The sequence below is a fragment of the Typopeltis vanoorti genome, chromosome 18, assembly GCF_054136105.1.
Source record: "Typopeltis vanoorti isolate ZY-2024b chromosome 18, IOZ_Tvanoo_1.0, whole genome shotgun sequence".
NCBI lineage: Eukaryota > Metazoa > Arthropoda > Arachnida > Uropygi > Thelyphonidae > Typopeltis > Typopeltis vanoorti.
Window position 1 is genome coordinate 59,534,028 of NC_143566.1, and position 144,179 is coordinate 59,678,206.

General features: G+C 37.2%; 1 protein-coding gene and 1 long non-coding RNA gene across 4 annotated transcripts in view; both read left to right on the forward strand.

Moving 5' to 3' along the window:
* Positions 1-17,945: 17,945 nt before the first annotated feature.
* On the forward strand, positions 17,946-110,962 carry LOC150096705 (serine/threonine-protein kinase NIM1-like). 3 transcript variants are annotated; one of them, XM_090408451.1, is made up of 5 exons: positions 17,946-18,079; positions 68,708-68,834; positions 73,391-73,737; positions 89,619-89,887; positions 109,928-110,962. In XM_090408451.1, exons 3-5 carry the CDS (start codon positions 73,407-73,409, stop codon positions 110,693-110,695), a joined length of 1,368 nt encoding a protein of 455 aa, XP_090264577.1. In that variant the 5' UTR covers positions 17,946-18,079; positions 68,708-68,834; positions 73,391-73,406; the 3' UTR covers positions 110,696-110,962. The 3 variants fall into 3 exon arrangements, with proteins under 3 accessions (XP_090264577.1, XP_090264578.1, XP_090264579.1); XM_090408452.1 differs by having other exon boundaries at positions 17,946-18,073; XM_090408453.1 differs by lacking the exon at positions 17,946-18,079 and adding an exon at positions 30,876-30,961.
* A 30,659-nt stretch (positions 110,963-141,621) lies between these two features.
* LOC150096706 (uncharacterized) overlaps positions 141,622-144,179 on the forward strand; it is a 10,247-nt gene continuing 7,689 nt past the window's right edge. Inside the window, exon 1 of the long non-coding RNA XR_016549844.1 lies at positions 141,622-141,679. This is a non-coding gene — a long non-coding RNA (uncharacterized LOC150096706). The remainder of the gene's footprint in view (positions 141,680-144,179) is intronic.

Here is a 144,179-nt window from a genome sequence, read left to right on the forward strand (position 1 = left end):
CTAGTGACTATAAAAGGCAGCTTAGTAGATCTTGTGCAAGAACTCTTTAAGAAACAGAACGAACAAATAACAAAAAAATCTAGCGAATATGAAGATTTGGTAAAACATAATAATTTAGCAGTTATAGAAGTGTCAAACGGTAAAAGACATTAAAATGAGCATTAACGCACTAAAAGACAGGCAACACAATTTGATGAAAGAGACATCCGAACTCCGTCAAGAACTTCATTCTCTAAAACTACAATACGAACGTTTAAATCAGCAACAACATAAAAAAGATCTTGTCATAAACGGTCTTCCTGAAATTGCACCTACAGAAAACCTCAGAGACGTGGTTTTAAAATTAGGCCATGTAATTGATATCCCCCTACAGCTTAACGACATTCAGACCGTAAATCGGATTCCTAGGAAGAGCAAAAACCAAGGCTTCCCACGACCTGCACCAGTCATAATTCGTCTTAAGAGCAAGTCCACAAGAGACAATCTCATAAAAGCCAGCAGACAGAAAAAACCAGTTGCCAAGGACGTGAACGCACAGCAAGACAATACACCAATCTTCCTATCCGAATATTTAACACCATTCAACCAGAATCTGTTGTACCAAACAAGAAAAGCAAAAATGGAAAAAAATTACCAATTTCTGTGGACCAGAGATGCCAAGATATTCATAAGGAAGTCACAAACTTCAAAGCCGATACAAATTAAAAGCACAGAAGACATAGAAAGGCTGCCACTGTGAAGAAAAAAAGCCTCTTAAATAGTTCAAAAAGAAGCCCACAATAAAAAAAGAACGTGAACCATCAAGACAGATTCAATAACAGGATATATCGGCAATTTCACTTTGATCCGACCTTTCAGATCATTCATTTGACCTCCCAAAGATCTGCCTACTTCCAACACAGCAACCAAATCAATAACAAATATATGTATATATAACCAGTATCACCCTCAGATAAGCTAATTACAAAGCTTCGAGGGTGCAGTTGAGTTACATCTCAGTAATAGTATTTATCTAACATTATTCACTTAACATTCTGTAATGAATTCTAGTAGTAAACAGAAAATGTGATAGTAATACTTCAGTTATATATTTAAGTTTAAAATTATATATTTAATTTACAATTTAAATTTAAAAAAATTCTTATTATGTAAACTGCAACATAAGTAATATTGTTTAACTTGTGAGTCATTAATAATAAACACGATTACTATGATTATTATTAATGGTAATAATACACACTTTTTACTCTTGTGTCAATGAAAAATTCTGCAAATGATAATGATATTAAGAGTAATTATAATTCTTACCGAACCATTTTGCAAGAAAAAGATGCATTGTTGCCTAAATATTAGTATATTCATGTAATTATTTGAGAGATAATAAACTATAAAAAAAAATTTTTTTTTAAATTATTATTATTATTATTATTACAAAAACCTTCCATGGAGTCAAAGACTCATCGTAAGAGGTTCACTGTTATACACACAATTTATCGTACCGTGCCTTAAATATGTTCATTGTCTCTGCGCTCACCACACTCTCAGGCAATGCATTCCAATCACTCACCACTCTCCATGCAAAAAACCTGCTCCTCACACTATCCTTATACAGCTTCCAGGGATGACCTCTAGTTCTCTTCCTATCTTCACACATTCTGTTCAAAAAGCTCCACAACATTTATCTGGTAATAACCTCATAACAGCTTATATGTCTCGATCATATCCCCCGTTCTCCTTCTATCCACCAATTTCTGCAAATTGCATCTTATCAATCGTCTTCATACTCAACATTCCAGAGACCCAGAAACCACCTTAGTTAATCGTCTCTGCCATTTATAAATATAATCGTCTCTGCACTTTTCCAATACATCTTCATCTTTTTGAAACCAATTGAGCAAATCTGTACAAGTCAATGTCCTCCGCATCATTCCCATAATCCGCTGTGTTGTCTTCACAATTTTAGTAACATGTCCCCGAAATTTTAGCTTGTTGTCTGCAATCACTTCCAGATCTCTCATCTCCTCTACCCAAGATATTTCCACCGATTGTGTACTCTACATCCCATCTTCTCTTCTCAAATTTCAAAACCTTACACTTTACAACATTGAATTGACATCCCCACTTATTTATCCATTCGCCCAGTAGCTCTCCCCAACTTTGCATCATCTGCAAACAACTGCATGTCACCATTCTGACCTCTCCAAATATCATTTACATACAAATTAAACAGCAATGGACCTAAAACAGACCCTTGAGGCACACCTCTAGTAACTTTCCTCTTCTGGGATATCGCTCCTCCATAGACAACTCGTTGATACCTATCAGACAGCCCATCTCCAATCCAGCGAACTAATCTGCTGTTCAGCCACATCCGTTTCAATTTAATTATCAGCTTGTCATGTGACAATTTATCCAGTGCCTTTGCAAAATCTAAATATGCCACTGTATATGCAACACCCTCATCCAACGCATTTGTCACTTTATTATAAAAAAGTAAGCAGATTGCTAAAGCACAATCTTCCTTTAGTAAATCCACGCTGGCCGCCAAAGAGTATTTTTCTGTTGTCAAGCCAATTCTGAATTTTAGTCCTAACTAACTTCTCTAAGACCTTAGCCACAACTCCAGACACGCAGACTGGTCTATAATTCAAAGCCCTACCCTTATCACCTCCCTTATGAATTGGAACAATTTTACCCTCTTTCCACTCCTTTGGAACTTGACCTAGTGAGAGACTCATGTTGAAAAATATGCAAAAGCTGTTGTTAGCTCTCTGGAACATTCCCTCAAAACGCGTGATGAAATAGCATCAAGTCCCACAGCCATATTTACATCAAGTCTATTCAATTCCTCATATACCTCCTGTTCACTTACTAAGAGTTCCTCATCCTCCTCCTCCTTTCCCACTGCTTTCAAGTTCTGCATGATGTCACATTCATAAGAATGAAGTACCTTTATAAATTGCTCATTAAATATATCAACTATATCCTTCGCAGCGGTTATCATTTCTCTGTTTTCTCTGTTTTCGTTAATCAGTCCCATCTTACCATAATCATTCTCTCTTCTGCTGACCACATATCAAAAAAATTCCTTAGGATTTTTTTTTTTGCCGCACTAGTTAACTGCTACTCATACTGCACTTTTGCTACCATTATCAAGCGAGTCACCTTTCTCGGATGCCCTTTGTACTTCTCATGCAACTGGTTGTTATAATTACTCATCTGGTGCTTCTTCCATAATGCCTTCTTCCAGATTGCGTACCTTATCTCTTGATTCATCTATTTCTATTTTCACACCTGCTCTATATACCCTCTTAACCTTTGGAACACATTTGATATCGCCTCCACTAAATAATTCTTGAGTAAGGCCCAAGCAGCATTGATATCCTTTCCATCCACTTCCTCTTTCCAATTAATTATCGCAAGTTGTTTCCTAAGCTTTTCATAATTACCAGCCTTATAATTCCACACATATCCCTTTCAAAAAGACTTCCTCGAATGACTGGTTACCCTGCAAGTGATCACCTCATGGTCAATCTCACCAATTGGTGGAAGATTTGGCACCCCATTTATAATTGCATCATCTGATAAGGTGATCAGATCAATACTCTCGATCCTCGTGTACCATCCATTACTTCCTGCCTAGGGTTACTGTCTTTCAAAAATTCCAGAAATTCGCTTTCTTTGGCCCCAGATGCAGTTTCTTGATTCCAGTCTATCTTACCATAATTGAAATGATCCATAATGATCAGTCGTTTCTTGCTAGCCAACCTTAGATGGGCACAACTCATCTGCTACCATTAACAGTATTCCTCCACCGTTTCTTCTCTCTGTCTTTATATATATATATATCGAAACCAAACACTTTTTAAGTTGTATTTTTCCCCTTGAAGCTACGTGTACTTTGATACTTTGATATCAATATTTAAAGGACTGTGATTTTTGACCTTTTTCGTTTAATCGTAAAATATTTCATGAATCATAACAGAAAGATAAGCACACTAAAAGTACTCAAGTAGCAACACTAACTATGTGTTTTTTTTTTTTTTTTTTAAAGTTACAAAATAGCATGTTTTCATATATGAGGGTGTGCTGAAAAGTTGTGGTAATCACCACGAAGGAATTGAGGTGGTTCACATGTCTTCTTGTATATCCTAAAAGAAAATGAACAAATTATTACAATTTGATGAAACATGGGGGTTAAAGGGTTTTAAGATGTGTTCTTTCATGTGGTTATATCAGTTGCATTTTTGTTCTAGGTGTTTATCAGAACTTTTCACCCTCCCCTCATAGTCTTTCCCTTTAACAAAGCATTATAGGTTAAACTTTATTTTTTCAGAATTTAGCAGTTAGAAATCCAGGATTCGTAGTAATACGTATTTAAAGAATTACACTATTAAACTAATATTTTCGAGTAGAATTTTGATCTTTTACCTTGAAATATGTCTGTTTGTGTAGTGTTTCACATATTGTGTAGATGCAGTTTAAGAAGTATTTTCAGACTGTTGGAGGAGAAAATTCATTTTCAAAACACCTTCTTTTTTCTATCTGTCCATGGTGATTTGAAGATATGAGATTCTTATTCTTAGCTGACTGTTCTCTAAAACTGTTTTGTATGATGAAAAATTCAAGTTGCTGGGAGGGAGGGAAATGCCAAAAAAAAAAAAAAAAAATCCTCCACATGCGATTCGATAACTCGCCTTCGGCTTTTATAAACGGTCCTTAGGTTTTCTAGACGAAATTTCAAATCAGATTTTTTTCAACCGAGACAAATGTGGCATGTCTTCGCAGTTGCGTAACTTGGTAGGTACCCCAAAATCAAGAATAGTAGAATTTCTGTTAATTTTAAAATAAAAAGAGCCGTTCCAAATTTTATTCCAGCCATTGGTTTATCTAAATGATGGTTTCTTGCCCTACTTTTGTCTACTAAAGTTTGCGACAGATATCAGATTGGTCGCTAAATCCCGGACTGTCCAACATCCGTGTCTTGTAACTGTGACATCCTTCCTAATTTACGCTCACGCGTGCACCCACACTTTACCGAGCAGGCGTTCGAAACCATACGACGGAAAAGGGTGGCATAGTGTCGTATGTCTGTATATTGTGTGTGTGTGTGTGTGTGTATGTGTTCAACCGGCGCTGGTTTGCTATTTTGAGGGACGAAAATCTGCTCATATGGAGGCAGCGGTTTTTCGTCCCACGAAAGAAAAAAAAAAAAATAGATTTCTCCAAAGAATCCTCTAAAAGCACCAGATTATCCCATTCCACGTTAATATTCCTGGTTCTCTTCCCCCCCCCCCCCTAGTAAATTCCTAAAACTCGTCCTCACCTCGCTGAACTAGATCCATATTAAATCAAAGGAGAATCGGCTTAGTGCTATCAGTGCAAATAACATCTCTGAATTGAGTTTTACTTTTGAGATCGTCTGATATTGGTGTGTGTGTGTGTGTGTGTGTGTGTGTGCGCGTGCGTGTGTGACTTTTCCATTGAGATAACGACTCGTTTTTCAGGTCGCGCACAGAGGTACACAAATAGACAAGAGTTTCGTGCACACTTGAGATTCTGCAGAATACTTAATACTTTATGCCATCTATAAAATCGGAATAAATCAAAATATGCTCTTCTTCTGTACAATATATTCTCTTAGCTGGATAACTATACCAGTGCTATCCTTCACCATTTATTGAGACACTAATGTGAACCAAACTTAGGCCGCCACTACCTCGACAACTGTAAATTCCATGATATCACAATACTCTCAGTAAATATTGTAATTATAACCCTCCGATATATTTATATACACGAGATGTATTTAATAAAGATGGAAAATTGGACATGCGATGCAGATTTTTCGTCTCGTTATCTCACATGATCTGGTAAGGAATGCACGGTAAAAAAATGGATCATTATCATGATATGTTCTCAAATTTTTTAGGCAATCCATAAACCTCGCTCTAGAGACCAAACATGGAATGGTTTAAGCCACTTCACACCTTTAATAATCGGGAAGTCCAATACAGGATGAAATTCATCTCCCACCGACCATGGCAAACATCCACGCCAATGATGTTCGAATCTGCCTGTTTGTTAAAGGGCGAGTACAAATAACTTGATTATGTATTACGAATATATCATAATCTGATATAAAAAATGTTGACCTTCTGACTCTTCTTTGACACATTCGTCCTCTCACAAAGCATAATAACGAAACTTAACGTGTAGTGTTATTTTATTAATCAAAGAAAAGAATCAGTACTAGTTAAAAAAAAAAAAAGTAACACTCATCTTGCTAATGATTGAGCATACTTGCTTGTAAATTGTATGATATTTAACTAATATCTATATGTTAAAATGATTATGTACCAGCGATAAATTTATAGAAGAAATATAATTATTATTTTATCGTTATAAAATGCAAACCGCACTATTAGTATTTGGGGAAGTTTTTGCCTCTTCGATACACCTAATAAGTGAAACTGGAGTACTCAGTTTCAGCAAACTAATCAGCTATGACGAGAATTGTAATTTAGGCAAGTATGGCCAATAAAACAGACTTGATTTGAGGCAGCTCGAGCTAATATTCGACTCCTAGGACAAGTTCATCTTTAGTGTGTGTGTGTGTGTGTGTGTGTGTGTGTGTGTGTGTGTGTGTGTGTGTGCGTGTGTGTGTGTGTGTGTGTGTGTGTACGGGAAAGAACAGCTTATAGTTGAAAATCGATATGTAAAAGTATATTAATCTTAAAAAAATAACTTATCAAAACCAAAAAAAAAATACATAAAGTTAAATTTTGTGCCACTTACGATTTAAAATTTATACGAAATTGTTACAATATTTCATCTAATTTGATTTCGAAGACGGATGCGATGCAATGTTTCCATGACAACAATAGGTTTTGCTTACTTAGTCCAAAACGAAATAAATGAGCTCTTTATAGTTCAGTCATTCTTGCCACTGCTTTTAAACGTTCTACTTTGTAGTTTGACTTAAGGCACCACTAATCTTCCGCATTCGAAATACGGAGTGCGACATGGGTAGCGTTGAAGCTCTCTACGGCCGTAAAGAATTAGTTAAATAATAAAAGGAAAAAGCTGTGGGAGTGTAGTACGAAAATATTGACACTACCATGATGTCATGTAGTATATGACACCGCCAAGGAGTCATCGTTAGAGGGCACTTCACTCCACACAACCTACCGTTTACGGTACTTAATACTTCAGATACACACAACACTATCATCCATCATCTACTTACAACGCGATTCAGTGCCTATTAATATTATTTTTTTCGGTAATTTTGTGAATTGCGTGTGTTCTCTGACCGATTGCTTGTATGCGGGATAGAGAACCCGAGTTTCCAGGAGAAAAAAAACAAAAAAAAAAACACTTCATCTTCAGTTGAAAGAGACCATATAAAGATTCATCTAGCCAAAACGAGAATCGAATGGGTGTCTTTTTCCGATCAGTGTCTCGTTGTTCGTTCAATTATGCTACTGAGACGCTTATTCGATAAGCATAAAATGCAAATGTGTTAATAATGTCGGGGAAAAAAAAAACATTCATTGATATCATACTGAAATGAAAGTACCAGGAATCAACAACCGCATGTGCTTTCCACAGTGGACGATACACCACCCTCACCGACCGTGACTTTAGGTTGCTACGAAGGGTAATTAAATAAAAACCGCCATTCTTCGTCCGACACGTTGGCTGCGGAGTTCCGGGCCTCGACAGAAACCCGATTCTAGCCGAAAGCATTCAAAACCGAGGCTCACAACATGGGTTTCCATGGTAGTACCGCAATATGCAAATCCCCACATTACCCGAACCAACATTAGTCATCCGCCACACTCACACCAGATGAACTGGTGTGAGTGTGGCGGATGACCAATGAACGTCTCTTACCAGAGTGCGTAACCCCCCCCCCCCATCTATGAAATTCGGAGGAGGCAGCGTGATGGTATGGTCCTGCATTTCCTGTTTTGGTCTCGGACCTTTGTTTTATGATGCCATGAACATTGAACTCCGAAAGGTATCTGAACATTCTGGACAGTGCAATGCTTCCTACTTTGTGTCGATTCTACGGAACTGACTACTGTCTCTGTCTCTTTCAACAAGACAATGCATAAGGCGCCTACTGTAACTGCGCGGTTTGTGGACATGAACGTCACCGCACTTGACTGGCCTTCACAGAGCCTTGATCGCAGTCCTATTGAACACGTGGGATGAACTGCAGTGCCAGATGAGCGTCCACGATTTAACATGCCTACAGGAAATCCAAAATTCGCATTGATCTCTATCTTACTCTTGTGGAAAGCATGTGCCCGGTAGGATTGCTGCGGTCATCGTAGCAAATGGAGATTTTACATCTTATTAAGATGGGCGCTTTGGGTGTTCCTTCCTCACTATAGCGTCTGTTGCCTTATTTCGAAGCAGTGTGTGTGTGTGTGTGTGTGTGTGTGTGTGTGTGTAAACACTCATGTTCATGGGAATCGCATCACCTTCTGTAACCATTTATTTATTTATTTTTGATAATCAAATTTGACTGCCTATTTGAATAATAATAACAGGGATAATAACACAATAATTAAGTATATTACGCACAACACAGGTAATATAATACAACTTTTATGGCTATTTGGATCAGGTCAAGAAACTCCAGCAGTTTATAAATTAATTTTAATTTTATTCAAATATTTATAAAACAAGAGGAATTAAAATAAAAATGAAAAGACGATATTTTTTTTAGCTTCACAAACTTGTTAAGAGTTATCGACCCTGAGATACGGTGATTAATACCCTTGGAGGGTAATGGATGGCAATGCTGTAGCCAATGAAGTTCTAACTGAGGCTAGGCTATTGCTGTTACCCTCCTGCCATGATCAGAGCTTTAATAGCTCAATAACACCTTATCCCTACACCGTCCTCTACAGATAACGGGGAAGATGAAAAGCATTCTTGCTTCACCCCTTTAAGCCAGTCCTTATAAGGATAAGGATATTTGTGCTTTCATCTTTAAGTGGAATCACGCTGTTTCCAACAGATCAAGTGGCACAGCAACACCGACTGCTGTGCGCAGATTTTAAAATAAGATCGAAGATAAGAACCTCTGGAAGCCATGGGATGAAGACAATTAAGTGGTTTCGCTTAAAAGAAGAGAGTGTGAGGAATCGTTTTAGGGAGAGGGTGTTAGAGAGGATTTCGGATGGACTGGAAAGTGTACAAGATTGGTGGAAACATAATTCAAAAGTAATCCTGAGCTGTGCAATCGAGGTGCTTGGTGAGAAATATTAGAGAGCAGCAGGAGGGTTGGTGGTAGAATAATAATGTACAAGTGGCAGTGACAGCTAAGAGGAAGGCAAAGAAGAAGTGGGATGAGTCAAGAGTGGAAGAGGATAGAGAGATGTAGAGAAAGAGAAAGCAAGAAGCCAAGAGAGTTTGGCACAGGCGAAGGCCATGGCATATCAAGATCAGTATGATCAATTAGAAACAAAGGAAGGATAGAGAAAAATTTACCAACTAGCGAAATGTAGAAATAAAGCAGCAAAGGACATCTTACATGTGAGGCAGATCAAAGACGCTGAAGGAAGAGTATTATGGAGGGATGTGGACATAAGAAACAGATGGAGAATATACTTTGAGGGACTTTTGAATGAGGAAAATGCAAGGACTCACAGAGAAGATGGGCAGCCTTCTGAGGGGATGGTGCAGAACATCAGTAGAGTGGAAGTGATGGAAGCCATGAAGAGGATGGGGAATGGAAAATCGGTGGCCCCCGAGAGGATTCCAGTGGAGGCATGGAAGTCACTGGGGGGGGGGGGAAATTGACTTGCTGTGGAACCTGTTCATGAAAGTTTGCCAACAGGAAAATGTACCCGAGGAATGGAGGGAGAGTACTCTTGTCCCCATCTACAAGGGTAAAGGGGATGCACAAGACATTAAAAATTACAGAGGAATAAAGTTGATGTTCCACACAATGAAAATCCTAGAGAGGGTTCTTGATGGAAGACTGAGGAAAGAGTTGGAGATTGCAAAGGAGCAATTTGGCTTCATGCCTGGTCGATCGACAACGGATACTAGTGGGTTACGGCAGATGATGGAAAAGTTTCGAGAGAAGCAACGGAAACTACATCTGGTATTTATTGATCTGGGGAAAGCGTATGATAGAGTGCCAAGGCAAGAAGTCTGGAGGTGTCTGAGGGAGAAGAAGGTTCCGGAGAAATATGTCAGGTTGGTGCGGGAGATGTACAGGAATGTGAAGACACGTGTTCGGACCTGTCTGGGACAGACAGAAAGTTTTTAAGTAACAGTTAGCTTGCATCAAGAGTCAGCATTAAGTCCGTTTCTGTTTAACATTGTGATGGAGGTGGTGACGGAGGAGGTGAGAGAAGATGCGCCTTGGACTATGTTGTATACAGATGACATCGTGCTGTGTGCAGAATCAAGAGAAGAAGTGGCAGCTAAAGTGGAAAGTTGGAGGAAAGTATACTGGAAGAGAGACATGAGACAGAGCAGAAGTAAGACAGAGTATATGTGTTGCAAAGTGGATGGCAGCCAGAAGACAGATCTGGAGCTGGAAGGAAATGTCATCAAGAAGGTGAGGGACTTTAGATACTTAGGTTCAACAGTGGAAGAAGATGGAGGAGCTGAGAAGGAAGTGGGATGCAGGATACAAGCGGGTTGGAGGAACTGGAGGGAGATGGCTGGAGTGTTATGCGATAAGAGGGTGCCAATCAATCTGAAAGGCAAAATCTATAGGACAGTAGTGAGGCCAGCTATGACGTATGCTATAGAAACTGTGGCCCTGAGGAAAAATAACATCAACAGGATGGAAGTAGCAGAGATGAGAATGCTTAGGTGGATGTGCGGTGTGACCAGAAAGGATCATTTGAGAAATGACTATGTGAGGGGAACAGTGAAAGTTACGAACTTAGGAGCGAATATACAGGAGGCAAGGTTGAGATGGTTTGGTCATGTGATGCGGAGGGAGGACGAATATGTGGGAAGAAGGGTCATGTAGATGGATGTGCAAGGAAGGAAGAAGCGTGGGCGGCCAAAGAAGAGATGGAGGGAGCTGGTAGAAGAGGTCTTGAGGATGAAGAACTTGGATGTGGTGACAGCCCAAGACAGGAGGATGTGGAGGAGACTCATCATCAACAGTGACCCCACTTAAGTGGGAGAAGCTGCAGAAGAAGATGTTCAAGTATAACTATGGAGTTTTTATTTGTCATCTTTGACCAACACATTTTTGTGATTTAACATTTTTACTATAAAATAAAATTGACATCTTTGTGAGAACATATATAGCAAAACTGATGTTTAAAATTCACGTTTTAATAAAATTTCACATCTTTCTTTGTGGTAATTATTGTTATTATTATTAATCGCTTAAGAGTCAAAGCTAGATAACTGGGAGCAGATCCCCCCCTCTCACACACATAGCTTTTTAAAGAATATAGACACGACCCGGACTTCCGACCTAATGTCCACTCTTTATCTTCTTGTGGTGCAAGCCGTTAGTGGGTGTGTACCTGGACACTGAACTAACGAGGATAGGCTGGCATTTGCAATTTAGAAGAGTAAACTGTATTCTTATTGGCTTAAATCAAAACAACATGATGGTGTAACATGATGTAAATATAATTATTATTATTATTATCAGCTTTTCACCAGGAGAACTAGGCCCATCGCAGGTGACAATCATTATGTCGGTTTTATGGTTGTGAGGGGGACACCTTTTTTTCTAGGAAATCAAAATCATCGAAACATTACATTCATTGCATTATATATTCCTTATAAGGACTGAATGCTTTTCATCTTCCCCGTTATCCTACACTGTCTGTAGAGGACAGTGTAGGGATAAGGTGTTATTGAGCTATTAAATTAAAGCTCTGATCATTGCAAGAGGGTAACAGCAATAGCCGAGCCTCAGTTAGAACTTCATTGGCTACAGCATTGCGATTCATTACCCTCCAAAGGTATTTTGGATTGAATGAATCTATCACCGCATCTCACGGTGGATTGATTTCCCATCCGTCCAACCTACATTCATTGCATTTCTTTATAAGGACTGGCTTAAAGGGGCGAAGCAAGAATGCTTTTCATCTTCCCCGTTATTCTACACTATCTGTAGAGGACAGTGTAGGATAAGGTGTTATGAGCTATTATTAAAGCTCTGATCATGGCAGGAAGGTAACAGCAATAGCCGAGCCTCAGTTAGTACTTCATTGGCTACAGCATTACCATCCATTACCCTCCAAGGGTATGGTGTTAAAAAACTTCAATGATCATTCATTGCATTATAAGGACTGGCTTAAAGGGGCGAAGCAAGAATGCTTTTCATTTTCCCCGTTATTCTACACTATCTGTAGAGGACAGTGTAGGGATAAGGTGTTATGAGCTATTATTAAAGCTCTGATCATGGCAGGAAGGTAACAGCAATAGCCGAGCCTCAGTTAGTACTTCATTGGCTACAGCATTACCATCCATTACCCTCCAAGGGTATGGTGTTAAAAAACTTCAATGATCATTCATTGCATTATAAGGACTGGCTTAAAGGGGCGAAGCAAGAATGCTTTTCATTTTCCCCGTTATTCTACACTATCTGTAGAGGACAGTGTAGGGATAAGGTGTTATGAGCTATTATTAAAGCTCTGATCATGGCAGGAAGGTAACAGCAATAGCCGAGCCTCAGTTAGTACTTCATTGGCTACAGCATTACCATCCATTACCCTCCAAGGGTATGGTGTTAAAAAACTTCAATGATCATTCATTGCATTATAAGGACTGGCTTAAAGGGGCGAAGCAAGAATGCTTTTCATCTTCCCCGTTATCTGTAGAGGAGAGTGTAGGGATAAGGTGTTATTGCGCAATTAAAGCTCTGATCATGGCAGGAGGGTAACAGCAATAGCCGAGCCTCAGTTAGAACTTCATTGGCTACAGCATTGCCATCCATTACCCTCCAAGGGTATTGGATTGAATGAATCAATCACCGCATCTCACGGTAACTAGTAACTAGTAACATTACTGGCTTAACGGGTGAAGCAAAAGCTTTTCATATTCCCGGCTATCTTAACAGAGACTGTGAGTAGAAAGAGTTTATGAGCTATATTGCTCGCCCTGATTGGGCTAGGAGATTAATCCTCAGTGAGGGGGTTTAGGATGGCTTTAGGTCTTTTGTGCTTAGAATAGTCCGTTGCATCATAGTCAGCGGCCAGTTGGATCAGTCTGTTAAAATGCACAGTTGCCTTTGAAAAGAATTTGGTTGCTATAGTCCGCATGAAGGTGTAAATATAGGGGACCTCCGTGTCGCGGTGCAGTTGGACAGTTCGGATGAACCATGGAGCGCCCAGGATCATTCTAAGACACTTGTTCTGAATGCGTTGTAATTTAACGATATTTGAGTTTGAAGTATGGCGCCAGGCCGGTGAGGCATAAGTGAGTATTGGACGAACCATCTGTATATGAGAAGTTTGATTCTGGTGCTCAGTTTGCTGTTTCTGTTTATTAGCGGATAGAGCTGGGCTATGGTTTTGGATGTGTTTGCACAGAGAGTCTTGATATGGGAGTTGAAAGTCAGTTTACTGTCCATTACTACACCAAGGTACTTGATCTCTGTTTTCCACTGAACTTTTGTGTTAAAGTGGAGAATATCTTCTTTGGGAAGCACTGATCTTCTAGAGAATAAGACGGCTACGCTCTTCTGAGGATTCACCTGAAGACGCCATTTGGCAAAATATTGCTCTATTTGCAGTAGGTTTTCTTGCAGTTTCTTGATGGCTAAGTGAGGCTTTAATGATCTGGCCAATATCGCTGTGTCATCAGCGTAAAGAGCTTTAATTGAAGATAATGGGTTGTGTGGTATATCATGCAGGTATAAGGAGAATAGGATTGGTGATAGTAAGGACCCTTGTGGAACTCCAGCCAAGGTGTGTTTCTGTGAGGATACTACTCCACTTAGTCTCACTTGCATGCGCCTATCGCAGAGGTACGTCTTGATGAGTTGAATGATTCCGATTGGGATACCGGATGATATAAGCTTGTATAGTAAACCATAATGCCAAACCTTGTCAAATGCACTGGCTAAGTCTAGGAAAACAGCCCCAGTGCATTGGCGCCAGTTAAAACCTGTGATGATATGTTCCACCAATCTGTGTATTTGTTGTGTGGTACTATGCAACTGTCTGAAACCAAACTGCTCCTCAGGCAGGATGTTTAACCGGAGTACAGAATCTTGAAGCCTAGTAAGAATTACCTTCTCAGCTATTTTTCCGAGATTAGAGATATGAGACTGATTGGTCTGTAATTCTGTGGCAGAGTGGGATCCCTTCCAGGTTTATGAATTGGAACAATGTACGCCAATTTCCAGTAGGAAGGGAAATACTTGTAGTGAAGTATGGAGTTGATTATGTTTGCCAAATGAACAATAGCTTTGCGAGGTAGAAGTTTTATAACTTTGTTGGAGAAGCCGTCGGGTCCAGGAGCCTTTTTATTTTTGAATTTCTGAATAATAGCATATATTTCAGCAGGTGAGGTGGGTGTGATTTGAGTAGAATGTGTGGGAGCAGACTTGAGTGAATATCTGACATTACGGTGTATCTTGTAGATATGACTAATGTCAAGGTGACCGTATGCGGGTTTGCATTGATTTTCAAGGTGATTCGCTATTGCCTCAGCTTTATCAGCATCGGTGTGGATGAGACCTGAATCTGTTTGCAGAGGGGGAAGAGGTTTATTTTTGTTCTTGATCTTTCGGATAAGATTCCATACAGAGTGGCTGTCAGTGGAGATGGAGGTCAGTTTTTCTTCCCAGAGTTGAGTTCTATGAGCTGCGAGTGCATCTCTCACTGCAGAATTTAACCTATTTAAGATTCGTTTATCTTGTGGCGCCCTAGTGTTATGGTATCTTTTTCTAGCCTTATTTTTTTCCCTAATAAGATTCATAGTATCTTCAGGCAGGTGGTTGGACTTGTGGGTGGTTGCAGGGGTAGTAACTGCTGTACCGGCTGCTGTAATCTGTTCTGTTAGATTTTTGACAGCTATGTCAATTTCCTCTTTTGATTTAATGATGGGAACAGGTCCAATATATTTCGGGAGCATCTTGGAGAGCCTTTCCCAAGGAATAAATGAGTGAGGGGTGGGGATAATTTTTCAAGATTTCCTAATTTTAACCGTATTGGATTATGATCTGATGATAAATCATTGATTGTTATTAAATTGTATTGGAGTCTGATGTGCTGCAGTATGGCTATGTCCAATACATCGGCCCTACCATAGGTGTTGTGATGGGTGGGATCAGCAGGGCGCATCTCCTTATAGTCCTTATAAGGACTGGCTTAAAGGGGCGAAGCAAGAATGCTTTTCATATTCCCCGTTATCTGTAGAGGACAGTGTAGGGATAAGGTGTTATTGAGCTATTAAAGCTCTGATCATGGCAGGAGGGTAGCAGCAATAGCCGAGCCTCAGTCAGGACTTCATTGGCTACAGCATTGCCAACCATTGCCCTCCAAGGGTATTGGATTGAATGAATCAATCACCGCATCTCACGGTCGATTGATTCCACCCCTATCCAATCCAGGGCGCATCTCACGGTCGCAAAGACACAGATATATCAAGAAATTGTTAAAAATGAATTGGTGCATTAATATTCTTAACTTTCAATTTAGAAAAACAGCAAAATTTTAAATTACTTTTTATTATTAAAATTTATAATAAAGAAATAAAAGCAATTTTAAAGAAATCTAATAATTATTTTAAAAGAAATTAATTAATATAATAATAAATTTCAGTTTACAGAAAAGAACGATTGAACGATTCTCACAAGGGAAGACAAGTATTTGTAAGGCATGAAGGTCATCGTCACACAAATAATCACGAAAATCGTTTAAAGAACCGGAGATTTTCTACTTGGACAAGTCGCGGTCATTAATGGAGCACTTCTAACAGTATATTTTCCACAATTGTGAATTCATGACCTCAAAATGCAACCTGCTTTTGTACTGAGGGTCTTGTCGGATGTCATGCGTGCTACAATAGTGCAAGGAAGAATTCAAAGTAACAGAGAGTGGTAATTGGAATATGATTCATTGTATCACGTTCGAGTGGGTAACAACAATGAAACCGAACGAAGGTTGTACACCATTCAATGCGAAATTTAAATATAAGATCCGTAATTGAAGGTGTCCTTCGGACCAGCTAACATTCAATAGGCAAATTATGCTGTTGACAGCGAGTAAATTGATAGTATTGATAGTAACTTAAGTCACTGCTTAGTAGCTGATGTTATTCTCATTTAGGAACACGCCAAAGAAAGGGGTGGAAAAAACTATAAGCCAATGGATATATGACTACTATGTGCACTGTATTCTGGTTGACTATGTCAAAACTTCTTATATTATTTTTTTTTTTATTTTAATAAAATATTTTGAAACAATATTAAATATATAATTTTCTTTCTTATTCTATATAAATTTCTTAATTTAAATTCGGATAATTTAATTTAATATTATTTTACCTTTTTTTTTATACAATATTTCTAAAATCAATTATGGGCGCCATCTTACGTCAGGTATGTTAATACATCACTTGGAACAAAAAATTGGAACAAATCATGTGTCGGAATTTTGCATTAGTAAACATAGTAACTATGTAAGGTCGACATGCATAAATTCCATGCATGCATAAATTTTGCATGATTTCTCAGTTAGTTAAAATTTGATTTAAATATTTAATTTTCTAACAATACTGAACATATCGCATACAATTTGCAATGTCAAATATTAACTACGGTAAAATGTTCATCGAAATATATAGTACCTTCAAATTCTTAGTGTTGTAGGTGGCGCAACTCAGTCATAAGTATTGAACCAGAAAATTAAATTTAACTATTTAAGTTTCTGATAACACTGTTAAGTGATGCATATGAATTTGTTATGTGAAATATTAATAACTGTCTTAAAAAATGTTCCCAGAAATATATATTACATTTCAAATTCTTAGTACTGTAGATGGCGCATTTGCATTTTACACTTGAACGATACTGGACGTATTGAATGATAAATAAAATTATTCAATAAATAAATGTATTATTGAACTAAAAACGTCTAAAGATTTATTCCATTTCGGATCTTTTTTTTTCTTTTTGTATTTACAATAATACAATAATATATATTGAAATACAAAATATATAAGCATATAAATAGTTTTTTTTTAATAAAAAATCGGGATTGCGAATGTAATGTCTAGCGCCAGTGTTTTAATCGCTAGCTAAGTTGCAAGAACGATTGTATTCTCCAGGTGAAAACAATTGCCCTGTAACTTTTTCTTAAATGAAATTACTATTGAGAATTTATTTTGGTGTACTATTGGATATCATTCTTCTGTAATATTTAAGAGAGTACAATCATTTAAAATTGGTAGAATGGGAATTTAACGGCCTAGTTTTCATTATTTCTTTTCCTTTGTTGCACCTGTTCCGTCGAACTTTGCTTTGACGAGTAAATAAGAACAAAATTCCTGGAAAACTTTCACCGTATCATTTTACTTCACATTAGCTTCTGCACGCCTCATACATCATTCAAAAGCGGAGGTAGTCCAAAAAGCTATTTAATCGATTTCCATTATAAGTATTGTATTCTGAAATGAGCGCCACCTGTAAAGATCTATGTGATGTATATGAAATTCATAATTATTTAAAAGCGTTCCATAGTGAATAATGATGAATATTGATATAAAATCCTTATTGCATTTTTCTCACACCTCAATGCTTCACTCGCGAGCCCGCCCCCACACGCGTTCTTGCTTTCCAGTCTACATCAGCTGTTGGTAACGTTTCCTTAAGAATAGTTGTGATTGTGGTCGAGAGTATACAAGTAGCGGGAGGCGTGGATAATAGACGATAAACGCAACAGGCTGACGGAGCCTACCTTTTGAAGTGTGTACATTCTGCGGAGGAAAAGCAGCATTTCAGCGCAAAGTATCCCAACGATTCGTTCGCTATGAGACGACAATAACATCGACCCACTTCTCACATTCTATCCGAACAGAGGTGTAGAACACATCGATGCTGGAAAAATGACAGGTAAAGGTAGGTGCTTTTGGATCGTTTTTTTACAATAAAAAGGAAAGAATTGAAGGAGATATCTGATTCTGCATATGTGTAAATAATTTACGCTTGTATCACAGTACGAGGTCTCTTTATTGATACTGATTCAAGGATGGCAGATGGTCTATACTAAAGCATAAAGCTCGTAGGCCATAAATAGCGTACATATTGTACCTCAGCCATGGAATATTCAATAGACATTTTCTCGGTATAGAAAACGTAATATGGCTGAAGCTAATCAGTCCAACGTACTACATATATTTATGTACTATCATAATTATAGCATTTAATTGTTTCCAAAAAGTCTTTCAATATTATGGTATCCCAGAATAAAATGTTGAAATTTCTGACAGCCTATTAATACTCGGGAAACGAAGTAATGTATATCAAGGGGTTAAGGTTGAAGACAGCCTTCATTATCCATTCTTGTTCGTGCATCCGGGTCATAATTCGGGAACAGTTGGTCTGAAATATAAATAAATAAATATTTAAAAACAGAATTATCAAAGGAAAAAAATAGTGCAGTTTTAATAATAGAGATAGAATGAGATAATAATGATAATAAAATTTTAATAATAGAGATAGAATGAGAGAGAGAGAGAGAGAGAGAAATCGTTAACTTATTTTTAAATATCCCTTACACACAAAAGATTCCATAGTACAACAGTAATGGTATGAATTAATCAAAGGTTAGATATAGGGAAAAAATGACGTATTTACATATCCACTTATTAAGTTCGCAGCTTTATTCAAATAACTATCATAGTACTACTTAGTAAATTCGCAACAGCTCTGCTTCTTAAAATGGTAATTATCATCAGATATTATGAGGTGAGTTAGCCAATCTCATACTGCATAAGCAAGGTTTTTTCCCCTCCCGGAAAGTCGGATTTTTCATCCTTCATACAAGCAAATCGGCCGGAGAACACACGTAGTTTAGAGACAAATACTATTAGTGGGCGCCGGTGTAGAATTTAGGTGGTAATGGCGTTGCTATAATAATCACAATAGTAATCATAAAATTTTTGCAAATTAAATAACTTGCCATTAATAGATTTAAATCAGTCGACGTTATCTTTCTTTTTTTTCTGCCTGTGATAATAATGACTTCAGAAGTGAAATATAATCAATAATTTGTGATCATTTTGCAATAATAATAGGGGGGGGGGAAATGGTACAACTAAGAGTAATTTCGTTATTGTTCTAGTATTACTGAAATCTGAAATATCACTATATAAAAATTATCAAAATGTATTCATAGAATATATATATATATATATATATATATATATATTATGGAAATTCATAGAATATTATTTTATTTATCTTTATGTCTAAAAATATAAAGGAATATCCAGTTATCTTCTAATACACCATATTTATAATTATATAATTTTTGCCTTAAATTCTTGGAAGTCATAATTGACTATTATGTTATCGAAATTGAATTGCTTGATGTATGGAATTCGTCATGATGCTCTATACGGTGGGAAGTCCTAATCTATTATCATGTAAAATTAAATAAAATTAAATTATAATATAATATAATATAAAGTATGGTGTTTTAAATGGTCGGGGTTCATAACAATTTATTATATGAAATAATATTGTGTAAAATTAAGAATCGTTTGTGATGTAACATGAAATGGTTTTTATAATTTATAATATCATTCAGGCAGGTTCGGCACCGTGTTATTAAACCAATATACAGCAATTCGTTGTGATGTGATTTGTCTATAAATTGCGTGTTCTCTGGTTTACTTGTCTGTTTTAAAAGATGTAAAATCCCGAGTTTCCGGGAGGAATATAATATAATGATGTAAATACTCGCAGTTATTAATTACAAAATCAGCGTTTTTGTAATTCTGGATTTCATTTCAAAAATTTGAAGTTTAAAACATAAAGCTTTTAGAAAAATATAACAGAAAGTTATTCTAAATATTGTCAATGATCGTTATCTCATAATTAATTCAATTATGAGATTGTTATCTCGTAATTGAAAATCAACATAAGATGTGTATTTTGAATTGATGTAAGGCTCTTTGCGATCAACTTGGCCTTGACAATATTATAACGAGGCCAAGTTCATAATGCACGTTTTCGCTCTATATACAACACGGAAAGGTCAAACACTTAACTAGAATATTACTTAACTGGCTTGTTATAACATTCTTATCAGATGTAAGCCATTGTTGAATTTTGAATAGTATTAATTGTGTTTTTTTTTATGTAATGCTCAAAAAAAAAAAAAAAAAGAGTCAACTTAACTACAGACTACTGTTCATTTATCTCAGTAGCCGTTGGACTCATACAAATTATTCTTTCAAAATGAGAATAAACTATTATTTTTTTATTTTATGTTATTTTTTTATTTAATTATAATTTCGTAATGTTTTATCTATTCCTTTATTATCCTTGGTCTAGATCTGCGTTCAAATAATCCATTCTTATTTCTCTTCATGTGTGTGTGTGTGTTTCCTTATACAGTATCGTTACCATAGAAACAGCAATGGTGTAAGAATGCTGCAATTTTCTGCCTTGTCATCTGCTAGATTTAACACGACTTGGTATTCGTTCGCATCAAAATATAAATTATAAAATAATTTGTATTTCGGATACAGCCCTTCTATCTGACAGCTCTGACAAAATAAATACCAGAAGGCACATACTTAAAAGGTTGGTGAGCTCATCCTCGTGATGAGGAAATACAATCTTAGTTTGTACACCATTGAAACGACCAAATCAAACGTTTACTTGAACTATATAATGTTTAATTATGTGTTCTCTGAACCTAATGATATTTGGAAATTCTCCAAGATTTACATGCAGTAATAAACTCTAAGAATAAGTGTTTGAGTGTAAATTTTTCAAGACCCCCAAACTATACTTTAAACACAGGGCATTGCCAGGGGCAATTTAAGAAGGCGAGATAATTATGTTGCTCTTCCACGTATATCTAATAACGTAAAATTAAACTAAAAGTCATGCACCACTGGTTGGCGTAGCTCAGCTGTTTCGGTTCACAATGGTTGGATATGATGTGTTACTTCCCAAAATTTGTGCAAATCTTTTGAAATTATTTGTTAGGAGCATAGTTTTTTGCACTAGTTACAATTAAAAATAAGTTTAAAATATCCGACACAGGCCAAATGATTTTGATAGTTTCGACTCAGATCTGTTCATATAAGCATACTATGCCATTACTGTTTAAATTTACATTGAGACGGTCAACAGCTCCACCTATCGACTAGTTTTAATTATTTTGTAGGTTAATTTTTCATATGTATCCAATACTTTAATCTTATAATAATCTTTTGACATATTTAACACACATTTTATTAATATATAAATAGCAGTGTATAATAATACCATTTGATATAATAAAAATTTGGAATTAAAACTATATACTTAAAGTGCAATCAACTCAAATAATAATAAAAAAAAACGTAATTTAATAATTTTTTCCCCGGTGTTTGACTCCATTTAATGAGGAGATGCCTCATCATAGTACGTAAAGTGCTTTATGCTTCACCTGCTTCATGCTTGTATAGTGAAGGAAAAGTTCTTGGTGATAATTTTAATTTTGAATGTTTGCATTTTTTTTGTCAAAACCTTCCATGGACATGGATGAATTCAGATGTAAGATTTAAAAACAATGACAACATCTTAACTAAAAAATATAAACAGAACATATATGCGACGTTGAGCATACGATGATAAAGATGATTATAATTATAGTAAATAATTAAAATTAGAATTTCAACTTGTTTAAAATCTTTCAGATGAATGAATGAATCAGAAAACTTGGCTCTTCAGAAACATGATGGGATAATAATAATGAATATTACATAAAATGTCAGATGTATTTTACATAAATCTATACAACGCAGATAAGTATCGAGGAAATAGACAGCCAGAAAATATGAAAAATGGAAAAGGAGGCCGAACCATCGAACACAAGATGATACAATCTCTTATGGAAACAACAGACGATATCGGAAGATGAATGACGGAGAGTGTTACCAGATAAATGAAGTGCAGTTCCACAGACAGCAAATATTTAAATTTGAATATTGATTTTATATTATGAGACAAGATATAGAATTGCACTGGGATAAGAATGAACTGCATAATAGTTCATTCTTCTCCAGTAAATGGCATCAAAATATACCAAAAAAAAAAAAAAAGATTCGAGAGTTGGTTAATACTTTAAATTTGTTTTAACTACTTGTAGATAACCTCAAGCCATAATAAAGGTTTATTTTTATGTATCAATCCCATACAAGAAGACTTGCAAAACGTGTAGTGCCTTGTGTAGCCGAGAAGTAAGAAGGTCGAAGTGTTTGTAGAAACCTTCGTCCAAAGAACGAGATGGAATGGGGAGAAACAAAAAGTTCAGGCAGTAGGTTTGAAGCAGGACAATGAACGAATGTTGAGCAACAGTTGCTTATTTCTTTACAATCTTAAGGGAAAATAGAGGAATCAGCGGAACACCCATTGCAAATATCGATAGAAAGAATCATATAATAGAAAGAGAACGTCTATGAGAAAGTGAATGGAGTTAACCTGTATGTGTGCGTGCGTGCATGTTGTTTGTTAACCATTTTTTCGTCTTCTGGACAGCATCAGGCAGTTTTAGGGCGATTTGTGATGCACCATTTCAATTGTACGAACAGCATTTTAAAGTAGTTCAGTTTGGGATTTGTACAGTGTTAGAAGTATCAGATAACAAGATGTTGATTGACTATCACTTTCTCATTTTTATTTTTAATTTTTCTCTTTTGGATTTTGTATAATCCAAAATCCTAATCCTAACTGGTATTTATATCAAGTTGTGCTGTATTATGGGCTAAAATCTCAAATCAGAAATAAAGATACGTGCTTATGTCAGAAATCGACTAGCTTTGGAAATGCACAGGAAAGTTCAATGGCTGGAATCGAACCTATAATTCTTTTGTTTTGCATGGCGTCATAGAAGTTACCACTAGGTGACGCAGGTACCAATAAAAATTAAATAAATATGAAGCATATTTTTGGAACAATCTTAATGATAGGTCACTGTTTTAGATTCTTTATATGAATCTCTCCCCCCCCCCCTCCCGAAAGGCTGTAAACTTAGTACTTAATATTATGAATGGACAAAGGATTAGATCACATGTCTTGAAACTTTTTTTTTTAATTCGACACCCGTTTTCATGAGATAAAATTATTAGAACGCGTTAGTGCTGGTTAGTTCGATTTTTTACTTTAACGCCTGTTATATTTAATATTACATAATTAAATGTTTATAGTTTACAAACCTTACATCTGCAAATAAAAATAAGAAACTCAAGAAAGGTTTATAATAATTTCAGCAGTCCTATAATAAATATTTTTTATATACTTTTATCAATGTTTGCTGCAATTCTCAGAATCTTATTTCGCAACAATCCACAGTTTAAGAACCACTGGGCTAAATAATCTAAAAAAAATTAAGAAATAATTTAGCGTTCTTTCATTTGCATTAATTCCCTTTTATAGTTTTAAGAGTTAAAGAATATACTCATTAGGTTTTAGTTTATCTCAAAAAAATCTGATTTCTCGCGAGCTTATCAATTTAATTTCTTGCTAAACTTCACGCCCACTATTAGGGTTGTAATAAATACAAAAACTCACATTAGAAATATTCATTAAAAATAAATAAATAAATAACTATACTGCTGCTTCAGTGACTCAAAAGGAAATAACAGGTGTTATATCTTCAGAACTTTAGATTTCTGTAGGCAGGTTTCAAAGTGAGTGCTATTGAAAACTGCAGGGGAGTGCCCTAGAAGGCCGACGCACATGCGATTGTAAGATTGTTTCTCCTGTACAGCAGGCAACCCAGCTGGAAAAACATGTAATTAGCAGACATAATACCCTGGCATCATAGCCTTGGTTTCTTCGGCTGTAATTCCCAACAAACCTTCTGAGGTGCGACCAGTTTTGAAAGAATTTTTTTTTAAATTTAATTTAATGTGTTTTTATTCCAAAATGGCATTCCATAGAATGCTATAGTAAATTACCTGAAGCTATTTTTTTTTTTTTTAGGATTTTTGGACACCTCCCGTATCATTCAATTTGTCATAAAGTGCTTTACATAATACAATGGATTCCTGACCTACATTCGCAAAATAAACCCACGTGTCCATAAAGCGTTTCATTTATGAAACAACCTCTGAATAGATTATACTTTTCTCGTGCATAGTGCATTTGATGTAATATACTATGCAGTACACCAAATTTAAATGTAATGCATAGTCCATTACATTTGAACATGTAATGAAACTGTTTGAACAATGGTCGCAACTCCTATATAGGAGGAGTTGCGACCAGCCTTGTCGAAAAGAAGCTTACAGGTTTATAACTTACGTATCTTTAGGTATGCTATATTGCGAGTTAATTTATTTATGTGTGGTCATTATAGTTTGTAATAACTATAATAATTATAATTCGCTTTTATGCTCGCCGCATTGCTAATTCACAACCAGATATTTATTTCCATTCCCTGGGAAGAATCTGCGTTTTCTGGGAGGAGACTGACTAACTCACCTTCAATTGAAACGTCCTTATAAAGATGCCTTCAATTGAAACGTCCTTATAAAGATGCCTCGCATTCTAGTCCGGATTTGAACCCAAATGCTTCGAAAACCGAAGGACAAATCATGCGGTCTTCTCGAAACTACACAGCGGGGCCGTTGCCTAAAAACAACCAGCTGCTTCTACAAGTTTTTGCTAAAAACAACAAAGTTGTTCACCAACATCCTCCGGATCAGGGTTCCTGAGTCTCTCCTTCCTAAGCCTAGCCGACATTGTTTGCAGCAGTGGTAGAATGAGTGGATTCGCTAAATAACAATCTATTATTAAGTTTACATTTTTTTTTTTAGTTATTCCAGTATTTTCGGGTAGTATATGTTATACTAATACCTTAATGTGTCATAATGTTTAACAAGAGCTCGTCTCTGAAAAAAATTCCCCATTTCTGTGTAATATTGTCGAAGACGATATATGAGCTAGCGAGTTCGGAACATGATGGATAACTTCAGGTGAATAGACATCTTGTTTGAATAGGAGACACGAGTGGTTATAACTTTTATACAACAAAAAACTGATTTAGCTCTTTTGTTAGATAAGATCAGTATTGGATTAAAATATGAAGTCATCCATTTTTAAATCGATTTACACGCACAAATATTCAGACACTTGCTACTTCCGCTCTCCCCCCCCCGGCTTTCTGAGAAATTGATTTTTTACTACAGTTTGTTTTTCTTTGGAAAAATTGTTCATTGAGATAGTCGACTTCGATTGCGTGTGACAGAATAAGGAAAAATAAGTTGTATTGAACTGTTTGGAAGTCATTTTGGTTCTTTCTGTAATCTTCCCTGAAATACGAATAATGTTAACATTCGTCATCTTGAACCTTTGAACATTCTTTTCATTTAGTATATTTAATACAGGAATATACCGCTACTTACGAAGTTGTATGTATCAGAGGGATCGTCTTTTTTTCATTCTACAGCATTCCACTTTCCTTTTATCTCCTTCGTTCTACGTAATAAAATAATTCCGTTTATGAAATATAAAAATGCATTCGATGCTACTTGGATACAGTAATCCGACCATGTCTCCGCTGTTGTGCGAAAAATATCAATAAATAATGTTCTTTTCTTTTATTTACTTCTTTGCTGTCGGTAATTTGCTATTTGCAAAGAAATTAATTCATTCCATTGTTTGTGCTGTCGGATGATAGGGTGCGCCAGTATCAACGTTTAAAATGTTTATTCACTGAGGATTTGAAAATTAAAAGATGTCACGTAATAATAATAATAATAGTAATATATAACTGCATAAAATACTATTTTGTTTTCTATTTATATGGTTATAAGTGAAAACATTCTTTTCAAGTAGTAATTATATCTTAATAATTTAAGAAATAAAAAAGAAAGTAAATTAAAAAAATAATGATATACACCAATATAATTTTCATATGTGTTTTATCTAAAAATTGTTGGCTGTTTAATTGGTCAATTTTGGGAGAAAAAAAAAAGATGCTCGCGTGTTAGATTCATGTATTATTGATGGTGAATTGCGAATCTGATTGATAATGTTTTTAGCGATTTAGATTTATGCTTTAGTGACGAGTATTATATTATGTTCACATGTGTTGATCAAGCATTTTGATCACGAAAAGTTTTTGTAAGTTGCAGGTGAGTAAATACTTTAATTTCCAAATCTTTAATTCCATCGGAAACCATCTTCTAAGCCTAATCACAGGGCATACTAAATTATATACCGTATTGCTGGTAGACACCTGACTGTGTCTACGGAATTTGCTAGTGGATCCAATCCACAGGATTACTGTAATTTGCTCGAACGCTTCATTATCATGGCAAACCCTCTAAACGAGACCATTTTAGAGGAGGTTTATAATGAATTCCTCAGATTGGGAAAACTGTTGAGTGATGGCTGGCCGGGAAGAGTTAAGCTTTTTGACTCATTCCCACCCTCTGCAGTCACAGAAGATAACTCGGACGATACAAGTGAGGAGCTCATTACTCAGTTGCAGTCTCCCCCAGACTTTGAAGACGTACGTGTGCGCAAGAAGCGCAAAACCGCTGACACAGAACCTCCCATAGATTCTGGTATGGATGAGGATACTCCCAGTTCCAATCCCTCGACCGCCACGAAAGAGAGGGTTCCACCGATAGTCCTCCGGGAAAAGAAAAGATGGACACACTTAAGGTCCACCATGATAAACTCACAGTATCTCTCGGCCAAGAACACGGATGATGGTATAAAAATTCAGCCGGCTGCTGTGACAGACTACAGGAAACCAACCAGTGTTAGACTCTAGCAATATTCAATACCACACCTATTCTCTTGGTTCGGAGAAAAATCTGAAGGTGGTACTGCGGGGTGTCACGGAGGATATAACTACAGATGAAATTGAGGCGGATCTCCACCACCAGGACCTGCCACCTGTTAAGATCAGCAGAATGACTACAGCGGACAGAACCCCTATGCCTCTGGTCTTAGTTGAAATCCACAAAGCCTATAAGAATATTTATGATTTAACATCAGTCTATGGACTCCTGATCACCCCAGAGCCACTCCGTAAAAGGGCATCTACTGGTCAATGCTATAGATGCCAAAAATTTGGCCATGCTCAAAGGCTCTGCAAGGCAGAGTACAAATGCCTGAAATGTGCTAAGAACCACCCCAAGAACACCTACACAAAGCCAAAAACTATCTCAGCTAAATGTGCCAACTGTGGTGGCCCTCATCCAGCGAAGTACAAGGGATGTACTCAGCATCCAAAGAATAGACGGATGGAGGAGACAGCTAAACCGCCCTCTTCCTCTTGTAAAAGAACACCTGAGTCCCGCTCCACAGCCTGAGACTCGGCAGCAACAGTCGGTGACCTTCAAAGACAGTGGAAGCATAAAGGCAAACGAGAATTTATGCTGATGTGGCCCACACAAACAAACCAACATCATGACAAAATCAGCCAACAGCACCTACTAATCTGACAGCAGTTATTACGTCCTCTCTAGCTAACATACTACAAGATTTCAGCCAGTCTAACCTTTCAGCAACCTCCACTAAAAGATTCCTACGGGAAACACAGGCCATCCTCACAGCAATCATAAATGAATAAAAACAAACTCATTCCAGCCTCTCTTCAGATCATTGCATGGAATGCAAACGGCTTAAGGAACAAAATTCTAAAGCTACAAGATTTCACCTACAGATACCAACCAGATATTATACTAATCAGTGAAACTCATCTTAGACCCTCAGACAGCCCCAAAATACGGGGTTATCTCATGTACAGAAATGACAGATCCAACTACAGCGGCGGTGGCACTGCCATCTTCATTAAACATTATATTAAGCACCATTCTGTGAACAATCCACCAACCACTAACCTTGAAATTACAGGCGAGGAAGTTGGATCTGTCATTTCTGTACACTATTTAATAATAATACAATTATGTATTTAATAAAAATACAACTATGCTGTTGTGGCTGGACCTACCGAACCAACTCATATCAGTACGTTTGGCACTGCTGACATCCTGGATATAGCTATCTTGCATGACATTAAATTTCAGTACAGCCTTAAATCACTAAACGAGCTGTCATAGGATCACAACCCAATTGTACTACAACTGGGAGAACAAGAATACCTGTCTCCTCCCTCTCACTCATGCATATCGTGGAACAGATTGTCTAAAGCACTTAGGGATCAAATTGGACCTGTCCCTCACATATGCACAGAAGAAGAAGATGTGGAATCTGCAGTGATAAGCCTCACCCAACATATTAAGTCCGCTATAATGGTTGCCACCTTCTACAAGTCTGTCCCCAAGCCTGGTCGTTTGCCCGAGGATATTATGGACCTGATCAGAGAGAAGAACAGAGATAGGAAGAGATTTCGTAACACTCGTGCTTCTCAGGAAAAACAGTTCTTAATAGATTGAACGAGGCAGTGAGTCATAGAAATGAAGTTTGGGATGAAAAGTTAGCCTCTATCTCACCTATTGATCACTCTATCTGGGGATTACTGAGAAACATCAGAAATAAAAACAGATCCCTCTCCCCATAATCTCTAACCAGTGCCTAGTTCACACAGATGCAAACAAGGCAGAAGCCATAGTAAAGAATCTAGAGGATCAGTGCAAACCTTCATATGACAACTTAGATTTCAATCACTTATATAAAATCCACAGACAGGTCAGACATGTATTGTATTAAAACTCCCAGAAACCAGTGCTAACCATATTGCACCCACATCACCTGTTGAAATATATGATATTATTAAAAAACTAAAGAACAATAAAGCTCCTGGACCAGACGGTATCTCAAATAGGGTGATAAAACTACTGCCCCGTAAAGCTGTAGGGCACTTGACTATAATCATTAATGCCATCTTAAGGTTTCACTATTTTCTTTCCATCTGGAAACAGGTTGATGTAATCCCAATTCATAAACCAGGTAAGGACCCGCACCTCTCCCACAATTATCGTTTAATCGGTCTCATCTCCAATCTGGGTAAGGTTGTGGAGAAGGTCATCCTCTCTCGACTTCAAGCCTCTGTAAGACACATCATTCCTAAAGAGCAGTTCGGCTTTCGGCAGCACCATAGTACTACCTTACAAATATATAGAATTGTGGAATATATCACCACCAGCTTTAACTGGCACCAGTGCACAGGAGCTGTTTTTCTAGACCTATCCAAAGCATTTGAGAAAATATGGCATTTCGGACTGCTACACAAACTTATCTCAGCCGGTATTTCACTAAAAATAGTTCATCTAATCCGATCATATCTTCAGAATAGATCAATACAAGTTAACATCGATGGTTCTACCTCATCCCAGCGCCATATCTTGGCTGGAGTGCCGCAGGGATCCCTACTGGCTCTATTGTTGTTTTCTATATACAGGTCGGACATCCAGCACAATCCGATGTCTTCCATCGTGGCCCTGTATGCGGATGATTCAGCAATACTAACCAGATCTCTCCGACCACATTTCATTACCAGAAAGCTTCAAGAAAACATTCTAAAGCTGGAGGGTTGGTTCTCTAAGTGGAGATTGGAAGTCAACCCCCCAGAAAAGCTCAGCCGTTCTTTTCTCAAAAAGGCCAATGTCTCCTGCAGGAGATGTGTTACTATTCAATACTAAAATTCCCTGGCAGACAGAAACAAATTACCTGGGTGTAATTCTCGACAAAAAAGCTATCTTTCACCCAACACATCAAGTCTACGTGCGCAAAGGCATCTAAAGCCATAGCTCAGATCTATCCGCTAATTAATAGAAATAGCAAGCTCAGTAACAGAATCAAATTGCAGTTATACCAGATGACGATTCGTCCTATAATCACCTATGCCTCTCCGGCCTGAAGCCACACCTCTAATACTAACATTATCAAAATACAGCGAGTGTAGAACAAGTGCTTGAGGATGATTCTGAACGCCCCGTGGTATGTTAGAAACAATCAACTTCATAGGGATACAAATATTCCTTATATTTTCTCTTTTCTACAATCCTTAGCATCCAAGTTTTTTCTGAAGACGTCCACACACCCCAACGATTTGGTTCAGCAAGCTGCAGCATACGAGGCAACGGACATATTCAAATATAGAATACCAAAAGCTATATTAGCTTCCTTTAGCGGTGCATAATCTCCATGCCCATTCAGGGCGAGCAAACTGCACATAAATTTTACCCTCACTGTAACCACAACAGATAGCGGGGAATATGAAAAGCATCTGACTTCACCCGTAAAGACATAAATGTCAATTTTCAATTGCTAGCCTGTATGTGTAGGAGCTTCTAATTAATGGGAATGTTAATTAAATAGCGAAAATAGTTATTTTAACCTGTTTTTACACGTAACTTTAATCATCAGTCTGTACGAAATCAAAATGCATATCGTAATAAGTCATTTATGTTATTCCTTATCTCGATAGGGGAAGGGAACTTGCCAGCAATTGGAAACGCTTCTTAATCAAATAATCAATATCTTCACCTACTACGTCTTTTCTCCAACTGTCATATTCTCTCGGGGTTTCTTGCTATCTAGCGGTTGAGCTGATTCGTGCTGTATCGTTATACGAGCACCTGCACTTAAATTAGCCAACCGAAGGCACTTTTGTGTGTTGGTTTGTTTGTCATCATTAATTTTCCCTTCTTTGCTTCTGTATTCATTTAGTGGCTTGGAATTTACGTTCTTGGTTGTGTATAAACTAGAAAGATTCTTCAACGTTGTCAATTGACAATCGAAACATGAAATCGGTGATATTGATAACTAACAGTCGATCTTTATTTCTTGTCTAAGGTAAGTTAGCCAATTTCTTATCTCTTCGAATATTAAAAATCCAATTTTAACCGAATTACTTCTTACTTGCTATCCGCTTCATATTTATGGCATAATTAAACGTTTTATGGTTAATAAATTTATTTTAAATTGACAACAGTGAAGCAAGGTTAGAGAGAAAAATGCTACAGGGATAAATCGTGGGTTTCTTATCAAAAACCGAACAAATAAAACGCTTATCTCATTTTCTTACCTATGTAAGTGGTACATCCGTTGCTGATAGTTAAATAAATAAGAGGTAGGATAATTTTAAATGCACTCCTTGTGAGAGGGTCTTAAAAATGTAAAAACTACCCTCTTGAGAGGGTAAGAGGGTAGTTTTGTTAAACATTTCAATTAATTGTAATTTAATATTTTTTATTTATTTATTTGGTCCATCTTCTCTATCTTTTACATGAAATAATAATAATAGGAAAGACTCGTACAATATAGACACCGGGACAGTTTCTAAATATGGTCTCCATATAATTGTTGTTTACATATTTTCGAGTATTCTACTTCCAAGAAAAATTTTGGATGACTCGTTCAGTGCGTTGTTCTGGGTTTGTTAATGATGAAATTCAATTAAATATTTTTGTTTCTATAATCTATATTTCATGTTAAGAATATTTTTGCAACTTTAATATTTAATTAAACTTTTTATTAAATATTTTAAAGTTTAAGATTCAAACTTTTAAAATTGTAATTTACAATTTTAAAAGTAATTGCTAGCCTGTATGTGGAGGAGCTTCTACACATACAGGCTAGCAATTTTTTCTTAAACCATACAGTATATATTATGATATGAATTATGTACTGGAGTACTTGTGATACAATGCGTTGTCAAAACAGTATGAATGGTGGTCTACTATCTCTGCACTACCAGAATTCCTTTTTTTATTTTATTTATTTATTTATATTTATATATGTATATATTCTTCGTTTGTGAAGCCTCCTTTGCTCAGTCGATATACACGAAGCCCTTTGGTCGGAAAGACCTGGGTCCGATTCACCGTCAGTGACGTGAGGAAAACCTTTATCTATTTCGACTAAAGCTGGGGTATCCGGTCTCATACGGAGGTAGGTTTTTTTCTCCACGCGGAAACTCGGGTTTTTGATTGGCCGACTTATTCCGCGAGATTTTCGGTTTCAAATCGTAAGAGTCCACTAGGTGTAATACGTAAAAGGAAGAAGAAGATTCTTCGTTTGTGAAACAGATAAGAACGATTTGTGTCAGATGAAAGAGACTGTTAACATGTCAAGAGTTGTATTATTGGACTCAAAATGGAAAAAAAAATCCACGAAAATGAAAAAAACAGAGAGAAGTTGGTGATCTTTACTATAACGAAGGCACGATGCTAATGATATGGATCCATTTCCTTGCACAACCGTGTTTAGTATGCGTTGTCGTTTTTGGAGGCAGTTTTTTATATTATAATGAAGGAACCGCCAGGGAGCCAGGATTTATCGAGGAAAGGCCACTGAAGGTCATAAAATGAGCTTAAGGATCTTTCTCAGCCATAGCCAAGTTAGCTAGTCTCAGGCGTGAACAACAGGGTTTGTTCTGCCAATTTATCTGGGGGTTCTCAGCAGGCAAACCGAGCCCGTGAACACACAAGGTACAGTCATAGGATATCAATGGGAAGCCATCTTGCTCATAGTCATTTCCCTAGATGGTGGTGTATATATAGCTGCCCCTAAACAGCCGAAAGGCTATAACCACAACAGCTACTGGTGGAAGGGATTATTCAGTCCTTCACACTTGCCATGAGCTATGTTTTTTCTATCTTATATTCGCTCTTCTTTCCATTTCTCAAACTTTAAAGACCACACTCCTTCAGTCTCTCTTGATATGCAGAGTTCGATGCTAAACGTTATTTTGATTAGGCAGTGCTGGATCTTTTTTGATTGCTTCCTTATTTCGGTGGAAAGATGACCATATCTGGACTACAGAAGTAGTCCAGATATGGTTATATCAAGGTTTTCTAAACTGGGAATATACCGTCCTTATTCCTACAATTAATGTGCTTTTTAACATTGCAGCTATCAATCTTACTTCTTAACTACTTTAGCAATGTGGCCTCTAAACTTTGACTCACTATCTATCATCCCCAGGTCTCTTGGCTTCATCAACTACTTGCTTCAAATTCCTTATTCTAATACTCGGTCTGCAGTGTATTCAGTCCAAAACGCATCCGGTACCTTGCACTTGGCAGCATTAAACACGCATCCATTAACATCTTTCCATAGAATCAGTCTGTTGAAGTTAAAGTCTGTTGGGATTCTCTATCAGATATACGTGGGCTGTTCAATAAGTAATAAGACAATTTTACTGTGGCGAAACCACTCATCACAATATTAATTTCTGTAGAATAAAGAAATATTGCTGCCTGTATTAACAAAAGAGGTTGATAAATAAATGGCGTATACGGGCTGATGTGCCAGAGTGTCACGTGACTAAACGCAAGCTTGTTTTGGAGCTCCTACGCATCGCGACCAGTCGTGGAAATGGAAGCGTCCTTGGAACAGCGTTATCCGATTAAATTTTGTGTGCGTTTGCAAAAATCGGCATCGGACACTTTTAACATGATACGCGAAGCTTTCCACGATGAAGCAATATCGAGGGCAAGTGTTTTTCGCTGGCATAAAACTTTTAAGGAAGGAAAGCAAAATGTGGAAGATCTTGAACGTGAGGGAACACCTTCAACGTCCATCACAGAGACAATGATCAACACAGCAGCGATTATCATCAATGTTTAAGAAGTGGACGCAACGTTGGGACAAATGCATCGCGTGTCATGGTAGTTGCTTCGAAAAAGACTATGTAAATTATGACAATTAAAGGTAATCTGTTTTCTGTATAAATATAGTCTTATTACTTATTGAATAGCCTACGTATTTAGTTAAATATTCATCACCAGACCGCATCATATGTCATTAATATACAAGTTAAACAGCAGTGGTCCAAGCACAAAACCCTGTAGCACGTACCTTACTAGTTACCCTTGTTCTCTTAAATTCAGCTCCCCATACATCATTCTTTGATAAGCCTGTCAGATAGCCACTTTCCAATCCATTGTGAAAAGTCTATTTTGCGTATCCATCTCTTTGTATAATAACCTGGGATTCTATCAAATACCTTGGCAAAACCCAAAAGTATTATGATATATCTGTTTCCAATATCCTGCTCTGTCGTGGATCTCTTATCAAACGCGTGTATATTGGTAAAGCAAAACATAAACTTTAAATAAGCGACGCTGTCCTTTTATAAAAGATCAACGTGTTCTCTACTCACCTCTGGATGCGATTTCACACCTGCCTCTCCAATAGCCTAATAACTATTCCAAAGATACAGACTAGTTTATAACTGGTTGTATCATTTCTAGTTCCACCATTGCATGATGAAATTATCTTTTACTGTTTTCACTCATTACGAATAGTGTTCACGTTGAGACTCAAGTTAAGCAACCTTTAACAGGGTGAAGATATTTCATCGACACCCACTGCTGTGTTGGCAATCGTTTTAATACTTCTACCTCTATCTTTTCATCTAGATCCCTCAGCTAGCACAAACCTTCCTGAAGGGAACTATTGAATTAGCGTAATTAGTGTATTACATAATGAATTATTATTTAATAATTCAACTCAGTTCAGTAATTTAAGATGCATTCGATATTTTGCTACTATCTCTATTAAGGACTTCCTTTCGTGGTCTGATTTCAGTTTCACCTTCCTCACTATGATTGTCACTAACATGTTCATTATACTGCTAAAATGCTTATCATATTTCTTATGATACACGCTTTATAATATTTGATTTTTATATAGCCCGGCCTGGCTGGCCGAGTGGCTAGTGTGTCCGCTCTCGAGTCAAGAGGCTGCGGGTTCGAATCCCGTCGTGGGCATTGATGTTTGTGATTGTCTGTGGAAATACTGGTGGTGGCGGTCGGCGGTAGATGGCGTTGGTGTAGTTGCGGTCAAGTGGTGGAAGCAGAGTTGTAGATTAGATTAGTCGATTAAATGCTGTGATTAATTGACTCATAGACATCGTATAATTAAAAAAAATCTTATTATATATATAATAAGATTTATTATTATATAAAACCTTATATATGGGAATGATCTAGTTTAGTTTCTGTACATCCCATCCACCATAACTAAAAGAATATTTGACAAAACATCAACTGATTCCGTTTATATTTTTTTGTTTCGCTTATTCTGATTATGATTGCGTCTTTCTATCGACCAAATATGCAAGCGCTTACATAAACACAAACTCATGCCATGCAGGGACTTGTCGCTCCTTTCACCACCACTAGACAACGTGTAAGCAGATCGTTGAACAATACACCCGAACTAGCCACGTACATCTCCCTAGCGAGAAATGAAATTATCCCAGGGGACAGCAAGGTTGCTGTGTACAGTCGCGCATGTGCGTGTGCCTTGAAATAGGTGCAAGACACGCACAAGTATAAAGAACCGCTAGAAACCAAAGTGGCTGCTGCTCTGTTTACATAACAGTTGAAAAGTAGGTTTCTACAGAGATTCATAATATTTTGAATCCGTATACTGGTACTATGGACGTTATGGTCTTCAGGTTTTCGGAGTTAGCATAAAGGGTAGAAAAAGGATTGAATTTTAAATTAGTACAAACACAAGTATATCATAACGTGATTAAAACTAAAAATGTCATACCATACAACGACATAAACAAGGCTGCCGCCTTGAAACGCAATTTCATCTGAAATTTCATTTTAAAATTTAAATTTCTATGAAACTAAAATTAATAAATAAACGCAATAATTATTAAGAAATATTATTTTTCGTAGCCAATACAAAATAAGTAAAACAATTATTTAATAGATACACCTTTTCTGGTAAAAGATATATGTAGAGTAAATGATTGTTGAATTGAATTTGCTAATAGCTAGAAGCCAAAAGTCCTTTTAGGATTTCCAGGGTAACAATTAGCAAAATTAGCAATGCTGAACCGAGGAAGTAAACTGAGGTTCGGCTGTTGCTGTTATCCTGGGTGTGAGTTTTTGAGTTCGCTCCCTTAGGGTTTTTGCCTTAAGGGAGCACCTTGAGTCGCCGGGGAAGGTGTTCTCCGGCAGGGCCCGCTGAGGGGTTCTTGTCGGTGAATTATTTTCCTCGGAATTTGAGCGGTTCTGCTCAGGAGTCGGGGAGCCCATCGGGGTGCTAGGATGGGGCGGCCGACACTGAGTGGAACCAACGCTGAGCGGTTCTGCTTAAACGGGGAGCCCGTCGGGGTGCTTGGACGGGGCGGCCGTCAATGAGTGGAACCAACGCTGAGACATGGACGGTCTTTCGCCCACTATGGAGTGGCCTAGAGATCGTCCGATTTTTTGAGATTTTACCCTTTACTTACTAATCAGGGTAACAATTAGCAATGCTGAACCGAGGAAGTAAACTGAGATTCGGCGGTTGCTGCTATCCTGGGTGTGAGTTTTTGAGTTCGCTCCCTTAGGGTTTTTGCCTTAAGGGAGCACCTTGAGTCTCCGGGGAAGGTGTTCTCCGGCAGGGCCCGCTGAGGGGTTCTTGTCGGTGAATTATTTTCCTCGGAATTTGAGCGGTTCTGCTCAGGAGTCGGGGAGCCCGTTGGGGTGCTTGAACGGGGCGGCCGACACTGAGTGGAACCAACGCTGAGCGGTTCTGCTTAAACGGGGAGCCCGTCGGGATGCTAGGACGGGGCGGCCGTCAATGAGTGGAACCAACGCTGAGACCTGGACGGTCTTTCGCCCACTATGGAGTGGCCTAGAGATCGTCCGATTTTTTGAGATTTTACCCTTTACTTACTAATCAGGGTAACAAATAGCAATGCTGAACCGAGGAAGTAAACTGAGGTTCGGCTGTTGTTGTTATCCTGGGTGTGAGTTTTTGAGTTCGCTGCCTTAGGGTTTTTGCCTTAAGGGAGCACATTGAGTCTCCGGGCAAGGTGTTCTCCGGCACGGCCCGCTGAGGGGTTCTTGCCGTAAACTGAGGTTCGGCTGTTGTTGTTATCCTGGGTGTGAGTTTTTGAGTTCGCTGCCTTAGGGTTTTTGCCTTAAGGGAGCACATTGAGTCTCCGAGGAAGGTGTTCTCCGGCACGGCCCGCTGAGGGGTTCTTGCCGGTGAATTATTTTCCTCGGAATTTGAGCGGTTCTGCTCAGTGGTCGGGGAGCCCGTCACTGAGTGGAACCAACGCTGACATATGTACGGTCTTTCGCCCACTATGGAGTGGCCTAGAGATCGTCCGATTTTTTGAGATTTTACCCTTAACTTACTAATCAGGGTAACAAATGGCAATACTGTAGCCAATGAAGTTTTAACTGAGGCTGGGCTATTGCCGTTACCCAGCCATGACTAGAGCTTTTTAGCCCAATAACACTCCATCCACACAGATTTACTTCATTCAGATGACGGGATAAAGAGTCAAGGACTCAGTCCATCGCCCAGTTCTTTTAAGAATTGCTAATAGCCAGCGTGACGACCGAGATAGACTACCGTGAGATGAGGTGATTAATACCCTTGGAGGGTAATGAATAGAATGCTGTAGCCAATGAAGTTCTAACCGAGGCTCGGCTATTGCTGTTACCCTCCTGCCATGATCAGAGCTTTAATAGCACCTTATCTTTACACTGTCCTCTACAGATAACGGGGAAGATGAAAAGCATTCTTGCTTCGACCCTTTAAACCAGTCCTTATATAAGGACTGCTAATAGCCAATGAAGGCATGTAGGAAGAACGATCGACCGTGAGATGCGGTGATTATTACCCTTGGAGGGTAATGGATGGCAATGCTGTAGCCAATGAAGTTCTGAGGCTCGGCTATTGCTGTTACCCTCCTGCCATGATCAGAGCTTTAATAGCTCAATAACACCTTATCCCTACACTGTCCTCTACAGATAACGGGGAAGATGAAAAGTATTCTTGCTTCGACCCTTTAAACCAGCCAATAATAGCATGGGAAATGAAGGTAGAGTTCTTTTTAGGGCTTCCAAGGTAACGAATGGCAATGCTGTAGCCAATGACGTTTTTACTAAGGCTCGGCTATTGCCGTTACCCAGCCATGATTAGAGCTTTTAGCTCAATAACACCACATTCACACCGATTTTCTTCATTCAGATGACGGGATAAAGAGTCAAGGACTCAGTCCATCTCCCAGTTCTTTTAAGAACTTAATAATAGCATGGTGAGTGGAATATGTTTACACCCCTCTTTCAATTTCCTCGTTAACAATAGCATGGTGAATGAAATATGTTAATTAGTATGATTTGGATTTATGTGTTTTTTACAGGGCACACCATATCCTCTTTATATTCTCCCTCTAACAATTTCCTCGTTAATTAGTACGATTTGGATTTATGTGTTTTGTACAGGGTACCATATCTTCTTTATATTCCTTTTTACCATGCATACCTCGTAAGTGGTCCAAGCAAGCGATTCGCCCAATGCATTCGAATCGCATATTTTGGCCTTTAAGCTTCGATGAGAATTTCCACGAACCCGAGTATCATCCAAATTTGTCTACACTCATAAACCTTTCTGTCAACACTTTTTTTTTGTTTCCTCAAGGCAACTATATATTAATATGCTGTTACACGTTGCACGTGGCTGATAAGTGAACGTCACTGTTGCTATGGCAACTTCAAAACTCCCTTGACTTGTTTCGACAGTGTGTAAAAGTTCTCTGCTTTAGCTTTTATGTTCGGTGTTCGATACAGCAAAGGTGACAGCTTTGGCAAGCGTTTTTTTCTACAGGAGTGTAAACAGCAATTAACTGTATGAAGCCTTGTCGGTTGAAAGGTGTTTTCATATCGCACAATGAACAGAGAAAAAACGAAGATAAAAGCACTTGGAGGCCTTCGATATTTCTTTTTAAAATATACTATAGTGTACTCGAATATTACTAGATGAATCCGCACAATTCCTTCTCAGAATACATTGCGTTTCATTTCCATTTCTGAAATTAAACCTTATAAGAATATATTTCCATCATGCTATTTTAGATTCATTTTTCTTTTCACTATTTTCATGGAAAAGTAAATCACAGTACGTAGTAAATTATTTAAAAAAAAAAAAAAAAAAAAAAAAAAACGTAAAGATATGTCTCAAGTAAAATACATTTTCAATTTTTTTTGGGGGGAGCAGGACTTTAATCGGTGCTTCCCCTCCCAGAAATAAAGAAAAGGATTATATACCATGCATTATATACAATAAATAATAATGCAATTATAATACCAACCTGAACATTATCATCTTTCTTACCGCCAATCAAAGATACATCATCACCTCTATTCTCGCCTGGTGTTTATCAAATACCCTGTTCTTGTCATCTTTGCTATTTTGGACAGATTGCCCATTCTGCTGCTAGGTGAATCCAAGAACATCAAGATTATATAAGATTTTTAGAATATGAAGGTTCAGGCCTTGTTTCTTATGCCATCGACACTAGACACACACTTCAATGGAAACCATACTAAGATGCTACAGTACAGTAGGTTCAATTTTGGTCGTCTATTTTTCGAATCGTTTGAAATCCTCTGCCACTGCCCCAACCTTAATCGAACAGACTGTATACCTATCTTTAAGTTTTGGGAAGTGATTGCTGTTAATTGTTTATAATTTTAATTAATTATACATCTATACCCACGTCTCCGAACACTAACAGTGTTTACTCCCACTGGACATCCGCGATCGAGACACGTGATATTATACGCATGTTGTATGGCTCGTTCTTGTATTCAGAATTTAAATGTTGTTTCCAGTTCTTATGTTTTCTTCCTTGAATGAAGCTCAGAACACATTATTATTAATTCATTATTCCATATTTGTTCCATTAATACTTTACTACAGAACTCTGCCAGATAATCAGCCGCCATCCTCCCTCTTAATTTCAACTATTCTTCCTGAATTCTGTATTTAACAGGAATCCCCTGCTTCATCGTTTTATATTTAATTTTTCTATTAAAAGATCAGGCTTGGCTTATCCTTTCTCCCATTGTTTTGTATGCTAGGAATATGCAAAACACACTCTTTCCCTGTTTTTATTAGTTGAAGGTGCTTTCAAAGCAGCATTTTCCTTCTTGTAATAACAACAAAATATAGCTTCTCTTAACATAAATATATTAAGTGTGTAATCTTCCTACCTTTTGCAAACCCGACTTACCCCATTTTCTATGCCAAGATTAGGAGAAATTTAAATGGATCCGATAGATTATTCAAGTGCATTTTAAATATCCTTCTGCGACTGTTTCTCAGTAAAAATGGCACGCTTGACAAACATGTGTATATGTCTGTGCGTGTGCTTCCAATTATTTTCCAAACCGAAACACACCAAATGGAAAATTAAAAGCCGTTGAGTGATACACGTTATGGGGGATGTTCCTTGACTGTATCGATCCACAGCTGAGCGCAGACGTCATGAGTCTTACGTACTCATAGTTTGGAAGACAAGAAGAGCGCTTTCAAGTGTCTCATTAAATTAGTTGAGTGTTTGATTTGCTTTTTTTTTTTATTTTGAGGGGGGGGGATGCCGAGGGCAGTGTTTTGGTGCTCTTGTTTCCCAATAAGAGTTTCTAAATACGGCATACGACCGTGAAGAGTGTGCACGTTTCTGTCTTAGATTTGAAACACTTTCACCCTTCGTTTAAGCTAGTATGAAGAAGAGCAATAGTTTGTAAAAGCCGATCTTTGTTTTTCCAAGCTAAAGTGAATGTTTTTTTTTTTTGAACTATTTGCTATCGAACATTTTTAGCTATCCTGGAACTCATTATGACTAAATGATCATAATAATAAGTTTAGGTACTGGTATATAACAGAAAAGATTAACCGAAATGCAACTGTCCTCTTATGCTTTTATATGTTCAATATACTTAAATTTCCAAGGAAACAGTCGAATTTTCTCTCACTCCAAATACAGCATGTTGACAAAAGTATTTGGACGTCTTACATGCCATGTAAATTTCGGATACCACGTGCAAATGTTTACGGAGTGTCTGCGTAAGTCTGGTCATGAAAGGTGGGACGTGCTGCAGGTTTTGCACTGTACTTGATGTCAAGATGCCATGTTCAGCTGAACTGACAGACTTCCAACGTGAGATGGTAGCTGGGCGTCACATGAGTGGTCGTCTTTCTGTCTGTGACATTGTTACCCGTCTCAGTATACCGACATCCATCCCAGATGGAAAGTTGATGGTGCCACCACAGCAGGAAAACATCCTGGGAGGCCACCGACACTCATTGACCTAGATCGATGAGCTCCGTCTTGGAATGTTCGAGCATTCGACACGTCATCAGCGGAGGACCTCGCAGTCAACCAGGAAAATGCTGCAGGGACATCTGTCACCATTAGAACTGTCCAAAGAGAACTGCATGCCTTAGGTTACCACGGCAGAGCTGGCGCGAACAAGCCACCTCCCCCCCTTAAACGCCAAAAGACGTTTGGATTGGTGTCTTTCACCAGTTCTTCGATCGTAGATGATTGGAAAAGGGTTCTGTGGAGCGACGAATCACGTTTCCAAATATTTCTCTGATAGTAATATTTGGATTTGGAATTATCCAGGGAACGGTTCCAGAAGGATTACATCATTCCAACTATCAAGTTTGGCGGAGGATCGGTAATGGTATAGAAGGGTTTCAGTTAGATAAGGCTTGGTCCATTTGTGGACACAAGACCATGACATTTGATAGTTACCTGGACATCCTGGACAACTTCATGCTTCCGACGCTGTGGAAGTACTTTCGTGATGAAACATACAGTGACCCTTGTATGTTTCATTACGACAGTGTTCCGTGCGTTTCCGAGACTGATTTCCTCAAAACAACGTTGAAGGACTGGCTGGCTCAGAGTCCAGATCTCAATCCTATCGAATATCTTTGGCACGAATCAGAACGCCGAATTCTATCTAGATCACAGCGGTTGTCATCAGCGACGGATCAGAAATTGGTTGAAAGAATGCCCCGAAGGGGTGTCGTTATTCATTCAGGCCTAAGGTAGTCCCAATTGGTACTAAAAATTTAATTAAAACGCATTTTGTTTTGACCGCAAGTATGTGTCAAAATAATTTTGTCAACATAGTATAGATTTAATGATATGAGCTCCTTGTTTTCTTGTTATCAACTCGCCCTGTGATAAATAATCGTCCTGTAGAATGAATTGAGATTCTCTTGTTGAAATACATATATAAACACGATTAACTCCTACGTATCTTGAGTATACGCTTTTGAAGTGTAAAACTAGACTAGTTCCTTCATTTTTGTTTCTATGATAAACTGTCATTGGCTCTTAGATATATCCTATATAATCGTTTATTTATCAGTTTTGAAATATCTGTAAAGCTCGGGTTTATATGTACAGATACAATCCTCAATCCTGCACAGATCGGGTTTCTTAAAATGAAATTCATTCAAAGGAGAGCTTTGCAGAATCCGATTTCTTATACCAGTAATGCAAGAAATAAAAGTTATGTTATCAGAAAGATCCCAAATCAGTTTTAGTTCCATAAAATGCGGAAGGAAAAAACAAACAAACTAAGAGTAAAAAGGTTGAAAACTAGATAATAATAATAAACCTAATTTCTCTTAAAATAAAAAGAGGATTTTTATTCTCGGAAACTTGGGTTTTCCCATTCGAAACAAACAGATCAGATGGAAAAACGTACAAATTGTCTCACAAAACTACATTTAACGGAGAGATTGTGTGGAGTGGCCTTCCTGATGAATTCAGTGGATTTCATAGAACTGTCGTGTGTTTTCTCGTTAAACATGTGCCCATACAAAACACTGATTTCTATAGATTTTGTAACCCATTGTGGAGGTGGGGAAGTATAAAAGAATGACATAGGAAATACCATGGAAAGAATGGTATTTCCTTAAACTTCAGAAAAATTCTTAAAAACAAGATGACATAACATTGCAACTATTGTAGATTCTGTGTAAATAACAAAAAATATGCCTGTTGCTTTTGATTATCTCAAAACATTCGGACATAGTTGTAATGCCTACTAAAAGACTTAATTTTCCTTCTTCTGTATATTACAAAATATAGCATTAATTATGAAGGAGAAATACGTTGGGTTGATTTGGCCTCAGTAATATAAAACTGAAATCCGACTAGTTTGGCCACAGATTCTTGTGGCTTCTTCTTGATTATGAGAGCTTGGTTTCTGACGAAACCAAGCTCTCATAATCAAGTTGCACAACAGATCCCTGCTTGAGTCAGGTCGTAGCCGCCGATTGCCATCCACTCCGTGTAGAACCTAAAACACACATCATTCACCGTTCCACCCCCTCGCAATTCAAGATCGAGTAGAAGTCAATATCCTCACTCCCACATTTCCTCTACTGGTTGTTTCCATCTCTATGTATATGACTGGTGTGGTATTAACAAAAGAAGATCGCACGATTCAAAGGCAAAGGCAAGCCGACGATTGTTGAGTTAAAATGCTGATTCTCTTCAACCGAATTCCAAAATATCTGAAACTGCTATAACAACATCATTATCTATTTCAAAGTTTTAAACTTTTTTTCGTGTGCGAGGTATATGCGAAAATTTTTAATTTCTTTTTCATAAAGTAAAATCAGGGGTGCGAGATATACCCGAGGGCGAGTTATATTCGAGTAAATACGGTAAGTTGAAACAAAACCACCTGGAGCTGTCACAAGTTAGCTATTGTTCAGTAATGTGTGTGTGTGTGTACAGATAGTTGGCTGAAAAGTTAGTCTAACATGCAGAAAGATCTAATGAAGGATTTTCAAATATTACACAGGATCAATACTTGATTCCTATTGAAATGTGCGTGCCTTGTGAATAAATGACCATGTAGGTTATTTTATGTTACTAGCAGTGAAGTTGCCCTCTCTCTCTCTCTCTCTCTCTGTATGTGTGTGTGAATAATGAAAAGCTAGGCCCGAGTTGTTGTCCTCTATTGTTATTGACGTCTCCAATATATTCTTTCTATTTAATTTCCAAAACTTCTAGATGTTATAGTTCATGCTAGCCTTTTTTATTCGGCGTAACCCAGAAGCATCTGTGGCGAGAGTAGTCGGCTTTCATTTTTATATTGTTACGGCCTAATTTCCCTTAATTGATTTTTATTGGTCGAATGTCTACATAATCATCATTTCTTTAGTTATTCGCATATTCTACTGCAAACATGCAAAATAAAAGAATATATCATACAATCTTTCGTATGATATATTCGTAGTCGTATGTGTGTGTTCAAAGCTCCTGATAAGATAAGTGTTATTTTAAGTTATCGTTGATAAAATTACTTGAATATTACGTAGTTTTGTTTGCCTTGCGTATCTTAGTGCGTCTGTTTGTGTGTTTTTGGTGTTTCATTTTATAATTTGATAAAATACGTTAGAAGTAAGTATGGCTCCGTACGAAGGAAAATGGCGGCCAGTAATGATGGTTCGCCATCTTTATTCAAGAACGGTAATATAAAGGAGATGATTCAGTGTACTATCTTCGAGATGTACACTTTGCAGAGTGCGGTCGCAGTGTGGTTAGATGATAATAAAGGAGTGAATGTGTGTAGAAAATGTAGGGAGATTGAGGAATTAAAGTGTATTTCGTGAGTGTGATATTTTTGTCAGACTTCAGAATGAAGAAAATAGTGATATGACAAGAAATGACGAGGTTGTACCAAAGAACTGTGAGTGTGTGAATGATAGTATTAATTCAGAGCATATGAATGGTTTTACAGAGAATAAAACAAGATGAGATAAATGCAATGAGTGAGATCGCGTTGTTGAGTGGTGCGATACAAAGGGCAAAACAGCAGCTAGAGCGTATGAGCAAAGGTCGACTGAATGAACCAGCCAATAATAAAAAGTATGATAGGAAAAATAAGCGTATGAGTGTGAACATGAACAAAATGAAGGATAGAGTGCTGTATGGAGACTCGTTAGTACGAGGTGTGTTAGTAGAGGATTTGACAAAATCGTACCAACCTGGTGCGACCATAAAGGATGTAACTGAGTCTATTAGAGAGCAAAAGGAAAGGGTGAAAGAAATTATTGTTGTGGCAGGTACGAATGATTTGAAAGGAGATAAAATGGAAATGATAGAGGACCTGAATGAATTGTTTGAGGTAGCAAAAGAAAAGAGTGAGAGAGTTAGAATGATTAGTCTTTTGCCACGGTATGACAGTGAAATGTTTAAAAGGAGGGCCATAATTGCAAATGACTTTATGTGTGGGTTATGTATGACGAGTGGTGTGGCATTTGTGGATGTGTGGAGTGAGTTCGATGGGCGAAAGGATCTATATAAGATGGATGGTTTGCATTTGAATGGTTACGGTGTAAGGAGACTTGAAAAAGTGTTGCTGAATGTAATGGAAGTGCAAAATCAGGGAAACTAGATTTATTAAAGGGGGGGGGGGGAGTAGATATACAGTCCTTAGAGAGGCAGTTGAATGTATGAATGATTATAATATGCCCGAGCGAATAAGGACAACAAATCAGAATGGGATAGTTAATATAAGGCATCAAGGTAGGGTTGGGGCTAATGGGGGGTCTTAAATTCATGTACACTAATGCTAGGGGTATTAGGAACAAGAAGGAAGAGTTTTTGGCCATGGTTGGCACTTCCAGACTACAGGTTATTGGTATTAGTGAATCATGGCTGACTGTAGATGATATATTTTCAGGAGTGACAGGGAGAATAAAAATGGGGGGAGGAGTATTGTTGATGATAGCTGATGAGCTACAGCCAAGGAGAATAGAAGTTGAATTGCAGGAGAGAGAAAAGGGCACATTTGATGCCATTTGGTGTGAGATTGTGGCTAGCAGAACAAAATATACAATTGGGTGCTGATATAGACCAGTTGATGGAAAATATGGTGGTGAGTATGCACAAGCAAATAGAAGAAATGAGTGGAAGGAGGGTATTTATTATGGGAGATTTCAACTATGGTCGCATTGATTGGAGTGAGGAGAGAACACACGGGAGGAAGGAATTGGATTTTATGCGGTTATTAAGGGATAACTATCTGCGACAGCATGTAATGGAAAATACTAGGGGTCAGAGAGTGCTTGATCTAGTAATTACATCTGAGAATTTGGCTGTAACAAATATGACCATATTGCCACCAATTGGTGAGAGTGATCATAGGGTCTTGACTTGGGAGGTGGCTAAAGGTGTGGAATTTACAATTAAGACAGGGTACATGTGGAATTATCGGGCTGGAAAGTATGATAAGCTTAGGAGTTTGATTGGTTCGGTGCCATGGCATGTACAACTGCAAGGACTAGAAGTTGATAGTGCATGGGATGCAGTTAAGAAGTGTTTGCATGAAGCAATGGCTGACTGTATACCTAGATTCCGAATAATAAATCAAGTAGGGGTTAAATGGATGAATAACACTATTAAACTTGAGCTGCAAAAAAAGAAACAACTATGGAGGGAATTTAAGGAGAAAGGTGAACCGGCAGGACATGAAAGGTATAAAGCGCAGGCCAGAGGGGTAATGAGTGTGGTAAGAAAAGCAAAAAAGGATTACGAAAGAACATTGGCCATGCAGGCTAAAGAGAATCCTAAACAGTTCTTCGATATGTTGCAAGTAAAAGGAAAAATGTATATGGCAGAATGATTTTAAAGAATGCCGATGGTAGGGAGGTAACTGAATCCGTTGATATAGTTGAGTTACTGAGTGAGCACTGTGCAAGAATATATCATCCAGGTGGTGACATTGCAGAAACGAATGAACCAGTAGATTATATGGGAATTGTGGTGAATGAAATGGAGGTGAGTAGTCTATTGCATAACCTCAATGTCAATACATCTGTGGGATTGGATGGTATACCAGCTCGTGTAGTACGAGAAGCGGCTAAAGAATTGTCAGTACCCTTGACCATTTTGTTTAATTTGAGTCTCGGGTCTGGGTTAGTCCCGAGGGGGTGGAAAGAGGAGAAAATAGTTCCACTGCATAAAGGTGGTTCCAAGACTACTGTTGTAAATTACCGACCGATTAGCATATCAGGAATCATTGTCAAGGTCTTAGAGAATTTAGTCAAGGAAAGAATACAGGATTGGATAGATGAAAAGGGTAGATCATGCCTCAGTAACTTGCTCACGTTTTATAACACAGTGACGGCTGAACTGGATAAGGGTAATGGGTTTACAGTGATTCTACTGGACCTTGCGAAGGCTTTTGACAGGATACCACACGGAACCCTAATCAGTAAACTGGAGCAGATGGGGATGGATATAGGGTTGGTGAGATGGATAGGAGGGTGGTTGATGGAGAGATACCAGAGAGTGGGTTATTCAGGAGTGGAGTCTAAAAGACAGCTTGTGACTAGTGGTGTGCCGCAGGGCTCTGTTCTTGGACCACTGCTTTTCAATTTGTTCATCAATGATATAGGTAAGGATCTGAGAGAAAGTGTTCACTTGTTTGCTGACGATGCAAAGTTGGGTAAAGAAATTGTGAGTGCATGGGATGTCAAAATTTTACAGGATGATTTGGATAGTTTGGAGGACTGGGTTAGGAAAAATGGATGTCAGTTTAATGTGGCAAAGTGCAAAGTGTATGCACTTTGTGGTGAAAAGAATAGCAGCAGTATATCACATTGGTGGAACCGTTCTCCAGGAGATTGATGAGGTCAGGGATTTGGGAGTGTTGGTGGATAGCGAATTGAAGTTTAGGGTGCACATTGCAAAAGTGGCTAAATCAGTTTATCAAATCACTTGGCTTCTGAAAAATACTTTAACATGCAGAGACAAACAAGTTGTTGTTCCTCTGTATCGAGCCTTGATAAGACCCCATCTGGACTACTGTGCCCAGTTATCGGCACCAGGGTTTCTTCGTGGTGGGGAGGAAGTGGAGAGGATCCAGAGGCGAGTGACCAAGATGATAGCAGGTCTGTGGAATGAACCTTATGAGAATAGGATGAAGATTTGTGGGTTACAGAAATTGGTCGATAGGCGGAAGAGGGGGTGATATGATTGAGACATTCAAATTACTGAAGGGATTCTATATGATTAATTCAGAAGATATTTTTGAAAATAGGACTGGTGGTGGGAGGACTAGGGGCCATGCATGGAAGCTGGGCAAGAATGTGGTTGACAAGGCTGTTAGAGCTAGGTTTTTTACTTGGAGAGTGGTGAATGAGTGGAATAAGCTGCCAGAGTCTGTTGTGGGTGCTACGACCGTTAATGAGTTCACGGTAAGGTATGATAGATACTGTGTGAATGTCGAATAGTTGTTCTTGACATGATGTTAGGGCCTCCCTCGATGAGTCTGTCGACTCCTTGGAGTTGCCCGGAATAATAATAATAATAATAATAATCTACTAAATAAATTTTCCTTTTTTATATAGATTTATGCTAACAAAATGGCACGAACTTTCAAACCTCGATTAGCTTGAAACTAGGACTATTCGAAATGAAAATTTGATTATTTAAAATGTCTATCATTATAAATAGAATAAGAAACATTTTTTTTTTTTTTACAAAAATAATCACAAAGAAACATGGACTAGTTAAATAGTAGCTGTCGGCCGGAAAGTCACATGATCGATTGCTGAATGTAGCACGTGAAGCCGCTTAAAATAAAATAACGCGCGATTTAGCAGTAGTAATTTAAAAAAAAAAAGAAAAGAAAAAAAAGTAGTGATTAAAAATGGCGTTTATAAACTAACCCCGCTTAACTAATAATCAAGAATATGCTTGTACCGCATTGATTTGGTCCTAAACAAGTGGTACAAAGATACGTTTCTTTCTGGAATAAAGTATAACATTGTACAGTTCAACTGAAATCATTTTTTTTTACTATTAACATTACTGTCAGGATGGGTGAAGCACTAATGCTTTTCATATTCCCCTTTATCTGTAATGAGAGTTGTTTGGGAATGGGAGATTTGTGAGCAATTAAGCTCGCCCTCTGGGGGAAGTTGTGTTAGCCATGATCAGTTGAGAGAAGAATAGCCTTCGGTCTTTTGTGTTTGTAGTAATCAGTCTCATTGTAATTGACAGCTTGTAAGATTAGCGAGTTTGAATGTGAACTTGACTTCACGAAGAATTTTTCTGCAAGATTACGAAGAAAGGAGAAAATGTATGGAATGCCAGTTTCTCGGTGAATCTGTGAATTTCTGATGAACCACGGCGTATCCAGAATCATCCTTCTCTGCAATTTCGAAATGTTTGATCTTGAAGTGTGACTCCATGCTGGTGAGGCGTAGGTAATGACTGGACGTATTACCATCCGGTAAAGAAGCAATTTATTATGTAGGTTCAGTTTGCTCTTGCGGTTGATCAATGGGTAGAGCTGTGCTATTACTTTGGAAGATTTGGAGCCAATGAGATTGATGTGCTTGTTAAAAAGGAGTTTCTTATCCATTAATACCCCAAGATATTTGGTCTCTGATTGCCATGGGATCTTATGACCAGAGCGCAGGATGTCTTCTTTAATGCAGACCTTTCTTCTTGAAAACAACATGGCTGAGCTTTTGAGGGGTTCACTTGAATCCTCCAGTTGGTGAACCAGTTTGCTAGTTCATTGATACTTCCTTGGAGTCTAGTGATTGCTAGGTGAGGGCTGAGCGATCTAGCTAGAACAGCGGTGTCGTCGGCATAAAGGGCCGTAGTAGTTGTTCTTGAATTGAGAGGAATATCTGCCATGTAAGTTGTGAAAAGTATTGGGGCCAGAAGTGAACCCTGAGGTACTCCCGCGAGAATTTTGCGCCTTGATGACACACTTCCGTTGAGTTTTACTTGCATGTATCTTTCATTAATATATGAATATATGAGTTTCACTAGTTTAATTGGGATATTGTTTTCAATTAGTTTGAAGATAAGGCGTTGATGCGAGACCTTATCAAAGGCCTTGGCAACATACAAAAACACAGCAGCAGTGTGAGGTGCCAGTTAAAACCATGAGTGATATGTTCTGTTACTCGGTGAATTTGTTGCACCGTGTTGTGAGCTTTGCGAAACCCAAATTGCTCATCTAGGATTATTTCCTGTTTGTCCATTGTAGTCTTGATAGGATGACCTTTTCTATTACTTTGCCAAGACAGGAAAGAAGACTGATGGGCCTGTAGTTTTGGGGAAGTTGTGGGTTATTACCAGGCTTTTTCAGAGGTATAATTTCCACGATTTTCCAATCTGTGGGAAAGTACTGGAATCTTAAAATGGAATTGGTAATATTAACTAGATGAATTATGGCTTTCCGTGGGAGTAGCTTTATTATTCTATTGGTAATGCCGTCAGGGACGGGGGCCTTTTTATTCTTCAGATGGGAAATAATATTTATTATTTCTGTTGGAGATGTGGGGGGTGATGGTTTCTGAATCATCCTTAGGCTGTCTTAGTGCATTTCTAACTTTACGATGAACTTTGTAAATAAGAGTGATATTTAAGTTTATGCAAGATGGGCTGCATTGATTTTCCAGATTGTCAATTAGGGCTTCTACTTTTTCTTCATCTGAGTGTGCAATTCCAAGATTGGTCTTCAAAGGAGGAAGGGGTTGTCTTTTGGTGAAGAGATTTTACAAACTTTCACATGGAGTTATCTTCTGGGTTGATTTCCCTGATTTTGGATTCCCATTTGGAATTCCTGTGCATCTGGAGGGCTTCTTGAACCTGTCTGTTCAGGTTGTTTTGTCCTGCGGAGCTCTGGTGTTATGATATCGCTTTCTGGCTTTATTTTGGGCCCTAATCAGGTCCATTATCTCTTCTGGGATCCAGTTGAGAAGACAGTGGTTTGAGTGACTGATGCTATTGCTGTGTTGATTTGCCTAGTTAAATTGCTTACAGCTTGGTCTATTTCTTCTTTTTTACGAATGACAGGGGGTGGACCGATGTGGACTGGGAGAACCTTAGAGAGCTTGTCCCATGGTAAGAAAGAATGAAGGGGAGAGAGCTGATCTTAAAGTCCTAAACTGAGCAGGCTGGGTCAAACGAAATTATCAACTTTAGAGTAATATTTAAATAAATCATATAAGGAAAAAAAGGTGTAAAGGATAAATTTATATTAACATTTTGTTATTAAAATAAAATTTTTAATTATTTTTATTTATCTGACTGTAAATTAATATTGCAAAAATAATACATAAAAATCGCCAAGTTTTTAAATAACAAATAATTATTTTCTTACTCAGTTCGCAGTCTTAACGCTAAATAACATATATATATATATATATATATATATATAATTTCAAATCTGCTTTTGCTTTTAGATTATTTTCTTTAGATTTGTAAATTTGATGAAACATACTTTTTGAATGGTAGAGTTAAACGAAGGAAATATATTTAGAATACTGGCTTTTTCAATCGAAGATTAGTTTAGCCGGTCTCATACGGAATTGACAGGGTTTCGTGTCGGAAACTCTGATTTTTCATCTAGCTAACCAGTCACATATAAACCCACAAATTATAGACATAATATAATTGCCTCGTGGCTTTTGCTTCGGCCGTAACCCAAATAACAACTCCTTTGCAGCGCCGTAGGAACTCTACGGCACTGGGGCTGTTGTCAAGGGCGACAGTGATAGGATATTTTACCAGTCATGGAAATTGTCACATTAAAAATGGCGCGTAGCTACGAATTTGCCAAGGACGCCAGAGACCTTGCTTATTCTTCGCGATCATATTCATCTGTCGTTAAAAATATCATTATAAGGCAATCATGAAGTTAGAAGTAATAGTCGCGTTGTCTATAGATGGAGGATTAGGCAGCGGAGACAATGAGATGTGTGGAGTGATGTGCCCTCCCTCGATGTATCCATGGACTCCTTGGAAGTATCACGCAATAATAATAATAATAATAATCTTTCAAAATAGTCTTCTCATAAATTGGGAACCTTGATTTAGAGGACTAAACTAATTTATTGACGTGTTACACTTGAAGATGAACGCTACCACCTAAAGACATGTTAAAGAGATGTTAAAACAGCATTCGAACCCACACTCTTTAACTTGACCACAGTAACTTTACACTGAAACAGAGAGGGCACTTAAAACTTGAAAAATTGCTAGGAAAGTTGTTTCAAGAACTCAAATAAATCTCTTTCAAAGAGATCCGATCAGTGGGACAAGTGATATGGGTTTAAATACTAACAGGTGAAATCCTGTACCGAAAATATGCTTGCTGTAACGAGGATTTGTATATAAGAATGGGGGAAAATAAAATAATAAAAATAAGCTTGTGTTGCGATGAATTTCAAGGTAATTTCCTCTAACGTATCTATCACACCATTCATCATATAAAGATGAAGATACAGTGAAGAGTTCATTTTCAATCCTTAAGAGAATGAGATTTTATTTGCAAATATTTTTTAATGTTTTTACTTTTCTCCACTATCATTTTTTATATTTTTTTCATTCAAACATGGGTTCTTTTTCAGGGTGGATGGATTTAGCCTTCGGAGGGTGATACAATAAAATTTATTTCTGAATATTTTAAATATCGGTTATGAAATAATTAGAAGAAAAAATACACATCAGGATATAGTGGATAACTGCAATAAATCTCTCTTTTACAACAAAGGATCGTTATGTGAATAACTATTGGAACACTTGCTCATAAATGGCATTGATTTATTAATAGACTCTGCAGCCTACCGTGTGTAAGAACGATTTAAAAAAAAAAATTAAACGTACTGTATAGAATTCAGTATAAATTTAAGCTGAAAGCTTGAAAGAATTTTTCAAGTAAATAATAATCCACAAAAACCGAGTTTATGAATCATTTACTGTGTTATTTAAATAAAAAATTAACAATAATAATAATAAAAATAAAATTTTTATTTAAATACATCTTGTGTTTCGAACGACTATTGTTCAAAACGTCTTGAATTTTTTAATGTATTTTTTTAAATATTCGTTTGATTTTACACAGCGGTATTATTATTGAAAATCCGTGATATAAATCAGTTAAACGCTGATATATTGGTACGTTGTTTTGTTCATATCTTTCATACGCCAGTTTCTCATTGTGATTTTAACAATACAGCGTTCTCTCAAACTTCATATGATAGTTATTAGAGCATGTCAATTACCTCGAGGCGTTCGCTAGCATGACAATCTAATGCATGACGTGAGTAGCCTAAGACGGTTCTTGCTTTCCCCAGGAGCATATTGACAAATTAATCTGTCTGACACAGACAAGTTGATATATTTCGCACGGCCTATTTAGCAGACAAGCCATACTGTGGAAACGATAATTATCCAAACACCTAGGGAACACTTCCCGGCACTCTACCATTGAAAATTATGTTTTGTGTAGGTTAATCCTTCTGTTAAATTTTCTGTCCATCTCACAGCAGTTGGTTTCCAAGGTTACATATGATGGGAATGAACTATTTTCCGTAATACATCAAATAATGTTATAAAAGAATCCTCTAGATTATTTGTGGTGTCCAAGGCTTCTGATGAATCATAATTAAAATAAAAAAACTTTATTGTAAATAGTAAGATTTTTTCATATAAAATTAAACATAAATAAGAATTTTATAGGATAATTCTCTAACTTCTCTATTTTTCTTAAAAAAACTAAAGAAAAGCTTGAAATGTTGTGCAGAGGCTGTTTTTTCACAAAAACTGTTCACTCTAAATTTGAATATTGAAATGAGAAAATTGCATAAAAGTAAATTTTAAATAATTTGGCTACAAATTAATTTTTATAAAATTATATAAAATTAAATTATATATAAATTTAGAAAATATAAATTTATGAAATCTTAAAAGATATTTTAATTTAAAAAAAAACTAGAAATTAAATTCAATAACCTATTTATACACCTGCTAAGTGAATTGAATAAGTTCATTACATATTTATATTTATAAATCTGTTTAACAAGTTTAAAGTCTTTTAAACATGTACACAAAGACGTTCAGAAGAGAAAATGTATATTTATATATTTATATTTATTTAACAAGTTGAAAATCTTTTAAATAAACATGTGTATAAAAACTTTCGGAAAATAAACATATATGTATACAAAGACTTTCAGAAAATATATAATATAATAATGCCTAATCCAATTTTGTAATAGAATAAAATCATAAGATTTTATTAAAACATTTTATGATTTAATTCCATATGATTTTATACAACTAATAAGAAGCTAAGATTGTTTAAAATTTACTTAAACAGCATATTTACAAGGATATTTTTTTAAATTCATTTATAGAATTTGTGCATATTTCCGAGTGAAGCAATGCCCTATTGGTACGTGTCACGTTATATAACCTATAAGATATATCGCACAAACGAGGCCTCTTTACAGAAAAGCTGCCTGACCTATTTTCTTAGCTATAACAGTTACAAACTTTACTTCAGGGGCTCCAGTTATCGATTGTACTAAATTCAGAATAGAGGGCACCGCCCATAATTTTGGCAGTCTCTTGATACATTATAAATGCTATTTTCTCTTGGTTGCCAGTGGCTGTTGTACCATAACACCGTAATTAAAAATGTATACGATGTTAGGATTAATTATGGTTTACTCGGATCTATAGCCAAGCAATCACGTATATGTATATACTGCATATCCAAAACATTAGATTCCTGTGCGCTCATACAGATGAGCAAAACGCTGTGGAATTGCTAATAGAACATCTGATGGTCTTTGAATATATTAATATATCGTATTAACCTTAATTAAATGCAAATAAGTTCACGCTTCAGTTAAATGACATCAAGAAGGCCTTACCTACATTCTATATAGATTTCACTAATGAAAGTCTGTATTTGGAACTTCAGGCTTGGCTTTTAGCTTCAACTAAACTGAAATCGTTTGACGTCTACTGCATTTAACTCAAACTGAATACACAGTCGAGAAAAACCTTCCACCCCCGGCTGGAAGGTTTTTCTCGACTTATGAGACCGGCTAACTCACCTTTAGTCGAAAGCGTCCAAAGGTTCCTCACGTCATGAACGAGAATCGAACCAGGGTCTTTTCGACCAAAAGGCTTCGTGTTATTCGTGTATAAAATAACAGAGATAGTTTCATATTCCTCGCGCCTTTTCGCAATTATCTAGCATCCTATTCTTTCAAGTTTATGTGATGCTTTTTTTTAAGGCGTGGCACATCAGTTATCATTATCTTTTATACTCTGACCGGCCCGTCTGATTCCTCGTACCATCCCCAGCTCCCCGCAAAGTTACTTACATCATGACCTTTGTTCATTGCTATTTTATACACTTAAAACGTAGTAAATGTTCATTTGAATTCCGTGAAAACTTTTATTTTATTTCCCAATAAAGGTATACTTTAAAAAAAATGGGTCCTTGGAACTCGAAGAACGTGAAATTCCCCTCATTTATTTCAAATTTCAAAGACTTAATTGCTGTCGCTAACCTCTTTACTACTAATCCTTCCATCTCTGCCCATAATATAGCTTTCTAACCCATTCAACGTTAATTGCCCACATTCCCACCTCATCCATAATAGAATTTCATAATGTGGGCGTCTCATTCCTCTTCTTTGTCCATAACGTGAGGTTTGGAATGAGAATTCGTTAAACGTACTCGGATCATGTAATGAATATTAATACGTAGACTGAAACTAAATAGGTTATTTACCTTAAATTCTATTTCTTATAGATTATCATCCCTCTTTCACCATAGTCAACTTATATCTCTGCAATTAAAAATGTAAGAGATCTGTACCTGAATTCGTCACTATAGTATCAAACATAGGGATGTATCTTCGTTTAGTTTGCATTCTTTTGACGCCAAACTAAACGAAGATATTATGTAACAAGAAAGTTAAATGTTCGATCTATAAGAAAATACTTTAACCTTCTTGTTACATTTTCCAGTGAGTATATTTTTCTTGAATACTGTGAAAACAGTGAAGTTATAATTAGTATGTCCTACTCCAATGTTAAATGTTGTCCTAATACTTCTTCGAAATTCAACTAATTAAAAATCAGTTAAATACAGGTAACCTCACTTATCATGCTGATATAAGAATTTCAAAGATAAGTATTAAGATCAACTTACAAATTACGAGTATGTTCAGGAGTTTCATGTGTACTGTATGATTCATAGTTCTGGGTTGGACTGTTCGGAATTAAGAGCAAAACAACAAAGACTCAAGTGTATGATGTCTGTTAAGTGCGTATGTTCTAACCATTTTGCCCCCCCCTTGTATTTAACGAATACACAAAATAAAAATAAACAAGCAACGTAAAAGTGAAGATAAAATAAACTTTCAAGATAATCTAGCTTGTAAAAATTCTCGAAATATTTCATTCCTTAAATTTAATTTTTGCTTTTTTTTCCTGCGTTAAAAAGACAGTCATTATTTTCCTGTTCCTATTGTCAATTCTAAAATGGATCTATTGCGTGGGAGACGGGGGCGTTTTGATAAACAGAGATCATAGTCTCATACTCCTAATCGATGGTAGAATCCTATTAAGAGTTAGAAGAAGAAGACGCCCCTTTCTTTCTTTTCATTTCTATTCTTCCGGATGACCTTTCCGCAAATCTTTTGTTCATTGTCAGTGATACCTTCTATCCGAACTGTACGTTTAAATGGCATGGATACTTCTGAGCCTTTATGATGGAAAAACTTCAGTTCGAAAATTGTTTCAAGGAACGTAAGGACATTTCGTGAGACGGTTTTTAAATTATGTTGATCATCCGGGCTAGGATGCAGGTGATAGCTGATGAAAGCTGGACAGTATAGTTACCCACTCGCCATGTATGGAGGCAAATAGACTGAAAATAAAAAAGAAAAAAGTTATAATTACCACGCACATACTTAAATGACTGATAACTTAAGTTATTATGAAAAAGTATTTTTTTTTTAGTTTCGCGTCATTGATTAATTGTAATAATATGATATAGAATACTTATAGGTGTATAATATGTTTTTCGAATTTAGAAATAATTTTAAAAATCCAAATAATTAAATTAAAAATTTTGAATTTAAATATAAGTTGAAATATTTTTTCTAAGAAAAATAAAATGAATTACATTTATAAACCGTGTAAAAGCAGTGCTATAAGTTATGTTATATTAGTCAATCACAGAACTATCACAGCACACAAAACAATATATCACAAAACAATATCAAAAAGTATATATATATATATATATATATATATATACACACGAGGGCGTCTGAAAATTTTCTCGACCTCGACCATAGATGGCATCACTACCGGCAAGATTTTTTTTTCTAAGTTGGTACGTCTGTCATAAGCATCCATGTGAAATTGTAAGGCATTCTATTCAAGTAGTTTTTTTTTATACAGCTGTGTGAAACAAAAATGTTGAATGTATCCCTTGAACTGGATAAAATTGAGTATCGTGCTAAAATTCTTTGTAAAAGAAGGTTTAACGCCAAACGAAATTCATTCAAAGTTCATAAAAGTTTATGGGCACTCTTCTCTTTCGTTTTCGACAATTAAGAAATGGGTGGCCGAGTGTTTAAACGTGGCCAGCCTTGAAGATGATCCACGTGAAGGACGTCCAAAAAGTGTAACAACACCAGAAATCATTGATCAAGTGCGTGAAATTGCTGAGGCTATAGGCATTTCAAAAGAACGTGTAGGATATATTTTGCATGAAGAATTGCAAATGAAAAAGGTTTGCTCAAGATGGGTGCCGCGCTTGCTCACAGCAGATCAAAAACACACTCGCATGAAAATCTCTGAACAGTGCTTGGAGCGTTTTAAGAAGAATAAAACTGATTTTGTTCGTTGATTTATTACTATGGGTGAGACTTGAATTCACAATTATACACCAGAATCCAAACAGCAGTCAAAACAGTGGACAGAAGCCGATTGTTCAGCGTCAAAGAAGCAAAGTTGGTTCCATCAGTAGGAAAGGTCATGGCATCAGTGTTTTGGGATGCTAAAGGCATTTTGTTTATTAATTATCTTGAAAAGGGTAATATTATTTCGATCTTTTAACCAGACTAGACGAAACCATTCTTGAGAAAAGACCCGGTTTGCAGAAGAAAAAAATCCTCTGTCATCAGGAAAAATGCACCTGCCCACAAAGGTGTTTTGACAATGGGAACATTAAGGGATCTGCACTATGAATTGTTGGAACATCCACCCTATTCCCCAGATTTGGCTCCCACTAACTTCTATCTCTTCCCAAAACTAAAATTATTTCTCGCTGGTGTCGGCGCTTTTCTTCGAATCGAGAGGTGATTGCAGCTGTAGAGGGGGTATTTTGGAGATCCTACTGAGAACCACTACAGGGATAGGATAATGGCGCTGGAGCATCGCTGGAATAAATGTATTCGTCTTAAGGGAGATTATGTTGAAAAATAAAAATAATTTTGAAATTATAAGTCCGGTTTTTCATTGTTAGGCCGAGAACTTTTCAGACCACCCTCGTATTCTCAACCCCCTACATCTCAACAACAACCTGAGTTATAACCTTTCAGACTGTCATTGTGCTGTGGTCAAATACTGGCGTTCAAGAAATGCTATACGCATGCATACGCCCAACAATGAAGCCAACGAGGGAACAATTTTGAATGCGCAGACTTCAACGTTTCAACGTTGAAATATATATACACTAATTTTTCGTGTTGTTATATACTCCATATTTCTTACTGGTTATTTCTTTTTTTAATGTGCACCTGCCGAAGGCTGATACAAGCTGAAGTTGTGTAGTACTAATAAACTTTGTTTTCATTTCTCTCGGTTCTAGTCATTCAATATTTTTATAAATAAATATATATATGTTAAAGATACCAAAAAATTTTATATTTTCTCTCGGTATCTTTAACATATAATGCACCCAAGGTAAAAAAACTTCCACCTCCCCATATATATATATATATATATATATATAGAGAGAGAGAGAGAGAGAGAGAGAGAGCTGCTTACACTTGATACTACTGCAATCTTAATGGACGTATAAATGGCGAACCATCTGTAATGAAAAGATATAATCGATTACTTGCTACAATGGCCAAGCTAGCTAGAAACGTTGCTAAGGGCAATACGCGATCTCGTATCTTGGTAGAAATTGATGTGTTGATAAAACGGGATATCTCTGTGTATACTCTTTCAAAAGCACACTACATGTTGTTGTCGTTAAATAAAAATAAGAAAAAAGAGATTAATGTAAATGTCATTTATGGAGAAATGGATTACAATAAAATACTAGAAGAAGCATGCTGAAATCGATGGACTTCCAGTAGTATTTTATAATATATTATGACAACCCCCTACTTGCAGAAAAGGCTAAAGGTTATTTGTCATATTTGCTATATCACATACATTATGAAGTTGCTGAAAATGACAAATAGGAAAATTGATAGATTATATAAAACAACCTTATCCATCACACTTCGTTATATGCCTATTGGATGCTATACTATGTTGCATAGCATAGAAAACCTGACTGAAGTTCCGGATTCAAATTTTCATAAATATCGAGCTGATAAAAAATAAGGGAAAAACTCTCTTGAATGAATAGAGAGATGTTTTAGGCCACTATAAAATTCTCATTTTTCCTTCTTGTATACAAAACAAAATCATAAAAACTATAACCTCATGACTTCAGTAGTTTCAGAGATAAGTCTAAACATTCCATTTGCACAGTCGTGAATGCTATTTAAGTCTACTTAGTATATCTAACTCAATGGAAGGGTGGCCATAATGATATTTCTCGTCTTGCATTTGTTAGTGGGGTACTGTTAATCCCGATTAATATTGTCAATTTTCCATAATATAATACTATTCACACTATGATTTTTGAGACCATTTCTAATTCGTTTAATATCAGTTATAGCATAGGGTTTTTTCCTTTAAATTAGGTTTAGACAGTTTTTTTACTTAATTCATCTTTCTCATGAAAGTTTATATTAAGGGCCGTTTTTAAAATTAACTTTTCATCTGTCATATGGAAACAAAAATTCAATGCGAAAAACATCGCTCATAATGATAAATTATGAGCATATATTGCTCATAATGATAAATGATGATAAATTGCATCTATTCGTTGTTTCAATATACACATAATAAGCTTAATTAAGGTCCTCGAATTAGATTCCATTAACCTGCAAAGTCTGCTCATTGAAGGAAAGAATCATGAAGGTCAAGGACGTTGAAGCTGCGAAATAAAATATTAATATTTAATAACTGTAATTTGAGTTGTATAATTTATTCTACGCATGTGTATATGAAAGGGTACTGAATATTTTCAGTAGAAGACCTTTTTATAATAACTAACTGCAGAATTTCGATGAAAAGTCAGAGTATTTTTTTCCATAAAAATAGAAGACGTCATTTATTTATCTCATGAAGAAATAACATACATTGGGATTGTGAAACGATAAAAGTAATCAATTAATGTATGACAATGGCAAATAAAAACAGCAACAATTACAACCATTTAAACTTGTTACCATCTGTAAATGCTTACAGATGGTACTAATACCATCTGTAAAGCACTAATACTATATCATACTAATTAAGAATTCCTTTGTATAATTTTTAAGAGTTCAGTAGATTGGGATTAAGTTAACCTCTATTATAGAATTTAAGTTAATTAATGATACATCTCTCACTAATTGACGCCTTATTTCACAAAGGTATTTAAATTTTGCTGTGATAGTTATTCGTTAGTATGGGCATTTGTAATTTCTCCATCCTCTTCCAAAGCTGTTAAAGTACGCGCCATGATTGTTTTAACATTCTTCTGCAGTTTAATTCTGTCTCCTTAAGGGTTTTTAAAACGGAGATTAATAAGTATTTTCTCTACTTTCCATCTATTCGCAGTTTAGTTTTGGGTATCTCATGTTTGGAATCGCCATAAAAAGATGGTGGATGATTTCCAAGTAATTTATTTTAATTTATTTGCGTTATTGTTTACAGTAGCAGATCTTTCTGTGTTCAAAACATTGAAAAGTGCGTTTGGAAAGTCGAATCAAAACAATAATTTTCTCAGCTATATTTTTTGTTCCAGTTTAATGATATTCAGTCAGATTTCTTTCTGTATTTAAAAGTAATTTTGGAAACATTAAAAAAAAAAAAACAAAAAAAAAAAGAAATGCGATTGCAGCTTAAATGCTCAGTATGAAAAAAAAGAGAAATTCGGTAAATAAATAATAAAATAGATAAATTACTGTTTCAAATACTCATTATTTCCATAATCTATGGAATAATGCAATTAAGTAATATTCTCGAAATGGTATGTCATGATAGGAAGTACCAGAATAAATGGAAAAAGGTTTTCCAACATTTTCCATTTCACATAGTGCAATGTTATAAACATGTTAGAATATAAAAATTAATGAAAAATCCTCAGCGTACATGTTTTCATCATTTTTTCCGGAAGATGAACACACTGCATTGGATGTTCCGGCATTCCAAAGATGGATTACTTTCATGTCAATGTCCACATCAGTAGTACAACGAAGTGTTGTGCGATTTTATGGTTTTACGAATGTTACACCAAGTAGTATTTATCATCAATCGTCCGTGTATGAGTCATAAAGGACCTCATGCAAACGATTCAGGAGCTATTGATCCAGATCAGATGCGTATAGTCAAGCGTTATCATCAAACAGGAATACCTCAAACTGCAGCAAGTCTAGACGTTTATTATTTTGTATGCTACCATCCAAACATTGAAACGTATTCTACTGACCAGACCGTCTGTTATCGGAGGCAGTAGAACCCTGCCACAACTCCCTATGAGAATGTCTAATTCACCTAATCAATTGAAATAACCGTTATGAAGTTCTTAGTTTCGTAGACGAGATTCTAATCCAGTGCATTCCAACCAAAGGACGTCGTCCATACTGACTGAGATATGGAGGTTTTAGGTTTAGCATTGAGAGACAGTACATAAGCAGGTCCAAGTGATTCCTTTGCTTTCCCCAAGCAAATCGACATCACTTGCAGTGCAGGCTGAACATCTCTATATCTATACATGTGTGAACTGATCTCATTCCCTTACGGTTATTATGGTTATTTAGCATTGAGCCGTATAGCAGGTCTGATGAACACCTCATGTGTACATTTGCTTGTTCAGTTATCGTAGTTTGGACGAATTAGTAATTAAAATGGTTGCCTTTTCCAAGTGAAAATTGGAAACTATCATACTAAGATAGCAGCAAAGTATATAATAGGCTAGATTCATATTTAGTAACAGGTTTTAAATGAAAATTCAAAATAACATTAGCATTTCAAGTGTTGGATATCGATGTAGCTTTACAAACAGAAAGATATACCCTAAATATTATTATATATTCATGTAGCAGGAATTTAAGAAATAAAATTTTAAGCGGCTATGGAATACGATTTAAGCTTAACAGCTGTTCATAAGCATCAGTCCAAAAAAAAAAAAGAATTTTAGACCGTTACAACCACTAATGACTCCCCCCTCTCCTCCCTTAAATCTATTTTATGTTTAAATTCCCCACAGGCTGCTTCTATTTGTAGTCGAAGCACATTTGCTTCTTTAGTGAATATAAAGGGAAGGCAGTGTGGTTATAGCACTCCAAAAAACACGTCTATACTGGCTAGTGGTTTGTCCTAGTTGTAATAATTTTCTGGGGCACGCAATGAGAAACTGTAGTGCATATTATATTTATAATAGCGTGTTATAAATTGTTTTGTTGTGTGTAGAGAAATGTAAGTAAAATAGACATCCATTTATTCTAAAAATTAAATTAAACAAATTTGTTAACATTTAGTATTTCCATTAATTAAACTTATATACAAAATCACGAAAACTAGTTGAAAGGTGAAGGGCTATTCTTCAAGCGTTGAGTCTTTTGCTTGACTAAACTACTCTGATCAATGGCGGCTAAACCGACTTAAAATAGCGTGTGTGGTTATTGCGAAATAATCTTTATTGTGTGATAAACTTTGCATGGTCACCGGTAATTTATTGGAGACTTTAATGGCCGAATGATACTGCGACTATCTATAAAGTGATTGCTTTAGGACAAGTTGTGCGTGTTTGATCATTATCTCTCTATTCTGGTATTAATCAACGGTATTTTCGGTTTGCAAAAACGCAGTATATTGTAGGCTACGAGAAATTTCTTGGATCTACAAAAACAGCCTGCATCTCTACACCGAACTGGGCGAGGAAGGAAAGATTTTTATGTCCATAGAGAAAGCATTAGAAGAACTTTGGCAAGATCATTGTCAAGTAAATATTTCCAAGGTCGCATGGTATATCGTTTTATACCATGTGACGTTCGTATTATGTAATTAAATATCACGTGACCTTTGCATTATCGTATCGTGTGTCACGTGATCCTTGTACCATGTTATTATGTGTCACATGACCTTCCTATCATGTAATTTTATCTCTCAATGCATCTCTCTCTCTCTCTCTCTCTCTCTCTCTCTCTCTCTCTCTCTCTCTCTCTCTCTCTCTCTTCGGATAAACCACTCGTTCAGAAAAAAACATTGAGTTCACAAGCAACGCACAGAATTTAATATTTCTCTGGCTTTTTTATCTTCTTTTTCTTCTTAACGGTATAAACAATTATTACTTTTTTTTTCTTTGCCGAAATCGGTTTCATTATTTATTTTTGCTGATGTTAGAATGAGGATTGATATATATGGTCACATGGCAGGATTTTTGTTTCAGATTTGAAGGTTTTTTTTTTAATTTTCTCAAGATAATTTTTACGATAATGTTTCCATAATTTCTGGAAACGATTTTAGGTTTTCGGTCGTGAAAGTTATACAAGATAACGTATGAGAACAACACCGGATAACACGTTATTCTGCTCATCATACATCAGTAATACGTAATGGTGCAATACATTTGTGTAAGACAGGAAAGTTGATTTTACAGGGGATGGCAACACCAGAAGAAAAACAAGCAAACTGTACATATCCAAGTAAGAAAAAGGATAGGATTCAGTTATTATCAAATATCCATAAACATGAAACGTGAAAATTAACATGCCGCAATGAATTTATTCTGGGATATTAGAAGTTATGACCTCGAACATCAAAGAATAAAACATCTTGCTGGTAATTTAATATAAAATATATACAAAAGTAACTTATATAACTTTATGTACAGTTACTTTTATAGAAAATTAAATGCTAATGCTATTAGAGTATTCGAGGGCTAGGGGTAAATCTTTCCTATTTTGCTATATCATTTCGCCTTATGCAGCCACCGAAGGGGATACGCTAGCACCAATAGGTGCCAGTCCCAAGCCCGGATAAATGCCTAGGGGTTGACGTCGGGTAGGGCATCCGGTCGTAAAACTTCACTACCAGCTCTAGCTATGATCAAATGAGTCGAAAAGAAAGTGATGCAAGGACTAAGGCGTACCCCTTAAGCGACGCACAGCAACATCCCCCTACAGCTGCTAGAAGTGGACGAGGGCTACCGCATCAAGGGCGCGTGCAGTTAAAGAAGCGAGCTCAGCAAGTGGAGAGAATGTTGCGAGTGGGAACGTTGAATGTTGGAAGCATGACTGGAAGAGAGGTGGCAGATATGATGAGGAAGTTGGACATTTTATGTGTGCAGGAGACAAGGTGGAAGGGGGAAAAGGCGAAGGAGGTAGGAGACAGGTATGAATTGTTCTACTCTGGAGCGAATAAAGAGGGAAAAAATGGTGTTGGAATTGTGGTGTGTGGCAGATTTGAAAGGCGAAGTACTGGAAGTGGGTAGGAGGAACGACAGAATGAAACTGGGGCTTGGAGAAGAGCAACTAGTGTCGTCTTATGTGTATACGCCCCAAATGTTGGCTGCACAGCAGAAGAGAAAAATGAATTCTGGAACGTGCTAGATGAAGAAATGAAGGAACTAGAAGAAAACGACATGGTGATTGTCGCAGGAGACTTGAACGGACACACAGGGAGACAGAATAGGGACTGTGAAGGGGTGCATGGCGGCCATGGAGTGGGAATGATGAGCCAGGAAGAAAATGGGATTTTGGAATTCGCAGTAGTTTTTGATCTGGCAATTGTGAACTCCTTTTTCTGTAAGAGGGAAGAGCATTTGATAACATGTAGAAGTGGCAAGAACAGTTCACAGATTGACTAAATTTTGACTAGAAGAAAACATCTTAAGGCAGTAACAAATTGTAAGGTAATCCCAACAGATCAAGTGGCGCAGCAACACCGGCTGCTGTGCGCAGACTTTAAAATAAAGTCGAAGATAAGAACCTTTGGGAGTCATGGGAGGAAGACAATTAAGCGGTTTTCGCTTAAAAGAAGAGCGTGTGAGGAACCGTTTTAGGGAGAAGGTGTTAGAGAGGATTTCGGATGGACTAGAAGGTGTACAAGATTGGTGGAGACATAATTCAAAAGCAATGAGGTGTTTGGAGAAACATCCGGAAAGATTAGAGAGCAGAAGGAGAGTTGGTGGTGGAATAATAATGTACAAGAAGCAGTGGCCTACAGAGAGAAAAAGCGAGAGTTGTTGCACAGGCAAATGCCGTGGCATATCAAGACATTTATGATCAATTAGGAACAAAGAAAGGACAGAGAAAGATTTGTCGATTGGCAAAATATAGAAATAAGGCATCAAAGGACATCGTACATGTAAGGCAGATCAAGGACTCTGGAGGAAAGGTATTAAGGAGGGATGTGGATATAAAAAACAGATTCGAGAATATACTTTGAAGTGCTTTTGAATGAAGAAAATGCAAGGACTCCCAGAGAAGATACGTAACCTTATGAAGGGATGGTGGAACATTAGTAGAGTGCAAATGAAGGAGGCCATAAAGGGGGATGAAGAATGGAAAATCGGTGGGCCCTGACAGGATCCCATTGGAGGCATGGAAGGTACTGAGGGAAGAGGGAATTGACTTGCTGTCAGACCTGTTAGTAAAAGTTTGTCAACAGGAAAATATACCCGAGGAATGGAGGGAATATACTCTTGTCCCCATCTACAAGAGTAAAATGGGATGCACAAGACTGTAAGAATTACAGAGGAAGAAAGTTGATGTCCCACACAATGAAAATCCTAGAGAGGGTTCTTGATGGAAGACTGAGGAAAGAGTTGGAGATTGCAAAGGAGCAATTTGGCTTCATGCTTGGTCGATCGACGACGGATGCTATCTGTGGGTTACGGCAGATGATGGAAAAGTTTCGAGAGAAGCAACGGAAACTACATCTGGTATTTATTGATCTGGAGAAAGCGTATGATAGAGTGCCAAGGCAAGAAGTCTGGAGGTGTCTGAGGGAGAAGAAGATACCGGAGAAATATGTCAGGCTGATGTAGGAGATGTACAGAAATGTGAAGACAAGAGTTCGGACCTACCTGGGAGAGACAGAAAGTTTTCCAGTGACAGTTGGCTTGCATCAAGGGTCAGCATTAAGTCCGTTCCTGTTTAATGTTGTGATGGAGGTGGTGGCGGAGAAGATGCACCTTGGAGTATGTTGTATGCAGATGACATCGTGCTGTGTGCAGAATCAAGAGAAGAAGTGGCAGCTAAAGTGGAAAGTTGGAGGAAAGTATACTGGAAGAGAGACATGAGACAGAGCAGAAGTAAGACAGAGTATATGTGTTGCAAAGTGGATGACAGCCAGAAGACAGATCTGGAGCTGGAAGGAAATGTCATCAAGAAGGTCAGTGACTTTAGATACTTAGGTTCAACAATGAAAGAGTATGGCGAGGCTGAGAAGGAAGTGGGATGCAGGATGGAGGAACTGGAGAGAGAGAGAGAGCAATGACTGGAGTGCTATGTGATAAGAGGGTGCCGATCAATCTAAAAGGCAAAATCTAAAGGACAATAGTTAGACCAGCTATGACGTATGCTATGGATTCTGTGGCCCTGAGGAAAAATAACATCAGCAGGATGGAGGTAGCGGAGATGAGAATGCGTAGGTGGATGTGCGGTGTGATGAGAAAGGATCGTCTGAGAAATGACTATGTGAGAGGGGAACGGTGAAAGTTACGAACTTAGGAACAAAGATACAGGAGGCAAGGTTGAGATGGTTTGGTCATGTGATGAGGAGGAAGGAAGAGTATGTGGAAAGAAAGGTCATGCAGATGGATGTGCAGGGGAGGAGGAAGTGCGGACGGCCAAAGAGGAGATGGTGGAGGAGGAGGATTGAGGACGAAGAACATGGATGTGGCTACAACCCAGGACAGGAGGTTGTGGAGGAAACTCACTACAAACAGCGACCCTACTTAAGTGGGACAAGCTGCAGAAGTTTACAGATAAGCAGAAAATAGTTTGTAGAATGACATTAATTTCTTTATTATTCCAAGAATATTGTTTTCTTTTTATTCTAATCCAAATGTGAAAAGTTAAAAAAAAAAACATAACACATTATTTCGTTTAAATTTTGGAAGAGAAATGAGTACCGTGCCTTTGTTGGAGAGTTGAGGAAGTAGTTCGGAGAGACTGAAGTTGGGCCACATATGGAGGAGTTACTAGACTTTGTGTTTTAAACTTTGAAGAAAGTATTAGTTTCTGAATGGCAGCTACAACGGAACCTAGCTATTCATATCAAAGTCAAAAAAGAATAGTGTTCAGTCGTTATGAATGAAATATTCAAATTATACTGTTCTGAATGAGATCAAGAATTTTTAGGGAAGCCTTTGGTGCACTAAGATACGGCGGGTTCGGATTACACACACACACACACACACACACACACACACACACACACACACACACACACACACACACACACACACAGAGAGAGAGAGAGAGAGAGAGCTTAGAGTAGAAGAGAAGGAGCTTTTGAATCATAAAAGACTTAAAGTGATTGATGTGGAATTTCCAGGGAGATAAATGTTAGTCCAAGAAGATTTATCTGCTCTTGTCTGAAAGCTAAGTACAAAGTATAACAGATATAAAAGAAGGAGAAGGGATATTTTCCTTTATGAGGAGAAGTTAAGATTTGATTAGTGACATATTGGAAAACAGCATTTAATGCACTGGTTGTAGATATTCTTAAAGCTTTGATTATTAAGTAACTCAGACTTGAGAGGGGAAAAAGAATGTAGTGTAAAAAAAGAAAAACACAAGTGTAGATTATTATTTATTAAATAAACGGTAATCGCCTACATACTGCGGCATTACTTAATACATAATATAGCACAGATCTTTTTTTAGATGTAGGAAAGTCATAAATAAATTTATTCAAATCAATAATTTTTACGCTTTATCCAATGCTCTTTAAATTCACGTTATTCCAATACATTTGCGACTTATGATTATTCAGTTCATTTTTTGTTGACTTATGTCTTGAGAACACGTTTTTACCGTTCCTATTTGTAACCACTATGCGCGAAAAATGCTCTGTGCACACTTACAGTTGTACCCTTCACACGGCATATGGAAATTGGCCTTGAAACAGCTCATAAGCATCGATACTTTGAACACAACACATTGAATATTTGTTGCTGTTATGGTTTACATATTATTTTTATTGTTAAGTCTTATTCATTCAAATCATTTGAAAAAAAAACTATACTTATTATGATACTGATTTTTATGTAAGCTACGCTAATACCTATGAAGGTGTGACTACGGATCTATATGTTAGGAGTATGGAAGCATCTCATTACTTTTTATTTAACTCAGAAATATGTCCATAATCATTCTTTTACTTTGAAGATGGAGTATATTGAGCCCAGACTTCGAATCTAACAACATTAAAACAAAGATAAAAAATAAATAATTTTAGTGTGTGTGTGTGTGCGCGCGCTTTATCTTACTTTTTTTGTGAAAATGTGACAGGAATTCTAAATATACATCAAATTATATAACACAGTGTTTGTTAACTAAACAAAAACACAATTTCTCGAATATTATAATGCAGTGAATCTTTTTTATGATTTTCTTCGTTAGATATGCGTACTCTCTATTCAGTTATCTCTTCTTCAATATGGTGTCAAATAGCCTTTGGGCCAAAATACTGCGTAAGACTTTGTGAGACTGCACTTCTACAAGCACTAATGCCTGATTTCCTATTGTGGTAAGTACTGAGATTTTTTTTACTACAATATTAAGAAGTATACATTAAATACATGTAACGAGAATGCAAATCCGGGTCATAAAATTTAAGGATTAAGTAACAAAAATAAGTCTCTAATACTGTTCACTTTTCTCTTCAGTATTTTTTTTTTTTTTTTTCAAAAATAAAACACTCAAATGTGATTTTTTTCTTTTCATAGAGGGCAGCAGTGTAGATTACTGACAGATGGTGATGGATACAATTTTAGTCAACCATTGCATGTACTTGTAACATTTTTCTTAAATTATCATTGTTCGTGATTTTCATAATTATATTTAGAACAATAATGCGTACTTATTCCACCAGCCATTTGCTTTTCTGCTCTTCGATTTTGTTGTCAAAAATTATGCACATTTTTACAATTTTGTTTTTGTAAAAGCAGACATGAATGAGTTAGGACTTTTCTATATCACATAACAAAATTTCTGTACAGTAAATAATAATAAAAAATAAAACGGAAATATATTAGAAGACCGGCTAAGGATTTTATCATTCCTTTTCGAATGATATAAAAATATTTTCGCTATTATTTGAAACATGAAAACAGGCGATTCTCCAGAGGTGTCAATTTGTTCCATCTAAAACTATTAGTTAAGCTATGTTATGGTGATGATAGCCTGTCACGTAACACTTAGTTTATTATTAGAACAGGGTAATAGAGCTCATTAGCTTTAATGCGTCAAACCTTGAAGCTATATAGGGAACTAAAGTCATTATTTGGGGTAGATAGAATAAGATTTTAAAAATAATCTAGAAGAAAATATAAAGGAAAGAACCAGCTTGTAAGGATGAGTTAGTGAAAACTACTTTGAAAGGGGGGGGGGAACTTAAAAGCGGATCTTGTATTTACTTGATGCATCGTAAGCTAGGAAAAAAGAAGGAAATAAAGAAGGTTGCAATTTAGTCAAACCAAGAGAATTAGTTTTGTTAATAGAGGGCGCTTATTACCATTATATACCTCTACTGGGATTGGTTGTGTTTCACATGCTGTAATTATTTAAAATAAATTTAGAATAATATACAAGCCATTTAACTAGTCCCGGTATACTGGAATTGGCTGATATTTCTCTTATTTGATTGCATTCGTGCAATTATGTCCCACTGAGTTAGCAAGGGCTTCCGTGAACATCTCGTTCCACTACATCCTAAAAGTAAACTATGGGATTGAGAATCGATAACAGTGAGATGGGGTGGAATCTATTAAGGTAAAGTAGCTTTCGTTTTCCCTCTGACTGTTCTTAGATGGCACGTGTTTCGTGTGTGTTATCCTGCTAGAAGTTGAGTGTTATCGTGCTGATCATTTATCCATCATAGGAGAAATTGTGTTGTTTTCAACTCTTTTTTTTTCAACCCTTTTTTTGCCCTTATCTTTCCACGTGAATTGACTATTGAAACAACTAAGAAGATTAGTAAAAACAGCATTACATGACTACAAATAAATCTTTAACGCTTGGTCAAGGCTGAAATTAAGATAGCCTCAACCCAGAAGTTGACGTCTTAATTTCTCAATACAGCAAAGATTTTACGACTTAATAAAATTTGGCAAGATCGTGATTTCATTAGAAAATTATAACGTAATCCTCTCAGTGGATAGCAATGTCAATTCTTTTCGTGATTTAGCAAGAACACGAACGGTAGAAGTGAAATTGTTGAATAAGTTTTAGTGTCTAATTCTCTCTATATATTAAACAACGACAGTAATGCCCCATTCTTTGAAAACATCAGGAAAAGCGGTTTTTAATGACTTAACAACAGCAAATGATGGTAGTTTATCTCGGGTTTCTGAATGGAAATGTCCAACCAAAGCAGAATAATAATATACAAATGGGCAGACATAATACTGCTTATTTATTTTGCTAAATATAACGAAAAACAGATTTCTGATACATTTCTTGGATTTTCATACAGCATTACAGTTAATCTAGTGTTCGTGACAAAGCCTTTGTCCACTGCACGAAAGAGTCGGAAAGGCGTTGATTTCTCCGAATTCTCGAGGGTCAAAATAATAATGAGAAAAAAGTCTATTACTACAAAGTGTTTGATTAGAAAGGTAGCCTTTAGACAGAGAAAAGATCAATATAAAAGACAAGCATGTGGGTAACAAAATTTTAATACTCTTTATATATATATATACGAGAAGTACATGGGTAGCCTCTGATTTTATTATAGTAAAATTTTAATTTTAAGAGTTTGTGAATATTTTTTGCTTAAGGCATACGACTTGTGTTTCGCGGAATTTATTGTCTTTGAATCTATTTCTGAGTTACATATTTCCTTTTATTTATGTTTTTCTTACCTCCATTTTGCAACAATTTCGTACTTAATATCACCCGAGTAATCTTTTGTCCCTACCAAATTAATCCTCGCATCCTCTGCTTTGGAAGTTTGGCATTCTTTTAAAAATTGGTTATTTCGATTTTTTTTTTTTTTTTTTTATCTCAGTCTCAGAACATCTACGAGGAAAAAGACATTAGCAAAAGGCTTCGAAACGATGCAAAGTACACTGGTTGCCATAAATTAAAGAACAAACAGAAAAATCGCGATAACTCAGGAGAAAAGAAAAAACATTTGAAAGTTAAGTAACTCATGTAAAAAAGTGATGCCGAATTTGATTATCTTATGCAAATCAGTGACGCTTTCCGTGGTATATACAAATGAATTACAACTTACAGAGACGAGGTCCTGCACCCCGGCATGAAAGTGCGATAGTGAAGACATTTACGACGATAATGCTCGTTCTTATCAAACGAAGCTCGTAGTCACTGGTCAGCCTGGTCTTCTGACCTTAATCATATTAAATATGCTGAGATGCTTTAGGTAGACGTGTTGCTGCTCTCAACATTTTCCGCAAAACCTTGAGCGACTCGAGAGACTTTTGCAGGGACAATGGTTATTTCCAATTGAGCTCCTGGACACCATCATAAACAGTATGAAACATTTTACAGATACGAGGTTGCAAGCTCTGTATTGCTGTGATGGATGACCACATTCTTTATTGAGGGCACTTTGATAATGTCAATTTGACATCTTGTTTTTGACAATTGTTTTCATGTATCCATATATATCACTGAATTAAACTATTCATTTACAAATTTTTGTGTTTCTTTCACATTTCATATCATACTTTCCACCAAATTGCATAAAAATTCTTCATACGGTTTTTGAGTTATCGTGATTTTTTTCTTTTCCTTAATTTATGAAAACCAGTGTTATATCCACTCTTGTTGAATGGATTTAAATGAATATCTACATTTTTTTTCGGGTCAACTGAATTTTGGTTTAAATCGGTCCATTTTTAATTGGTAATATCTGGCAAAACAATTCAAAATTCATCTCTTACTGCAATTTGATTGCAGTCAGCCTATTGTTAGTGTGTGTGTGTGGGGGGGGGAATAATAATTGATTCAACCATTATAAGTCTGTGTGACCCTCTGGAAATGTCTCCATAGCGCTAGGCCGTCCGAAAAACGGAACGTTCTAAGTTCGATTCTAGTCCCCAACTAGAGAAACGTTTTCCAAGACGTTCTTCGGCTGGTTCTCGAGATGGTGTCTGGAAGGGGAAGCGGCTTTTTCTCCTAGAAACTCAAATAATTGACTGTAAACTCACAATATTTCAAACATTAATATAATGCGTGAGGGATCACGAGATGGTGGCACTTGTCTACTTCTTTTCAGCGGATATCGTTTATACTTAGTGATTTTCTTAGGTCAGCTATTTCTGATTGGATACTGGTGAAGACTGAACCCCTCTCAAGTTTCCAAAAGTAAGATAGGACTAAAACGGTCTCGCCTACTCCCTTTAAGGGAATAATAGGTGATAGCAGATTTTAATGATTATTCTACGGTCATTTTCATATTTGTATTTCGCTGATAATTTTGGAAATGGTTATAGACAATCATAAAAAGCTATATCTTATTTGTTAATGGTGCCTATGTAGCCCTTTGCAAATCACGTTTGCTTAAAACGGCCTTTCTTCAGGTGGAGTGGCATAGCAGGCCTCTCCCCTGAAGAAAGGCCGTTTTTAAGTTCGATTCTAGTGACCAACGGGAGGAATTTTGTTCAGCTAGTTCCCGAATTAGTCGATCTTTGGCATGATCAAATACATATCCCTTCCTGGAATTTTGGTTTTTAATTCTGCATCTCAAGAAAACCTACTGTAGAATTCACACTGTATCAGATAATAATAGTCTCAAGGAAGCACGAGATGGCTGTAGTTGTCTGTTGCACTCTTTTAGATGCCTACTAAAATAATTGATAGGCTTGTGCAGCTATCTGTGATGGCAAATGGTGGAGTTGGCTTTCTCCAGTCTTTGGAAATAGTAATGGCTAAATGCAGGCCTTGCGCACTCCTTTTGGGGAATAAAGGGCTTAGCGTGTTTATTATTTTGAATAATGTAAACAACTTTTTATTTTACATTCAACTGAAAACACCATATGAATCGTTTTTATGTAACAGATACACATGAAGTGAAAAAAAAATGTTCACAATGTTTTTTTTTTTTCTTCTTCTCTCCAGATGGGAGCTATAATCCATGTATCTTTGGTCCCTAACACGTGCCAAGCGTCAAACGATGCCGGTCGCCAGGGTATCACCAATTGCAGAACAGCGACCTTCCATCTCTTCGGATTCCGCTACATATACTTCCAGTAGCGGAGATAATGATACCAGGAGCTCCTCTTCACACTCACTCGAGAGGACAGGATTAACTCCCTACCAAATGGTTCTCCACAGGCTTGGCTATGACGAAAAGTGGCAGAAGGAGATAGCCCTGGGAAGGAGAGTAGGTTTCTATCGCTTCCGTGGTGACCTTGGAAGTGGAAATTTTTCCCAAGTGAAGTCAGCAATCCATTCTCTCACGAAAGGTAAATTAAAGATAAGCATTTATAATGATGAAAATGAGAGAGAGGGAATGTGTGTCATAAAGATTGATTTCAACCCAAAAAATAGCTAACTGTTTATTACTAAATGGACTAATGTGAAATTCAAGTAAAAATTGATTTATTTGAATGATGTAGACCAGTGGAGGCCAACAAGTTGACTGCGATGAAATTAGTAACTGAAAATCGCATATGGATAAGTAATTTATGTTTATGCGAATTTGCAATATTACACAAAAGTAATATATTAGTAATATAAATGTTAAAGTAATCTAGGTATCTGAACTATTATTTAAAAATTATTGCATTGTGCAATATGATAAAAAGATTGGAAATATATTCGAGAAATGTAAGCAAATGCATTGAACTTTTACATAACTGTTTTGAATTTATATATTTATGTGAATAGGCCTTTTGACATTTATAACAAACGAAGATGAAGCACAGTTTACTTTTACATATTTGCACAACTTTTTTTTTTAAGTCAGGCCTTACCACCGTATACCCCCCCCCCTCCGATTTTAGGAACTTTACAAATAACATGAATAAACCTCCCATTATTTAATAATTAAATGTAAAGTAACGCAATACTAAAGTAATATATCTAAGATAAGAATCTTAATTATACTTCATTTTAAAGCATTTTCGTTCTGTTATATTTTTGAATCGTGCACAGTGAATGATAGAAATGATAACACGTGACTCGTTTCGAAGAAAATAATTCACGCATAGCAAAATACGTAGACCATGCTTGATGAAGACCAAAGGAAAACCCCGAGAACTTTTTGTGACCCTCGAAATAATTTCTTAACTCTTTTTTTAATTAAGTTTCTATATACTTTAAACCCAAAGATAATTTCTTATATCGAAGGAAACGTATTCAATTCAAAAATCTTGTATGAGGTAACGCTGCCTGTAGCTCAGTGGAAGTGGTGCTTGCGTCCTCTGCGCTTGGTCGCTCGAAGTCAGACTTAAGTTCAAGTCTAGTCACTGACTGGAGGAACTTTTTCTAAGCCTTTCTTCGGCCGATTCCCGAGTTAGTCGATCTCTGACACGGGCAAGCGGGTTTTTCCTCCCAGAAACTCGGGTTTTTCGTCCGGTAAACTCAAGAAAATCGACCGTAGTACCCACATTATTTCAGACAGTAACATATCTTGTTAGGGTTAGGTACCAAGAGATGGCAGCACTTGTCTGCCAGCCTCTTCATCGGTGGCTGCTGTAATTAGTGATAGATATGGGCCAGCTATCTCTGATTGGCTACCAGTGGAGATTGAACTGCCCACTCAGTCTCCAAAAGCTAGATAGGGTATAAAGGTCTCGCCTACTCCCTATAAGGAAATAAAAGGTGTTAGCTGATGTTTTTTGTATGAGGTAGCGAAAATTTATATTTCAATTACCTTTACACAAATAGTTAACTTGTCCCGTTTTAGATTTGCTAAGGATGAAATGAACAGCCTAGCCTCTGTAGCCCAGTCGGTATAGACGAAGCTCTTTGGTTAGAAAGACCTGGGTTCCCATCCATGATGTGAGGAACTTTTATCTCGTCTCTTTCGACTAAAGGTGAGTTAGCCGATCTTATCGGCGTTAGAGGGTTTTTCATCCCTCAGAAACAGGTAATCCAGCCCCTGCCCCATGAATCACACAGCTATGAATACTTACGACAATAATGAAAGATATAGGGTCCTCACCACATGTCGTCATGCCGTAGTTAACCATGAGTCACATCATAGAAATCGACCTCCCAGATAAGAGATGGCCATGAATGGGAGGGGAAAGATGAAATGATAGCTCGGTCTATATATAATATGTGTGTGTGTGTGTGTGTGTGTGTGTGTGTGTGTGTGTGTGTGTGTGTGTGTGTGAGTTCGAGAACTCGATCTTTATAGCATTAGAATCGAAAGTGAAAATAATAATTTATAGCAGAAATACGAATAGTGTGCTTAGTAAGATCACTTTCAAAAAGTGGAAAGGTGTGACATTGTTATTTAAATTAAGTTGATGAATCAAAGCTTCACAACTTTCTTCATGCAATCTTTTCATTAAAAACGGATTTTATGTAACACTTTATTTCCCCCCCCCCCGACGGACTCTGTGTGAAGTTTAGCTGCATTTGCCAGACATTTGTTGGAATCGCTGAAATGAATACGAGTCTGTAACTCTGACATATGTACAGAATTTTTCAGCATGACTCAAGACATGCAGAATTATATTATCAATGTAATTTCATGGTTAAGTGAACTCGATCTGTATATATCATTAAAATCTAAAATAATAATAAAAAAAATTGACTTGTATTTGCAGCGAAAGCAAAGATAATAATTACAATGGCGATATATATTTCATTAAATTACTTCCAAAATGGGAAGTGCGAAGCAATTGGTCTTATTTTAAGTTACACTGATGAATCAAGGTTTCGCAACTCTGTACAATCTTTCCATTAAAACGTGGTGGCGCTTTAGACTTTTCCACTATCTCATTCAAGAATATTTTGAGTTAATTATTCTTGCAGTCTTTCTTATTGTAGACAGTCTGATAGATCTGTAGTGGAAAAGTCTAAAGCGCCACCACGTTTTAATGGAAAGATTGTACAGAGTTGCGAAACCTTGATTCATCAGTGTAACTTAAAATAAGACCAATTGCTTCGCACTTCCCATTTTGGAAGTAATTTAATGAAATATATATCGCCATTGTAATTATTATCTTTGCTTTCGCTGCAAATACAAGTCAATTTTTTTTATTATTATTTTAGATTTTAATGATATATACAGATCGAGTTCACTTAACCATGAAATTACATTGATAATATAATTCTGCATGTCTTGAGTCATGCTGAAAAATTCTGTAGTTAATAAGTTTTGCTCGTGTCTATCTTTCACGTACGTGCCAGATTTGTTGTTCCTACAATTTCACTTCATGAATTGTACTAGACACGAAATTATATTCATATTTTAATTCTTTACGCATTGCAGAGTATGTGGGAGAAGTATCTTCACGACCAGTTCACTTGTATACATAAATATACATAAAGCTGTTGACGTCGCATCAACTAGTATCCCGTAATGAAGTCAGCCTCTATGTTGATTAATCGTGAAGATAACTCACGAACAGAAGCGGCGCTAGGGTCTTTGGCGCCCGCATGCAATTTCTATCTAAGCGCCCCTGTAACGATCCGGGCGTGTGTGGTTCTGCAGGCACGAAGGGGGCGTCTCCCCGACGGCGGCGCCCCCTTCGTAGCGGCGCCCGCATGCTCTGAATGCCTGCTTCCGCCGGCTCTGCTCACGAACAAACTTTTGTTTCCTTACGCTTTGAATAAATAATGAAAACAAGAATATAATTTCTTATTTAGTTGAGACGAAACATGGACGTTTTTTTTATTTTATATTAGGTCTGTGTGTAGCTCAGTGGAAGTGATGCTTGCGTCCTCTACGCTTGGTCGCTGGAAATTAGACATAGGTTCAAATCCAATCGCCGACTGGAGGAACTTTTATAAGCCTGTTTTTGACCGATTCCCGCGTTAGTCGATCTCTGGCACGGGCAAGCAGGTTTTTTGTCCTGTAAACTCAAGAAAATCGACCCTAGTACCCACATTATTTCAGACAGTAACATATGCAGTTAGGGTTAGTTACCAAGAGATGGCAGCACTTGTTTGCCAGCCTCCTCATCGGTGGCTGCTTATAATTAGTGATAGACATGGGCCAGCTATCTCTGATTGGCTACCGGTGGAGATTGAACTGCCCACTCAGTCTCCAAACGCTAAATAGGGTATAAAGACATCGCCTGCTCCCTATAAGGCAGTGCTTCCCAAACTTCTGGATGTCAGGTCCCCCTTTGCAAAAATTTAAATGTTTCTCGGCCCCCCCCTCGAAAAAAATCGTAATAGAGAGATATATTATTATAATATTTAATGTATTTATATTCAATACAAAACATACACAGCGAATATTACAAAAATCAAATGCAAATATTACATTTTTTGCCTCTTACCGTTTGGTTCTGAAGACGATGCGGGCTGTTCTGGTAAAATATGAAGTAAAGTCCTTTTTTCTTTTTTTTTTTAGTCTGTTTCTGATTGTTCGCGGGATTTTTTTTTAAATTTTTTATCAGCCACTTATCCATCTCAGGGTTAAATTTTTCAACGTAAAATAGATAAAATAATATCACCACTTACCGATACTGGCACACCACAGATTGATAACATGAAATTAGTGAATATTACCTGAATAAGGGTTCCCGGACCAGGAACATTTTTTTCTTTTGTGAGTTTTCTCCCTTTACAGTAATTAAGCCTAACGCGAAACAGATAGCAAAGGCAGGTTATTAAAACATGCATATGATTGGTGCTGTATTAACAAAAGATCGCGCATCCGAAATATAAAAGCATAGCTGACAATTGAATAGTTTTTAGTTAGATACTGTGTTTGCCCATGCAACACATGGTTTTGTTTCTGTATGAGGAGACATGTGATTCATTAATTAGTGTGTTTTTATCCCAGTTGTCTCTAATTGCATTATTTGTTGAGAAATATATTACACAGACTCCTCATACGTTATTCACTGGCATAATAAAAGTACTTGTTTTGATTGCCTCTGCAGTATAGTGGCTGTTAGGGAGGGGTGTTGTTTACCACTCCAAGCGAGTTACTATCTCCCCACATGAACTTGTTTAAGCTTTTTTTCATGTGTGAAGTATATGCGAAACTTTTATTGGTAACAGAAAACTAGCTCGGATGACAGTGATAATATAAAACGAGTTTTGATATGTATATAAAGTCAATATCAACAGTCCCTGATTACGAACGCGTGATGAAAGGGACAGGAAGATTTGGAGCTTCCCTGGAGAGCATTCGAAGTAAATACAATTAACCACTGCTTTGAAATGAAACATATAAATAAGCAATATTTACTAATATTCATTAAGCACCGAAATACGCAGGAAGCAAAGTTTGTGAACCAACACCAATGTGTGAATTTTTCCATTAAAATATAAAAAATAACAAAAAAGAAATAATAAAAGTTAAATACGTTTCTTTTAAAATAAAAAAAATCTACTTAGTCTTATAACATTTTAAATTTGTTTTCATTATTTCATGGCCCCCTCAAGAAAACCTGCGGCCCCCAAGGGGCCGTAGGTTTTGTTGAGGGGGCCATGAAATAATGAAATTGTTGAATAAAAGGCGTTAGCTGATTAATTTATTATTTATTTTTTTATGAAATTGTTATGAATAGGTGACTATAAAGCAAAATTAGTCCCATTCTATTATTTTCATCAATTCAACCTTCTGAAAAAATGAAGAAAACCATTTTTGTTGCATCTTTTAATTTTTAGGCGCTCCTGAGTGGTGTGAAGTAAGCAAAATACATGTTGAGAGTTTTTACGTCACCAGCATTAATATAAAAGTAGAATAAAATATTTTTTAAAAAAATACATTTTTATACCAGCAACTTAGCTAATACACGGAATGTAATTTCATATCACAAACGTTCGGCGCTTTATGAAATGAATGTTATTTTTTAAGCATTCAATCATTCATTTTTTACTTCCCAATTTGCTATTGCAACATACAGTAGCATACCACACGATGCTAAAAATTGCTTTGCTAGGCGGTTGTACTAAATACTGAAAGATGTACGTGGGTGGTCTGAAAAGTTCTCGGCCTAACAATGAAAAAACGAATTTATAATTTCAAAATTTTTATTTTTCAACATAATCTCCCTTAAGACAAATACATTTATTCCAGCGATGCTCCAGCGCCATTATCCCGTCCCTGCAGTGGTTCTCAGTAAGATCTGCAATATACCCCTCTGCAGCTGCAATCACCTCTTGATTCGAAGAAAAACACTGACCAGCGAGGAAGAGTTTTAGTTTTGGGAAGAGACAGAAGTCAGAGAGAGCCAAATCTGGGGAATAGGGTGGATGTTCCAACAATTCATAGTGCAGATCCCTTAATTTTCCCATAGCCAATGCACCTTTCATTAGGACATTGCACCTGTCCACAGAGGTGGGCAGGTGCATTGTTCTGATGAAAGATTTTTTTTCTTCTGCAAACCGAGTCTTTTCTCACGAATTTTTTCGTCTAGTCTGGTTAAAATATCGGAATAATATTCCCCAGTTATTGTTTTACTCTTTTCCAAATAATTATTAAACAATATGCCTTTAGCATCCCAAAACACAGATGCCATGACCTTGTCTTCTTTGGCGCTGAACAACCGGCTTCTGTCCACTGTTTTGACTCCGATGTGTATTGGTAAATCCAAGTCTCATCCATAGTAATACATCGACGTACAAAATCGTTTTATTCTTGTTAAAACGCTCCAAGCAAAGATTTTCATGCGAGTGCGTATTTGATCTGTGTGGCACCCATCTTGTGCAAAGCATTTTCATTTGCAATTCTTCATGCAAAATGTAACCTACACGTTCTTGTAGTCTCAGCAATTTCACGCACTTTGACTCGGCAGTCATTCAATACCATATCGTGCACTGATCAATGATTTCTAGTGTTGTTACACTTTTTGGACGTCTCTCACGTGGATCATCTTCAAAGCTGGTACGGCCACGTTTAAACACTCGGCAGCCCATTTCTTAATTATCGAAAACGAAGGAGAAGAGTGGCCATAAACTTTTATGAACTTCGAATGAATTTCTTTTGGCGATGAACCTTCTTTTACAAAGAATTTAATAACCGCACGATACTCAATTTTATCCATTTCAAGGGATACAGATAACACTTTGGCTTCCAACAGCTGTATAAAAAACTACTTGATAGAATGACTTGCAATTTCACATCGATGCTTAGGACAGATGTACCAACTTAGAAAAAATAATCTTGCCGATAGTGTTGTCATTTATGTTGAAGCCGAGAACTTTTCATACCACCCACGTATATTAAAAAGCACTTTGCTTCTTCTTCTTTTTTTTTTTTTTTTTTAAAGGCTGAAGGAAAGAAAATAGCAGAATAGAACCAATTTTGATTTATTGCTATCTTCGAAGAATTTCGCTCGGGTTTCAAAATTAGCCGTTTTTAATTTTTTGCAAACTTTGAGGTAATTTTTTTTTATAGAAGGCAGGCGATTTTGGACATGCATATATCACTACATGTGTATATTTTTATGTATAGATTTTTATGTATAACAGGGGGCGAATGATGGTCTTGAAATTCATGCTTGCTCTTATTATTCAGGGAGTGAGAGATGTGATTGAAGTCTGATTAGCGGAATAATGAATTACTGGCCATTTAAAACTATATATTTATAAATTTATGTACATTTAATCATACAAATACAACATTTCTTTTACAAATGATATTCTATCTTTTTCAATTTAACTACTTGAATACAAATTCTACCCTACGGTTCTTCTTTATGAACTGGTCAATAACATCGTCATAAAAAGTTGGTTGTAACTTAATTTAACCAAGCAACACGCACACTTATAAAGGCTGGCTGAAGCTCACTGGCTAGAGCTACGTTGACTGCGTATGGCCTGTGTTTAAGTAACAGAGTGAGACGACGTGAACTGGCTATGCGCGCGCATGAAATCACAGTGCTGCTGCGAGGAACTGAAAGCTCCTACAACCGAGCAAGACAAGGTAGCTTTGACTAGACGAGCAAGCATCGGCCTTCGATACACAACGCAAAGCTCAATTTGCCAGCCTGGTTGGCCGAGTGGTTAGCGTATCCGCTCTCCAGCCAAAAGGCTGCGGGTTCGAATCCCACCGTGGGCATGGATGTTGTATTGTCTGTGAAAATAATAGTGGCGATGGTGTACAGTAGATGACATTGGTGTAGATGAGGTAGTTTGTGGGTGAGGTTGACTGATTGAGACGGAGAGCTGTAGAGTAGGTGCCCTCCCTCAATGAGTCTTAGGACTCCCTGGAGGTGTCAAATAATAATAATAATAATTGCCGCGCAAGCTTAAGACGTTTTCTATCTACAAAAATAAAAGCCTAAATGGAATGTTTATAAATGCATGCATTTATTAACAAATAATATTACTTCTTTCTCAATTAATGAGCTTGCGCAGCAAGCGTGGAGAATTTGCCACTGGATATGAGTCACTTTTGGATTCAACCTAAGGCATACAAAATAGAGTAAAAATGCGGGGATATAGTATTTGGAACAGCAGATGTCCGTCATTGAAATAAAAAAAAAGTTGTTTGAAAATGCGAAAAGAAATCACTTGGATATTAAAAAATATCAGAAAGAAACTGGACAATGTGTAAACAAGCTATGATTTATTTTAAACCTCTTCTGAAGTTGGCAAAATTCTGTGGATCCGCCGAATAAAAATAGTCGCAATAATTACAAGGGTGGCAAGAGAAATCTTATCTTAAAAATAAATTATTTCTTTCTAAAGAATAAGGTAACCAAACATTTCATTTCATCAAAATGCAATATTGTGCAACTTCACTTTAATTTTTAAATTTGATTTCACATAGGATTTCACCTTCCATGCTATTATTATTGTTAAGAGGGATCTCCAAGGAGTCTGATTCGAGGCCATATTTTTTTTCAATTTAACTTCTTTTTTTTTTTTTGTGCTCACTCTGATGTAAGGAAATGCTGGACGAAATCCATGTTTTGAATTTTTTTTTTTTTTTCTTACGTAATTTTCATGCATGGTCAGTTCATTTATCAAGAAAGTTTTCCCTTTTCTTTTGACATTTGAACAACCTTTAACTCTATTCAAATTGCAAATCTATCCAGAACACCGTTTTCACATTCGTTTATTAAATGTCAACATTCGAATGCAATGCAACAGCTTACGCGTGGTTATGAACGCTGAAATTATATCTTGCATAAGATACAGTTTGAGAAATAAAAGAACAAAAAAACATACCGTTAACGTAGGGCAAAATGGGAAACGAGCGGATATTGCGCTGTTCAACTTGGAAAGACCTGCGCTCAATTCTCATCGCGCGAGAGGAACCTTCATATTCTTTGGTTGAAGATGAGATAGCCGATCCCACAATTTTCATCCCAAATACAGGAAACTCGGCCAGACTAAACACGCAATTTACAGTCAAAAATAGTGGGCGGTAGATGGCGTTGCATATAGTTAGTAGCGTTGTGTCTCAATGTTGGTTTGAGTAGTGGTTGTATGGAATGCCCGCTCGATGAGTCATTGGAAGTGTCACGCATTGGCGCACCAAGGGAGGGGGCCAAGGGGCCATGCCCCCTTTCCCCCCAAAAAAACACTAGAAAAATTTCCAAAAATATTTTCCTAATTAAAATTATTATTATTTTTTTAAATTTATGTTGTGTCTTCTATTTCTACGCTACTTATGAATTAGTGATCACATAAGGTGAGAATACCCTATAGCACTCGGGAATCCTGGCTGCTGTGAACACAAAGCGTATAAAGTAGTGCTCAGCCGCTACTTCGTTTGCCCGAGCCGGGCCAGAGGAGATCACTGGTATCATGTATTGGCGATCACTGCAGATGCTCAGTCATAGCTCGTATGCAATGCATAGTGTGTATTCTCAAATCGTCTACTCATCTTGCCCCACCCTCCCCGCCAAGATTAAATCTTGAGTGCTCAGCCCCCTCCAAGATTAAATCCTGAGTGCGCCACTGGTGTCACATAATGTTTCTTCTTAACAAGGATTGAGCATTGCCTATTCCAGCTTTACTGATCTTTCATCTCACAATTGGTTTTCCTAATGCATATCCTTGGTCAATATTTTGTTGGTAGTCAATATTTTTACATCCTGTATAAACATATTTCTTTGAATGTCTTCATTTTTTAGAGAATGAAGATGTTAGAACAGGGGTGGGGAACCCTCGGCATGCATGCCAAATGTGGCAAGCCAGACTTTTTTTCCGGCACGCAACCCAGAGTTCATCTTAAAAAATAATTAAACAATTAAATACATATCCAACATCTTTGCTGAGTTGTATATTTTAACTTACTAGAATACAATTTTATTAAGTAGAGCGATACCAAATAAAAATGCAAGAAATAAACACAACCACTGTTTTAGTAATAAGAAAATGAAACAAACATCCTATTTCCAGCAGGCCATCTATATCTGGTAGCAAAAGTGTGATATATGAGCAGCAGTTAGCTAAAGCAACCAAAAAAAAAAAAATCCTAAGGAGTTTTTTCGATATGCGGACAGAAAAAGAAAGAAATGATTATGGTAGAATGAGATTGATTGGGGAAAATGGAGGAATGATAACCTGCGGAGGATATAGTTCAGATATTTAATGAGCAATTTATAAAGGTACTTCATTCTTATGAATGTGACATCATGCAGAACTTGGAAGCAGTGGGAAAGAAAGAGGAGAAGGAACTGTTAGTAAGTCAACAGGAGGTATATGAGGAATTGAATAGACTTGATGTAAATAAAGCTGTAGGACTTCATGCTATTTCACCATGCGTTTTGAGGGAATGAGAATTAACAACAGCTTTTGCATATCTTTTTAACATTAGTCTCTCACTGGGTCAAGTTCCAAAGGAGTGGAAATGGGATAAAATTGTTCCAATTCATAAGGCAGGTGATAAGGGCAGGGGTTTGAATTATAGACCAGTCTGTGTGTCTAAAAGTGGTGGTTAAGGTATTAGAGAAGTTAATTAAGACTAAGATTCAGAATTGGGTTGACAACAGAAAAATACTCTTTGGTGGCCAGCATGGATTTACTAAAGGAAGATTGTGCTTTAGCAATCTGCTTACTTTTTTATAATAAAGTGACAAATGCGTTGGATAAGGGTGTTGCATATAGTGGTATATTTAGATTTTGCAAAGGCATTTGATAAATTGCCACATGACAAGCTGGTAATTAAATTGGAACGAATGGGGCCGAACAGTAGATTAGTTCGCTGGATTGGAGACTGGCTGTCTGATAGGTATCAACGAGTTGTCTATGGAGGAGCGATATCCGAGAAGAGGAAAGTTACTAGTGGTATACCCCAAGGGTCTGTTCTGGGTCCATTGCTGTTTAATTTGTATGTAAATGATATTTGGAGAGGTCAGAATAGTGACATGCAGTTGTTTGCAGATGATGCAAAGTTGGGGAGAACTATCAGGAGTAGAGCGGATGCTTTGGCTTTGCAAGAGGGCTCGAATAGACTGGCTGAATAGGTAAATGAGTGGGGATGTCAATTCAATGTTGCAAAGTGTAAGGTTTTGAAATTTGGGAAGCAGAAATGGGATGCAGAGTACACAATAGGTGGAAATATCTTGGAAGTGATAGAGGAGATGAGAGATTTGGGAGTGATTGTATACAAGGACCTAAAATTTTGGGGACATGTTACTAAAATTGAGGACAACACAGTGGATAATGGGAATGATGCAGAGGGCACTGAATTGTAGAAGTAAGGTTATTATGGTTCCTTTATACAAGGCTTTAATCAGGCCATGTATGGATTACTGTGCACAGATTTGGTCACCTGGTTTTCAAAAAGATAAAGATGTGTTGAGCATGAAGACAGATGGAATGCAATTTGCAGAAATTGGTGGATAGAAGGAGGAGAAGGGATATGATCGAGACATATACAGGGTGTTCGGGATAAATTTGACAGTTTCGTAAGGAAAAAGAAAATCTTCTTTGTATCTATTAAATTTAATGAATTGACAAAAAAACATTACAGGCAGAGTTAATTACAATACTATCAACAAGATTTACTCAAAATAACCACCATTAGCATCGATCACAGCTTCAATTCTGCTTCGGAACCTCGAACAAGCTGATGCTACAGTCTCCCTGGGAAGGGCAGCAAAAACTGTTTTAATTTTATCCATTAACTGGGCTTTTGTATTACTGGAAGTGCGATTGGTGTCTTTTTCAACTGTGCCCCATACAAAATAATCCATGGGGTTAAGGTCTGGGGAGTTTGGAGGCCAAACATTTGGACTGGTGAAGTCGTAGAAATTTTCAGACAACCATTTTTGACTTTTCCCAGAGGTGTGGCAAGGGGCCGAATCCTGCTGCCATACATACGGCCTACCATTGGCTACCCTTGTTATCCAGGGCTTGACTACAGTTAGCAACTCCACGAACAAAGCCCGAATTCCAATGCCAGGGTTCTTCAACACCTGTTCCTGCAGATTTGCGAGGAATTCTGCTGTACGAACGCAATCAGATCGTCTGCTAGGGATCTTTCTTCTTGCTACATCCTCGTAGTCACCATTGCAAGTCTCTAGTTCATGCCTGATTGTTTTTACTGTATTCAGGGAGCATTGGGCAGCAGTCGTAATATCCTTATTTTGATGGCGGGCACGAATCATCATGATACAAGTTATTCTCTTCCATGATTCAGGTGGGTTCCAGCTATCCATCCTTTCTGACATCTTGTATATGAATGAAGAAGGGTCCAAACTTTTAAATGAAGAGAAGTGTGTGTTAATACATGTAACTTATGGAAAAATATAATTAATTATAAATATGTCAAATTTATCCCGAACACCCTGTAAGCTGTTATGAGGTTATTACCAGATAAATGTTGTGGAGTTTTTTTGAACAGAATGTGTGAAGATAGGAAGAGAACTAGAGGTCATCCCTGGAAGCTGTGAGCAAGGGAGTGAGGAACAGGTTTTTTGCATGGATAGAATTGGAATGCATTCCCCGAGAGTGTGGTGAGCGCAGAGACAGTAAATATATTTAAGGCACGGTATGATAAACTGTATGTATAATAGTGGACCTCCCACTATGAGTCTTTGATTCCATGGAGGTTTTTTATAATAATAATAATATCTCAGCTTAGAGACAGATGTAAGTAACAGAGAGAAGTTCAGAAAATTAAGTACTTGGAATACTATTCCAAAAACTTTTGTATGTTTAAGAACCCTTGCAACAGCATTACTATCCATTTTTGCATCTACATATTCTTATGAATCATTGTTCTCAGTGATGAACTTTGTTAAGTCTCGTAATAGGAGTAGCCTTACAAATGAAACTAATAGCGCATGCATATCTCTAAAGGTTACAAAATATAAACCTTAAAATAAATAGGTTTAAATAAATTTAAATATCTGTCATCAGTAATGCAGCAGCAGAAGTCTCATTGATTCTAAATAAATAAAACATTCACTATTTTCCTTTCTCTATTTTCGATTTGATGTTTTCTGCTAAAAATGATAAAGATTAACTTCTGTTTAATATATTATGCAGGTAAAATAACACTTTATTTTATCTGTAATTTTTATGTATTACTCGTAAGGGATTAAGAATTAATAAAATAATATCTTTAATTTTATTTTCTTTTATTGTGCTTTAGGCAAGGAAAATGATTATGAGATTATGCACTGTAATATATTGGAAAAATTTGAAAAAATTTAGGTCTGATTGATCTTTATAAAAAAAAAAAAAATCAGAATTATTGTGTACTGATATTTACTAAGGCAAGTGATGTGAAGTCAGTTCGCCTTTGCCACAAGTTTCCCCAGTCCTGAAGATACTTCAGGTGCAAACTTTGTTTGCTTACACTTGGATAAAGGATTAAACTAAATATATAAATTATTGTTTACTCTTTTGCTGATGTTAAAAATTGTGTCTTTAAATTGTGTGGCTGTATATGGCAGCTAGAATTACTTAAAGGCAAATAAAAAATATCCATGCTACCCAACAGGGTAGAAGGACTTTTAAGTAAAAATTCTGTCACTAATTTTTACATTCATTCAATCTTACACGACTTAAAATATTCTTCGATTTTACCGCATTAGTATGATTTTGATTATTTGAAAAGGTTCTCCCAATACTTAAAAGAAACCAAATAATATGTTCCCCAAAATTTTGGTTGGCACGTGAGAAAATTTGGAATCAAAGATTTGGTGATTTTGGCACACACACTTAAAAAGGTTACTCCCCCCCCCCTGTTAGAATAAAGGTATGTATAGTTCTCAAAAATCTAATTTCTGCTACCTGTAATTTACTGCGATCTTTAATAATTCACATTTCTGCTTCTAATAGTGGGAATGACCATCACTTCTTAAAATTTAAGTTGGGTTTCTGTTTATTTTGTAGATTTTCTGAAAATTATGTTTGACCTTTATGTTTTCCATGTTATTATGCAACCTGAATAGTAAACAGGTCACTTATATTATGTACTATGACTGCAGAGGATACTATTCTGTGTTTTATATACAATATGTTTCTCCTATAAAAATAACGGTATGATGAGCTGTGTGTGTGATAAAAGGACCTCCCAGATGAGTCTTTGACTCCATGAGGTCTTGGGTAATAATAATAATCAAAATATCTGAACTTCTATTACTCTCTCTTACATAATTTTCATGCATGGTCAGTTCATTTATCAAGAAAGTTTTTTTGTTTTGACATTACTTTATTTTTAAAGAACTATTAACTCTATTCAAATTGCAAATCTATCCAGAACAATGTTTTCGCATCTCCCCTTACAAATTGTCAAAAATGATAAATGCAAAACTTTTACATAAGGGTCCTGACTGCACTTAGTGATGATGCTGAATCACCAAATTTATTTGCATTTATTTATTTTATATATATATATATATTTATCTCATACAAAAGGCAGACGAGGTTATAGCAAATGGATGCCAAGTGAGGACAGGGTTAGGAGAGTAATCTGTAGATATTCTTCTTAAACTGTTGAAGATTGTAGTCATTGGGAAATGCCTCGTGAGGGAGATTATTCCGCAGAATTGAGGTGGAAGGAATGAAAAATGACTGGGAACAGTACGTACAGTGAGTATGCAGTTCTACTGTAAAAGGATGTTCAGCAGCTATAGCACAAGTTCCTCTAAATCTGACAGAAATGGGAGGCATAATGGATACGATCTGCTGAACAATGGCCATAGAAATATCTGTAGGAGAGACAATGCAGAAAGTGATCTTCTATGGGATAGTGGCTGATGATAGCCTGTAAGAGAAGTGTCATTAACCAGACGGCCCTTTTCTGAACAACATCTATTTTTAGCCACATCTTTATTTTCCTTAAAATCTGCATCTAAATTATGTAATTTATTAACAAGTAGATTTCTAACAATGTTGTATAATTACTGATGTGATTCTAATTACATTCGTAGTGATTTTTTTTTTAATTTGAATTTCATCATGACAGGAGATAGTCTCAAAACAAGCTTTGACTGTATACTTTAAAAAAAAAGTAGTCAAAAAGTCAACTGCTAAACACTAAAACAGTGATTCAGCCTCAGATCTCTCAAAATTGCCATAATCCTCTTAAATCTGATTTCTGTTGCACTTCCTTTTAGCAGAGGTGGTTGAATTTGTAATGATTATCTATAAGTAAAGTGATTTCCACTCTAGTTATTGCAATAAGGATTATGCTATTTCAGCAAAAATGACTACTACTAGTAGAGACAGCGGCAAAGGTTGGTCAATTGGTAGAGCCTCTGCTACTAATGGCTCAGTTAAGTAAGTTTGAGCGCGGTTAGTAGTTGGAAGGGGACCAATCGTTCAATGCTGTTGGCACACTCTCCCTCGATGAGTCTTTGGACTCCCTGGAGGTGTCAAATAATAATAATAATAATAATAATAATATTTCTGTTTGTTGAAAAACAACAAACAAGACCTTTTTATGAGTTACTATCCCATGATAAGTGACGTCATGCCCATTCAGAGACATTTTATCACATTTTAACAAGTTACAATCTTTAACATTTTACATCCCTTTAAGATAAGCAGGCCAGGTCTTAAAATAAAATTTACAGTATTTGAATTAAGTTTAATCAAGTCTGAAATCCAATTCAAAACTTAGTATTAAGCTCTCCAGCAAACACAGGTATCAATTGTCATCACTAAGCAAGTACTATATTGGATTTCACATGTATGCTAATTAAAAATAAGGCTTCATTTGTAAAGAAAACATTACTGTATAATACAATAAATTGAATTATCACTAAATACTCATTCATCTTATTATTTACAGAAAAAGTTGCAGTTAAAATAATTGAAAAAGCAAAATTAGATCAGAAAACTCAAAAAATGTTGTCCAGAGAAATCATTTCCATGGAAACACTTCACCATCCTCATATCATCCGACTCTATGAAGTCATTGAGACACTAACTAGAATCTACTTAATAATGGAGTACGCTAGTGGAGGAGAACTCTTCCATCGCATTTCTTCCTATGGAAAATTCTCAGAAGCTGAAGCAAAACCTATCTTTGCCCAAGTGACTGCTGCTCTTGATCATATAGTAAGTATACTTAGATAAATATAATATATATATAGAAACAAATTATTTTATAAATTAGCAAAGAAAAAATAAATCCTCTAATGCCATATTCATTTTCCAAAAGAAAGTAGGTAGCATTCTTTTAGCCCTAACATTCTGAAATTGGTAGACAGCCAGCTAGCCTCCACATCCCAATTCTAAGATTTATGTGCATGTGCTTGTGCGTATTCTATGGTTGATTTTGCTGAGTTGTGAGATTAAAAACTCAAGTTTTTCCTGGAAGTAAAAAAAAAAAAAAAAAAAAAAAAAAAAAAAAAAAAAAACATATTTACACCAAGGATTAAGCAACCATTGGAATCAAATCAAATGGGGGGGGGGGGATAGACTAGTTATTCACTAGAATTGCATCTGTAATGATCCTCCTTCTGGCAAATCTAATGGCATGGAAGTGTAGCTATGATACTATGCAGATCTTTTATAAATATTTGTCAAGACATGAAGCTGCAAGACAACTTGAGCATACAATTGCTAAAACAACTGCTTAATCATGAAGACTTCAACTTTGAACTGCCAGATTCATCTAAACACACCATCTTGAAGTAAGTACTGGAACAGCACTATATTTCAGGTGAACCTAAATTACACACTACCTCAATAGCTTGTGGATCCTCTTTGACTTCATCATATTTTCCACCCTTCAAACATGCTCTTAGTTTGTGATGAGTCAGGTATTTTGGACCATTTCACCTTCATCATGACTAGTCCATATACCATTGCTGGCTGCACAGTCTAATCTGCACTTAACAGTTTGTTTCAAAGGTGTTGTAGAAGAGGAAATGAGAACTGTTGGCTGGCAAGTAAAGTTTTTTTCACCTTTTCTTCAAACCATATGGCAACAGCACTTGAAGTACAACATGATGTACATCTATGTTAAAAGTACAAGGGTATGTTCCATAAAACTCTGTCGCATTGTAGGAAGCATTAAATTATCCAGAAGTGTTGCATATTATTATTACTTAACACCTCCAGGTGTTAATAATGTGTAGTTCAAAGACTCGTCGAGGGAGGGGCACCTACTCTACAGCTCTGTTTCCACCAACCACAATTACCTTCATCATCTACATCAATGCCATCTATCGCCGACCACCAACACTAGTATTTTTCACAGACAATCACAAACATCCATGTCCATAGTGAGATTGGAATCTGCAGCCTTTTGGCTGGAGAGCAGATACATTAACCACTCAGCCAACCAGGCCAGCATCACCTTTCATCCTTCCAGGAATTATACAACCAAAAGTCAAACCATTAGACCCACACCAGAAAACCACAACTGAGATGATGTACTTGGATATGAAATGTTTCCCACTCATTCATCACAACTGTAGTTGCACATCAAATCAGAAAAAGGTGTAGCCTGATTCATCACATATAAACTGATTATGATGGGTTTTTTTTACACCAGCATTATTTTTGCACTGTGATTACCATTGTAAATGTTTGGTTAGTATGCCACTCCACTTCTATAGAAACAGGTTGTGCAGCTCTTTATATAACATCCATACTACTAATCTGAACTCCTATACACTCTTTGATCATTTCCACATTGGACTGGAGGGAGGGAGGGAGAGAGAGAGAGAGAGAGAGATCTGTCTTACAAAGCAGTATAAACATGTGTGACAACAAGGAATATTCATATTGGTATTTCATTCTGAAACTTAGTGTATATTGCAACTATTATATCTCAAGATTTTTCACTGCACTAAGAGCAAAAAAAGCATAATGACAAGTCAGATGAAATTTAAAGGATCAAAATAAATAACCGTTTTCTTGCTGTATATTTAGATATACATCAAAAAAGTTTTGTATCCTCTTTAATTCAAACAGGTTGACTTCTGCCATCAAATCATTAACACAGGGTCAAGATTGTTTGCTCCAATATAACTTTCCATTGAATTCTATTATCTATAGCATACTGTTCAACCAATAGGTACAATTCAATCCCCCTCCCATAACAAAACAGGCAAAATTTTTTTACTGGCCCTGGTTGGCACACCTACCCACCAAATAACAGGCTGTGAGTTCAAATCCTACATAAGGTACAGTATATTCATATTATATATAAGTTCATCCAGAGCAGGCTGCTCTGAATGAATTTGTATTGCTAATAATAAATTTAGTTTAATCCTTTATCCAAGTGTGAGCAAACAAAGTTTGCACCTGAAAATATCTTCAGGACTGAGGTAAGGTAGTATAACACCGGGAAACTCGCAGCAAAGGTGGATCAAGCTCTCAACTCCTTGTCTCAGTATCTTCCATAATCCATAGCACATCTCCTTGCGGACATGTATACTGCTATGCATTAAGGGAAGAGCCACTATCCATACTGGTTTCGACCTTTAGTGAGGTCTCATCAGTGGGTGGCACACCTTTTGGCAACTCCTATAGGTAAAGATGCCCTCTCCTATTGCTTCTGCCTTAGTATCTCCACTCTGGGCCTGGCTCCCACTGACGAGACCTCAATAAAGGTCGAAACCGGTATGGGTAGTGGCCCTTCCAGTATACATGTCTGCAAAGAGATGTGCTGTGCATTATGGGAGATACTGAGAAAAGGAGTTGAGAGCTTGATCCACCTTTGCTGCGAGTTCCCCGGTGTTGTATTACCTTATCTCAGTCCTGAAGATATTTTCAAGCGCAAACTTTGTTTGCTCACACTTGGATAAAGGATTAAACTAAATTTATTATAGTCTAACTAAGTGAAAAATAAACTTTCAAACATCTTTCTCTGGGGTGCTTAAAGGTCAAAGCTATATGACTGAGAGGAGACCTCCACATAGCCTTTAAAGGAATGCAGAGAACCTTCTTGTGGTGCACCCTGTTGGGTATCTACTTGGATACTGAACGAACAAGGATGTTCTGGCAATTTGGGATTTAGCCAACCAAATTGTATTCTTACTGGCTTAAACCAATACAGAAAATGATGGTACAACATGACAAAATTTCATGCCGGCTGGGGCGTCGCCCGGTTAAACAAGGCCCCCGTTGTTTTTGCCAGGGAACCAGGGCAAACAGCGAAAAGTCAGCTACTGGAACAAATCTGAAAGCACACTCCAACTCAACATCACCAGAGTTAAAGATCGGTACTATCAGCATAAGAAGCCTGAATGGCAAAGAAATGGAGCTAGCTGAAGAATTAGATAAGTACCAGATCGACATAATGGGGGGGGTGACTGAAACAAAAAAGACAAAAACTGGTGATCTTTCTGAGCAATAAATACAAAATGTTATATTCAGGAAAGGACAATCAAGGAAAAGAAGGAGTAGCCATAGTATTCAACACAAAATACGAGGCTAATCTTCTTGAATGTGAGGCAGTCTCAAGTAGAGTGATGTGGGCAAATATCAAAATAGGGAATTGGACAATGAGACCTATTTGTGCCTATGATCTCACAGAAGATTCTACTAAGGTAGAAGTGAAGGAATTTTTTGATGCTTTAGAAAAAGCATTTGACACAATGAAAAAGAAAAAGTTGGTCCTTGTTAGGGATCTAAATAGCAGAGTAGGAAGTGATTGTCAGACATACAAAAATGTTTTGGGAAAATTTGGAGAAAAGAGCAAAGCTAATAATAATGGTAAATACCTGTTGGATTTCTGCTCAGGACATGGACTGGTTATTACTAACACCATGTTCCAACATAAAAATATGCACAAATTCACATGGAGAGAAGAGGCAAGGAATAAGAAAAGTCTCATTGATTATGTTATTGTTGATAGTGATGTTTTCGCCCTGGTGCAGGACACAAGAGTGCACAGAGGATTTGAAATTGGAAACGATCACTATTTAGTCTTGAGCAGGATAAAATTCAATTTCATATTGAAAAGAATAACATGTAAGAAAGTTTTAAAGCGAATAAAAGTTGAGCAGCTCTCAGATGTGAACTGTAGACTAAAATACACAAAGATTATTGAAGAAAAAATGAAAGAGTTTGAGAACAGGAACCAAACCTTGGAGATTTAATGGCAAGCCTTGAAGAAAACCCTGATTGACTCAGCCAGAGAGGCATATGGTGAGGTTGTCCTCAAGGATAGAAAAATTAGAAATCCATGGTGGACACAGGAAGTTAAAGTAAAGATTCAGTGAAGGAAAAGAAGAAAGCATATCAAAAGTTCCTGGCAAATAAGTCAGCTTTTACTCTTAGAGAATACAGAGACAAATGTAAGAAAGCGAAACACTGTGTAAAACGAGTTAAACAAAAGTCATGGGAGGACTTTGGCAAGAACATAGAAAATAAATATTAAGAAGGTGGTAAGATATTCTGGAGGTTGTTGAAGAAGCTTAGAAATGGAGGAAAGAGTGCTGTAAAAGGAGTTAGAGATGATAAAGGTGACATGAAAACAGGAGAAAAAGATATCCTTGAAGTATGGAGTAATTATTTCGAAAAATTGCTAAATGAAACAAGCAGTGATAGCACAGTGGTAAAAAAAAAACACTCAACAGGCATACAATCAGGAATACATATCCATACTTGAAGTAGAAAAAGCCATCGAAGGCTTGAAATGTGGAAAAGCAGCACGAGTAGATGATATTCAACCGGAAATGCTGAAGTATGGTGGTATAAAAGTCTTTCAGTGGCTACACTGCATAGTTCAGAAGTCCTGGACAGAGGGACGAATTCCCGATGATTGGAGTAAAGTACCCATTATATAAAAAGGGAAATAAAACTGAACGTGAGAATTACAGGGGTATTTCCGTACTGAGTGGTCCCGGTAAGATTTATGCAAGTATGCTTGAGAAACGGTTGAGAAGAATTGTGGAAGAAAAGTTTGGTGAAGAACAAGCTGGATTCAGACCAAATAGAGGCTGTCAGGATCAGATCTTCACTTTATGACAAATAGTTGAGAAAGCATGGGAATATAACAAAGATCTGTATTTAAGTTTTGTTGATCTGGAAAAAGGCATATGACAAGGTGCCAAGAGAGAAGCTATTCTATATGCTAGTTATATGGTGTCAATGGGACATTATATCAAGCAATACTTAGTCTTTGTTTGAGTTGTAAGTCAGCAGTTAGAATTGAAGGAAGTACAGGAAGATGGTTTAATGTTAAATCTGGTGTGAGACAAGGATGTACATTATTCCCTCTGTTATTCATTATCTATATGGATCACATTGTGAAGGAAAGTGGTATTAAACATGATATAAGAATTGGAGATGTTAATGTCAGCTCTTTGCCTTATGCGAACGATGTTATACTTCTAAATAAATCTGCTACAAGTTTGAAAGATTCCCTGACTAAATTGAATAACTGTTGTAATAGATATGGTATGAAGGTCAGCATTAAAAAGACAAAGACAATGAAAATAGATAGAATTGTTGAAAATGTCAACTGTGTTGTCAACGGGGAACCTGTGGAACAAGTAAAACATTTCAGCTACTTAGGCACAATTTTTACTGAAGATGGTAAATTAAATATGGAAATAGACAACAGAATCAACAAAGCTGGTATGGTAGGCAGTCAACTGAATAAATTCATATGGAATAAGTGAGAAATTAGTTGGAACACTAAATTAGCTGTAAACAAGACAGTATTCAAACCAGTTTTAACTTTGTTTCTGAGAGCTGGGTCAGAAGTAAAACACTTGACCAAAGACTAGAGACTGCAGAAATGAGAGTCCTGAGAAAGATTAGAGGCATGAACAGATGGCACATCAATGGCAATATCATATTAAAAATGAGTATATTAGGAAAGAACTTGACATTGTCATCATCCAGGTGTAAAATTCGATGCAGCGTCATAATTTTTCCAAAAATTTTATTGCAGACTTTTACAGAAGTCACATCAAAAAATTCACAAAAAGTAAACTTGTAAATTTTATATGTAAATAATACTAACAGCCCATATAAATTAGCCAAGAAAAATTAGCATGATACTGTGTAAACAGAAGATACATGAATATGTAGTTCAAGGGAAAATGCCCTATAAATCAGAAATATGTTCGAATTTATCTATGTAAGTAAATACCAAAGCCCATCTATAGAGACCCAGAGGAATTAAACATGCTAGAATAGAGTAAACAGATATCTTAAAATAGAAGTTCAGGGACAATAGTTTATAATTCAGAAATGCATTTGATGTTATCACTTAGTATTGGGTGAAAAAGAATCCTATTGTAACCAAAGCAGTCCGATACCGTCTTCAAGGTGAATAGCAAAAGAGGGCGGTATACATCAGAAGCTGTTATGCTATGCTGTAAAAGGGATTAAATGTACACTTCAGGGAGATCTAGAAGTCTGCACTTTCTAGAAGGATAGCGTTTGCACGTGAAAGGTACGGGGGTCTCAGACCTTAATTCAAAGTATGCGTGGGAATATCTGGGGTCTGAAACCTTTGCGCTGGGGTCCTGTGAGAAGCCAAATAAAAGACTCATAGAATCGACTATCAGGCATCGGCAGATTTGATGCCAGGAGAAAAGAAGGGAGTCGATCCATGGACTACGCCAGATCCCGGATGAAGTCGTGGAGTGTAACCGGAGGCGAAACCTTACAGAGCAAATAGCGGCCCAGGACCAGGATGACAAAGCCTTGACCGTCAGACCTTACATCCGAGTGCCTACAATGCCAGAAGATCGCGCTCCAGCCCCGCGAGAAACTCCAGAGGAGAACACAGTGTCCATAAAACATCTAAAGTGATAGATCAAGCCCTAGCATAGTGGAGGATATAAAGGAAATATGACTAAGTGCATTGTACCTATGGAGGAGTCATGGGAGTTGAATTTTGTTGCAAAACTTTTTTATTTATGATGTGAAGGACTGTTTAGAAAGACAATTCATAGAACTGCTATATACATTAGATTGAATATTTGCTCACATAGAGAGAATCTGTTTTAAAGTAATTGCAAGACATTAATGAAAATTTTAACTTACGCTGTATTGTAAAGAAATGCTTCAGAAGAACTGACAAGATTATAGAATTAAGAAATATAATGTCATGAGAAGTAGTTTGCCTGAAGAATGTTATATTTTTATGTGAAGGTTGGGATTGGAGATTATAATTAATCAAAGCATGGAAATTCCTAAACTGTAAATGTGCTGATAGTTAATAGTTATCTAATTTAATTGTTTAATAATTTAAGTCATTAGTATTTGTTGCATGCCTAAGAATTTGTCCTATATTATGTTTCTTTTGTGTGTGCTTAGCTTAGAGAGGAAAGGAGAGCAGCATCCTTTTAGTGCATACCTTGTATTACTGTTTTAGTATAAAATAAACATGTTTGTTATATTTAAAAGGAGTGCTGTCTGATCTTTTTCGCAACTGCACTGTTCTCAAAAAAAAACCAATCCTGTGAGCAGGGTAGATTGGAATTTGGTACAAATTTTGAGTAAAAGTTAGCCACAACTGTATATAATTATAGAGGAGGAACTTTACTGGAAGTATAAATAATTTCTTATGCCATTTGGAGAACTTTAGTGGCGCAGCTAGTTATTAAATAAATTTCTAGAGATCTCCGGCATAGGGAAAGAATACTGAAAGTAGAGAAAGGAAAATAAGATTAACTGAGTACATGAAAGAAAAAAGATAAGGTTAAAGTTTAACGAATAAAATTATAGAAGCCAAGGATAAAGAAAGAAATATTATACAACAAATAGAGAGGTTAAATAAAGAAAACTCATAATATTACAATGGTGCAGCAGACGATAAGATAGAAAACCATGTAATATAACACAGGAATGCATTAGCAGAGCAAATCTCAGGTGGTATGGTCACTTAAGCAGAATGTGCGAGGAAAGATTAGCAAAACAAGTGTTCTCTGCCAGGTTGGCAGGAAAACGATCCAGAGAAAGACCAAGATATAGGTGGATTGATATGATACAAAGCGTCTTAGACGATAGAAATACAAGATCTGATAATGTTGGAGTCTTGACAAGTAACAGACTGATTTGGAGGAAAATTGTAGATTTTAATGATGTTAGTAATGATGTAAATTTTTCATGTAGTACTATCATATCCTGTACACCCCTTGAGGGTACATGTCAGGAATTTGATGATGATATCTTTCTCTAAATCCAGAGTAACTGTATAGCTAACTTATTTAAAAAAAAAAATGATCCATGCAAAAATGCCATTGATGTAGTTTCGAAATGTGACAAAATGATATATCCTAACATCTATAACTTATTAAAAATATTTTCAATGCTTGAGGTAACGTGTCAATGAAAGGTCATTTTCTACCTTATGCCTTTTAGAAACCTATTTAAGATCTACCATGACACAATCACGATTGAACTGACAGGCTTTGCTATATATATATATATATATATATATATATACACACACACACACACACACACACACACACACACACAGAGATTATTGTAACCAGGACTCAAGTAATTAATTCAAGAGCTTTGTAAAAAGAAAAGAAAAGTGGATTTTATTCTTTAAATAAATTTTTATAATCACCTGATGAATTTTATTGGATTTGCATTAAAAATATTTGTATCTGTTCAACTTGCCTTCCTCCCCCCTCCCCAAGATTAAGTCCTGAGTGTGCCACTGCCATGAATAAAGTAGTCTTTAAATGGTGGCAAGCTCACAACGTGTTAGATTTGTTGGCTGCCATGATGGATACAAGCACAGTTAGATATAAGATAGACAATAAATTGGTACCAAAAAAAACCACATCATTCAAATAAAAAACAGCACACTCAATAATGCAAACTGAAAATAGGTTAATATGTGTTTTAATACCTGGAAAGATATACACCCAAAAAAAACACTCTCTTAACCATTCGAACAGCCTCATAGATAAAATATAAGCTTTGTATCTATGTTATTTCAATAGTTTTCAAATGTTATATTAACTTCAATGGACACTTTGCATCCAAATAATTACCGCTGTGTATACACACATCAAGGCCAGTTCAGTGGTTAATAATAATACACTAAGGCCCTGGATAACAATCAGGATAAATTTTCTTAGAATTTAGAGTGCTAAATTAATGTGCTGAACAGGGTCATTTTAACCTTATATATAAAAAAGGAAAGGAAAACATGAACAGAATAATAATACACTTATATTCAACATTATTATTATATATAGAATTATATAATGTATCTATAGTTTTACATTTTATATGAAGGGCTTCTGAGAACATTGATATCCTGAAGATGACAACACTCTCAGAATGTTATTTCCTTTTTTGCCCATAAAAGAGCTCTCGGTAGTAATTATTTCTTCCATAACAACCAGCCTGCTTCAGAATTCAGTTCATAACCTGAGTCATGCTACATTGAGTTCATTCATCACCCAAAGTACAGTTTCTTCCCCATCACCCCATTTCTTCATCTGCATTTTTCATAATTATTCTTATAGCAGAAGTTGCCAAGTTTAAAGAAGCACTTATAATAAACTTGACATTCACCTGCCTCTAACCATTACACTTGCAATATTATAGCCTGGGAAATGCTTTTTCTTTGCATCTTTGATTTTTCACTTTCACCATTTTTGCTATATGTTATTGGCTCAAGAAAGAAGAAATTATTTTTAACCAATTCAAACATTATGCACTGTTTAATAACTTAACATGCATATTCATACCAAGCACATCAAATAACTAAGGAATTTACAGTACATTGCATTATCGCTTGAAGCCAGAGAATTTGGGAGAAGCATATACCGTGGCAACTTTGGGAAATTACCATTTTAGTGATCATTTGCTAAAACAAAATAGTGTTAACTGGAGATCTTACTGTACTTTTTTTTTTGCTTTCACAGCCTTAAGCTGACTGACTACATTATCTTCACACATTAATGCCCTCTCCTTCTTGGTCAAACATTAATCCTAATTATATAAAGCTGTCATTCTATGTCAACTAATACATATACACATATTTTATTGAGTTATTTATTATTATTTTTTTTTTTGTATCTTGCTTACCTTATTTTTACTTTTGTTTAAATATGTTTATACATAGCTATCTTATATTTTATAGGAACAATTTGATAATTCTTCTCTTCCAGGACTGCCTGTTTAACTTCTGGAATGAACTTTTATGTTCTGATTTTTCTGTTTTTAAGTTCCACATCCCTCACCACATGCTCTCCTGACCAAATCGATGAATTTTTAATTTAGATTTTGCCATTCAATAAATCTATACAATTAGGTGCTTGTTTCCAGACTCTCACTATTTCTCTATCAACATTTGTATATTTTAGTCTACAGTTTACCTCTGCAAATGCTGAACTTAAGATTTTTTTAAAAATTTCTGTGCATAATTTTTCTTTCCAATATAATATTCATTTTTGTCTTGCTATTGATTTTATCATTTTTAAAAATTTTCTATATTTCTTGTGTATGTTTTCCTTATGAATTTATTCACATCTTTGTATTAGAAGAAATCATTAGTAATAACTAGCCTGCATCATGAACAAAAAATCAGCAGGTGGTGTTACCATTTATTATGAGCTATGCTCTTTTCTCTAAATATTTCTGGTGTCTGATTATTTATTTCCTATGTTGCTGTTTAGGTGTCCAAGAATAACTTTTATATTTTATGCTAATTGTTCTAATGACTCAAAAAAAAAAAAAAAAATTCCTCCACTCCTTTCTTAGTGGAACCTCCTTTAGGACCATCGGTGTCCACATCCCTCTACTTGAAACTGCTGTCATCGAAGTTGTTTAACCTTGAATACTATAGCTATGCCTTCCTTTCCCTGATCACTAGTTTGTTCAAATATAACAGCTTAGTTATTATTAGCATTATCTCACCCATTTAACCCTCTTTCTCTCATTGTAAATCAATTATGTTCTTTTACTAGTTCTTTTCCACTGATAGGTAGGTCTTCCACAATGATGACCTATTTTTCACTACTTGTCTTCCTGTTCTCCTGACAAAAACAGATGGAAACTTGTTTAAGCAGGTACTATCCTAGCTAACATGATATTTCATCATGTTGTACTCATTTTTGTGCAGTTTATTAATACAGAAAACAATTTGGTTGGCTAATTCCAGAAGAGCCAATCTTCCTCATTCCTTCATTATCCCATGGAGACTTAAGAGTTGGGTATCTTTAATTTACTAAAGTCACACTTTTCCCCTGATATATTTTAACTATTTAAACTTAGTCCATGCAGGCTATTTTACATGGAAAGGAAAATGTACAAACAGTTAGATGGGACAGCAATGAGCTCCCCTCCCTTAACCAATTTCTACGTAGAACACTTAGAAAAGCTAGCTCTCAATCTCAAACCAGTGCTTTGGCTGCTATGTTGATGATGTGTTTGCTATCCGGCCACATGATCCAGACACATTGGATACATTCTTAGCACATTTAAATAGCCGACACCCAAAAATCCACTTCACAATGGAACTTGAAGCTAATGACCGTCTGCCCTTCCTTGGATACACTAATCACACATCTTCCAGATGGTGCCTTATCTTTTTCAGTTTATAGAAAACCCACACATACAGGGAGATAGTTGCACAAACAGTCACACCATCATCCATATGGTATCCTAAAAACACTAACGCACAGAGCTAGAGCGATTTGTTCCAATGACAATGCTCTCACTGCTGAACTCACTCACGTCATGCCTTCTTAGCCAATGGCTATAATCTCCATAAGGTAGACAAAATACTAAATCCTCCCAAGAAACACCCCTACTATCCACCATGGAGAATACAACAAAACAGTCACCATCCCTACATTAAAGGTACATCAGAAAAGATATATAGAATTCTCAATAAATATCAACTATGCACTGTATTCAGATTGTGTGTCAAATTAGCAACTCTAATCTGTTTCACCCAAGGACGGCATCTTTATCACATCCAGGAGTCTACAAAGTACCCTACTCGTGTGATCGAGCTTACTATGGATAGACAGGAAGAACTGTGGACATCTGCCTCAGTGAACATAACAAATACATCCAGCACTGTCGTTTAAGCTGGGTCTAGCAGACCAATCCTTAGATACCCCTGCACACAGGATCAATAAGAAAAAACAAAAGTGCTATACAGAAGTTGTTATAAGTCATTAGAGAGATTGCTGTTGGAATCAACAGCCTTGAAACATACTCCAAACCTCAACAAGTATGGCTGTATAAATTTACCAAAAATTTGGGAGACAGTCATCTTAAGACCTAATTAATATCTGCTTTCTGTTTTTTTTTTGTAATCCAACATAGATGCTGAATAATTAGGACTGTAGTCTTTGTGTGGTCTGTTGCAATTGTTTCAACTAGTCCCGTTGATATACCAGATTGTTGTTATTTCGCATACTGTTTATGTTCTCTGAAGATGCTGGATATAATACCAGCGAAATATCAGCAAATAAGTTAGTAAATAGTATTATTTTCTTATCAGTCTGTGTTCTCATCAATACTGTTAAAAATAACATTAAGAGTGGGGTCACTTAAGGGTCAAAGCCAAATAACTGTGAGACCTTCATGTCACCTTTTAGGAATGCAGAGAACAGACTGGGGCTTCTGAACTAATGTCCAATCCTCACTTTCAAGTGGTGCACCCCCATTAGTAGGTATCTGCTGGGTACTGAACAAACAAGGATGGATTGGCAATTTGGGACTTAGCTGACCACATTGTCTCCATTGTCTCTCTATTGGTTTTAACCACAAACATATATGATGGTACAACATGATATTTCATGTTGTACCATCTGGGGGGGGGGGTTCTTGGTTAAACAAAAGGCTCCCACTGTTTTCATTAGGGAATCAGGGCAAACAGTGAAAAGTTGAACAAGCTTCAACTCAACATCTAGAAGAAAAGAATAAACCAAACATCAGAAGAACCATCAATATATGGAGTATTAATGGAAAGGTAATCGAACTTGCAGAAGAATTGCAAAAGTACCATGTGGACATAAGTGGCATTAGTGAGACAAAAACTGGTGAGATCTTACTAAATATAAAGCATAGGATGTTATATTATTATTATTGTTCAGGAAGGAAGGAATAGCGACAGCATTCAACACCAAACATGGAGATAAACTTATTGGTTGGAAAGCAGTTTCAAGGGCAAACTTCAAAATAGAGAAATACATAATGAAACTTTGTGCTTATAGTCCCACAGAAAATTCTTCTAAGGAGGAAGAGGAATTATTTGAGTCATTAGAACAGGCAACTGACATAAAGAAAATGGAAAAAGTGGTTCTTGGTGGAGATCTGAAGCAGAGTAGGAAATAAGTCCTATCAGGTATATAAGAACATTTGGGGAAAATTTGGAGAAAAGGACAAAGCTAATAATAATGGTAAGTATTTATTGAACTTCTGCTCAGGACATAGACTAAATAAAGTCATTACTAACACCATGCTTCAACATAAAGATGTGCACAAGTTTCACATGGAAAAAAGACAAGAAACAAGAAAAGCCTAATAGACTGTGCCATTATTGATAGTGATATCATCATGCTGGTACAGAGGATTTGTAACTGGAAGTAACCATTACTTAGTACTAAACAGGATAAAAATGGATATTGCATTGAAAAGAATGGTATGTAAGAAAGTTTTAAAAAGAATTAAAGTAGAGCAGCTTTTACAGGTAAATTGTAGACTCAAACTGTATAAACATTATTGAAGAAAAAATTAAACAAAATTTGCCACTGAGACTCCAAGGTTTGGTAAGCCAAACCTTGGAGTCTCAGTGGCAAACTCTGAAGACGACACGATTGATTCAGCTAGGGAGGTATGTGGTGAAGTTGTCTGCAATGGTAGAAAAATAACATCAGCATGGTGGACATAGATTAAAGAAGTGGTCTTGAAAAAGAAGAAAGCATGCCAAAAGTTCCTAGAAAAATAAGTTGACAGACGCCCTAAAAGTATACAGAGAAAAATGCAAGACAGCTAAGCTATATGTAAAAGTAGCTAAGCAAAACTCATGGGAAGACTTTGGTAAGAGTATGGAAAATAAATATCAGGAAGGTGGCAAAAATCTGTAGGCTATTGAAGTAGCTTAGAAATGGAGGAAAGAATACTCTAATAGGAATTAAAGATGATAAAGGTGACATGATAAGATCCTAGATGTTTGGAGTAATTTCTTTTGAAAGACTTAAATAAGCAGTGGCAAAACTTTAATAGAAAATTTTCAAGAGGCATACAAAGAGGAGTATATATCAACAATTGAGGTAGAAAAAGCAGTGAAATGTGGAAAGGCAGCTGGAATAGATGATATTCGACCAGAAATGTTTAAGTATGGAGGTATAAAAGTTTTGCAGTGGCTACGGTGAAAATTCACAAGGTCAAATTCCTGATGATTGAAGTAGAGCTCTTACAGTACCCATCTATAAAAAAGGGAATAAAGCTGAATGTGAGAACTATAGAGGAACTTTTCAACTAAGTGTTCAAGGTAAGATTTATGCAAGCATACTTGAAAAGAGGTTGAGAAAGATTGTGACAGTGCAAGAGAAACTTGAACATGATGGGTTCAGGCTAAATATAGGTTATCAAAAGCAGATTTTTACTTCAAAACAAACAGTTGAGAAATTGTGGGAATATGACAAGGATCTGTACTTAGGTTTTGTAGATCTGGAAAAAGCATGTGACAAGATGGCCAGAGAAAAGCTTTTCAGAACACTACAATTATATGAGGTAAATGGAACATAAGTTGTCAGTCAGCAGTCAGAATTTCAGGAAGATGGTTTGATGTAAAATCAGGGGTAAAACAAGGATGCACATTATCCTTACTCTTATTCATCATCTATATGGATCACATTATGAAAGAAAGTGGCATTATGTCTGATATTAGAATTAGACATGTCAAACTTAGCTCTGTGCTTTATGCAGATAATGGTGTACTCATTCTCTAACGAAATAGAATAACAGCTGTAACAAATTTTTTGCATGAAAATCGGCAATAAAAAAAGACCAAAACTGTGAAAATAGGCAAAACATAGAAAACTTTGGCTGCGTTCTAAATGGAAATCCTATAGACCAAGTAAAATATTTCAGCTATTTAGACACACTTTTTAGTGAAGATAGCAGGTTAAATCTGGAAATAAGCAAAACAGAATAAGCTGGTAAGCCAGGTAGCCAGCTGAATGAATTTATATAGAATAAGAGAGAAATTAGTCAAAACACCAAACTAGCAATATACAAGACAGTGTTCAAAACCAGTTTTCAGTTATGAATCTGAGAGTTGGTTAGAAATCAGCACTCGATCAAAGAATAGAGATCACAGATATGAGGGTTCTAAAAAAATTAGGGGGAAGGGGAGTGATCCCATGGCATGAATGGTGGAATGATATTAAAAATGAAGATATCAGAAAGGAACTTGACATTATTAGCATTCAAAAATGTGTCAGCAGAGCTAATCTAAGGTGGTATGGCCACTTAGTTAGGGAGGGGAGAGGAAAAGTTAGCAAAATGGCTGTTTGATGCCAAGATTGCAAGAAAGAAACCCACAGGAAGACCAAGGTCTAGGGGGATTGATTTAGTCAGACGTGCCTTTAGAAGCATGAAATGTTAGATATGGCAATATTGGAGTGCTCAGTATAGAATAATTTTGAGGAAAATTGTTGATACGAGATTAATAATAATGTAGACTTAATCATGCAATGCTGTCATAGTAACCTGAACACCTCTTGGGGATGCATATCAGGAAATTGATGATGACTTAACAGGTTGAACCACAAGAGAGTGAGTGAGGATGGGGACTAGACATTATGTCAGAACCCTAGTTAGTTTTCTGCACTCCGTACAGACTATATCAGGATCTCCTGTCAGTTATCTTAGTTATCTATCTGGCTTTAAAAGCAACAAAGCCAGAAATCTATTATTTTGGCTGTGTTCCCTTGATTTCAATATCAACTTGCCAACTGATAATCTGGTAAGTACCTTTGCAAGATAAAGGTTATCTTGCAATGTTGTCATATCTTATATTTCCGTCTTCTAAAGCACTCCTAGCTACATCAATCCACCTAGAATTTGGTCCTCCTATAGTTCTTTACTGGCTTCAAACACCTCTTTTTTCAACCTTTCCTCTCCAGTTCTATTCAACTGACCACATCAGCTGAGATTATCTCTGCTTACAGAGTCCTGAATTCTCGGCCAAAGAACATTAGATTTGATATCGAAGGAGGGGGGGGGGGGTATCTCAGTTAAGGATGTGACTGTTTTACCACTAGCTGGTGAGAATAATCTTATCATACTGACCTGGAAAATAGCTAAGTATATGGATGTTTCAATTAAGACAGGTTACATGCTGAACTACAAAGCTGGAAATTACGACAAACTAAGGAGAATACTATTTTCGGTCCAATGGTATCAGTTACATCCTGTACACCCCTTGAGGACACATGGCAGGAATTTGGTGATGATGATGATGATGGTATCAGTTACTGAAATGGAAGGATATAAGAAGTGCATGGGAAGTTTGAAAAGATGTGTAATGTGATATCTGAATGTGTCCCTCAAGTCTGGAGAACAAACAAGATGAAAGTGAAATGAATGGACAACCTTATTAAGCAAGAGATTCATAAGAGGGTGATGTGGAAGGAATATCGTGCCAATAAGAATGAGAGGAGTTATGAAATATGTAAAGTACAGGTCAGAAAAATTAAGAACATAGTATGAAACATTAAGGTGGAGTATGAAAGGCTATAGGCAACCCAAAGGAATTTTGTTTTCTGCAAGCAAGTAAAAGATACAATGAATGTGGAAGAATAACTTTATCGAATGGCAATGGTACTATTGTGTAAGAAGTAGATGCAATCATTCAAATAATGAGTGCTCACTTCACTAAGATCTATCAAACTAGTGCACAGTGTTATTGTTACATTGTATGAGGAGATAGAGATGCAAAACAGAGGTTCTAGAGCTGTTGTAGCCTGGATAAGAATTCAGGAATATGATATAAGCATGTATGCTAAAGGGATGTTCTGCCAAACTAATTAACCTCTCTATGTGTTGGTGGGAGTTATATAATTTGAGTCTCAGCTCAGGAAAGATCCCAAAAGAATGGAAAGAATGTACATTAATCCCATTGTACAAGGGTGGTGCAAAAACCGATGTGTGTGTAACTATCAACATCTCTGGAGTGGTTGAATGAAGATTTTAGAAAAGTTGGTAAGAAAGTGCATGCAGAAATGGGTTCACAGACAAGTCATACTTCAACTTATATATACAATAAACAGCATGGATTTACTAAAAGAAATACTGTTGGAATTTGCTAAGGATAGGATATCATATGAAAGATTGTTGCCTACACTGGGGAATATAGGATTGGAATATAAACTATTGAGGAGCAAGTTAGAAAATGGTATTGAGGGGTGTAAATTACCTAGATTTAAAGTGACCAGCTGTGTACCCTAGAAATCAGTCCTTACCATTGTTGTTCAATCTACAGATTAATGACATTGGGAAGGATCTGACAAGAGATGTTCAATTGTTGGTTGATGATGTAAAGATAGGCAACACAATTAGGGATGCTACTGGTGGTACACACTTACAGAATAATTTGAATAAGCTGGAGGTACAGGGGAAATGATGATGGCTATCAATTCAACGTTCCTAAACCTAAAGCAACACACATCGGCATAATGAGATTTTCAATAGTATATTATATTGGATTATGCTTAGAGAAACTGACAAGGCTGGAGATCTCTTGGAGTTATGGTGGATAGGAAGTTGAATGTCAAGGATTACAAAGCAAAAAGTGCAAATAAAAATCAGAGGATAATTGTGATGTTGAAATGAACATTGACACGACTGCACCTGGACTACTGTGCACAGATTTGGTCTCTTGGGTTACAAGGAGATAAAGAAGCTGTGGAAAGGTTGCAAAAAGAAGAGTTACGAAGATGATTATGGAATTTACAATATGAGGACTGACTGAGAGTACAAAAAACAAAAAATTACACGATAACCACAGTAATTGTGTAATTCAATGAAATGAAAGTACAGATATTTTGTACTGATAATAACAGTATACATCAGTGCATAGAAACAAGCAAATCAAAGAAACAGGAATACAAGATACATACAACAATTTGTTTACCAATCAAAAATAGTTGTCATGTGCTAGAAATTAATATGTTAATAAATAATATTAAAACTATTTTTGATGTTTATATAAAATGAGAATCGACTAAACTGTTGGGAGAGAGAGAGAGAAAGAAAGACAATAGTTCTGATTCAGGTTTGGCCTATGTAAAAGTGCTTTGCAACTTTCTTTGAAAAGGCATTCATATTTAAAACTGCTTCTATGGAGATGAGCTTCATCCCATCAGATACTGTGTTTAGTGTCAATACTATGTCGTGCCCCAGACCAGACTTTTGAGGTTTCATGCATTCAATGTAGTACGATATATCTGTACTTTCATTTCATTAAAGTTAATTACTGTGGTTATCATTTTATTTGTTTTATAATTATGATTAGATTAAGAGTACGTGGACTGCAGACACTGGTAGATAGGAGAAAGAGGAAATGATATGACAGAAGTCTATAAACTTATGAAAGAGAGTATTGTATATTTTTAACAAATATACATATACAATATATATACATATTTAATGTTTCAAAAACAAGATTACAAAATCACAAAGTGACAAGTGAAATGAAAACAGAAAAGAATAATTAATGTTTTGCAAGAGCTGCAAAACATTAAACCTAGCAGAAAGAATTCATAAGAATGATGACAATGCTATCACAACTCATGGTTTTCAAACTTTCTCAATTTTTTTAAGTCAAATACCTTTAAATGGTATCCAGTTATGCACAACAGTAGTTTCTTTCTTGTTATAGAAGTGGTGGGAGAATCATGCAAAACAATGATCAGATTTATAAATATTAGCCATCATTATGCCATCAACACACTTCAGACATCTCTACAAGTTGATAAGTATATTACCATTACTTCCAGATAGCTGACATAAACAACGTGCTGACATCACCATGCCATGTGATGCAGAATTTGCCACAAATTTATATTATTATTTCGTGACACCTCCAAGGAGTCCAAAGACTCATCGAGGGAGGGCACCAGCTCTACAACTCTCTACCGCTTCCATCCATCACCATTATCTACACCAATGCCATCTACTGCCTACCACCACCACTAGTATTTTTTTGTTTGTAAATTGCATGGGTCCTGAAGGCCGATTTGTCTGTATGCAGGATGAAAAACCCGAATTTCCAAGAGAAAAATCCCTACTACCTGCATATGAGATCAACTAACTCACCTTCAATTGAAAACATCCATATAAAGATTCCTCCTGTCATAACGAGAATCGAACTCGGGTCTTTTCCAATCAAAGAGTGCAATGTACTGTCGTTCTTCCAATTGCAATATGGAAGTTCTAGTTTATATGCAAAATACATATATATTTTTAATTCAGGTTTATAAATGTGTGCATGAAATAAAAATAATAATTGAAGAATTTTGAAATAAAACTTATGATATAAAACTTTTTTGGAAGTAATTCTGCTATTTACCAGTAACATTCTGCAGTTGATGCCTAACATTATTATCCTCCCCAACTCTATGAAGATTTAGTTACAATTAATTGATACATTGAAATATTCAAAGTTATCCTACAATTAATTGCATTGGACAATTAAGATGAGCATTGATGCACTCTTAAAACTTTTATACATCAATAAAAATGCAATCATATGGTCAAATTGACGTGAATTTTGTAGCATGGTTTGCATAAGCCACATGACAGTACCACAACTGAAATGAGCACCTGATGCCACTGATGTGTATATATATATATATATAATATATTTAATACACATATATATAATATATTTAATATATCGAACTTTATGCAAATAAAGTCAATTTTGTAATAAAGTCAATTCTCACTATAGCACACTGTTCTAGTTAACTAAATCATTATAACAAACTAACAAAATGTCTCAGCCAAAACCACATAGCATCAATGCTATTATAAAGAAAATTCATTACAGCAAATTCTCTACTATAAAACATTTCTATTCCTTTTGCCACCATATGTTTAATATAAGGAGAGTTGACTGAATATTATAACATTAATTCTGAAGCAAAATCCATAATTATATTAAAATAATTTATTTCCTTGCAGCATCAACATAACATTGTTCATCGTGATCTAAAAGCAGAAAATGTGTTCTTTGCTGGACCAAATATAGTAAAAATAGGTGATTTTGGTTTCAGCACACAAGTTAAGGAGAGAGAGGAAGCATTGAGCACGTTTTGTGGGTCCCCACCATATGCTGCTCCAGAATTATTTAAAGATGAATGCTATATTGGCCCATATGTTGATATATGGGCATTAGGAGTGTTGTTGTATTTTATGCTTACTGCTTCAATGCCATTCAGAGCACAGACTGTAGCTGCCTTGAAAAAACTTATCTTAGATGGCAGATTTAGTTTGCCTTTCACACTCTCAGAGAGCTGTCGATTTCTTATATGTGGTGTCTTACAACAGGAGCCACAAGCCCGTTTTACAATGAATCAAATAAAAAAATCAAACTGGCTTAAAGGACAGCATTTTCCAGAAGGATTGACAAAATACAGTATGCAACCAAATGGTCATGAAGATGGTTCCCTGTCAGAAGATGAGGTAGCATCTCAGCAACAGTTAAAAGAGCTGGGCATTACTGAAGACATGATGAAAGGCTGTTCTGAAAAGGGATCCCGTAGTAACATCACAGGTACCTATCGTATTGTTCTACACAAGTTACAGAGTGTTTCATTTCAGGAGGAAATGGACTCAAATAGTCCTATTGCTCCAAATGTGCTGAGCAAATGGTGTAATAGGAACCATCAGAAAAAAGAAAGAAAAACAGGAATAAAGAACAAAAAATCAAGAACTTGTTCAGTGTTATGACATTTTTTAAAAAAATAATCTTTGAAATCTCAGGTGTATACTGTGTATATACAAATATTTTGTTTCGTCTGTATAATACCTGGTGTAGAAATGTTTGAAATATATTTAAATATTATATATAGCTTTGCAGTTGTCCAGAAATATAACTGATGTAAATAATACAAAGCGAATACAGAGAACAGATGTTATTCTATTTGTAAAATGAATGTATACATAAACATAAATATATTATTGTACGTTTAATGGATAAACTTGTTTTATTTTCTCTCTCTCTCTCTCTCACTAGAAGTATCTGAAAAAATTGCATATGATTTATATACAATATAACTTCCTAAAATTTATAAAACAGAATAGTAATAAGTGGAAAACTTGAGCAGATTTAACATTGATTACAGTCATCTTGTGGTGTACACACTCTGGAAGTGAAGCAGAGATGACATCTTAACAGAATATTTCTTGACTAGTATCTGATTACGTTAGAGTTTTAGTTGAATACCATGATATTTTACATTATTTATAGAATAGTAATACTTATAATTTCTTTATAATACACATACATTAGTTATAAACATTTTTACTGATTTTGCATTAAAGCATTTGTTTCTTTATTTTTTAATATATTAAATGCTGTAGCTGTAATCTGTAGCGCACTCAGGATTTATCTTGGGGGGAGGGGGGTTCATACAAATCCTTCAGAAAGATCCTCAGACCGTGGAACTTTCCTCAGCCCGAGGATCTTTCTTAGTGACAATGTCTGAGTGCTCTATCAATTGTGAAATATTTGAATTCGGATCTCTTTATTATCTGATGGTGGAATCTGATGCATTCGGAATGAATCTTCTACAAGCCACTCCAACAAATATGTATTTGCTTGGTTTGATGAAACGAAATCAAAGTGTTTAATTTCGTTTCATCACTAATTTACATTTCCTGAAATATGCATAACATATATATAATCTAGACACCGTGCATAATGAAATGAATAATATTAAATTTACATAAGAATAAAAATGAGCTAAATACATAGAAGCTTAAGCAGCACTCTTGGACTATTACAAATTATGAAACACTACTTGAGTTAATATCAAATGCTGGAAGTAAGACAATAAACATCTCTCCATTAACTGTTTTATTATGATTTTCGTCGACCATAAACCTGGTCCACTTTCCATTACAATTCTCTTTATTACTACACCATATTTAAATTAATTTACCATGAGAAATATGGGAAATATCAAAATAAAATTATAAAATTTGGAAGAAATGCAATATTACAAGTTACCACACTTCAATAAACAGAACACCAGTATCTAAATAATTAAGATTTCAAAGTGACGCATTTTGCATCCTAAATATCGAAAGACCGAAAAATTATTATAACAAATAATATCTCTTTTATTTAGTTGTATATCCTGATGCATAGCAGCATGCTGTTCTTCTGATTGACGCTGCATAGCGGTTTAATTTGGATGAACAGCTACAATCGCATGATTTACAAGCATAAACAGGACATTATGTTTCAGTCTCGTTCCTGCATCTTCCACTTTTGAAGCACAACCAGCTTGAAGAAAGATGGTTGTGCTACAAAAGCTGCCATAATGGGGATACTACGAAAATAATGTACACTCATTCTTTTATTTTTAGAAAAATGATATTAGAAACTGCCACGAAATTAAAGTTGGATGTCATAATGAAATATTTAATCACAGTTTGTCCAAGGAATGGATTTTGTTTTTTCATTAGTTAGATACAGTTCATGAATCGTCAGCTACTTGTCACTCAGGTACGGAAACATGCGAATGCACCTGCCCTTCCACAGTACGCTGCATGCTATAAAATCATGCAAAGCATAAAAACCAACCAAATTTGTTATTATGTTTACAGTCTTAAAGATATTTAGACTACTAAACTGTTTTACTTTAAAATTTCCTTTATTATAATACGATTACTCAGTTTCTTTAAATGCAGCAATATTGTACTAAACGATTCTAATTATTTCACATGTTGGTATTTATGACAGTAAACTAATCTCGAATATTATATGCAGTAAAAAGAGACCATTCAATAAGAAATGGTTATTATCTCATTTCAGAGATATTTAATACAATCCGCATTTTACAATAGCCAACGACAGCGTCTTTTATTTATTTTTTTCCTGCTGTGCCAAATAATATGAATGTAAAATATTAATTTTATTTGGTACAGTGTTTTTGGTTATATTTCTGTTATACTTCGAACACAAGAAACAAACATCAGGAGGCTTTTCATATGCTATTACATCAACACCTTAGGATTCACCTGGCAAAAGATTTTGGTAGGAAGATGATTTAGCTATTGAGCTATGCGAAGCGTCGCCAAAATACTCAGTTTGGTTTTTTACTCGAAGCGAGGACGTAAGGTCTATTCACTGTGTTATAGCCTCCAATGTCAAACAGTAGTATAAGAGAAAAAGTAGTTACCGAAAACAAGATGAAAAAAAACAGAGGAAAAACTTTTTTTTTTTTTTAATTTTATTCCCTTCAGGTTCGCAATAAGCAAGGTCGCAATATTAGCACGCTTCCGAAATAACTTACTGCTCAGTGATTAACAAAAATATGTGCCGTTTTTTTATGAAAAAAAAATTCATAACTAGCCCATCCTAAACTTCCGTTTAAGAAGACGGCTACTGATTAGCAAATTCGATACTACAAAATTTTTCATAATTCTCTAGCACCTACAAAGTATATTTTATACTGTAATAGTTTTCATCCAACATAACAATGATCAGCTAACATTCCCAGGAGAATTAATTTTCATGATAATAAATATGCGTCGAAAGATCCGAATATATTTCTTAGTTCGCTGCAAAGATCCCATATTGGTTGCGCACTCTTCCTTAGAAAGTAACTAACATAATAATCCACTAAAGATGGACTGTTATGTGACGAAACTCAAATATCACAAAATAGTAATCACATGCTAATAAAACCTGCAATATAGGTTTTACCGTGTTCATTTGTGACACAAAGTTCCCAACTACATAATTATAAATATGGATAGTTTTGATAATGCAAATAAACGAGGTGGTTGAAATAGTGACACCAAATTGACCTTCTTATTCACGTTATTCAACTGGTGTTACAGAATCGTATCCAGATTTAGTTGAACGCCTGTAGACCTTATAGCCAGTTCGGGGGGTTTTAATAAATGATTGGATTTTAAGATTAATACTAACTACCGTCTAATTTGAACTTACCATTAAATAAAATGATCATAATAGAATGATTTTATCGAAATATACTCAATGATAATTTTTAAAAGAGATATTTTCAAATAGAAGATCGAATATTAAAGCGCAGGCTTGTGGCAGAATATTAAAATGACAAAAATCTGTACTTGTTAGCCACAGTTACACTGGAGATCAACGTAAGAGCATATGTGTGCTTGGCCTCAGTTGTTTATGACAGATGGTTTTAGATTTCAAGTGAATACAATAAGCCAGAAGTTCTGTCAAGTAGCTATCCAACAGACATGATGAGTATGGAAGAAGCATTTTTACATCTGTTACAGATAAATACACTTCTGCAGAAAAGTTTTTAAGTAAAAATTCCAAATGTTTGATTATGTTGTTTAACATCAACGATCTAGTAGCTTTATGCAAGTTTCCAATTCCTGTTTTACATATATATATATATATATATATATATATATATAAGAAACCGATAATAATTTATACATAAAGGACAATATTCTAGAAAGTATTGCATTAAAAAGCATTCTATTGAAAAGTCTAAGGCATTTACCAACAATATTTAGATTAAAACATTACACAGAAACGCAAACACAAGAAGACAACTAAGAATTAAATTTCTTAGGAGAGAAAAGACACTACTTTCAGAAATTCATGAAAAACACAGCAAATATGAAACAGACATATTACAAACAAAACAGAAATTACAAGAAAAAAAAAGAAGATTTTATCGCCAAAATCTTGGGAGATCAGCCAAAAAAAGATCTATCGCCCTCATGATATTCTCTCACGACTAAACCAAAGCCCTCCCAAGAAAACACAAAATGAAACTTACATACTTTTCTTTATCATATTTTGAACAACAATATCCTTTACTCTTGAAACTTTTGAACATATTAATCGAAGGTGGCATTATCCCGCAACTGAAAGTCGTGGGATAATACCACCTTCGAATAACATACTATAATAATATCTATTTACAAGCAGGATCACACACACACACACACACACACACATACTGTGGTTACAGAATTATTTAGAGAAATGCAACATCTTCCCATCCCCGCAGAAAACAAAATGATAAAATGGTTCTAGATATAATTCGTTCTTGACTTAACCAAAACTTTTGACACATAAATATGCACGGGCTTATATATAATTTATTTGATTGATATAGGCCTTTGCAGTATCTTTGTGTGTGTGTGGGGGGGGGGGGGTATATAAAAATACTGCCAATTCAAAATTATACTCATTTGGAATAAGATGAACTTTGCATATCTATTGTGGAACTTATTTCACACTTCTGTCAACTATTCTGTTTAACATATACATTAATAAAATTCACAAGTTTGTCATACAGTCAAATATATTAGTACTCATATGATACTGCATTACTAACAATGCTCAGAACCATCAACGCTGCTCACTCCAAATCATAACAAGATCTAAATGAAACAAACCTATCAGGCCTTGACTATAATAAACAACACCGAAACAGATATACAGAATCCCGAAATTCCGGGTCCTGTATTGCTTCGACTAAAAAGTCACAAATGCACTACGTTAAAATCAACAGCAGCTTCCTGACAATTGACAATTGACATTTATTCTTTAAGGGTGAAGCAAAATGCTTTTCATATTCCCCGCTATCTGTCGTGGTTAGTGAGGGTAAAATTTACGAGCAGTTTGCTCGCCCTGAATGGGCATGGAGATTATGTATCGCTATAGGAGGCTAATATAGTTTTTGATCTTCTATATTTAAATATGTCCGTTGGCTCGTATGCTGCAGCTTGTTGAACCAAATCGTTGGGATGTGTGGACGTCTTTAGAAAAAATTTGGAAGCTAAGGATTGTAGATAAGAGAGAATATAGGGAATATTTGTGTCTCTGTGGAGTTGGCTGTTTCGCGTTCAAAATCATTCTCAAGCACTTGTTCTGCACTCGCTGTATCTTAATAATATTAGTATTAGAGGTGTGGCTCCAGGCTGGAGAGGCATATCTGATTATAGGACGAATCGTCATCTGGTATAGCTGCAATTTGATTCTGTTGCTGAGTTTGCTATTTCTATTAATTAGCGGGTAGATCTGAGCTATGGCTTTAGATGCTTTTGCACATGCAGACTTGATGTGTTGGTTGAAAGATAGCTTTTTGTCGAGAATCACACCCAGGTAATTTGTTTCTTTCTGCCAGGGAATTTTAGTATTGAATAGTAACACATCTCCTGCAGGAGACATTGGCCTTTTTGAGAAGAGAACCACTGAGCTTTTCAGGGAGTTGACTTCCAATCTCCACTTGGAGAACCAACCCTCCAGCTTTAAATTTTCTTGAAGCTTTCTGGTAACGAAGTGGGGTCTGAGAGATCTGGTTAGTATTGCCGTATCGTCCGCATACAGTGCTAAAATGGAAGTCATCGGATTGTGTGGGATGTCTGACATGTATACAGAAAACAGCAATGGAGCCAGTAGAGATCCCTGTGGCACTCCAGCAAAGATATGGCGCTGGGACGATGTAGAACCGTTAATTTTAACTTGCATTGATCTATTCTGAAGATATGAACGGATTAGATGAACCATTTTTAGTGAGATACCGGCTGAGATAAGTTTGTGCAGGAGTCCAAAATGCCAGATTTTGTCAAATGCTTTAGATAGGTCTGGGAATACCGCTCCTGTGCACTGGCGCCAGTTGTAGCTGGTGGTGATATATTCCACAATTCTGTGGATTTGCTGGGTAGTACTATGGTGTTGTCGAAATCCAAACTGTTCTTTAGGGAGGATGTTTAGGTCATTTACTGAGGTTTGGAGTCGTGAGAGGATGACCTTCTCTGTAACCTTACCCAGATTGGAGATGAGACTGATTGGACGATAATTCTGCGGTAAGTATGGGTCTTTGCCTGGCTTATGTATAGGAATCACTTCAGCCATTTTCCAGGTGGAAGGAAAATAGTGAAGTCTTAAGATTGCATTTATTATACTGGTCAGATGCACCATAGCTTTTCGAGGCAGCAGCTTGATCACCCTGTTTGAGATGCTGTCTGGTCCAGGAGCTTTATTGTTCTTAAGTTTTTTAATAATATCATATAATTCAACAGGTGATGTGGGTGCAATATGATCGGCACTGGTGTCCGGGAGGTTTAGTGCATGCCTAACCTGTCTGTGGATTTTGTACAGATGATTGAAATCAATGTTGTTATAAGAAGGTTTGCACTGATCCTCAAGATTTTTAAGTATGGCTTCTGCCTTATCTGCATCTGTGTGGACTAGGCCCTGGTTTGAGATTATAGGGGAGGAGGGATCTAGTTTTATTTTTGATATTTCTCAGTAGGCCGCCCCAGATAGAGTGATCAATAGGTGAGATAGAGGCTAACTTTTTATCCCAAACTTCGTTTCTGTGTGTTTTAAGTGTATCTCTTACTGCTCCATTCAATCTGTTAAGCACTGTCTTATCCTGAGGTGCGCGAGTGTTATGAAATCTCTTCCTAGCTCTGCTCTTCTCTCTGATCAAGTCCATAATGTCCTCAGGCAAACGATCAGGCTTGGGAACAGGTTTCTGGTAGGATGCAACCATTATAGCGGACTTAATCTGTTGGGTGAGGCTAGTCACTGCAGATTCCACATCTTCTGGTGTGCATATGTGAGGGACGGGTCCTATTTGATCCCGAAGTGCTTTAGACAATTTCTCCCACGATATGCCTGAATGAGAAGGAGGAGACAGGCATTCTTGTTCTCCCAATTGCAGTAGAATTGGGTTGTGATCCGACGACAGCTCGTTTAGTGATGTAAGGCTGTACTGTAGTTTAATGTCTTGCAGGATGGCTATATCCAGGATATCAGCAGTACCAGATGTACTGAGATGAGTTGGTTCGGTAGGTTCAGCCACAACAGCATGGTTTAATCCTGTGTAGCTAGAAAGGATGCGACCATTTTTGTTGGTAGATTTACTGTTCCAAGCAGGATGCTTTGCATTGAGGTCTCCAGCAATGATGACCGGTCCTTTTACTCCAAGGATGGCATCCAGATCTGAGGTCAATAATGTCTTTAATGGAGGGTTGTATGCAGAAAAAATTTTGAGGTTTCCAATTGAGTTTGTGAGAACATTGATTCCTGTGATTTCGAGGTTGGTGGTAGTAGGGTTGGTTATTGAGTGATGATTGATATAGTTTTTGATAAGGGTGGCTGTACCTCCACCTCTATACCCAAGCCTGTCGTTTCTGTAAATCTGATACCCTCTGATTTTCAGGGTGTCAGCAGGCCTCAGGTGAGTTTCATTAATTAGCAGTATATCTGGGTTGTATCTATTATTAAATTCCTGGATTTCTAACAGTTTGTTTTTTATGCCGTTGGCATTCCAACCGATAATCCTAAGAGAGTTTGGCACGATTTTTTTCCTATGCATCAGAGAGTGCAGATAATATGGATTGGGTTTGCTGTAGGAATCTTTTTGTGACACTTAAGGATGGATTTGAGTTGCTGAAATCCTGCAGCATGTTTGCAAGAGAAGAGGTGATAACAGCTGATAGATTTGAGTGTGGATTATTCCGGTTCTGGGTTTGTACTATCTGATTGGAGCGGGCCACATCAGCATATGTTCTTACTTGATGTTGAAGATTCGTTTTCTTAAGGGGCTCAGTTAATGATGGGCGAGCACCTGTTGTCATTTATTCACTCTTGGAGAACTGAGTAGCCTGAGCTTCAGGAATTCTCGCACTAGATGACGAGGTAGATTGATGACTTGTATCATTCCATCTGTTTTTGGGGTGATGTATATACCCTCTATAATTAGCAGGGTGAGGACCCCCACAATTAGCGCACTTAGCCGGGGTGGATTTTGGCTTGGCGCAGGTGTTTGTGGGGTGATTCTCGCCACATTTTAGGCATTTGAACTGAGCTTTGCATAGCTTCTGGGCATGGCCAAATTTTTGGCATCGGTGGCACTGCCCAGAAGATGATTTCTTTCTCAATGGTTCTGGGGTGATTTTCAGTCCACAGATTGATCTTAAATTATAAATGTCTTTGTAAATGTTATGAATTTCTACTAAAACGAAAGGCATAGGTGTCTTATTTGATCGAAACATTCTAGTAACCTTTATGGGGGTAGTTCCTGTAGGTTAAGGTCAGCAACTATTTCATCTGTGTCAATATCCTCGGAGACTCCACGTAAGACTACTTTCAGATTTTTTTCGGAGGCAAGTGAAAATGTGTGATATTGGGGTCCTCTAGTGTCCAGTTCCTTTGTAAGATTTCTATAGTCGGCCACCGTGGTGGGCTGGATACGTATTCCCTCGTCTGAATTTTTAGCAGACGTGTAACGAATCTGTGAATTAGCCATGATGGTTCTGAGTGATGACCATCTCTGCTTTTCCCTTAGGATAATCGGTGGCACCTTTTCATTGGGGGAAACAGAGGGATCTGAAATGGGAACATCCTCATCCATACCAACAACATTTGTTGACTCAGCAGCAAGAATTTTTCTCTTTTTACGTGCGTGGGTTTCTTCTTGATCAGAAGGATTAGAGGTAGAGACAACTAGATTGAGTTTTTCCTCCATTTGAGGGGAGTCTTCATTTTCTTCAGCATCAATTTCAGGTGAGGAATACAAATTTAAGTAGCCGGGCCAATCCCGTTCAATCTTTTTGATAAAACTGAGTGCTAGCTTTTTATCGAGTGACTCGATAATAGTGTCGGGGTCAATCATACTAGTAGGCCATGTCAGCTTGAACTTCTTTTGGAGTTTATCAATGAGTTCAAGAGCTGGCTCTTTATCGAGCAAATCAGTGAATACGTCTAGGTCAGGTATGCTCATATCGATTTAACTGCGTATGTGCGTTAATAAAATATCCCGCAAGTCTCAAGACCTGCCAGCAGAAATTTTTGTAAAATATCCCGCAGCCGCAAAGGACTTCCTGCAAGTGTCAACCAGCAATAAGATGTTAAAGTACAACAACAATGGCGATACTAATGGTAGTAGGCCTAGCGTATCTTTGTGAAGTCAGTTGACTTACCTGGATAAACCAGTATGGAAAATAAAATGCCTGTTTATGGCAGCAGCAAATAACTGATATTACTAAAGAATAAGCATAAATCTCTAAAAACTTATCAGTCAAATTCACAATTCACCATCAAAAATACACGACGCGAAACACTAACACGCGAGCCGCCATCTTACTTTCTCAGCAGCTTCCTCCATTCCCGAAACACGCTAAATACCTTGGTACATAGACTGCCCGCTTAAATGGACAAAACATACAGAATACCCGTATGCCAAACTCCGAATCCTTGCTGTGAAACTCTTCTAAATTAAAAGCACGATTTAAACTAACATTGAAAACTCATATATCATAAAACTCATATATTTTTGAACCAATATGAATATTGGTTCAAAAATATCGCATACACACGCTATGGGAGTGTAAGCGAATACCTCAAACATCCATTTGTAAAAAAAAAAATGTACAAAGGAATTATTTCAGCAGTACTTTTGAGGCTTAATATATACCAGCCAATAACTGAACATGACAATTCATATTGTACAGCTATCCGTAAAGACAACGTCCCTCTCACAATAGGTTTTAAGAAGACACCAGTCCAATCAATGCATTAACTTTAAGTACAGGTAAGGATTGGACTTTAGGTCAGAAGCTCTGGTCGGTTCTCTGCATTCCTTTAAACGCTATGTGGAGGCCTCCTCTCAGTTACACAGTTTGATTCTTAAGCACCCCATTTTATTTTTCGCTCGTGAAAATCAAAACCCACAGGCAGGATGCACAAAATCGCATCGCATCTAACACAGCACAGTGTTAGATGATTCAGAAACATGTAACAGGCAAACAGCATCAGCAATCTCATTTATGCTTTGCCTAATATTGTTTTTATATCTTTCCAATGAATGAATTCACGGAATAATTCGGTGTCAGTTACTACCAAAAAAGTAAAAAACAATAGAAACAGAATCAGGAAAAAATATGAAATTTAAAATAACCATTATTGTAGGAAGTTATTTTGTAATGCCGTCATCAGTGTTGGATGACAGTAAAATACTGGTACACAAGCTAGCAATGGTATTTCATGTATGAAAAGGTCGAGAGAGAATCAATATGTTTCCAGTGTATTGTTTTGAGTCGCACACACAAAAATAAATATTTTCTTCGAAGAGTTATTATTATAACTATAGGGTTAATATTTGGAATATTTAAATTTTTATGAAAAAATATCAAAACATGATTGCAGAAATGCTTATTGTACTAAGCAACTTCGACCAGGCTGAAGTAATATATTAAATCAATATGCACGTACGTATGTATTTCATATCACATACAATATTGTCTGAATGCATTCACTTATTTTTAGTTGCAAAATAGCTAGAGATTGAAATAGTAACATTAAAATTTTTAATGTTATATTTATGTGAACATCAATTTTATCAAATTCATTGCACACGAGGCATATATTATTATTATTATTATTATAATTTCGGGCAACTCCAAGGAGTCGACAGACTCATCGAGGGAGGGCCTAATATCATGTCAAGAACAACTATTCGACATTCACACAGTATCTATCATACCTCGCCTTGAATTCATTCTCAGTCATAGCACCCACAACAGACTCTGGCAGCTTATTCCTCTCATTCACCACTCTCCAAGTAAAAAAAACCTTGCTCTAACATCCCTGCTAATCACTTTCTTGCCCAGCTTCCATGTATGTCCCCTAGTCCTATTCACCGCCAGTCACCATTATAGTATCACCCAGTCCTATTCTCAAAAATATCTTCTGGATTAATCTTATAGAAACCCTTCAGTAAATTGAATGTCTCCATCATAGCACCACTTTTCTGCCTATCAACCAATTTTTGCAACCCACAAATCTTCAACCGTTTCTCATAAGGTTCATTCCACAGACCTGCTCTCATCTTGGTCACTAATCTCTGGATCCTCTCCACCTTCTCCCCATCAAGAAGAAACCATGCGCCCATATCTGGGCACAGTAGTCTACACGGGGTCTTATCAAGGCTCGATACAGAGGAACAATAACTTGTTTGTCTCCACTTGTTAAAGTATTTTTCAGACGCCAAGTGATTTGATGACCTGATTTAGCCACTTTTGCGATGTGTCCCTAAACTTCAACTCCAGATCCACCAACACTCCCAAATCCCTGGCCTCATCAATCTCCTGGAATAGGGTTCCACCAATGTGATATACTGCTGCTAATCTTTTCACCCCATAACCTTACACTTTGCCACATTAAATTGACATCCATTTTCCTTAGGCCAGTCCTCCAAACTATCCAAATCATCTTGCAAAATTTTGACATCGTGTGCACTCACAATTGCTCTACCCAACTTTCATCATCAGGAAACAAGTGAACACTTCCTCTCAGATCCTTTCCAATATCGTTAATGAAAAAATTGAAAACTAGTGGTCCAAGAACAGAACCCTGCAGCACACCACTAGTTACAAGCCGTCTTTTGGACTCAACTGCTGAATAAACCACTCTCTGGTATCTCTCCATCAACCACCCTCCTATCCGTGTCACCAACCCTGTATCCATCCCCATCTGCTCCAGTTTACTGATTAGGGTTCCATGTGGTATCCTGTCAAAGGCCTTGGCAAGGTCCAGTAGAATCACTGTAAACCCATTACCCTTCTCCAGTTCAGCCGTCACTGTATTAAAAAACGTGACAAGTTACTGAGGCATGATCTACCCTTCACAAAACCATGTTGTCCCTCATACAGTATCCCATTTTCATCTTTCCAATCCTGTATTCTTCTCTTGACCAATTTCTCCAAAACCTTGACAATGATTCCTGATATGCTAATCGGTCAGTAATTTACAACAGCAGTCTTGGAACCTCCTTTATGCAGTGGACCCTTTTCCCCTCTTTCCACTCCCGTTGGGACTAACCCAGACCCAAGACTCAAATTAACACTGCTTCATGTACTTTTTTTCTTTTCTAACCACACTCGTTACCCTTCTGGCCTGTGCTTTATACAGTTCATGTGCCTGCCGGTCACCTTTCTCCTTAAATTCCCATCATAGTTGATTCTCTTTTGGCAGCTCAAGCTTCATGGTGTTAATCATCCATTTAACCCCTATTTGTCCTACTTTGGCCAAACAGGCAGAACAACTAATATCAGGATTTCAGAACACAAAGACTACATCCGGTTTCACCAGTATAGCCGCTCTGGGCTGGCAGACCATGCCTTAGATACCCACCATAAAATTCGTTGGAAGAAAACAAAAATAATTCATCGCAGCAAGTTTAAATACGAAAGATTATTCAAAGAATCTTCAGCAGCTCTAAAAAACGTTCCTAACCTCAACAAATTTGGGTGCATGAAACTACCCCAAATTTGGGAGACTTACATTATGAGAACTACAGCCCAACAGCCAAGACTACCAAATTAGCCTGCAAGAGGGCACCATTAGGACTTTAGGAACAATATTAGTTTCTTGCTTTCTTCCTTATTTGCTTTGTGTTAGTGCCTGCGTTCACATACCTTATCTTTATGTTCCTGAAGATGGCAATGTGACGTTGCGAAATATAGAAGTGATTCATTAAAGTTACCTTTAATTAATATACTTTATTTGCGTTGTTAATTCCGTAAACTAATTACCAGTTATGTCTAACCAATGTATAAGCCTTGCTACTAGAACCCCTACTTGATTTATTATTCGGACACTAGGTATACAGTCAGCCATTGCTTCATGCAAACACTTCTTAACTGCCTCCCATGCACTATCAACTTCTAGCCCTTGCAGTTGTACATGCCATGGCACTGAACCAATCAAACTCCTAAGGTTGTCATACTTACCAGCCCGATAATTCCACGTGTACCCTGTTTTAATTGTAAAGTCCACACCATTAGCCACCTCCCAAGTCAAGACCCTATGATCACTCTCACTAGTTGGCGACAACGTTGTCACATTCGTTATTACAGCCAAATCCTCAGATGTAATTACTAGGTCAAGCACTCTCTGACACGCTAGTATTTTCCATTACATGCTGTCACAGATAGTTATCCCTTAATAACAGCATAAAATCCAATTCCTTCCTCCCATGTGTCCTCTCCTCCTTCCAATCAATGTTACCATAGTTGAAATCTGCCATAATAATTACTCTCCTTCCACTCATTTCTTCTATTTGCTTGTGGATACTATCTCCACCGTCTATTCCACCACCTGGTCTATAGCAGCACCCAAGTGTATATTTTGTTCTGATAGTTTCAATCTCACAGCAAATAGCCTCAAATGTGCTATCTGGTGGGATCTGTTTTTATTTTTGATGTTTCTCAGTAAACCCCAGATAGAGTGATCAATATGTGAGATAGAGGCTAACCTTTTATCCCAAACTTGGTATCTGTGAGTGTTAAGTGCATCTCTTACTGCTCCATTCAATCTATTAAGCACTGTCTTGTCCCCAGGAGCGCGAGTATTACGAAATCTCTTCGTAGCTCTGTTCTTCTATCTGATCAGGTCCATAATATCCTCAGGTAAACGACCAAGCTTGGGAACAGGTTTGTGGAGGGTTGCAACCGTTATAGCAGACTTAATCTGTTAGGTAAAAAAAAAATCAGCTACGCAGGACGCAGGACATATATGGCGCAGAGGGTAAAGCTTAACGCTTTTCATATTCCCTGTTGTCTGTTTCGGGAGCAGCGATGGGAGAGATTTGTGAGCTATTTTAGCTGGCCCTGAGTGGGCAGAAGTGGTTATTCGTCGTTGGGTGTTAGGGTGGCTTTCGGTCTTTTATGTTTCCAGTGGTCATTACCGTCATAGTTTCCGGCTTGCTGTATTAGTTGGTTTGGATGCGTAGGTCTTCATAAAGAATTTCACTGCTCGGGAGCGTAGTAGTGGAGAGATGTAGGGGGATATTTATGTCCCGGTGGATCTGGGCGTTCCTGATGAACCAAGGGGCGTCCAGAATCATTCGCAGGCATTTGTTCTGTAGTCTTTGTAGCTTGAGGATGTTTGTCTTGGTGGTATAGCTCCAGGCTGGGGAGGCGTATATGACTGTGGGACGGATCACTGTCTTGTACAGTAGTATTTTATTTCTTGAGCTTACTTTGCTGTGTCTATTGATCAAGGGGTATAGCTGGGCGATAACTTTTGAAGCTTTGGTGCATGTGCTCTTGATGTGGCTGTTGAAGCATAATCAATTATCGAGAAGTATTCCGAGGTATTTTGCTTCAGTTTTCCAGGGAAGTTTAGAGTTGAACAGGGTGATGTCTCCTTTGGGGGATGCTCATCTTCTTGTGAAGAGTATCGTTGTACTTTTCTGGGGGTTTAATAGTAGTCGCCAGTCTTAAAACTATTTTTCTAGATTCAGGATGGTGTCTTGTAGTTTTTTGGTAACGAGAAGTGGTTGACGAGATCTCGCTAGAATAGCCGTGTCATCTGCATAAAGGGCGATGGTGGATGTGAGAGGATTTTGAGGGATGTCTGCCATATAGATGTTGAACAGGATCGGGGCTAGCAATGATCATTGAGGAACTCCAGCGAGAATTTTCCGTTGGGTTGAGACTGTTTCATTGATTTTGACTTGCATCCTCCTGTTGGAGAGGTATGATTTGATCAGGTGTATCATGTTTAGTGGAAGGTTAGCGATGAAAAGTCTGTAGAGGAGGCCTTGGTGCGAGATCTTATCGAAGGCCTTTGAGATATCTAGGAAGACAGCTCCATTATGTTGATTCCAATTGAATCCTGTGGTGATGTATTCTACAAGTCTATGGATTTGATGGGTGGTGCTGTGATTTTGACGGAAGCTAAATTGTTCTTCTGTAATAATATTTAGTTGGTTGACATGATCTTGGAGTCTGATGAGGATGATTTTCTCAGCTATTTTCCCTAAATTGGATAGCAGGCTGATGGGACGGTAATTTTCAGGTAGGTGTGGGTCTTTGCCTGGTTTGTGAATTGGGATGATGTCAGCTATTTTCCATGACTGGGGGAAGTGCTGCCATTTGAGGATGGAGCTTATGATGTTTGCCAGATGTACTATGGCTTTGCGTGGTAGTGCCTTGATGACTTGGTTAGTGATGCCGTCAGGACCTGTGGATTTTTTGATCTTGAGATGGTTGATGATGCCGATTATTTCGGTAGGTGAGGTAGGCATTATAGGACTTGGATTAACATTGGGGCGATTTACTGTGAACCTGACTTTATGATGGATCTTGCATACATGGCTGATGTTTAGGTTCTCATATGCAGGACTGCATTGTTTCTCTAGGTTTCTTGCTATGGCTTCGGCTTTGTCAGCATCTATATGTATGCAAGGTGCTGTTCTGCTTGGAGAGGGGAGAGGGATTTACGCTTGTTCCTGAGGTTGTTTAGGAATTTCCATATAGAATGATCTGCTCTGGAGATGGAGGTGAGATCGTTGTCCCATTGTTGGTTCCTGTGGTTCTGCAGCTTCTCGGACTGATTTGTTTAATCTGTTGAGTGCTGTTTTGTCCTGGGGAGCACGAGTGTTGTGATATCTTTTTCTTTGTTTTTTTCCCTTATTAAGTCCATGATTTCTTCCGGGAGACGATTTTGTTTGTGGGTAATCATGGATACTGTGGCTGCTGTTATAGCTTTATTGATTTGATTGGTGAGGTTCTTTATTGCCGTGTCTATTTCTTCCTTGGCTTTTATATGGGGAACTGGACCAATGTGTTCTGGTAGCACTTTCTTAAGTTTCTCCCAGATGATGGAGGTTTTTTTTCGGGGGGGGGGAGTTGACTGATCTTTGTTCCCTAAGTGAGGAAGGATTGGGTTGTGGTCTGATGATAATTCGTTCAGTGCTTGAATGCTGTGCTGGTATTTGATGTTGTGTAGAATGGCGATGTCTAGGATGTCGGCTTGTTGGGCTGTGGTGGGTTGGTTCAGTGGGTCCTGTTATGACAGCGTTGTTTAATCCTGTGTAGCTGAAGAGGATACGGCCATTTTTATTTCTGGTTCTGCTGTTCCAGGAGGGATGTTTGATGTTGAAGTCCCCAGCAATGATGATGGATTCATTTGTGCCTAGTACAGCATCCAAGTCAGAAAATAGCAGGGTCTTAGCAGGGGAGTTGTAGGCGGCATAGATTTTAAGTCTTCCAGTTTGAATTTGTATGGACTTCGACACCGGTGAGATCTAGATTGGAGGTTGGGGATGGGTGAGTATTCCATTGTGCCTGATGCAGTTCCTGATAAATATGGCTGTACCACCACTCTGTAGTCCAGTCGGTCGTTTCTATATAGTGTGTAGCCTCTCAGTTTTGGATTGTCTGCAGGTCTTAGATGAGTTTCATTAATTAGAATGACGTCAGGGTTGTATCTGTGAGAGAATTCTTGAAGTTCCAGAGTCTTGTTTTTTAGGCCATTAGCGTTCCAAGCAGATCTGTAGTGAGTCTGGGAGTAATCTAGTTTTATTCATTAACAAGCATTGATAATATGGTTTGAGTTTCTTTTAGAAATCTTTTTGTGGAGTTTGGTGAAGGGTTTGACTTACTGAAGCCTTGAAGCATGTTTCCCAATGAGGCTGTGATGACTGTTGTCATGTTTGGAAGAATTTGGTCCTGGTGGATATATTTGGATGAGCGGGATACTTCGGCGTATGTCCTGCTTCGACGGTGGCTTTCCAGACTGTTGGTATTTTCCACTTGTGAGAGCTGGTATTTTGTTGTCTTTTGTTGGGTGTCAGGCAACTGGGGAGCCGTCAACTCTGGTGCCTGTAGGCAGGGTTGAGAGATCTGTTTCCTTTTGTTGTCTGTTTTATTCTTAGGGCAGTGACTGTAGCCTCTATAGTTTGCCGGGTGAGGGCTCCCGCAATTCGCGCATTTGGCTGGTGAGGTCCTGGATTTTGAGCAGGTTGCTGACGGGTGGTTTTGCCCACATTTGAGGCATTTGTAGTCTGCTCTTCAGAGTTTCTGTGCGTGTCCGTACTTCTGACATCTGTAGCACTGGCCTGACGAGGCTCTTTTTCTTAGTGGTTCTGTTGTGATTTTCAGACCACAGATCGTTGTTAAGTTGTATATGTTCTTGTGTGTGTTGGGTATCTCAACGAGTACTAGGGGCATTGGACTCTTGTCAGCCCGTAGCATTCTGCTAACCTTGACAGTTGGGAGATCGTGGAGGCAGAGGTCTTCAGTAATTTCATCTGTGCAGATACTTTCTGTTACTCCCCTGAGTACAACTTTTAGGTTTTTCTCCGACTTCAGTGAGTAAGTATGATATTTAATATTTGACTCTTCCATGGTTTTTGTGAGAAGTCTGTAGTCGCCTTCTGTGGTAGGTTGGATTTTAACTCCGTCGTCTACGTTTTTTGCCCATGAATAGGCAATTTGGTGGTTTTGCATAATAGGCCTAAGGGCCGTCCAACGTTCTTTTTCCCAATTGGAGGAACGTTTTCGTTGTTGGGTGTGGGGAGGTCAGTGTTGGGGGGGGGGTATCTTCTTCCATTCTCTCGTTTATCTGAGTCTCTGCTGTTTTACGTTTTTTCCGTGCATGGGTTTCTGTATCATGTTTTGGAGTGGGAGCAGAGATTATCCATTTGGTTCTGCTGGTGTGCTACTGTTAGTTGGTAGTGGATGGGTAATAGTAAATAGAAAATTTACTTACAATGTCCGGATTTTCTTCCATGCACTTTCTTTAGTTGTTTCGTTGAAGACGATCCTAATCCACTTGTAGATGCACTGATCACGAATTTGGTTCATACAATCTGTATACTATAACCTATACTATATCCTATTCAGCTATAACATATACTATATACTATAACTGATCAAAAGCTCAGCACTTCAAAATACCTTAAAACTGCTGCCTGAAGAAAAAAAAAATCAGCTAACTTGTGACTTGTGACTTAAACTGGTGTGATGGAGAACCAAGCCCTTGGCTTTTACTCCCTTTGTCTTGTGTGTTTGAGGGAGGGGGGGGGGGAGTTATTCAGCAAATGCTCGTCCTATTCGGGCTGTGTGGTTTATAGTTAGCTTTGGAATAGCAGGATTGTTTTGGGGCATTTGTGTTTCATTGTATCATGTTCATTATAATCTGTTGCTGTCCTTATTAGTTGGTTTGGGTGGGTGGCTGCTTGTGTGAAGTAACTTTTGGCCGTTTGTTGGAGGAGTTTGAGAATTGTCGGTATGTTTGCTTCTCGATGGAGTTGTGTGTTTCGTATGAACCATGGGGCGTCAAATGACATTCTTAGACATTTGTTTTGTATTGTTTGGAGTTTTTTGATGTTGTAAGGTGCTGTGTGACTCCACGCGGGTGATCCGTATGTTATTATGGGTCTTATTATTGATTTGTAGATGAGTAGCTTGTTGTCTATGCTTAAGCAGCTGCGTCTGTTGGTTAGTGGGTATATTTGGGCAATGATTGTGTTTGCTTTGGCGCATATGTGTGCAAAGTGGGTATTGAAGTGTAGTTTTTTTGTCAAGTTGTATTCCTAGGTATTTCGTTGTTGTTACCCATTGGATTGTTTTGTTGAATATGTGTACTGAGTTGTGGGGGGATTTTTTTTTCTTCTTCTGAACAGTATTGCTTCGCTTTTGTCTCCGTTTACGTCGATCCTCCATTTCCTGAACCAGAGTTCAAGTTCATTTGCTGCGGTTTGTAGTCGTTTTGTTATCAGTTTTGGGCATAGTGATCTGGTTAAAATGACTGTGTCGTCTGCGTAGTAGGCAGAAAATGTTGTCTTGTTCTGTGGGATATCAGCCATGTAGATGGCAAATAGTAGAGGGGAAAGTAGTGAGCCTTGTGGGACTCCCGCTGTGATTTTGCGTTCAGTGGATATTATTCCTTGTATTTTTACTCGGAATTTTCTGTTTTTTAAGTATGAGCTGATCAGGAGGACTAGATGTATTGGTACTTTTGCTGTTAGTAGTTTATGTAGGAGGCCGATGTGCCATACTTTGTCGAAAGCTTTGGCTATGTCGAGAAAAATGGCACCGGTTTGTTGTTTCCAATTGAAACCGTGTGTGTGATGTATTCTGTGATTCTTTGTACTTGTTGTACCGTGCTATGGTGTGGTCTGAACCCGAATTGTTCGTCTGGGATGATGTTGTTCTTGGCGGCTATTTCTTGTAGTCTGGTCAGGATTACTTTTTCGGATATTTTTCCGAGGCAGCAGAGGAGACTGATGGGTCGGTAATTTTGTGGGAATTTCGGGTTTTTTTCTGGTTTGGGGATCAGGATTACGTCTGCAGTCTTCCAGCGGTCTGGGAAATAGCTGAGCCTGAGCATCGCGTTTGTGATGGCAACTATGTGCATGAGTGCTTTGTGTGGTAGATGTTTGATTATTTTGTTCGTGATTTTGTCTGGACCCGGCGCTTTATTATTTTTAAGGTGTTTAATTATTTCGCGTATTTCTTTTGGAGATGTTGGGCGGATATTCGGTTGCTGGTTGTGGTGCCTTAGTGCATACTGCATCTGTCGGTATATTTTTGTGATAAATGTTAGGTCTACGTTCTTGTAGTTGGGGCTAAATTGTAGCTCTAGGCTGTCCGCGAAAGCTACCGCTTTTTTGTTGTGGCGGTAGACCGTACCGCGTTCCCCATGAATTGGTGGTACGTAGCTTGACTTGTTGCGAAGGCCTTTGAGGATTTTCCATAGTGCTTGGTCATTTGGTTATATAGATCGGAGTGTGTTTTCCCAGTGTTGGTTGCGGAAATCTTTGATTGCATAGCGGACTAGTTGAGTGACTTTGTTGAGTTCTTGTCGGTCTTGTGGCGCTAGTGTTTTGTGATATTGTCTGCGCATTTTGTTTTTGTGCCGGATGAGTTTTCGGATGTCTTCTGGGAGTTGGTTTGGTTTCGTGCTGGATGTAATCGAGGTTACTGCTGCTAGGCTTAGAGTTATTTGTTTTTCTAGGTTGGAGACTGCAGTTTCGATATCTTGTTTCGTGGAGATGGTAGGTATGGGTCCTATAGTGTCCTTGATTTTTGTGGGTAGTTGTGTCCAGTTTGTGGTTGTAGGGTTTGTTGTTGTTTCGTCTGGTGTAGCACCCAGCTGGAGTAGGACTGGGTTATGGTCTGAGCTTAGATCGTTTATTGTTATTAGCTGGTATTGATGGTTCACGTTTTTCAGGATAACTGTCTAATACGTCTGGTCGCCCGATCGTGCCGTAGTGTGTCGGTTCGATCGGTCCTGCCACTACAATGTTCCTGTTAGCGATGAAATTGTGTAGGATTTTGCCGCTTTTATTTGCAATCCTGCTATTCCATGCCGGGTGTTTGGCGTTTAAGTCTCCAGCCATTATTATGGTTTCATTATTGTCTAGTAGCTGTTACAGGTCTGTGGTAGATATGTGTTTGTTTGGTGAGTTGTATGTGGCGTAAATTTTGAGACTGTTTGTGTTGGCTAGGTGAACTTGTAGTCCTGTGACTTCTAGGGTTGTGAGCTGGGGGGGGGGGTTATTTCGTTAAATCCTAGTTGTTTTCTGATGAAGATAGCTGATCCTCCATCTCTGGCTGTTGTTCTGAATAGGTGGTAGTTTCTTAGTTTTGGGTTGTCTGATGGGCGTAGGTGAGTTTCGTTTATTAGTATTATGTCTGTGTCTATGCGTTGTATGAATTCTCTTAGTTCGTGCATTTTGTTGAGTATGCCGTTTGCATTCCAATATATTATCTCTAGGGAATTGTTGGTGTTGATTGTGTTATTCATGAGTGAGGGTAGAGAAGATTACTTGTGCGTTTTTCATGAAGTGTTTTGTTGAGTCTTGGGTGGGGTTTCTCTTACTGAATGCGAGTAGCATTTCGCCTAAGGCTGCTGTTATTTTAGCTGAATTGGGTGGTTGGTTGTAGGTGGGGGGGGTTCTTGGTTTGTTCTTACTATGTCGGCATATGTTGTGTTGTGTTTACGCGCGTAGTCGTGGGAATTACTGGTTTTGATGTGGGTGGCGTGTGTTTGTTTGTGTCTGTTGTGGAGCTTGGATCTTTTGCTTTCCGTGTTGTCACGTCGTTGGTTGGGTGTTTAGAACATCCCTTATAATTTGCAGGGTGCGGGCCGTCACAGTTTGCACATTTTGCTGGAGTTGTGCGGGGTTTAGTACAGGAAGCTGTGGGGTGTTTGTCTCCACACTTCAGGCATCTGAACTCTGCCTTGCATCGGCTCTGGGCGTGTCCGTACTTTTGGCATCGGTGGCACTGTCCGGTTGATGCCCTCCTTCGAAGTGGTTCCATTCTGATGGTGAGGTCGCACACTGTTCTCAGATTGTATATTTCATGTTTGTCTTTATTGATCTCTATTAGGATTAGCGGCATCGGGGTTTTGTCTCCTCTGTGCATTCTCGAGACTTTTATGGGTGCAAAGCCCTGTCTTGTTAAGTCTGCTTTAACTTCATCTGTTGTGATTGATTCTACTACCCCTCTTATTACAACTTTTAAGTTTTTCTCGCTTTTTAATGCGAACGTATGGTAGGGGATCAGTGAGTCGTCTAGTTTTTTAGTGAGGTTTCTGAAGTCTGTTACTGTTTCGGGTTGTATTCGTATTCCCTCTGCTGTATTTCTTGCTGTAGAGAACTTGATCTGGCTGTATTTCATGATATTTGCTGTCTCCGACCATTTTTCCTTCGATCGGAGGATAACTGGAGGGATGCGTTCTTTTTTTGTGTTGCTTGATGCGTCCATTGGTATTTACTGTTCTACTGTGTCCGTGACCTTTCGTCGTTTGTTTCTGTTGATTACTTCGAAATCTTCAGTCGTGTCTTCTGAGTTAGAGTAGAGTTCTTGTGGGGAGGGTTCTGGATGTTCAACTTCTAAGTCGGTGGGGTCATGAGTTGCTTCGTCGTTTGGTGCTGATTGTATGAGGGCTACAGTGCCCGGATATCTGGTTTCTAATTCTAAACCTATCTTCCTGAAGAGTGTTATTAGTTGGTCATAATTAAAGTTTGCTAGTGTCAGTTCCTCCATTTGGTTCTGCCAGTGTGCTCCTGTTAGTTGGTAGTGGATGGGTAATAGTATATAGAAAATTTACTTGCAATGTCCGGATTTTCTTCCATGCACTTTCTTTAGTTGTTTCGTTGAAGACGATCCTAATCTCCACTTGTAGATGCACTGATCACGAATTTGGTTCATACAATCTGTATACTATAACCTATTCAGCTATAACATACAGGGTGTTCGGGATAAATTTGACAGTTTCGTAAGGAAAAAGAAAATCTTCTTTGTATCTATTAAATTTAATGAATTGACAAAAAAACATTACAGGCAGAGTTAATTACAATACTATCAACAAGATTTACTCAAAATAACCACCATTAGCATCGATCACAGCTTCAATTCTGCTTCGGAACCTCGAACAAGCTGATGCTACAGTCTCCCTGGGAAGGGCCGCAAAAACTGTTTTAATTTTATCCATTAACTGGGCTTTTGTATTACTGGAAGTGCGATTGGTGTCTTTTTCAACTGCGCCCCATACAAAATAATCCATGGGGTTAAGGTCTGGGGAGTTTGGAGGCCAAACATTTGGACTGGTGAAGTCGTAGAAATTTTCAGACAACCATTTTTGACTTTTCCCAGAGGTGTGGCAAGGGGCCGAATCCTGCTGCCATACATACGGCCTACCATTGGCTACCCTTGTTATCCAGGGCTTGACTACAGTTAGCAACTCCACGAACAAAGCCCGAATTCCAATGCCAGGGTTCTTCAACACCTGTTCCTGCAGATTTGCGAGGAATTCTGCTGTACGAACGCAATCAGATCGTCTGCTAGGGATCTTTCTTCTTGCTACATCCTCGTAGTCACCATTGCAAGTCTCTAGTTCATGCCTGATTGTTTTTACTGTATTCAGGGAGCATTGGGCAGCAGTCGTAATATCCTTATTTTGATGGCGGGCACGAATCATCATGATACAAGTTATTCTCTTCCATGATTCAGGTGGGTTCCAGCTATCCATCCTTTCTGACATCTTGTATATGAATGAAGAAGGGTCCAAACTTTTAAATGAAGAGAAGTGTGTGTTAATACATGTAACTTACGGAAAAATATAATTAATTATAAATATGTCAAATTTATCCCGAACACCCTGTATACTATATACTATAACTGATCAAAAGCTCAGCACTTCAAAACACCTTAAAACTGCTGCCTGAAGAAAACACAACTAAAATTTCATCGCAATCTCATTTAAAAAATCAGCTACCGCCTTTTTATTCCCATATATAGGGAGTTGGCGAGGCCGTTTTGAAGCCCTATCTAACTTTTGGAGACTGATTGGACAGTTCAATCTCCACTGGCAGTCAATCAGAGATAGCTGGCCCAAGGCTATCACTAATTAATCGGCACGCAGTGAAGAAGGAGACTAGTAAGTGCCGCCATCTGGTTGTCCCGGTTGTCCCTAACAATATATTTAATGTTTGAAATTAGTATGGGTTCGAAGGCCGATTTTCTTGAGTTTATGGGAGGAAAAACCCGCTAGCCTGTGGCAGAGATCGACTAACTCTGGAACCGGTCGAAAAAAATATGGCGACACGCCAAATTATCCCAAAGACTTACAAAATATGCGAAAGAAATTTTTAGTGAGCGTTAGCAACATTTGTAAATTTGTATCCATAATATGTACCATGCAAAAATATCTGCGTTTTTTTTTTGGGGGGGGGGGGTCTCATTGGTCAAATTCTGCTCAGATGACGTAGATTCCCTTAGATTGTAATGCTCGAATATAAAGAGCCAACAGGCCTTTTTTTTTTTTTTTTTTTTTTTTCAATGACGTAAATTGTTTAAATAAGGGGATAATGAAGCCCATTTTATTTCACAGCCGAATAAGAAACTCGAAGAGCGAAATCTAAGAGTTTCATGCCGAAGAACGTTCGGCGAGTCCAAGCGTAAGTCAATATCTAGTAGTGCAACACTCGGTGTAAAGGTGAAGAAAGCTACGATCACTATTCTTAATATTTTCTCATAATGTAAAATGCAGCTCCTAGGAGATGTATACTGTTCTACATTATGAGGGAAGGTCACTACCCAGACCGGTTTCGATGTTTATTGAGGTGTCATCAATGAGTAGGTAGACCTGAGAAATACCAAGATTTTAGCGAAAATAGATGATTGACGAGTACACCTTGGTGGCAATTCGTACAGTAAAGTATATTAAGCTATGTTCGCTATAATTGTAATGCTCGTCGTAACGCATAACGCATAATGGTACTGACTTGATGGGTGAAGCATAAATGCTTTTCATATTCCCCTCCATCTGAAAAGGAAAGTTCTTTGGGTGGAGAATTATTGAGCTTTAAGCTCGCCCTGAAAGGACAGTGAGGTTAACTCTGTTCAGCTGAGCATAGAATTGACTTGGGTCTCTTGTATTTGCAGAAATCTGCTTCATTATAGTCTGAAGCGTGCTTGATCAGTGGGTTCGGATGATTAATTGTCTTATTGAAGAACTTTTCAGCTAGGTCATGAAGAAGAGTTGTGATGTAGGGAATGCTGATCTCTGTGAATTTGGGAATTTCTGATAAACCATGGAGCATCTAAACTCATTCTCAGACATTTGTTTTGTATTCTTTGCAGCTTCTGAATATTTGTCTTCGAAGTGTGACTCCACGCAGGAGATGCATAAGTTATGGCTGGGCGTATTACCATCTTGTATATGAGTAGTTTGTTCTGAGTATCTAATTTACTTTTTCTGTTGATCATGGGGTAGAGCTGCGCCTATTGCTTTAGACGTCTTTGAACTTATGTGTTCTATATGGTTGGTGAATTGTAGTTTTTATCCAGAATAACTCCAAGATATTTGACTGTATTCTGCCATGGGACTTTAACACCTAGTAAATGTATATCTTCCTTGATTTGAGGCTTTTTTCTAGTGAACAGTATGGCTGATCTCTTCTGTGGATTGGTTTGAATTCTCCAGTCCATAAACCATCTTTCCAGCGTGTGAATGCTGCTTTGGAGTCTCTTAATAGCCAGTTTTGGGCTGAGAGATCTTGCTAATAATGATGTGTCATCAGCATATAATGCAGTGATTGTTGAGCTTGGGTTTTGAGGGATATCAGCAATATAGATAGAAAACAGCAGGGGGGGCCAAGAGTACCGCAGGACGCAAGGTCCTGCGGTACTCCCGCCAGAACCTTGCGTCTGGTTGATACAGTTTCATTTATTTTGACTTGCATGTATCTGTCTCTGAGGTAAGAGTGAATTATTTTAACTAGGTTAATAGGTATATTGAATGAGATGAGTTTGTAGAGAAGACCTTGATGCCACACCTTATCAAAAGCCTTTGCAACATCTAAAAAGACTGCAGCTGTATGAAGATTCCGGTTGAAGCCTTCGGAAATGTATTCGATCAGCCTGTGGATCTGCTGAACGGTAGAATGGTTTTTTCTTAATCCAAATTGCTCATTTGGGATTATATGTAGCTGGTCCGTTTGTGATTGAAGTCTAGTAAGGACTACTTTTTCTGCAATCTTTCCAAGGTTAGACAGAAGACTGATAGGTCTGTAGTTTTCAGGGAGTTGAGCGTTTTTTCCCATCTTTTTGATTGGTGTGACATCTGCTATTTTCCATGTTAAAGGGAAATACTAGAATCTGAGGATGGCATTAATTATGTTGACTAGATGTACATTGCCTTTTCTGGGGAGAAGTTTAATTATTCTGTTTGTAATTCCATCTGGGCCTGGAGCTTTATGGTTGTTCAGGTGGGTTATAATGTTTATAACTTCTGTTGGAGAGGTGGGTGTGAGAGATTCTAGATCATCTTTTTGTTCTGTTGTGGCCTGCCTAACTCGGCGGTGAATCTTGTAGATTCACCACCGAGGGGTTGCATTGACTTTCCAAGCTGCATTGATGAGGGGTTGCATTGACTTTCCAAGCTGTCGGCTAGAGCCTCTGCTTTTTCCCCATCATTGTGAGCTATTCCTTTCAAGGTTTGAATTGGGGGTAAAAGCTACCTTTTGATGCGGAAGGTTCTCAGAAACTTCCATATGGAGTTGTCCTCAGGGTTTAATTTGTTAGCTTAGATTCCCACTCCCGGTTTCGATGTGTCTGGAGGGCTTCACGTACTTGTCTGTTTAATTTGTTCAAATTTGCTTTATCTTGAGGGGCTCTTGTGTTATGATACCGCTTTCTGGCTTTGTTTTTCAGTCTAATTAAATCCATAATTTCCTCGGGGATCCGTCCACTAGGGTGAAAAACTGTGGTTTGGGTAACTGCCTTGATGGCATTTTTGATTTGATTGTTAAAGTTGTTTGCAGCCATTTCTATCTCCTCTTTAGTATGAATAGTAGGTACTGGGCCAATGTGATCAGGTAAGATTCTGGTGAGTTTGTCCCAAGATATGAAAGAGTGGGGAGGGGAGAATTGTTCTTGTGTACCAAGTTTAAGCAGAATAGGGTTGTGATCTGATGAAAGTTCATTTATTGCTTCCAGCTGGTACTGGTGTCTGATGTTTTTGAGGACAACTATGTCAAGTACATCTGAACTTCCAGTTGAGCTATGATGGGTGGGCTCTGTGGGTCCGGTTACAACAATAGAATTTTGCGTTGCGTAATGGTTTAGAATTCGACCTTTGTCATTGATTGTGGAGCTATGCCAGGCTCTATGTTTGGCATTAAAGTCACCAGCCATGATGATGGAGTCGGAGAAGTCGAGAATGGGGTCCAAATCGGATACCAGCAATGGAATGCTGGGTGGATTATATACTGTGTAGATTTTGATATTGCCAGCGTTGTTGGTATTAACTTCAATGCCTGTTATCTCTGGGTTCTTGGTTTGGGGATTGGACAGAACATTGTGGCTTAGATAGTTTTTAATGTATATATAGCTGTTCCTCCTCCACTTCCGGTTAGTCTATTTGTTTTATACATAGTATAGTTCCGTAATTTGGGATTATTAGCTGGCCAGAGATGTGTTTCGTTTACCAGTATTATGTCAGGATTATGCCTGTGAGAGAACTCTTGTAGTTCTAGGGTTTTATTGCTGAGTCCGTTGGCATTCCATGCCGTGATCATGAGAGAGTTGGGATGGAATTTTCTTCTATTCATTGTTGAGGGTTGTCAGAATTGAGTGGGTACCTTGTAGGAATCGTTTCGTGGAGGACGGTGAATGATTCGTCATACTGAATTCTTGTAACATGGTAGCTAGTGAGGCAGTTAGTACTGAAGTAAGATTTGAGCCTACATGGTCATGAGTTGGAGTAGTCTTTGTTCGTGCTGCCTCTGCATAAGTTTTAGGCATTTGTTTCCTTTCTTGAGTTGTTGGGCTACTGATAGTTTGGGCTGGGGTGTGATTAGCACGGCTGACTTGAGCATCGCTGAATTGTGTTGGAGGGGTAGTTTTTTGTAACCCTCGGTTATTTGGGTGTGTAATGCATCCCATGTAGTTTGCAGGGTGAGGTCCTCCACAATTTGCGCATTTAGCTGGAGTGGATCTTGGTTTTGTGCACATGACTGTCTGGTGGCCCTCGCCACATTTTAAACATCTGTAATTTGCCTTGCAGAGTGTTTGGGCATGGCCAAACCTTTGGCACCTATGGCACTGCCCAGCCATCGACTTCTTCCTTAGTGGTTCAGTAGAAATTCTGAGGCCACATATCGTTGTTAATTCATAAATCTCTTTCTGCGTCTTATCAATTTCTACGAATATTAGTGGCATTGGTCTTTTATCTACCCTGAGCATCCTGCTCACTTTCACTGGTGTTACGTTCCGACTCATAAGATCAGTGGTGACTTCTTCACAGGTGACACCCTCGGTCACTCCGTGAAGCACAACCTTGAGATTTTACTCGCTGAGTAAAGCAAAAGTATGATATGGGAGACTTTTGTTATCCATTAGTCTTGTCAGCTGTCTGTAGTCAGTGACTGAGGCTGGTTGGATTTTGACTCCTTCATCTTGATTTTTTGCCCAGGAATATGCAATTTTATGTTCCCTAAGAGCTGTGGTGACAGTGGTCCATTTGTCCTTGTCCCTTAGTATTACTGGTGGAACCTTTTCAGTGTTCTTTGGGACTTCTAATGTACATGTGTCTTCATCCATCTGGTCTTCTATGATTCTTCTTCTTTTGTAAGAGTGTTCCCCTTGAGAGATGTTTTGACAGGGGGATTTTGGTGACAGAGCAGCAATGAGATCCTCTTGTGAGATCTCATTCTCCTCCTCCTCTCCATCATTAGAGTGAATGTACTCTTTTATGAATCCTGGCCAGTCAGTTTCTAATTTGCTTATTATAAGTTTGAGCACTTCTAGAGACTGCTCCTTGTTAAGCAACTGGATGTGATCTTTGATGTTGTCCATCTCAAAGTGGCGATTTCCTGCCAGCAGAGATGGGTTAAAAGCAGTATAATAATCCCGCAGGGCCGGGGGCCTGCCAGCAAAGTATCCTGTAGACCTAGACGGACTACTAGCAATATATGATCCCGCAGGGCTTGAAGCCTGCCAGCAAATGTCCTGTAGACTGAGTTAGTCTACTAGCAAAATCTTCTTAGAACCTACTAGTTTGGGAAAAGGAGTATCAATATCTCACTTGGCCACAGTTAGAAACCTACCTCCCTATAAAACCTTAATACCACCACTGGTCCTCAATGCGGGTGGGGCCTGCCGGCCATTTGACCTCTTGCACTTTTCGTGCAGAGGGGAAGACAGTAGGAATCACACTATGTTAGCACCAGTGCAATGTGAGATTACTGAGAAACCTTGTATGCAATGAAATCAGGCTCAGTCTAAAGTAACACGTCCGTTCTCAAATCCCTCACTCTTATTCATTCAATATTCAAACTAAAGGCAGAGAATTCTCTCATTCAATGCTCGTCGTGATTCGATTAACGTATAATATAATCTTTAGTTGTAATATTGAGAGGTAGCGTGTTCTTAAGTTTTGTGAGATACTACTATTGTTTTTTTTTGTTTGTTTTTTTTCTCAGAGTTGCTTTTCGCACAACATTCGTCACCGATAGTGAACTGGAGTATTGCACAACATTAGTTTCACAACATAGTGAAAAAGAGAAGAAAAGCAAAAAAATGAAGCGTTTATGTGTGTACAGTAGTATTTGGGAAGGGAAGAAATATCTATGGTTGAAGCCATGTGGAACAAACTTTTAAAGCATTCTGTAATACAGTATTTGCTTCCGTGAATTCAGTATTGCACATGGCGGGGAAAATGACGTTAAAAAACATTCAAACAGTGATATCCACACAAAAGAAAGAGAACAGTAGCAAACAGGAAATGAAATTAGAAAGTTTTTTTTCGCATTATCCGAAGCGGAAAGAAAATCAGTAACAGCCGCTGAATTAGGTTTGGTTTATCACACAGTAAAGCATAATTTATCATATTCAAGTATGGATTGTGCCAATAAAATGTATCCTGTTATATTTAATGACTCTGAAATTGCTTTAAAGTTTCAATGTGGTAGGACAAAGGCTGAAATGCTTGTCTGCAATATAATAGCCCCTGAATATCAATCTCCGCAGTTACCAGAGATCTAAAAAAAGTAGATTACTTTTCTGTAGCTACTGATGCAAGTAACAGAAGAAACAGAAAACTGTGGCCTCTGTGTGTAAGATATTTCACAGCTGAAAAGGGCATTGAATGTAAGGTTCTTGATTTTTATGAAGATCCAGAAGAGACTTCAGATTCAGTTTTTTTAAATATGAAAAGCAGGCTTCAAGAGCATTCCCTGAGCCTAGACAATGTCACAAGCTACAAGCAAACAATGCCAGTGTTAATTTTGGGAAGAAACATTCAGTGTATCAGTTATTATCTAAGGCAAATAACAAAATAATAAATGCCAATTGTTCAGCCCACATCATACATAACATCATGATGCACTAAATATAGATATAGAAACAGTTGTTTACAACCATTTTTTTTGTTCTGCCAAAAAGGAGAGAACAGTTGCAGAATTATTTTGAGTTTGTTGATTTAGAATGGCAAGAGGTTCTGAGGCATGTTTGTACTAGATGGCTTTCCTTGAAACCTGCAGCTGATAGACTTTTATTTAACTGGGATGCTATTGAGAGCTACTTTAAAAGCATTGAAGAATGTCCTGTTTTTCTGAGGAAAATATTTAATGACAAGAATGCCATCCAGCAAGCCAAACTCTACTTTTTATTTTTTTTTCAAATGTTTCAGCCATTTTTGAAGAATGTATTAAACTCCTAAAAAAAAGAAGATTTGAGTGCATCAGAGGCATTGGAAGTAGTCAGTGTTTTACAAAACAAACATCTTAAAAGACAAGAGGACAGGTTCTTTGGAAATGCCACTAAAGAGATATTAGAAGCCATGATCCCTCAAGAAAGTAATCAGTGCAAGTCAGACTTTCTTAAGTTCTATGAGAAGCTTTAAGCCATTTGGAGAAATCATTTGACTTCACAGAAAACAATCTTATTAGTCTGCTGAAGAATTTAAACTTCCAAAGTGAACTGTCTTTCAAGCATCTCAAAGAGACTGTGAAGGCACTTAATCTGGACTCCGACATTATGAGTTATACGAGGAATTCTGCTTGAGTTGTTACAAAATAAATACCACTAAAGTGGACTACACAACAGGCAAAACCTTAGATATGAAATGGAAGGAGATTATTCAGAATATTGGTAAAGAAAATATTCCCAATCTCTATAAGTTCATATGGTTTGTTTTAAGCATTCCTGGTAGTAATGCCTTTGTAGAAAGGTGTTCTCTCTTATGAACTTAAAAGGACACTCAAGAAACAAGTGCTCAGCTGACCTCATAAAAAGTGAAATCATAATTCCAAAAAATGTTACAGATACTTGGAAGGACTATTTTGTGAGAGTGAAAACAAAACAGACAGCTTTTAGAAGCAGCCAAATCAAATAAGAAGTACAGTTTCAAATCTTGAATTTCAAAAACAGGTAGACTTGACCTCCTCAGTATTTTCTCCCCATTAAGAGTGTTTCAAGTTATTATAGTGAAATTTGTTCATTTTTAAGGTAAAATCATACAAATTAAACTTTAAAATACAAATATTATTAAATCACTAATACCAGTAACAATCTATTCAATCTTTTAATTTTTTTGTAAGGTTAGAACTTTATTCAACTTTGGCTTTCTCATTTTATGCATTTAGGGGAGGGGGAAGACTTGCATATTCAATAAGAATGACAATTAGATATTGTATGGGGAGAACAGCATGGTTTGGTGAAAGATAGATCATGACTCAGTAACTTGCTCAGGTTTTTATAACGCAGTGACGGCTGAACTGAATAAGGGTAATGGAGTTACAGTGATACTGCTGGACCTAGCTAAGCCCTTTGAGAGGATACCACATGGAATTCTAATCCATAAACTGCAACATATGGGAGTGGATATAGGGTTGGTGAGATGGATAGGAGGGTGGTTGATGGAGAGTAGTTTACTCAGCAGTAGAGGCCAAAAGATGGCCTGTGACTAGTGGTGTGCCGCAGGGTTCTGTTCTTAGACCACTGCTGTTTAATTTGTTCATTAACGATATAGGGAAGGATCTGAGAGGAAGTGTTCACTTGTTTGCTGATGATGCAAAGTTGGGTAGGGTAATAGCGAATGCAGAAGATGTCAAAATCTTGCAGGACGACTTGGATAGATTGGAGTTCTCAGCTAAGGAGAATGGATGTCAATTTAATGTGCCAAAATGTAAGGTTATGCATTTGAAAAGATTAGCAGCAGTATACCACATTGGTGGAACTGTACTCCAGGAGATTGATGAGGCCAGGGATTTGGGAGTGTTGGTGGATAGGGAGATGACGTTTAGGGGGCACATTGCAAAAGTGGCTAAATCAGCTCATCAAATCACTTGGTTGCTGAAGAATACTTTGACGAGCAGAGACAAGCAAGTTATTGTTCCTCTGTATTGAGCCTTGATAAGACCCAATCTCAACTACTGTGCCCAGATTTGGTCACAGTAGTTGAGATTAGCCAAGATGATAGCAGGTCTATGGAATGAGCCTTATGAGAACAGGTTAAAGATTTGTGGGTTGCAGAAATTGGTTGATAGGCAGAAAAGGGGTGATATGATTGAGACATTCAAATTACTGAAGGATTTCTATAAGATTAATTCAGAGGATATTTTTCAGAACAAGACTGGTGGTCAGAGGACTAGGGGCCATCCATGGAAACTGGGCAAGAGTGTGGTTAGCAAGGGTGTTAGAACTAGGTTTTTTACTTGGAGAGTGGTGAATGAGTGGAATAAGTTGCAGATTCTGTTGTGGGTGCCGTGACTGTGAATGAGTTCAAAGCAAAGTATGATAGATACCGTGTGAATGTCGAATAGTTATGATGGACATGATGTTTAGAGCCTCCCTCGATGAGTAAGGACTCCTTGCAGTTGCCCATAATAATAAGTGTGTCCCTCTTTAGACTTACCAAAAGGTGGCAACCCTACTTATGTGTTGTGTAGAAGTAACTGGCTCCTTTGTACCCTCTGTATTCCGTTTACTGGTTATTTTGCACAAAAAAGATACTTGCAATTACGATAAAATTCAGGAGCACAAATTTAACGAAACTTATTCATAGGCACCGCCTATCGGGAATCAAGAGTTGAATGACCCTTGAATTTATGATAACGCCCACACACATTATGTGAAGGGGGGGGGTAGAGGATAATTTTTTCCGGTGTTTTAAAATTACTGCCATTTACAACTCAGTTATTAACATAGTCATTTTTTACATTTTTTTTTACCTTGAAAAATTTTGGCAATGATGTGCAACACTCAGTATATATTCCATCACAATTCCCATGTATAATAATAACAATTAAAAGGGGGAAACTTACATAAATTTTAATTATAAGCAGAAATCAGCGTGTTTCATGAAGATTTTCAAAACAGTAAGGTTAAAAAGAGTCGAGAATAACGATTAATATACGAGAAAGCTTGTGTTACAAATATGATATGTTACAAGTATAAGGAGAGCTCAGTCTGAATACCATTAATGCCAAAGTAAAAATTAAAAAACATACTAAACTCAGTTGTAACAGACACATTTCACAAATAGAAAAAAGGAAGCATTGCCAACTTCCAAAAAATTAAACAAAGTTAAGAATATCAGAAGCCATTGAAATAAAAGCACATTGCAACACTATCAGTGTCCACTGTCCCTACATTATAACTTAGGTTTGTAGCTCCCCAACAATACAAAAATCTTCATTATAGCTATTTTGTACAAAAATAATTTTTAAATATTGGAGTTCTTTAATCCTGGTATTTAGATTTATATATTGATTCACCAGCATCATGTTTCAAGAAATTAACAACCTAGACTAGAAAACTAAAAATATTTAATTATTGCTTCCTATATTTTGCTGAAGTTAAATCAGCATCCTTAGGGATTAATACACTGGTATTAAAAAAATGCAGGCACGCTTCAGTAACAAAGGAA

Coding starts and splice junctions, on each gene's coding strand:
- LOC150096705 (XM_090408451.1), top strand. CDS start 73,407: ATGTATCTTTGGTCCCTAACACGTGCCAAGCGTCAAACGATGCCGGTC. Junction 73,738..89,618: donor AATCCATTCTCTCACGAAAG/GTAAATTAAAGA, acceptor TATTATTTACAG/AAAAAGTTGCAGTTAAAATA. Junction 89,888..109,927: donor CTGCTGCTCTTGATCATATA/GTAAGTATACTT, acceptor ATTTCCTTGCAG/CATCAACATAACATTGTTCA.